The following is a 144,179-nucleotide window of genomic DNA, read 5'->3' as shown; positions in this document are numbered from 1 at the left end:
CAGAAGTTTGCTGTAATATCCACAATGAAAGCAAATTGTAATGCACAATGTCAGACTGTGGCAGTAAAGGCACATGAATGTAGTGCTTTTCAATGACAAGTACCAGTCTGTATCCATTGCCTTGTGAAATTTATGGAACTTTCAGGTAATTGCAATAGGGTGTTTGGTTATATAACATGCCATTGTCTGCTATTCTAACCTTACAGCCTCTCAAGTACAAAACACTTCTATATTTTAGCCTCCTGAAAGCATAGCAGTGTACCCACAACATATTACAATGGGGAAAATACAGAGGAAATTTCTTCTGATCTACTGGCAACTCAATAAAGCAGTTTCCTAGGCCATTTATTTACTTGGAATACTGAGCAGAGCAGAAGTTCACTATAGCATCCACAATGAAAACAGAGTGTAATACGAAATGCAAGACTGGCAGTTAAAGGTGCATGAACTCAAGCTAAAGACTATATCTCTGTGTTGTAATTTCTTGTGTAATAATAAGATGGTGTTCAGCTACAAGACACACTTAGGGCTACAGTTCTAACCACTCAGCTTCTAGTGTAGCATACTTCTGAATTTTACTCTACAACTTTAGCTGCATGGAAGCATAAATTTGTAGCGCCAGTATATTTTCACTGAAGAAGATACCTTTTTTCTTAAAAGGTACACAGTGTTTTTACTTCTGAGATGCTACAAACTTAGTGCATGTATATTTTGGGCATTAGTTTAACTAGTCTTTTGTGTACAGGTCAAAAGTTCTCTGAAATGCTGGCTTTACTAGATGTATGTAAAAGTACATATGGGAGATCCCTGAAGGCAGTTCACAATAAAAAATTCAGGGATTTCTAATGTAGTAGAAAACACACACACATACATATTGTCACAGTGGAATGTGTCCCTTCTGAAAGTGTGCACTATGGTATTGTCTGAGTGGACTGTGTCCCTCTAAGAGGGTGCTGTAATTTTGCCTGTGAAGGAATTATAAAAATGTAATGGCCACATAGCTCATTCACAGATACTGCCCCCCCCAACAAACAATATTAATGATCAATAAGGAGTGGTTCTGAAACTGCTGTTCATTTATCTAAACCACCTGCCCTCAGCCTTCTGTGAAGAGATCAAGTAGCACAAGGTGGAAGCCAAGCATAGCTAGATTGTGAGAACAAAAGTTCCCTGAAATGCTGGATTTACTAGCTGTCTGTGAGGCCATTTGACAGTTCCCTGAAGGCAGTTCAGAATAAAAAATTTATGGATTTCTAATATGGTAGAAAATGCTCACATATATTGTCACAGTAGAATGTGTCCCTTCTGAGGGGGTACACTACCTTTGACTGTGAATATCTCACATTAATTAATGGTCATATAGCTCTTTGATAGTTATTGTCTCCCCAACAAACCATATCAATAATCAATCAAAAGTGGTCTTACAACAGCCATTTGCTTTCATATATCAGCTGCCCACAGTCCCTTTGTCCAGAGGTTAAATAGTACCCAGGTGGATATCAATCATAGTGCCAGACTGTGACAACAAAAACCCTCTGAAAAACTAATTTACCAGCTTTATATAAGATGCCAAATGTCAGTTCTGCAAAGACTGTTCACATTAAGAAAATCAAAGAAAATTAAGTTCTTGTAATAAGGTACTTTGGTACAAAACACACTGTCCCAGTGGAATGTGTTACATCTGAGAGGATATACCACCTCTGAATGTGAAGGAATCACATAAAATGTATCTGTTTATTTACATTTTGTTGACCAGGCTAGTTTCACTAGGCTGGTGACTTATTTTCAGTGGAAACTGTGATTGTATCCCTTCTGAGAGAGTATGGTATCTATCTTTTTACTGTGAAGGAATTACAGAAACATAATGGCCATATTACTCTTTGATAGATACCACCCCCAAGCAAACCATATTAAAAATAATACAGAAGTAATCCTGCAACTGTCAGTTGCTTTCATATGCCACATGCGCTCAGAAAATTATATTCACATTCTGTAATATTCTAATGTCTCAAGAACAGAACAAAAAACATTGGAGATAAGAGAAGGAATGACAGGGAAGTAAGTATTTGACAGGTAGGAGCATTTTTATGGTAATATACTGTATTAGTAATATACTGCAATTTATATGGCTGGTAATGGAATATTAGCTTGAGACAAAAGGATGCCTTTACAGGCTTCAGGCCAGTTATTTTTCATTAAGAAGTTTGTGGCATGCACTCTTGTGCGCGGAGAGGCTAGATGCTTCCCTTCTGAGCTGGGAATTTCCGGTTAAAGGCTTATTGTGCCTGCTTATTTGAACTGTTTCTTTCCGAAATTGGTGTGCCTTGGTTGCTGTAGCATAGACTAGATTCAGGCATCCTGAATCTAGTTTTATTTGTATAACTTGAGCACTAATCCAGGCCATCTCTTTTGGAGAAGGTTCCCCTGCACCCGAGTGGCAGGAGTGTGCAGTTAGAACTTGTCTGATTGAAGACAGCTGGAACAGGACTCAGTTTTGAGCTTTTTTACTGGTTAATTGGATAATTTGTTTAAACCAGTTTGCTCATTTTCCATTGTTATATAAAAAATTGCACTTTATTCATCTGCTTTTACTGTAATTGTGTTTCTTCCTACTTTATTACTTTATTTTGCTTTTGCTGCTTGTTCTTAAAAGTACTTGATTGCTTTTATTCTGCTGCATTTATTACTGCTTGTTAGTAGCCTGATTAAATTGCAACTGTTATTATAAGCCTTTGGTTGAAACACTTGGGCTTCAGACCAGTTTTTTTACATTAAGAAGATTTGCAGTCTGCACTGTTGTGGCAGGACAGGTAGCTTACATCCTTCTAAGTTGGGGTTTGCTGGTTGTAGGCTTAGTGTTTGTTATTCTAAAAGTGTATTAGTTCTGGTTTAAGCACATGGGCTTTGGGCCAGTTATTTTACATTAAGAAGGTGTGGTCTGCACTCTTGTGGGAGGAGAGGGTAGATTCTACCCTTCTGAGCTGGGAGTTTCTGGTTAAAGGCTTATTGTGCCTGCTTATTTGAACTGTGTCTTTCTGAAATTGGTAAGCCTTGTTTGCAGTAGCATAGACTAAATTCAGACCTGCTGAATCTAGCTTTGTTTGTATAATTTGAGCACTAATCCAGATCATCTTTTTTTGGAGAAGGTTCCCCTGCACCCTATTGGCAGGCGTATGCAGTTAGAACATGTCTGATCGAAGACTGCTGGAACGAGGCTCAGTTTTTAGCTTTTTATTGGTTAATTGGTTAATATGTTTAAATCAGTTTACTCATTAGCTACTGTTATATTAAAAAAAAAAAAATATATATATATATATATATATATATATATATATATATATATATATATTATGCATCGCCGCTTAACTAGGGTTAAACTATTCCCAGCGCAATAAAGTCTGCTCTTCAAATTTTCCCTTAGAACTAGCCATTATTTTTTAGTTTTAGCACTAAAATCTGTTTCTTTGAGCTTAGCACTTGTTCAGAACTCATGGTAAGCACTAAATAAGCTACAAATTACTACAGCACTCAACTCTCCTCACTTGTCTAGAGGAAAACAGTTTTTAGTATTAATAAATGAGCACCTATCCAGGCATGTCTAAGGGTCAGCTTCCGGTGTTTTCTCCTGTCTATCTGATGAATATGAGCATCTTGGGGCAATGCAGAAATTGCTTCATGTACACAGACAACCCTCTCCTCCTACCACCCAACACTACAACCTGTGAGAGATGCACTTATATAGTCAAACTGGAAGCAAAGCTCTCTTCACCCAAGACTGGACTAGACAGTCAAGAGGAGAATGTAAACACTTGCACCACACCATACTCACTACATAGTCCCTCAAAACCTACACCACCAAAACATACACACATAGAAACATGAAACACACACCTACATTCATGGAGGCTCTCAATAAAAATCTGCTCAAGCAACAGAGACCTCCAAAGTAGAAATGCAAGCAACCTCCACCCCCCAAACAAAACCCAAATGACACATAGCCCACAAACTCAGTGTGCCACTCAACCACAGCCCATAAGGCATAACAACGTACCCAACACTCTAGTCATAGGTGACTCTATAGTCAGGCACACTGATGTTCCACTCACCAGGCTAAACAAGGAGAAAGTTACTGTCAGCTGCCTGTCGGGTGCCGGGATCCACCACATAATGCACGCACTCAGGTCACTCCACAACAAGTACAAATATGACTCTGTCATTGTCCATGTTGGTGTGAATGACCTGAGATGTACCTCCCTAGACTACATGAAAAGAAACATGGAGGAGCTCTCTGATCTTGTAGCCCAGGCAGGTATGACCCTAGCCCTGAGTAGCATCTTGCCATCACCCAGAATAATACAACAGTACAAGGACAAAATAATTGACTTCAACAATTGTCTAAGCTTCTGGTGTCATTCTGAGGGGATCCAATATCTGTCTGCCTGGGATAACATGATCGACAGACCACGATGCTTTACCAGAGATGGCCTGCACCTGCCACCCTTGGGATTAAGGCTCTTGCCACCTCTATAGTGCCTATTTTAGGCAAGGTTCAAAGGACAAATTCACCACCTTAACAGGTACAAGCAAGCAAAATCTGATGGTAATGGTACTCAATGCTGGAAGTCTAAACCTCAAAATGCATTCACTCGAGGCACTCCTTAAAATGGAAAACATCGACATCTGTGCAGTGACAGAGACCTGGTTCAAGGCTCCAGACAGCACCCCTGCATTACCAGGCTATAATTCATACCACACCTTTTGACCACCTAATCTGGACCGAAACACTAAATGTCAAACCCAGAGCTGTTGGACATGCTGCACTTAAATAAATCCCAATCCCTCCGAGCTACACGCACTAGGGACCTAAACCTTGTCACTACAATAAACAGAACATGCTGGAGGGATAGATTCCTGTCCCAGAGACTTCCCATACTCTGGAACAAACTACCTATCTATATTAAACAAAGCTCCTCATTAGCACTCTTCAAGAAAAATCTTAATGATTGGATGGGAAATAGGAAATTCACCCCAGGGATCACCTCCTCTGTGAGCTCCTGCCTCGACAAGGGGCAGCAGTAAAATAGTATATCTTGGGTGGCAAAGCCAGGGGTACCTTTTTGGCTAGGGCTTATATAGGCCCTAGGGCCAATAGTCGAGTACCTACCTATGAACCTATATAGGGAAGAAGAAAGGCACTTTCGCTTTCATAGTTTGTTTGATTAAAAATTATTTTGCTTTTTAATATTATTGTATTGAGATATCTGAGGTCTAAACAGCTTCACTGTAGCATTACATCACCAGCTGCTATTCTCCTGCAGTCTATTCTTATGAAAATATTTTCAACTGTTATCTTTCTGCAATGTAACAGTTCCTTGCTGCAAAATATTTTCAAAGGACAATAATGGGTCCCTAGTCACTGAAAAATGCTATAAATTGTTTAAAATGTATTTAACATTGGCCAAGCTACCTTCCTAAGTTGTCAAAGTATAGTTGTATTTTATCTTCACAGTTATCTGAATTATTATAGGGGCTACTTATTACCTTGTTTTTATCTTACAGGAAAATGAAGATGAAAAGAAAGGAATACTAACACCACCTCAGTAAAAGTGCTATAAGCTACAGTTATTACATAACATACATTATCATTAACAGTCACATTCTATTTAAAACCTATATCTATTAATATCAGAAGCTTGTGAAGTTCTGGCTCTGTCCAAAAAAGACCATTGGTTGATCTCAATTGCTCTTTAATGCATACTGGATTCTTAAAGCCTATATTCCATTTGCAGTCAGACCTGAGTGCTGTAGAGCTCCGCTTGTGGACCAAACTGTAGGAACTGTTTACTGCAGTTTAAAAGTAAAATAAATAAATAAATAAATAAAATATTTTCTTTTAACTGGAACTTAACCCAAGTACCGGCACTCCTGGCAAAGGTATAAAACCATAGCAACTGCTTGTTACATTGGCAAAGGGTTGCATAAATCCACGTAGCTGCCTAGCTGGCACCTGGTGTGCCACTAGAAGGAGCTGACTTTTTCCCTATGCTTCAAGATCTGAGGGGGTGGTACCAGCACAGGGTGCTTATTGAGCCAGATACACTTTTGAGTGTTAATTTCCTTATCTTATTATTTCATCTGAAATAAGATTTTGGTGGCTAGATCTTAGGGGCCTTGGAGGATTATATATGGTTAAGCTATTGGATAATGCAGGGCAAGCAGTGGGGTTAAAAATTAGCTTGTGTGCAATAGTAAGTTGGAGGAAATCAAGCTGATTAGGGAGTTCAAGCCATTGGAGGCTACGGAGGCAGATGCAATGGTGTGTAGAATGGGGGGAGTTAGTAGCGAATTTGGCAATTTTATAGTAGCAACTTTCAAGTTTAGAGGAGATAGAGGTGGTGAGATTTGATAGAATAGGGGCACCATACAGTAGAGAAGGGAGAAGGTAGGTAGTGGCGAGAGTTTGTCTAGAAGATGGAGTAAGAAAGTTTGCATTTCTATAGAGCATACCGAGTTTCTGGTGGGTTTTTTTTATGTTTAGTTGAATATGATTATTAAATTTCAGGTGTTCATCAATGGTGACTCCGAGTAGTTTAGCACAACTAACAACTTCTATTGAGGACTGTGAGAGGCTGGAAATTATGAAGGAAGACTTGTCCAGAGTCATTGCTTTTGAGGGAGAGAAGAGAATGATGTGGGATTTGTTGGCATTAAGGGAAAGATGATTTTGAAGCATCCAATTTTCTGTGGTTGTGAAGGCCAGTTGGGTTTTTGCTTGGAGTTCGGGAAGGTTAGGGGCAGAGCAGATCACAGTGGAGTCATCTGCATATTGTACTATTTGAGAATGAGGAATTGAAGAGTGGAGACCATTGATAAAAATGTTAAAGAGCAGAGGCCCGAGTATAGAGCCCTGAGGGACACCGGTGGGGGTAGGTAGGAATGTTGAGGTACCAGTATTCCATTTCACAGCTTGGGATCTATCAGAGAGATAGCTTCTGAACCAAGAAAGAGAGTTGTGGGAGAGATTGAGGTTAGAGAGTTGGTTGAGAAGGAGAGAGTGGGATATTGTGTCGAAGGCCTTAGATAGGTCAAGAAGAACAGTAGAGACAATATTTCCAGAGTCACGAGCTTGGTTGACAATTTCTAGGAAGGAATGAAGAGCAGTTATGGTACTGTGACCAGGTCGAAACCCATGTTGAGTAGGAGTGAGGAGATGGTTATTGAGGAGGTGGGGCATGAGTTGCTGGTGGATACATTTTTCAAGTATTTTTGAAATTGGGGAAAGAATAGCTGTTGGTCGGAAGTTAGAGATGGTATTATTTTTACCTCCTTTATGGAGGGGCAGAATGTGGGCTGCCCGCCAAAGTTTGGGAACATACGATTCTTGGATGGATCTATTTATGAGAATGCTGATAGGTATGGCAATGCCATCTGCTGCGAGCTTGAGAAAGAGTGATGGGATGTTGTCAGGGGCATTTGAGCATGGTTTGAGTTTGAAGAGAAGTTGTTTGATACTGGTGGTAGACACGGGTTGTAGAATGAAAGTGGGAGGAGGGTTAAGAGAGTTGGAGTGAGGGATGGATGAAGAAGAAGGCTTTGGGTTAGGGGTATGGGTGGAAGTGGAGAAGGATTTAGCCAATTGAGCTATGGAGCCAGTAAAAAAGGAGTTAAAGAGAGTTGCGATTTCAGTGTCAGTCTTATTATTGTCAGGACAGGGATTGGATTTTGTACCCGGATGTAAGAGTGAATTGATCGAATTCCAGATTTTTTTCGGATTGTTAGTTGGGGTAGATTCAACTTTCTTGTTGTATGTTTTCTTATCTTGTATAATAAGTTTTTAGCAAGATTATGGAGTTGCTTAAATTGCAGTAAAGATGGAGGTTTTATTTTTATTATATAGTTTCCAAGTTTTGTCCCTTTGTCGCATTAGAATTTTAGTGTCTTTGGTTAGCCAAGGGGCAGAGTTGAACTTTATCCTTTTGTAATGGGGCTTGGGAATTTAGGATTGTAAGGAAGGTAGTATTGAAGAGTTCTAGTGCTTCATCTAGGGGAAGAGTGTTGAGTGAATCCCAGTTTGTTAGTTTAAGGGTTTCAGAGAATACTGAAGGGTTGAAATTAGTTAGGTTACGAGAGTGAGTGTAATGTTGTTGGTGTGGAAGGTGTTGGGTTTTACGGTCAATAAAGGCAGGGAGATGATCACTTAATGAGTTTGGTAAGGTACCAGAGTTGGAGATATTGTCAGGGTGGCTGACTAGAATACAGTCCAAGATGGACCCAGGAGGATTAGTTTTGTTAGTTCTGGTAATGCTGTTTGTTAGTTGAGTAAAGTTATAAAGATAGATTGACTGAGAGGGAGTATTATTATTAATCATATTCCAATCAATATTTACATCACCTAGAATGATAGTCTCCTGTTTAATGTTGTTTGAAGCCCAACAGAGAATATTTTCAAGGGTGGAGATGTTGTCTCCAGGGGGGATATAGATGGTCATTATGCAGATACTTTTGAAGTTGTTTATTTTGAGGATTCTTATGACTAGTTCTGCATTCTTAAAGTTAGGAATGGTATTTTGGTAAGGGCAGAGATTTAGCAGGCAGTTGTAGACTAAGGCTACACCACCTCCTTTTTTGTTTTGGCGATCGGACCTGAGTGCTTGGTAGCCAGGTGGTAAGATTTCAGAGTTAGTAGTTTGGGGTTTTAGCCAGGTTTCAGTTACTCCAACTATGTCAGGTTCAGTAACATTTAGCCAGGCATGGAAGCTTGTTATTTTGTTATTAATGCTCTGGGTGTTGATGGTAAAAAATTTAAGGCATTTATGATTGTGTCTATTTGTGGAGGTAGTGGGATAGAGACTGTTAGTTGGTGTAGGCCCAGGGTTAGGATGGACATCTCCTGCACGGGCAAGACAAGATAAAGGATAGAGGTGTTTAAACTTAGAATTGAGGAGTAAAGTAAGAGGGAGAAGTAAGTTCAGTAAGAAGACTGTGGGGCCACTGTCAGACTAGAGCATCCCTGGGTGACTATCCCTCTGCTAGGATTTGGGCAAAGAAGCTTCTGCACTTGGCACTGGTGGGAGAGGCAAACAAGTCACAGCAAGGCTGGCCTCAGTCACTGAAAATCTGTTGAGCCACTAACACATTGATGGATCACTCATGAGGCATTAGTTTAGACCTGCTGCACCTGTACACTAGCCAGTTAACTTTCTCTAGATTGTACATTGCCATTAGAAAGTGACCTGATACCAAAGCCCATTGCCATTCTCTCATGGGCACTGTGCAAGAGGGGGTATGATTTGCTTCCTTCCTGCTTGTTATTGTACCAAAGCACTTAATATGTTGCCTGATTGTGTAGCTATCACTTTGGAAGCAAGAAGTCCTGAAATTATTGCAATGCTAGGAGGACCACTGTCCTCTCCAGAATGTTGAAGTGAAGGAGAGCCTCTATTTCCAAACTCTTTGGATCATCCTTTCCTCTAAATGCACCTCACCCCTCCCCATCCCCAACAGGAGGCATCTGTGATCACAACTGCTGATGGAGAGGGTTCTACAAATTATCTTATTTGAAAGAATGGGAGTGTCAGACACCAGTGAAATGATTGCTGCAAGTTGAAAGGGAGACTGTTAGTAATGACCATTGTTTGAATAATATCCACTGGAGAATCCTCATGCAAAATCGGCCATACTCACCACAGTAATGGAAGAAGACATGAGAACCAGAACTCTTAGAGCAAACAAGGCAAGAGGGTACTGGTAATGATAAAAAACCTGGACTGACTGTCACCTCATGAAGAGTTTCATCCATCATCCATTCAACAGACCCTTGGCATGAGGTTGTATCCAAATGGTATCAGATGAAGGTATTTTGTTATTATGGCTGTAGGTGTGATTTTTGATAATTTGCAGAGATGTTTGATGAGGCACAGATGTAAAAAAAAAAAGTAGTTTCTGGCTGTTAGTAATGACTTTTTGGATGTTGCAGCAAGGAGCCAATCACCTGGATATGGGAAAATGCAGATCTGTCTTAGCTGTAGATGGGCTGCGACTTTTGCCATGCACTTGGTAAATGCCCATGGACCTGTGGAGAGTCCAAAGCACAAGGCTTTGAACTGGTAGTCATTGACTTGTAGCAGAAAGGGCAGAAATCTCCTGGACTTTGAGATCATATGGAGATAGGCATCTTAGAGGTCTATAGAGCAATTCCAGTCATCTGCTTTGAGGCAGTGCCGACACCTTGAACATTCTGAAGGGGATCTTTTTATGTACTGGTTTAGACCACTGAAATCTAAAATTGGCCCGGGGTCTTTATTTTTTTTTTCAAAACTAAAAAGAATCTTGAATAGATTCCTGACCCTCTCTGGTCTGGTGAGACCTCCTGAATGGCCTGTTTTTTAGAAGGATACATGTAACCTGAAGAGCCACTTGCATTTGGTGGGATAGAGCATTTGGTAACTGAGGCTTTTGAGAGGGTGTTTTTATGGAAAACTGTTATGGTATAGCCTCTGGATGTAATCCTTTTCACCTAGTTGTCCTGCATGATGGCCATCTATACAGCAGATTCGAGATAAGCACCTCCTGGCTGCCTCCAGAGATGAACAGTCAGGCAAGCCTTCAGGGGTGCTGATTTTGTTTCCCTGAGATGGGTTCCCTGTACCCATGATTCTGCGGCCCCCTTCGATCATGTGGTTTGCATCCTTTAAGGGGGGCACCTGTGCCATAGCCACAGCTGTTTCATGTGGAGTCAAAGGGTTAATACTGGGATGTCTTGAACCAAAGGATTTTGAACCCTTCTAATTCCTATCCACAGAACACAGTAGTTAAGGATTGCACCATCCCTGAAGTATGGATTTGCCTTGTCATACTTGTCTTTATAGATGATGCTTCCATCATGATATGATGTGACTAGCATACTGTTAGGAGAGTGGTGTGCAAAATGTTTCTTTTGTATTTCCTGTTGTGTTTCCAATGTGCAGATATACTTTAAAAGACAGCTTCTCAAAGTAGATGCAAAAATCTGTCAGGAATACATGTAGCAGAACTTAGACACATGCAGCTGTTTCTCAGTCTGTTGTGTACATTGCACACTCATTGATACCCACTGACACACACACATGTTTTGTGATCAGCATGGATGCAACTGTGTATGTATGTGAGTTCATATTTGTGATGAATTGATGTCCACAATAACACAGGTATAAAACAATCTGAATGTCTAGTGTCAGTATAAAGCTTTAGATGATGTAACAATGCAGTTATGTCATGTATTTCTATAGTGTAGTTGACATTTGGGAATTAGTACTGACATATCCATTTTCAAGTGCATGGGTGCAGGGAACACATGAGTGTAAGTATGTCTTTTGTCAGTAACAAGTGCCTTCCCTTTGCTTGTGTTTTTACATGAATTATAATGAGATGAAGACTAACTGGGCAGTAATCATACTAATTCATACCAATCAGCTATTTCCATAGCTAACGACCAAGAAGCTGGTTTGCGTGGTTGATGGCAAAGTGTTTCACATGCGAGATACACACTTAATGACTGCTGCTTGAACTTGAGAAGTACTTATCCATATAGGCTATGGTAGGAATAGCTGTTCATAATGTAGTTTATAGAACAAATATTGTGTTATAAGTTTTATGACATTAAGGACTATTAGTACTGCTTTCCCTGTTTGCGCAGAGTTAAGTGATGAACAAACATGGGTCTTTGCTTCATTGAGAAATTCATAACAGTTGTATTGATTCAACTTCCTTCATGCAAACATGCTATGTAGAGAGGGGCAGCAGTCAGCACTTTGGACAATATTGAGTGGAAGAAAAACACCTGCTGCCTGGCTGTCTATGTGGCAGCAGGTATAACAGCAGTGAGCTCTTATTTTGAGCACAAATCATACAGGGTTAGAATCCAGCTCAGTCTATTTTACATATGCATTCAGGATGGCATTAAATAATTAAATGTAATACCTTTACAAATATGAGAGGGAATATCTACAGTGAAGTACCGTATAAAAACTAACAGTCAATTGATTTATGTCAACAGTACACATGTAGATTGGCATTTTTATACATTCATCAATCTAAATAAATGTTATAGAAAATATTCAATGTGAGTGCCTTTACTCTGCTTTAACTGTGTATTTCTTCAGTGCAGTGAATTTAAACAGTATTGCATGGAGGTAATCATAGGACATGAAGAGCCATTTACCATCACTCGGCATTGGGGCATGATGTGAAACTGCAAAAATGCAGAAGACAAAAAGTGAAGGGCTTCATTAGGGGGCATTTCTGCCTTGTGTGTGGTGTGAGATTCTATTTTTTGACCAGATTAAAGGTGTGAAAATGGGATAGATAGGAAAGTGGTGAAATGGGGTCAAGCAGAGTGAAGAATGGGAAAGCAATACAAGAATGTGCAGGAAGGAATTAGGAAAGAATCATAGCTATCCACTTCAATAGTGTAAAATGAACATGGATAGAATATTGGATGAGTTTGGACTGTCACCTCAACAAAGATGGGTGACAACAATGCAGTAATATTATATAGCCAACTGGATTGAACCTGTGTCAAGAACACATGTGCAAAGTGGAGAGCTATGTATGGGAAGATATTTTTTGTGGGACAGCTGCCTATATTTTTTTATTTCAGTAAAAGAGGAATGTTGGATAAGGGACATTGGTATGCCAGCATCTGGTAAGTAGGGTAGGTGAGGATGCAGGTGCAGACAAACAAGACAGAGACAGGGATAGTGAGGGACACAAAAGGTTGGGGGACACCATGGGAGGGGGACATTGGATGCCCATCCCTGTCAATCATGGGGACAGTGAGAATCTAGTCCTCACCGTCAGAACTGTTATCACTGTTCCCTTCCTGAGCTTCCTGTTGGACTACTTGACATTTTCTTTTGCCCAGAATTCCTGTGAGCATCTTCTCCATCCGGCTGAGGCATGCACCAATGGTACTTTCCATGACCTCTCACACCATGCCTGGCATCTCCTGCCAGGTGACAAAATCACCACCTCCACCAATATTCCCGAAGAGTACCACTGCACCAGCTGCCAAAATAATGCTACCTGATGTTGAGGGTCCAGGTAGTTCAGGGACTGCAGAAGCAGTACTGCCAGGTTAGGTCCCATATGTGCTGGATGTCGGTATGGCAGTCATTGGAGGGGTGGAAGGCTGAGCTGCACTGGTTGCCCTACCTCCCTGTGCTGGAAAATATTTTATCCAGTTGTTAGAAATTGATGACATTAGAATAAGAATGTTTTGGTCAAACATATAAAAATAAAAATTACAGATAAGGGGTGGTGTAAGAGAGAAAAAAAAAAGAAAAAGGTAATTAGAATCATCAGATGTCACATAGAATAAATTACTATGATATAAATATAAGTTTTATTTTACATTATACTTTTTAGAAGCTACAGACTAGGACTGGTAGCCATTCTAAGTAACACTTGCAATATGCTTTTTCAAATAATACAGTTTAAGTTAACAGCATGGGAAATTATTTTACAATATAATTGTTACCTGCAGGATTTGAAACCACAACATCAGAATACACTATTACAGCTGACTCATACAACCTTAAGCTACACAATGAAGAGTGCATGCTTGATTTTACAGTTAAAATATGCATGCTTAATTTTCTACTACTATATAGAAGAGCAATACTTCTGATAAAAGTAATAATAATTTTGTGCTGCACACATACCCCTACTTCTGTTAGTCTTTCCAAATGTTTAGCATGGGCTTCCCTGTTCACTGCCATCTTCTGGGTGGCTGGAAAAGAAAAAAGAGAGAAAAAGATGAGCATTATGCATACCAGTCTTGGATATATCCAGCTTTCTATATAATAAGAATCGTAACTGTATGCTTACACAACTGTGGGATGTCAGCAGTCCTAAGCTCATTCAGCCACTGGTTGAGTTGTTCCTGCTTGCACCTTTTCAATCATTGTAGTGGTGCTTGCATTACTGTCCACTTTGTGGAATGCCAGTCACACTGGAGAGAGCCTTGGCAAGATTATTCCAAGCCTCTGATTTATATTGAGACCCAGTGTTGTCCCTTTGCAGTATGTCACAGCTGTGTCATTTTACAAGGAGTCCAGTGAATATTCTGGACTACTGTACACCCCATTATTTGAGCCCTAAATTGGGCACCTTCCTTTCTTGCTCCTGCCATATCTGCACAGGTCAAGCAGCAATCGTTAAAGTGTTTTCCCAACAATTTGAGATATTGCATCTTACAGCTGGTGCTTAGACCGGAACAACCATGACAACCATGTTTGCATGATGTTAGGTGGACAGCAACAATGCCAAACAGAGAGGAAGGTAGTTTAAGAAATAGGAAGGGTAATGTGGCAGTTGTCATTAGTGTATGGGTTGGATGCTGCTGTACCTGTTAGTTGATTTAACTTTGCATACATGTATTGAGGTATTAATTTTATGAGCTGACACATTTTTTGTGGCTTTACACACTGATAAAAGTAGTTTGTACAATGTGGGATTCAAACCTATGTAAAATAGACAAAACATATTCTTCCACATAGGCATTTTTTCATCCTTGCCACAGAAGAAGTGCTGGTCAGACATGCTCATTAATAATATAGACACATGAAAACAGTGAGTATTTAACCATGTATGTGTGTGACCTGGTAATGTCCTGGTTTATACATTCATGTGTATATGACTATCGGTGAAGTATGAAGTTCATTCCATGGCAGAAGACATACTTTTAAGTACAGAAACATAATTGTCAGTATACCCTCAGTCACACATATAATTCATAGGTATACATTCATTTGATAGAACATGTTTTGTGCGCATGAACGCTTACTTGACTTTAAATAATGAACCTGCAATGGTCACACTACATAAAATGTTGAAATTATATAGTGGAATATTTTTTTCCAACTTTTTCGATGAACACCACCTAAACATGTTAACCGTGCTTCAGGAAACATTACAACACTGCCACTGTACCCTTAAGTAATATGCTGCCTCTGAGTCAAACATGAAATCTTTCCTGCATGATAACTGTGCAGACATACTGACATAAACTGCATAAACAGTGTTAGCATTTAGATATGCAGAAATCCACACTGAATGACCTTAGACAAGTGCTAAACCTAAAACGAACAATACAGTGCTACTAATTTAACAAATCCCCTGGGTGTAAAATCATTTCTTAATTAGTTTCTCAAAAGCAGCTTCCTTATCCATTAAGTGCTTTTGTTTAGGAGATGAAGGTAGGCATAGGAGATGTCTACGTCTGAGGTCCTCCACATGGTTTTGTTCAAGCTGTATGGCATGGAGAACATTAAGTAAATACAGTATTTTTTCCCCATTAAGCTACATAGTCTCCTATGCCACCCCTCCATGGCATTTTGATTACTAGAGAGATGAAGGGTTTGTTTGACCTGAAAACTTTGTTTTATTAAACACTTATTCAGTATCAGCATTGCTTGATTTGTTTCATACTGCATCCAGTCTTGGTTTTATGAACTAAGCTTTGTTCTGCAACTGTTTGGCTTTTTGAGACTACTAGAGTACCCCATTCCACATGTCTCATGCTGATTCCAAAATGTAGTATCAAACAGAGGTGGCAGTCTCTCTGAAGTTGTACCACGCATGCCATAATGTCACGGTCTTCCATAAATGTATGTTTCCTTAAAATAAGTGCAAAATGGTGTGGCACTTTCTGGCATGTCGTTCTCAATATCACCTATTGTACCTCCACTATCTGTAGGTGTCACAAAAGCCAATGCAGGTACTTCCTTACATACGAAAACAAATTCAGTGTTACTGGCAAACTCCGATGCTAGATGCAATCTCTGAATATTCCGCCAGATAATTTGACATAAATGGAACCAACAACCCTTAGCAGACGTGTTCGGCAAGTGCTTTTTAATAGAATTAACAGCCACATGTTCAAAGTCAGTGAGAACCATATTAGAAAATGGCTGTAAATCATGCAGTGCACACAATTCCAGTATGAGACCGCAAAAGGTATTGTAACATTCCTCTGTTTTACTAGGTAAAATGCCATAAATGACTGGAACAACTTTCCTACTGTTAGTGCAGTCCAAAGTGCAATGAATACTATAAACCTGTCGGTACTCTGTTGTACTGATTGGAAAAGAACCATTAGCAAGTACATACTCAGATGCACACAACATTTGTAAATTATCAACAGTGGTAATAACAACTGTATTTGTGTTTTGCACCATATTGACACTGTGCTTTATGATGAACGAACCGCTCTTTAGAGGCAGCATGTCTGGTGTTAAGTCCTTCAGTGAACATAAATCCTTAAACCTTGCTACCCTTTGTTTGTATCTATACCTACTAACATTTTGCTTTAGGCTGCTGTATTGGGTAATTCATTAATGACAGCTGTGGAGGTTGTGGCTAACACTTCGGAGAAAATTTTGCAGGGGTCCTCTGTGGAGTGTTCAGCACACCATTTGAGATGATCCCTTACATTAAACACCTCACTTTGCAACATATCTGGGGTGTGATAATGCGGTTTACTTTTTAATAATGTATAGCCGACAACATGGCTTTCTGTTACACGACACCCTTTACATTTACTGCTAGTTTTCCGTGTACAACACCAGTACTGTCTCAACTCAACAGACTTTTCCAAATAAAACTGGTAGCCATCCACCACAAGTAAGTTACGTTCTTTTTGCCTTTTTAATGTAGTGTACACATTGTATACTGTGCCAGGCATGTACTTCTGAACACCAACTTCATCAACCTGTAATAGCAGAGGTATATGTACAAATAAAAACCATGTCATAGTACAGTACAGCTTATAAAAGTGTAACCCACATGTATTTACCTGCATTCTTTACAGCTTTCTTAATAACTGCCGCCAATGACCCAAAGTGCAATGTTGTGCCCTTAGTTGTATAATCCACAAGGTCACAAATCGCGACTCTAAATGTTCTAGACACTTAGTTCACCATTTACATATGTGACACTCAAAATATTGGCACATACTCATGTTTAATTACTTCTGCCACCTCCAGTGATGATGCTATTCATACAGCGAAGCCACACTTCCTCGATTTCAGGTGTACGAATTGCACATGCACGAAAGTACGCTGTGATTCGCTGATTATGGATTCAAACTTATTTTTTCAGTCTTATTATATTTTGAAAATATACTTTTGATTAATGCACACTTGAACACTCCTCTAATGCACAAATGAATGTATACCTAATTCATATGATCACCAGTGCTACACAATTATTTATAATTATTTTTAGACTGTTCTTTAGTTTTTAAAAGTGAGTGGACAAGCATTAACAAAATTTGGAGTTTGCTAGATTAAAACCCTGTCTCACATGTATTATGTGCATTAATTTATACCAGTTGCTACAAGGAAGGCTGAGCAACAGGTGTGTTTTTTAATCATTACTGTGGAGCATGCTCATTGCAAATGAGAACTTGTTTATCAGACATGCTCATTAGTTTTACATATGCTTTGAAGATTTGTGTGGTTAACCATGTATGTGTGTGACATGAAAGTTCAGAAAATAAATGTTTAATTGTAGAACCATTATTGTACTGATACCAATAGTCAGACATGGAATATATATATGATAGCCTGCGTATGCTCAGTGCACCTATTATGCATAGTTATTTGCATGTGTAATATTTTTCTAATGCAAATTTTTATATAAATTAAAGTGGAACGGCATTGATAAAACTTTTGAGTTTGCTGGATTAGAAACCTAGCTCACCTTATTGTAGCCCTTAACTTACACTTGCTGCCACAGGGATAGCTAGGCAGCAGTTGTATATTTTCACAGTCATTACTGTGTATGTGTACTAACCACTGAGCAACGCCACTTAGCATGTTTGCACAATGGAAGGTCATATATGTTGCAATGTATCTTTTTAGAAATTGACAATGTCTGCTTGTTGTTTGCAGGTGTTGTGGAAGCTTGCTGACCACCACGCAATGCCACTTAGCATGTTTGCGTGATGGAAGGCAAAACATGTAACAATGTATCTTTTTGGAAATTTACAATGTCTGCCTATTGTTTGCAGGTGTTTTGGAAGTGTACTGACTGCCATGCAATGCCACTTAGTGTGTTTGAGCAATGGAAGGCAAAAGATGCAATAATGTAATATTTTGGAAGCTGGCAATGTTTACTTGTTGTCTAGGGCCATTATGCCATGTTTGTGCAGAGGTGAGAAATGTGCAAATGAGATTAGCAAAGCTGAGCATGTATTATTGTAAAAAGTGTATACTAGTTTTGATCAATAAAAGATAAATGTGGAACTTGAAGCTTGATCTACATCTGCTATGTTCTGTGTGATTCATCATGTTTAATAGGCGTGCTACACACACACTTGATTCACATCCTTAATTTATTCTGCCTTTATCACAGAAGCAATTTCCATTCATTTTAATTTATTTAGCCATTTCACATTATATGTGCTAAGCTGTGCACTGCACAAATATTACTATTTAATAAAAGGGGAAAAAAGAAAACATAAACAACATTACAATTTACATTTTAAGACACCTTACAGATTTTTATACAACTCTGGATTTGAAATGTCAGACTAATGAACCTACAAAACACACTAGGGATGTTTTATCTCTCTTTGCCACTTTGCAGCAGAAATGCAAATCATTGTGCATACAAGCAAGTCCCATTTCCTCCACAGTATTAACAAGACATATACACTTGTACAATCTCAGTTGTTTGTACATGTGGCTTACATATTCAGTGTGATGAGTGATCACACAACCATTTATGAGTATTGTTTGTACAAATGCAGCTCTGTCTCCTTTTTGTTTTGTGTTCATTCTTCTCTTATCTGTGCTGTACTCTGAGACATGCAGTCTATAGTCTATATTTAAAATTACATGACAGTATAAAACTGTTTTCAGCAAAGGAAGGAGAGTTTGGCTATAAGTGAACAAAAATGAGAAATATGTGCTGTTCACTTCCATTTAAAAGCTTGCTACAATTATTTTTGCACTTTATAAGTGTATCCTGCATGACACACCCACTGTAGGTAAGGTAGTCTGAATTGCTGTTACGTCTTCCTTCTCCCTCTCACTAATCATTCACAGTTGCAGTTAATTAGCAACAAACACTGAGGTAGTGCCTACACTATGTTTACACCTGCCACACAAAGTCAAAAGTGTGGGATTAAGCAGTTCTAATGAGTTCACACCTCATTTGCATCTTCACCATGCTCAGAGGCCTGTATCTATATCATAAAAAGGTAACCATGTAGCCAGGGAACTTGAGGTTGAGGAGACTTTTGTATTGGGAGAACACAAAAGATTGCTATTCATTTTGATTTATCTGCACAGAAGGCTTCTGATCTTGCTAATGTATGATTGTATTTTTTAAGTACATGCTAGATTTTTAACATGCTACAAAGAATATATATATATATATATATATATATATATATATATATATATGCATTAGAAAATGCCACTTTTATCTGTATGTACTTCTTATAGTTTATTGTTGGTATAGGCATTTTTGGCAGGCATTTACATTCTCAAATAGACAGCCCTTATTAACTTTCATCACGTGTTATTGTAAAAACTGGTAATCTTGCACTCTTCTATGTTATATGAAGGAAATGTACTATATTGTCAGTGAGAGAGGGGTGTTATGCTTCTGTGATAGCCCATAGACACCTCCAGGGGAGTGATGGACACAGTGAGAAGTGAGTGGCAACTGTATAAAATTGAATTTTCTGTTGTAAATATGCACACTTTTTGTGAGAATTGTGTTGAAAACATTTATAACAACTGAATTATGTGGCATTCCTTGGTTTGTACAAACTGTCATTTGCCTGTTGTTTTGGGAGTGGGAGAGCCAAGTATCATTTGTGTGTTACTACAACAGAAGTTGTGTTTTGAGAGGTTTGCACTTGAAATTGTTTAGTCTTCCTGTTATACGTGTTTGTGATGCTCTTTTGAAAATTGTACTGTTTTCTTACAGGTTTCTGTAATGTGTGTGTCTTTGATGCATGAGGTCTATTACTTGATTGAGGACACATCTATTGATATAAGTCAATGCTGCCAGATACTGATGTAATTGCTGTAATAATCACCCACCTTCTACTTAATTACATTAGCAAGTAACAGTATGCAAGGATCTGCCATTCATTTGTGTTCTTAGCAATTTATTTTCCTATTCCAGGTTAAACACTTACCTTGATAGTCCAGCAGTTACAAGTATTTTGATTCAGGGCTGAGTCTGTGTGATGCTAGCAGTACACAGCCATTACATGGGTAGGTAAAGGATGTGAGCATTGCCTAGCATCAGTGTTACTGTATGCATAGGATGATGATTTACTCCCTTTGGTGGTGAGCATGTGTGCTGTCCATTGCCTCTTGGCCAGGGCAAGAGCATATAGTGCATGCCTTCATCTACCTACACTTACAGTGGCTGGTGGTTCCCCCTCTGACTCCTTACCTGTGTGTGGCTGTGGTGACCTTGCCAGTGGTGTTAGGATGTGTGCTGCGTCCCCTAGGTGTTCCTGATGAAGCTGTTTTCTCTGAATAATATTGTGAAAGATGGCACAGACAGTGAAAATTTCAGCACAAGTACATGGACTGTACTGCAGGGCTTCCCCTGATGTATCTAGGCATCAAAACCGTGACTTCAGCAGCCCAAACACATGCTCTGTGATATTTCTTGTTTAACCATGTACCTCATTAGTGCATTCTTTGGCAGGTGTGTGTGCATTTTTGATGGGCATCATCAGCCACGGCTTGAGTGCATAATCTGCATCCCCCAGTAAATGACCCTGTGGGATATCTCCCCTAGAAAACCTCCAATAGTGTTGAGAGTTGTGCCAGATATGGGAATCATGGTACCTGCCTGGGTTGCTAGCACACACATTCAGGATGATTCCCTAAGCATTATACACAACCTTCAGCAAACGAAAAGATGCCCAATGCTGAGAGTAAGAACACTTTAATTCCAAAAAACAGATAAAAACAAATAAAAACAGGTAAGCGCTTTCACGATTGCTCGCTTCTTCAGACCTTAACAAACAGTATGAGAAAACAGGACTTTAAATACAAAAAGCTTTCCAATTAATTAAAAACAATTAAAATTGTTAGGTGTTAACACTTATCAGTATACTAAGCCTCTCTTCTTTAGGAGAGGCTTTAAAGCAACATAACTATTCAGATCAGGTCGCACATATGCTTTAAAGCTGACAATCCATTTTAACTCAACAAGTTCAGTCAGTTCAAGTTCAGCAAGTTCAAGTTTTCCCATAACAGATTTGTTTGTCTTTCAATTGAATTATACAGGTTATAGGTCACATTAAAGGTAGGAAAAGTTTTGAATGATTTATTGTGGTCTCATTTTTTATATCACAAAAACCTGGATGTGTACACTTTTTATATCCACTGTATTTTATTTCTTTCATGTTTCCTCAACTTTCCACATCATCTCAAACTTATTTTGTCACATCTGTTCTCCTACATCAGGCATAACCAATCTTACGTAATTTTTTTCTATCAAAATCATACTTATTATTTCCTTTGCTGTTATTAAAGTTTCATTTACTTATTTCACTTTCCCACCAAACACACTATTTTCAATTACTTCATCACCTTTTGCTTCCTTTTTTTGAATTATTCCCATAAAAGTTTTATAAGCAGTATTCCTTAAAGCTATAGGTTACTAATTTCTAATGTCTTTCCTTTCATCTTTTTTCCATATAAATTTTATCACTCCACTACTTATTTCTTCCTGCACTGACCCTTCATTTAACCATTCATTTAATACTTTACAGAAAACACATTTTCCCATCTCCGTTTGCTTTTAAAACATATAACTTAGTCCATATAATCCTGGTGTTAACTATTTTCTCAAAACACACATACACCTCCAAATTAATCACGAAACACACAAAACATCAGGATAGAAAAAGTTCTACTGATGTGTTTGGTACCTCGGCTTGCGCTTTCAAAGAATAAATTGTTACATCAAGCAGCCTTCTTATATACATCATACTCAATTGTCACTAAATAGTCTCCCTTTTCAGACAAACTAAAGGAGTTAGTGTGCAGATATTGGCCAATAGTTTTGAATAATGAAAGGTATGGGGACACTTTCCTGGAAAGGATAGTGTTTTCCTATGGGAGATCCAGTAATTTAAAAGAGCTCTTATCATATGGCAAATTGTATAGAGTACAAAACATCAGGGGAAGTTTTCCATGCAGAAACTGTATAGTCTGTGAGAAAATCAAAAATTTGGATGGGGTTAACATTAATGGCAAGGTCTATAAAGCAAGTGAAGTATATACATGGGAATCTAGTGGAATTGTCTATATCATAGGTTGTGGGTGCCCACAGATAAAATGGTACATTGGACAGACTAAAAGAGCTGTCAAGAAAAGAATCATGGAGCATCTGAGTGATATAAGAAGAAATAGGATGGAAAATCCGGTAGCTACACATTTTATTCAGGTTCATAGTGGTTCAGTAGAAACTTTCTTTTTCAGTGTGTTGGCTAAACCCAAATTTTATGACAGGGAAGTGGATATAGCAAGTTGTTAATGTTGGAGTCCAAATGTATAATACACTTTAGGACACTACATCCCAAAGGTTTAAATATGGAATTAGACTCTAATGTTTACAACAAATAAACTGATATTGTCAGCTGTATGGTTGAAAATCTTACATTTTGTTAATGGGAATGGAATGAGGTTGTTGTTGTCTCATTTTAACATCAGAAACAGGTGGGAATCATCTCAGTAATTTTGAAATTATGTATAAATTATGTTATGCATAGTTAATACAACGGCAATATGTAATGTGTGAAGGGCACTTTAAATTATTGATTGGACATTGAAGGATGGTTAATTGAATGTATTAAGTATGATGTATATAAGAAGGCTGCTTGATGTAACAATTTATTCTTTGAAGGTGCAAGCCGAGGTACCAATCACATCAGTAAAACATGTTCTATCCTGATGTTTTGTGTTAACTCTTTTCTCCCCACTTTCATTACTTCCTGCATTTTCCATAGTGATCTCTTTCCATTTCTGCCATAGTGCGCTCAGATGCTCTCAGCGTACAATTCTTGTTTCTCACCCTCTTCCATTTCATACATTTTGTTGAGAAATCTTTCCACTACTTCAGTTATTTCTTTTTGTTTATATCTCACACACTTCCTTTATCATATATTGCATTAATTCTTCCTTCTTTTATTCTACTTTTTTTCCTAAATAATATACCTCCTTTTTCTTACCTTTTAAGAAGAGTATTTACCTAAATAATAGATTTTTTTAACTTGCTGTCTCTTTTTGTCATACAACTTTCATTCTATCTTTCTTTTTCTCTTTTCCTTTTTTTCTCAGTTTCTGCTTGAAACTCTTCCACTATTTCTTTTTTTTCTATCTTCTACAATTAAAACACTTCCTTATACTTTTTTAAACACTATCCACCACACAGACGAAAAAAATCCTCATTGTCATATGTTCTTTCAATAATTTCTTACTCTCCAACTTTTTCTACTTAATAACATCACCGTTTATGCATTAACAACTTAATATTTTACATCAACTCTTTCCTTTCTTTGCTTCTTTTCTTACAACTTTCCTTTTTCTTCTTCTTATCCTTCCTTCTACTGAATTTTCATTATTATGTTCTTTCTGTTCTCCTGTGCCAAACTCCCTCTCCTCTCTTTTATCACTTCCCAAGAGTTCATACCTATTCTTTTCCTGGACAACAATTTCATTCCCAAAATTTAACTCCATTTCTACTGAATGTATTACGGGTTCTTCTATATTTTCTCCTATAACATTTTCTGAGTCATTTTCTTTGCTGTTATTTTCAATATTTTCATCAGTGATTCCTTCATCCTGTAAACTAGCTCAGTCAAACCAAAAATGCCTTTGGGCATTGCATTTTCTATGCTTTGGTTCATAATTTTTAGTGTATCTTCTTTTTTTTCAGTCCAGTATTTAATGCCTTTAGTCTCAAAAAAGGCATTTGGTTCTCCCATGTATTTCACAGTCTGCCTCTTTCCATTAGCATTTACTTCATTTTGAATATACTGCACCCTTCCTTCTGATGTATTTTAAGTTACTAACACTTACCACTCCCCAGTCCATGTTTCTTTCATCAAGAACATTTATATACCATCCGCTTCTTTACAAACAGATAAGAGAAAAAAAATCCAGTCAACAATATCAGTGCCATCAGTTTTGAATTGTATATGCATTTTTACTGGGCTGATACAGTTTTGTATGGAGCTTGATATGTTTGTGCCGTCTGTAAGATTGTAATAATTGAGCTTGAATAGGGGGATCCTGAAGATGGCAGATCTAATACCAAAAGCCTTATTAAGGATAAGGCTATATGAACATTTTGGACCTGGTCTCAAGGTGCAGAGGACCAAAGCCCTGACTGCCCTTCAGATGACTTGTGTTAGATTAGTGGCATAGGTGCTAAAGGGACCTGGTGGGAAGGATGGGAATGAGTGGCCAGTTCCAGCTCTCCCATCTTGGATGTGGATAAGCAGCCTGGCTTATTGCATTGTTGACCCTTACTAGAATGTAGCTGTATCAGTGCAGCATGAACACCCTAGTGTGCGGGATGTAGGGAGGTAACTTGGCTCATTCTATTGGTGATCCTTACAAGAATGCACATGTATCAATTCAGCATAAAGGGTCTAGTGTGCCCATAATATAAGAAATGTGTTTCTTGATCCAGATATTGGACAAGTCCTTTCACTCATACAATATATTGCTTGATTGTACCAGTGAAAGCACTCATATATCTCCCAAGGCAGCTACAGAAGAGTTTGCAGGCTGACAAGTGGGTGGGGATAAGACAGTCCACTGGCCCACTGCCTAACCCCTAACACATTTGTATCCATCAGGGAGCAAATGGGCTTGAGGGCTGTCACCCTGATGGAAGAACAAATGGGTCATTTGGGTGTAGGAAGTGGAGACACTTAGATGATCCCACAACCAAAAATAAGGATATATACATTTTTTTCTGACATGTCTTAAAATCAATTCTATTGCAAATGTGAGGGGTCATATCTTTTCTTATACATACTGATGAATGAATGTGATGTAATCATGGAAGCAGTTCCAATGCTGGAAGTGTTTCTTTTGTAAAATGAGGAAGCCAATTCTCATTTATTTATAAAGGTTTATATCAGAGTGCTTACGATGGTTTCAGATATGCTGCATTTGAGTATGCTTAAGAAACAGCTTATCTCAAGTGACAGCTTTATTCTGAAAAGGAGAAACAAACTAATGAAAGAAGGGAGTCTGTCAATCATGGTACATATGGCCCTAACTAGATTAGAAGATTTCCTTTCATTAATAAACATAACCTAGGTTAGAAATCGGAAGTCTGTCTTATAAGACCATAGGGCTAAATCTACATAATTGAACTCCTCCATTTTATTTCTGGCTCAACTTTGTATTACAAGTTGAAAATCCCTTCTGCTAAAAAATTGTATTCAGCAAGTAACTCATTGGGCAGCCATGTACCTAAAGTTAAAGATGGCCTTTTTGTGCCTCCATCCTTTCTTCAAATAAGAAAGCCGACATCTTTTTGGTGAGGAAATGTTGAGTTTTCTCAAGCTGGTTTAAATGTTTGGAGAAGTGCATGGCTGAAGAGTGCATTATATTCAATTATGGACTTAATAAGAGATGATTAAAGTGGAGCTATAACTTCTCAAGGTCTTGAGGTGATTCATGAAGGATAAGTTGTGCAAAGTAGAAGGATTTTCTAACTACTACAGAGGCATGGTAGTCAAAAGAGAGCCTATTATCAATTAATGTATTCATGTTCCTGCTGAATGTGTCTAAGTGGATTTTCTGTATAGTAGGCAGTAATGATGCTCGATTTACCAAAGGAAAATATGCTGCTTTGGTATTCAGGTTAAGCCCACTATTAATACACCAAGCATTTGTTTAGCCCAGCCCTTTCTGGAGAATTTGATTATCAGAATAGGATTTGATAGCCACCCACTAGTTTGCAGTCATCAGCAGACTTGGTTAGCCATAGTCCCTTGATATCAGCTTTTATGTCTTGGAAATATATACCAAAAATGATTGGAACCAAGGCAGAACCCTACGGAACACCACTGGTGACATTTTTTTCTATCTAGAGCAAATACCTCCAACCTTAACAGTATCACTTCTATCAGACACCCAATTACCAGTCTGGTGAAGTATGTATGGGTTAATGTTGAGTTGGGAGAGATTGTGAATAATACCAGCATGGGGGATACTGTCAAAAGCCTTGTTAAGATCCAGCTAGGTAGTGTGGACTGAATACCCTTTATCTATAGTATCAGTAACCCTTTCAAAGAACTCGTCTGGGTTGAGCAGGCATGATCTGCCTTTTACAAAGCCAAACTGGTATATATCTATGGATATAAGATTATCTATATTACTACTCTTTATATTTCTTAACCTTGCAAATAATACTAGTGTGACTAATAGGCCTGTAATTTCCAGGGTCAGCAAGGAACCACCTTTATGCAGTGGTACCACAATTACCATTCTCCATACCTCATGAACACAACCAATGGAGAGACTGTAGAGTTGATTACAGAAGTGCCTTTGCTAAGTGGGGCTTTATGTTTCTCAGCAGGTATCCATGGATATTGTCAGGATCCATGGAAGTAGAGCTTTTAATTATGGCAAGCATCAAAAGCACTTGATCCAGATGAATCTCAGGAGGGATGTGTGAAGCGGGATGGAGGGGTGGAATGAAGTTGGAAAATAATTTGTCCACAAGAATATTAGCAATGTCCTAGTGGTCAGAGAAGAAGATACCACTGGAGATAAGTGCAATGCAGAATTGTAGGTTACTTCTGCACTTCTTAAAAATTCCCGAAAAAGGCCTTATGGTTGTCTTTTGAATTAGTTGCAATCTTAGGGTTATGGATGTGTCTTTTGCAATGATGAAATGGACAGCTTTTAGTGATGACCAGGATTTTTTTCTCTATATTACAGCACTTGTTTATGTGGGAGTTTCACCATATAGGTTTAGTTCTTAGCTTGTCATTATGATTATGTGCAATCATTCCAGATGCCTCAATGCATTTACCAAAGAGAGAGAGAGTAAACTTTAGAGCTGTAGGCAGCAGCATCAGTTACAAGATTTGCTGGGGAGCTGTACCAGTTATGATTATCAATAAGATCAATGCTGATGAATAAGGCAGTTTAACCATACTTTATTTAATAAATTAGACTTGAGATTTTTGTTTGGATTTACAGAAGCAAGTGCATTAAACCACATATATGTAACAGGGAGTGGTAGGAGTTGAGCTCTACCTCCATTAACAAAAGACAGCAGTACACATTTATATTTTATTTTATCTTGAACAAGAGTATGCAGTTCATAAGTAGCAAATTAGAAATCAAAGACCACACTTTTTTTTACATGAAATTCTCAACCTTTGTCATGTGAACATTTCATGAAACTTAACTCATTACCCTTTAACACATACTCGGCTCTTTGTATAGTATATTGTTTATAGTTTGGAAGCCTGCTGTACCAGTCTATTAGGCATTACTTCAATTTACCTTTGGAATATAAAATAAATAATACTGCAAAGACAAATGGACAGAATATATGTCTATACAAATATAACATTTATTCCAAATCACAACTCATGAGGGGATCAAAAATGTTTAAAATGATCCTAAAGAAGTAAAACAAAGACAAGCTTTTTATACCTTAAAAGACAATAGGTATAACATAAGTCATACATGGTATTATACAATTTTAACAAATCAGGATCTTACAACTGTTTGTTCTGTTCACTTGAAAAGTATGTGAGCATATCATCTTTCTGTTACTACATAAGGAGAGATGCAGCTTGTTCACATCTTGGACTTTGTTTACCATCTTTCAGTGACTTTTGCACTTGAGAAAACTTCATTAGGATAAGTTACAGTATAGGTCCCTCTTACATTTTTATGATACGTTCACATAGCTATCTACTCCCTTAATTTGATTTAGTAACACAGCTATAAAATTTGCCTTTAGGTAGCAGAAAAATGTATGCCAGCAACTTTCTTGTCTTACAAAAACTGGAAAGGAATTTCATCTCAAGGTTGCAGTTGAGTATACTTCAGTACATCTCTAGGACCTCTATATTACAGAATATAAAACAGAATTTGCATTTACTTTAATATGTTTTCTCTATTCCCACTACATTTCCCCCTTTGACACCATTTAGGTGTCACATTTGATAATAATCCAGTAATTTTAGGTTATCAACAGTGTTATTACAATTGTCAAACACATACTGTATGTTCTAGGGTGTCTTTGTTTTGGAAAAATCATTACCGTTGTTTTTGCTTTTGTCATAAAACAGTTCAGTAATACCCTTTTAATCAGAGAATATACTAAAGCTATAAGACAAATTGCAACTACTATAACACTCAAGCTCTGAAAACTACCAGTTCCTATATTTGTAAACACATTTTATTACCAGTCAAATAATGAATGTCCACTTTGTTTCACTTCTTATTAGATCTTTAGCCAGCTCCTCCATGTAATCAGCTATTCTTTTCTTGTTCATTATGGAAATGAGAACTATAAGAGCAACAGTGCTTATCCAAAAGCCTGCAGCCCCCCTCCCCCGCTTTAGAAGTTCATGCTAAGGGCCTCTCTTTTTACAACACCACAGACCTCATTTCAGTCATTTCTCTGTTAGCCATACAAATATGTTGTGCAGTTTTATTAGTCAGTTCAGTTAATAAATGTTGTAAAGCATTCACTTCAGCTGTAGTCCTATAGATATATAATGAGGGAGGAAGAAAGTCGGTATTTGTTCAAATGGATGCCAGTTGCCTGAGACAAAAAAAGTTAGATGTACCCTAATCAGTTAATGGGGAGTCAGGGACAACCATGATCTGATCTAAAAATGATTAGTCAGCATACTCATAGCTTGTCCTCAGCTATATGATTTTTAGTTTGCGTTCATTTAAAACCTGTTCATGTTGAGCCACATTACATTTGCTGTAGCATATATGAATTCCCCCTGTATTGCATAACAGGTATTTCCTGACATGGATAATGCAAGTTAAAAAAATATACATTTTTCGAAAAAGATGAAAACATTATGACAAGCCAATTTTTTCTCAAACAACCTCTGTTTTAAATCTATTTGAAGTGCTGGAACTGGAATATATGACTACATCCTCTGGAGTGTTCAGATACAAATGCACAGATCTAAGAATTGCTGATGTTAAGATTTATGGCATATTGATGTAATACTTGTAGAAAGAGGTTTTGATTTGTCTCAGCTGGAGGAGGAGTCAAGACAATCAGAAGTGGATGCCATCAGGAACAGAGCATATCATCCTTCATATCTGTGGATACCAGGCAGGTCTTCTTGCAGTGAAAAGCATGGATCCAAGTTGACAGTCAGTACACTAAACAGCAGTATAGGTTGTAAGAACTCCAAGGAAGATTTTTCTTTGTAGCACTTTAACAAACCTCCAGTCCCCAAGCTGCAGATTATTGTAGGGTTGAGCTGAAGGTTTGGGGAAGGGCTTTACAAGTTCTTCGGTGCAAAATCACTATGATAGAAACAAGTTTTGAGCAGCAATTTAACAGTGGATCATCAGTTAATGTAAGCTCCACATTTTGGGTGGGAGGAGCAGATGGTATTCTCCTGAGACAGTCCATAAGAATTTCAGGTGGATTGATTTTTTTCCCTTACATTTATTGTTCCTCAAATACTCATGAGAACTAACGGCAGTGCATCAGGCCACTTTAGACCAGTCTCTTCACAAGTTTTCCCAGCTTAATCATAATATTTCTATTAATAAGTTCAACTAAACCAGATGACTTCTGGTGATGAGGATAGTGGAATTGCAAATTTCCCTTAAAAACCTGACACAATTTCTTCATAATCATAGTAGTGAAGTGTGTGCCCCTGTCAGAATTAATACTGTAAGGTATCCCAGACCTTGATATAAAACTCACTTATTCTTTGTTGCAGTATGTGAATGCATGTTTTTAGCCCACATGCTGAAAATGTAGACAATGTAGCTGAAGATGCACAAAAAGTGGCACATTGTAAGACGACACATTTCACAATTCTGTAAATAATGCTAATCAGAGAATGAGAAGATGGAGCAAACCAGTTTTTTTTTTTTGCATGGTTGGGTAAATAATATGATCTTAACAGCCAACGCAATATAGACCCAGGTACCACAATGCATCCATCAGGATATCATCATACCAAATCATTAGATTTTATGCATCCTGATTTGATCCATGTTTCTTTCATATTTTCTGATGCCTCATCCTACTGAGTAATTACAGTATCAAAATTAAATACAAAGTGTTCAGATACAATCATTACAGAAATCAGAAAACTAACCCAGCATGTTGTTTTGCTGCTCTGTCAGCATGTCATGTCCTTTATTATGTGCTTGCACCTTTGCTACAGCTACCTGCTTGGGAGCAAAAGAGACTCTAATAAAAATTTAACATGATTTCCATTTGTAATTTCTATGCCTACTGATGTCAAAAACACACATTGTCTTCATAGTTTCCCAAAATCATGCACCACCCCAAAGGCATATCTGCTGTCCATATAAATGTTCACCGTTTTATCTGCTGCAAATTCACATCTTGTATTATCACAGCAGTTTCGGTACATACGGCAAATCAAGCAACCAGACATCCTTTTTCATTTTCTGATACAGGATCCATACATAAAGAGCTCTAACTCAGCATTCTGTAACATCAGTCAGGTCCTTCCTAGGAAAAATAAAACCGAACAAATGGTTAGTAACAGTAATGCAATAATGTATTTCTACCTCCTCTGCAGCTGGTAGCAGACATGCAGGGTTCAAAACTGGATACCGAACGATTGTGATAGCTGGATCTGACATCAGCAGCAACTCATATTTTGTCAACTTTGAAAGAGAGAAATACTGCATTTTATTTTTAGTAAAAGGGCAGCCACTGCATGGGGACTGCAATCGTAAGTTAATTTCCTAGGACAATTGGAGCAGTGTGTTCTGCCATCAGGGCAGCTTCAGCAACTGCTCTCAGGCAAGGTGGTAATCCTTTTGCCACTGGATCCAATGCCATACTGTAATAAGCCAAAGGTTTGTGATTTTTTCTCAAGCTTTTGTGTAAGCACTCTTACTGCAGATCCATTCTTTGCATGATAGAAAAGCATGGATGACTTACTGTAATCTGGTAAACCTAAAACAGGAGCATTTGCAGAGGATTGCTTTAACAGAATAGATGAATTTTCCTCACTTTCCCCTCATAGCAAGGGTTCTGGTGTATTTTATTTGAATTTTTTTCACTGCATAATTTGAAATCTATTGCCAACAATATCCTACCATGTCTAAGAAAGATCCACACTGTTTCTGGGTGACTGGACTTGGAGCTTCAGTACTGCCTTGACTTGTGAAGGGAATATTTATCTATTTCCTTGTGATATTACTTGACCCAGATATTTTACCTTTGATGACCAAAGCAGTATTTTTTCTCTTGACACCTTACGTCTTTTCTCTGGTAACTTTGTTAACAGGAAAATAGTATCCTGTTGGCAATGCTACAGTGTGTCTGATACTATAGAAAAGAAACCTAAGCACAAATCTATAACAGAGAAATGAGTATCCCATGGTGGTATACAGTGAAGAATAGTTGCTGTATTAGACACAATTGGATAAGAGGAAAGTACTGCCTGATTTACAGTTCTCAAATCTTGCACAAACCTGTAGGTGTTTCAGCCAGGCTTTTTAAATCAGAAGTATGGGAGTGTTACAAAAGCTTCTAGTAGGGATGATTACTCTGTGCTGTAAAACAGAGACTGAATAACAGGTTGGATTCCCTCTTCTGCTTCTGGCTTCAGGGAATATTGTGGTACTCTGGGAAGTGGTTTATTTGAATCTAATTGAATTATTACTTGTTCTGCAGATTTTAACTGTCCTACCTCATTAGAATCCTTCGTCCATTTACTTTTAGGTACCTGCTGCAATAATTCCTCATCTGTCTGAAGCTGTGATATTTGTGTTTCATCTTTTGTGGTCAGTACTGCCAACCTTCCCTCTCTGCCTCACCAGTGACAACAAAATACACTCCCTCAGGGGTGTAATAGATGGTACATCCTAGTTTACATAACTGGGCCTAATGACACAGGTATAGGCTGTGACATAAGATAAACAATAGGAACATTAGTCAAACCATCTGCTTTTACCATCTTTCTAGATAAAGATATTTCTCTAGTTGAACTCACTTTAAGTACAGACCTAGTGGCACCTGTATCAATTAAAAATGGGGCTTCTTTCCTACACTTAGTTCAACATAAGGTTCCTTTTGATTTATTTATACTAAAATATCTTGGCTTACTTCTTTTTTGTCTATGTTCTCAGTACAATGTTTGGCATACTTACAGTGTTTCTCCTTGCCAATTAAGGAGTGTCTGTTTCAGGCCAGCCTGAACCTGAGGTTGCAAACCCTGCACAAAAGCAGAGCCCATTGCTGCTGCTGTTTCTACAGGAACTGCAAGACCAGAATACCTTTCAAATACTACGTTGAGCCTAAGTGATCTCCCAGAGCTTCACCTTTATTTTGTTTACAACCAATTATTTTTTTCTCCAGCCTATCCTTTTAGGGCACACCTTACTGATTGCTTCTAACTGCCTTCCTTTTCTCTTTCAACCCATTATACTCAATCCCTCTTGTCCATGCATTTGGACCTATCCCTGTTTCTTTAACTAGTTATCCAAAAAGTTCAGGAATAACAACTTCTTTTAATAACTGATACAAGTCTGACAGACTTGGGACATAGCATTCAATAATGCTATGCATTTCTTTCCTAAATTTCACAGGGTCTTCTTTTATTTTAGGAAAATCTTGAACTATATGGTGTCAAGTCGGTTAAGGTCCAAGGATGATAGACACAAGCTGTTTCCATCCCTGTCCCCAGGGTCCCTGTGTTATAACTTCTTCTTTTTTCCATCACCATTTTCAGTGCTAGTTCCCTCATCAGTTTCATATTTGAAGTATTATCAGAGGTTTGCTTTATCACATCTTTTCCCTGTCTTCTCTCTACTTTATTTTCCAGTTCTTTTCATTTTATTACCTCCTTCTTGGTGCTGCTTCTATCAGTAGAAAGGGCAGTAGGAGGTGGACAAATGTTGCACCTTCCAAGAAAGTGGGTGGAGGGGACAAAGGTGGATAATCATCTTTAGATGCATCCTCTTTCTGGCCAGATGTATTACTTTCAAATATTGATATTACTGATTATTATTTTTCCTGCTGTGATCTTAAGATATTTCACTTGTTGCAACTGTTTCTGGTTTATATATTTTAACCCACATACTACAGATTCCTTGTCTCTTTTAAAAGCTTCACTATACCAGCATTTAAATGTATTCCCACTGATCTGTGTTTATTTTGGCTCCTTTTTTATTTTTAAAGTTTACCTTAAATTCATTATTTTAGTGTGATCAAAAGTCATAGACTATAGAAATTTTAAAGTGGAGTCTCCTTTTGTAAAGTTATACCACTTATTCAAATACCTGCCACTTGCATGCTGGAGTACCCTTGGGAGTGGTAGGAATCTTACATCCCTTGGTTCCTTTTATTTCCCACTCTCACTCTTACAAACAGACAGGTAAGGAAAAGACCTCTCTGCCTTATAGCTGAAACCACCCTGATATTAATTTAATACACACAACACTAACTATGTACTGGCATGCTTAAATCTCGACTGCATGCAGATTTATATTTCTTACTTTTTCCTTATTTTGTTGCAGGTAAGGTATGGGAAAAAATCTTTAAACCTTGCATTCTAATAGCCATTTACCTAAATCATTTGTAGACCCAGATAGAAACATCAGTCTGAGAGTCAAAGTACAAAAGAAACCTGATGTGTAAGTTAAAACACATTGTTTTAGGCCCACTTTTTTTGTCAGGAAACTTTCTGCACTTAAGACAACCTCTGGTTCAAATTTGAGTCATGGCACCATCTGTTAATTTAAATGATATTGCAAAAACAAATGGATAGACTATCTGGCTATACAATTATATTTATTTCAAAATCACAACTCATAATAGAATGAAGAATTTTCTAACATGATCTCAAAGAAGTAAAATAAAGACAAGCTTTTTATACATTAAAAGACATTCGATATAACATAAGCCACACATGGTGTGATAACATTTTAATAAATCAGGATCTTACAACTATTCATGCTATTCACATGAAAAGTGCATATATGTGAGCATATCACTGTTGTTGTTGTTGTTGTGTCTTTCAGCTTTTCCTGGTTAGGGGTCGCCACAGCGGAACTCCGGTCCGCTAATGATTGGCAGTAGATTTTTATGTGCCGAGTTGCCAGCCCTGACGCACAACCTTCAACGAAGGTACGCCCATTCACGCATGCATGTCTCCACACAGAAGATGCTCTAGCTGAGAATCAAACAGGACAACGTCTTGCTGTGAGGCGACAATGGTACCGCAGCACCACCACCACAGTTTGTGAGCATATCACTGTTCTGTTACTAAATAGGGAGAGACTCACCTAGTTCATATCTTGGGCTCTGCTTCCCATCTTTCAATAAACTTTTATACTTGAGAAGACTTCGTTAGGATAAGTTATGGTGTAGTCCCCTCTGACATCTGTATAATACTTTCACATGGCTACCTATTCACTTAGTTTGATGTAGTATCACAGCTATACAAGTTGCCTTTAGATAACAAAAACATATGCCAGCTACTTTGCTGTCTGTTACTATAAGAGGAAAGGAATTTCATCTCAGGGCTGCCATTAAGAGTATACTTCAATACATCTCTAAGAACTCAAAATTACAAAATATAAAACAGAAGTTAACATTTGCTTTACTATGTTTTCTCTATTTCCATTGAAGAATTAAAAAAAATTGTGCTAACCCCAAAACATATGACATATGACATCAGTGCAGCTGTTTCAGTGGAAAAATAATCAAAACCATTTAATTACATCCAGTACATATACTTAACAGAAGCACTCTCAATTCTTTATGTATTAGGCAGTTTAAAGCAGTTATACAAATAAAATAAAAGATATGCATTAGTTAGTTTACCACTGCACTTCCCTCTGACACTATATTAGCACCACCTGTTTAAAGTTAATACACTGATCATAGGCATGATTACTAATGTATAAAGTTTTGATTGGTACTTTACATAGAATTTCACTTAGTATGATGAAGTATGTCTCTGCATTTTAGTATTCTTTAGTGATTTCTTTTGTAAACATGTTTATTTATTGCTTGCAAAAGTCTGCTTTTAGAATTATTGGTAGAAATTTTTATTATCATACCAAATATTAATAATAAAAACTTTGATAACCCTTAAATGTTTTTTTAAATTGCTGTCTGGTATAAGAACAAAACTCTTGCTCAAAAGACATGTGTCAACTTTACCGGCTAGTATCATCATCATCATCATCAGCCCCCCTTTTCCCATTTTTCTACATGGGGTCGGGGTATTGTGTTAACTGTTGCCAACTCTCTCGATTCAGTGCCACACTCCTGCCTTGTTCAACAGTCATGCCTGACCATCACAGATCTTCTTTCACACAATCCATCCACCTCTTTGCTAGACGTCCTCACTTTCTCTTACCTTCTTCCTGTCTGTCCCAAATCTTCCTCACCAGATTGTCTTCTGCTTTTCTACACACGTGCCCAAACCACTGTAATCTGTTCTCTTTGATCTTTCCTTCAAATGGAGCTACTTTGGCTTCTGCTCTTACGTCCGCATTTCTTCGTTTGTCCAACAGTGTGCATCCTACCACCTTTCTCAGGCACTTCATTTCCATCACCTCTAGCTTCTTCAACTGCTCTGCCTTTACTGCCCAGGTTTCTATACCATACAGTAGTACTGGTCACACCACTGTCTTGTACATCTTACCTTTCAGCTTCTTTGGCATTCTTCTGTCATAGACTACGTCTGATACTCTATGCCAGTTGGCTGCAGCCCCTCTGATTCTAGCTTTGACCTCTTCATTCAGTCTACCCTTCTCCTCAACTACCCCTCCCAGATACTTGAAGCTGTTTACCTGTTCCACTAGCTTGCCTTCTATCTCTATTCTTAGCTTCTTCTGATTTCCCCAATTTACTGCCATTACCATCGTCTTATCTGTGCTTAGTTTCATGTGCCTTCAGATTTGCATTCCATTCTCCTATCCTTTGCTGAAGTTCTAGCTCAGAGTCTGCTTATACTGCCACATCATCTGCATACAGCAGCTTTGTTGATCTGTCCCTTCCAACCTGTTTGCTAATGTAGGCCATCACCAGTATGAACAGCAGTGTGCTCACAGCTGAGCCCTGATGTATACCCACTCCCACTGGGAACTCCTCTGTGAGGCTGAACACTGTTCGTACTTGAGTCACTGGGCCCTTGTGCATAGCCTGCACTAATTCTATCAATGTTTCTGGGACTTCAAACCACCACAGTACTGCCCAGATCAGCTTTCTTGGGACCTTGTTATATGCTTTCTCCAAGTCAAGAATGCCCAGTTGGACTCTCTCCTCATCTCTAGCTTCTTCTCAAGATTCTGTCTCAGTGCAAACAATGGGTTAATTGTGCTGCATCCTGATCTAAATCCAAATTGCTCATCTCCCAACTTACATTGTACTACTCTGCACATCCATTTATCAATCAACCTCTCCATAGGTTCATATGTTCCTAAGTAGGTACTAGGCTATCGGCCCAAGGGCCTAAGTAAGCTTAGCCAACAAGGTTCCCTGGCATATGCCACTCAAGAAAGTTAAAGTCCTGTGCCCCTGTCGAGCAGAGCCACAAAAATGATCCCCAGGGTGTATTTCCTATTTCCCATCCACTTATCAAGATTTTTCTTGAAGAGTGCTAATGAGGAACTTTGCTTGACATAGATGAGTAGCTTGTTCCAGAGTATAGGAATTCTCTGGGACAGGAATCTATCCCTCCAGCATGTCCTGTTTATTATGGTGCCAAGGTTTAGGTCCCTAGAGCATGTAGCTCAGAGGGACTGGGATTTCTTAAGGTGTAGCATGTCCAACAGCTCTGGGTTTAACACAGCTTTATATGTTAGGCAGAGATCTCCTCGAAGTAGGTGGTATGCTACAGAGTAAAACTGGATTTTTTTGAGATGGTCAGTGTAGTTCATCTGTTTGAGGCTAGTAATCCTCTTTGTGAGGTACTTCTATGGCCTTTCCAGCTGCTACAGATGTCTTGTGAGGTACACTCCAAAAGGGGCATTGTATTCTATAATGGGTGTAATGAGTGCCGAGTAGAGGGGAACAATGACCTCTTTTTTCCAGGATGAGAACCCTTTTGTGATGAGGTGTGTCACATAGAAGGATTTCCTGATTACTGTGGTGATGTGTTTATCAAAGGAGAGACTACTGTTCACCTGGGTCCCAAGGTCTCTTATCACACATTTGGCATTAAGTAGACTGCCGTTTATGTGGTAGTTCATGGGTACAGAGTTTTTACCAAAGAGGATGACAGTGCACTTTTTGACATTGTGCTTGAGACCATGCCTCTGACACCAGGTATCTGTCTCAGTGAGGCCCTTTTGTAGGATGTCGACATAATTTGGGGACTCAGCTATGGCTCCTAGTTTGCAGGCATCTGCAAACTTCGTTAGCCAGAGGCCTTCTTTGTTAGCCTGTACTTCAGAGAAGTAGATACCAAACAGGAGAGGTCCCAGGACTGAACCCTGTGGTACTCCACTTGTCACTAGTTTGAAGTCAGATTTGGAGTCTGCAACTTTTACAGTGTGGGTTCTGTCAGTGAGCCAGTTAGCAACCCATCTTGTGATGTAGGGATTTATACCTAGTTTAGTGAGTTTAGCTATAATTCCAAAATGGGGGATGGTGTTGAAAGCCTTGGCGAGGTCAAGATATGCTATGTGAACCACCTTACCCTTGTCTACAGCTTTGGTGACTGCCTCAAAGAAGTCGATCAGATTCAGAAGGCATGATCTGCCTTTCACAAACCCGAACTGGGTGGGGTCCAGAGTTTGGAGGTTACTAATGTCTTTGATTATGAGTTCCATGATGATACGTTCCATGGCCTTGCAGACCAGCCTCATCAGGCTAATAGGGCGATAGTTCCCAGGATCAGTGGTGGCTTCCCCTTTGTGAAGTGGGATAACTGTTGCAGTGCACCATTCAGTTGGTACAAAGCCTGATGTGAGACTATGATTGAACAAGATGCTTATGTGAGGATCCAGTTCGTTCTGAAGTTCATGTAAAACACAGTCTGGAATGTTGTCCGGTCCCAAAGATGCTCTGTTTTTGGTTTTAGAGAGTGCAGCTTTTACCTGCATAGATGTGATTACAGGGACTCTGCATTCTTCCCGTATAGATATGGGCCCTTTAGGGGGTGAGAAGGGGTAAAGTTAGCACTGAACCTATCTGCCAGGATGTTGGCAATATCAGTTGGTTATGTAATTTTCCTGCTTCTGTGCTGTAACTCAGAGCAGATCTGGGTGATGCCATTGAGATTCTTGACATAGCTATACAATGCTTTGTGTTTGCCCTTAGAATCAGTGGTGATTTTGTTTTCATAGCTAGCTTTGGAGGATCTTATAAGGGATCTCAGCTTCTTACTGAGGCTGACCAGGCAAGTCCTCCACTCATGGGATTTTACTCTCTTTTGCAACAGTTTCTTCCTTCTGTTGTAGAGTTTGTTTATGGCAGGGGACCACCAGATCGGCTTCCTTTTTTGGAGGATAGTGTATTTTTGCTGTTTGAGATAGCACGATCCATGCACTCATGTAAGTGCTTACAGAGTGCATTTGTGTAGGATTTAGCAGTCATAAATGTATTGTCCATCTACATGGGTGTCATGAAGTTTGCCACTTCTGTCTTAAGAAGCATGAAGTTGGCTTTGGAGAAATTTTTTACCATGGTTTCCTTAATGGTGGGTGGGATGCAGATATGTAGGGTGATTAGCTTATGGTTGGATCTGACCACCGACGGGTTGATTTCAAGTGTGGAACACCAGTCACTCATGTTGGTAATGACTAGCTCTAGGATATTGTTGCCTGTGGTGGGGTTATGGATAAATTGATCCAGGGCATTGGAATTTATGAATTCCAGAAATTGTTGAGCGAAGGGGTTGGTACATGAGTAGTTTTCCCAGTTAATGGTTGGGAAGTTGAAATCGACCATTATTAGGGTGTTTGGTTGAACCCTAATATTCTCCAGTATATCAATTAAAGAGGAGTGGGAATCCTGGGGCATGGTGGGGGATCTGTAGCAAGCTACAATTTGGATTGCAGTTTTGCCCAGAGTTAGTTGCACTTGGATAACCTTGGATACATTATGCTGTGCAACTAGCCTGGCGGTGTGGCTATCCTTAATGAATATGGACATACCTCTGCCTTTGGTGTTCTTGTCCAGGTCAGATGGCTGAAAAATGTGGTATGAGTTATAGCCTGGTAATGCAGGGGTGCTGTCTAGAGCCTTGAATCAGGTCTCAGTCACTACACAGATATCAATGTTCTCCATTTTAAGGAGTGCCTCGAGTGAGTGCATTTTGAGATTTAGACTTTTAGCATTGAGTAGCATTACCCTCAGTTTTTGCATGCCTGTTCCTGTTATGGTGGTGAATTTGTTATTTGAACCTTGCCTAAAAAAGGCACTATAGGGGCGGCAAGAGCCTTAGCCAGTATCTGGAATTCCAGAGGTGACAGGTGCAGGCCATCTCTGGCAAAGCATCGTGGTCTGTCGTGCATGTTGTCCCAGGCAGAGAGATACTGGATCCCCTTAGAATGACACCAGAAGCTTGGTCAATTGTTGAAGTCAATCATTTTGTCCTTGTACTGCGGTATCATTCTGGGTGATGGCAGGATACTACTCAGGGCTAGGGTCATACCTGCCTGGGCTACAAGATCGGTGAGCTGTTCCTTGTCTCTTTTCATGTAATCCAGCGAGGTAAATCTCAGGTCATTCACACCAACATGGACTATGACAGAGTCATATTTGTACTTGTTGTGGAGTGACCTGTGTGCGTGGGTTATGTGGCGGATCCTGGCACCCGACAGGCAGCTGACACTAACCTTCTCCTTGTTCAGCCTGGTGAGTGGGACATCAGTGTGCCTGACTATAGAGTTACCTATGACTAGTGTGTTGGGTTCGTTGGTTTGCCTTATGGGCTGTGATTTATTGGCACACTGAGTCTGTGGGCTATGTGTCATTTGGGCTGTGTTGATGGGTGGAGGTTGCTCCCATTTCTGCTTTGGCGGTCTCTGTTGCTTGAGCAGATTATTATTGAGAGCCTCTGTGAATGTTTTTGTGTTTCTATGTATGGATTTTGGTGTTGTAGGTGTAGTGGGACTATGTGATGAGTGTGATGTGGTGCAAGTGTTTACCTTCTCCTCTTGACTGTCAAGTGCAGTCTTGGTTGGAGAGAGCTTTACTTCCAGTTTGTCTAGATAAGTGCATCTCACACAGGTTGTGTTGTTGGGTGGTAGGAGGAGAGGGTTGTCTGTGTACATGAGGCAATTTCTACATTGCCTCAAGATGCCCAGATTCATCAGATAGATAGGAGAGAACACTGGGAGTTGACCCTTGGACATGCCTGAATAAAACACTATTTTCTACTAGATAAGTGAGGAAAGTGAGTACAAGAGCTGTTTTTCTCTAAGCAAGTGAGGAAAGTAAGTACAAAAACTGTTTTCCTCTAGGTAAAGAGAAAGGTTGAGTGCTGTAGTAATTTGTAGCTTATTTAGTGGTAACAACAAGTTCTGAACAAGTGCTGAGCACAAATAAGCAAATTTAAGTGCTAAAACTAAGAATATGTACCTGGATCTTGTGGTAGATAGGCTACCTAGTGCTTACCACTCCCACTGATAAACTAGAATGCGTCCCTCCAACACAAAAAGGCTTGTGGGCTCAGAAGCTTACACACAGTCCTGGATATAACAAATCTGAATCTGGACTAGACTAGTTACAGGAAAGGTGGGAAACAAGTGCAAGCATGGGCTTTTAAACCAGAAAGTTGAAAGAGATGGAAACACTCCCCAAACGGCCAATAAACTACAATTTCTGGTCCAGAAGCCACTCTTGTGGTAGATATGCTACCTAGTACTTACCACTCCCACTGATAAGCTAGAAGGCTTTCCTCCAACACAGAAAGGATTTGGTGGCTCAGAAGCTTCCAAACAGTCCTGGATACAACAAATCTGTATCAGGACTAGACTAGTTACAGGAAAAGTGGGAAACAAGTGCAAACACAGGCTTTGAGACTAGAAAGTTGCAAGAGATGGAAAAACTGCCCAAACGGCCAATAAACTACAATCTTTGGGCCAGAAATGACTCTTGTGGTAGATAGGCTACCTAGTGCTTACCACTCCCACTGATAAGCTAGAAGGCTTCCCATCAACACAGAAAGGCTTTGAGGGCTCAGAAGCTTACAAACAGCCCTGGATACAGCAAATCTGTATCTGGACTAAACTAGTTACAGGAAAGGCAGAAAACAAGCTTAGAAATTTTTTGGGGGAAAGTGGAAAGGGAGAAAGGAGAAACAGAAGATAATTCAAAATTACAGACCTAAGAGGCTTGCCCTTCACAAACGTTAACTCTGTATTAGGTAGAATGATCCAGTGACACTAGACTGGAATAGAGCTGAGATAGAGATGAACAGATGGGACTGGTAGGAGTGTCTGAAGTCAAACTATGATCTCACTGTACTCGGTTGAGTGAGCAAATGAGATAGACCCAGGAGGAGTGTACAAACACAAATTTACAGAAGGGGCAGGCAGTTCCAAAGACACCAAGATGAATACCAGAACAAGAACAGGGAGGGAGGGTGGGAAACTAACTGCAGAGACAGAGAGAGACCACAGTATTCTTTGAAACAATTAAATAGAAAAATAAATAACTACAGAGAGACACAGACCAATGAAACAATTAAATACACAGAAAAATAAAATAAAATGCAGTACAATCATTAACACTGCAAGTTTGTACTTAACTCAGCTAGTAATACAGCTGATTGTAGGTATGTAGCAGAAACCAAAACACTCAGAAATTGAGCTGTAATAAATTCAAAGATATGCGACTAACTCTTATAAATGCACAGAAACCCTCTAGGCTAAGAGTTTAACATTGAATATCAATGAAGTGAAACACAATAGCCCCCACTAACTGCAGCAACAGTATTCTATGAAACAATTAAATAGGAAAAAAATAACTACAGAGAGACACAGACCAATGAAACAATTAAATACACAGAAAAATAAAATGCAGTACAATCTTTAACACTGCAAGTTTGTATTTAACTCAACTAGTAATGCAGTTGATTGTAGGGATGTAGCAGAAACCATAAAACTAAGAAACTGAGCAGTAATAAATTCAAAGGTATGTGACTAGCTCCTATAAATACACAGAAACCCTCTAGGCTAAGAGTTTAACACTGAATATCAATGAAGTGAAACACAATAGCCCCCACTAACTGCAGAAACAGTATTTTATGAAACAATTAAATAGAAAAATAAATAACTACAGAGAGACACAGACCAATGAAACAATTAAATACACAGAAAAATAAAATAAAATGCAGTACAATCTTTAACACTGCAAGTTTGTACTTAACTCAGCTAGTAATGCAGTTGATTGCAGGTATGTAGCAGAGGCCAACGAACTCAGAAATTGAGCAGTTATAAATTCAAAGATATGTGACTAACTCTTAAAAATACACAGAAACCCTCTAGGCTAAGAGTTTAACACTGAATATCAATGAAGTGAAACACAATAACCCCACTAACTGCAGAGACAGTATTCTATGAAACAATTAAATACAAAAATAAACAACTACAGAGAGACACAGACCAATGAAACAATTAAATACACAGAAAAATAAAACAAAATGCAGTACAATCTTTAACACTGTAAGTTTGTATTTAACTCAACTAGTAATGCAGTTGATTGTAGGGATGTAGCAGAAACCAAAAAACTAAGAAAATGAGCAGTAATAAATTCAAAGATATGTGACTAACTCTAATAAATACACAGAAACCCTCTAGGCTAAGAGTTTAACACTGAATATCAATGAAGTGAAACACAATAGTCCCCACTAACTGCAGACACAGAGAGAGACCACAGTAGTCTATGAAACAATTAACTAGAAAAATAAATAACTACAGAGTGACACAGACCAATGAAACAATTAAATACACAGAAAAATAAAATAAAATGCAGTACAATCTTTATCACTGCAAGTTTGTACTTAACTCAGCTAGTAATGCAGTTGATTGTAGGTATGTAGCAGAAGCCAAAGAACTCAGAAATTGAGCAGTTATAAATTCAAAGGTATGTGACTAACTCTTAGAAATACACAGAAATTCTCTAGGCTAAGGGTTTAACACTGAATACCAAAGAAGTGAAACACAATAACCCCAACTAACTGCAGAGACAGAGAGAGACCACAGTATTCTATGAAACAATTAAATAGAAAAATAAATAATTACAGTGAGACACAGACCAATGAAACAATTAAATACACAGAAAAATAAAATGCAGTACAATCTTTAACACTGCAAGTCTGTACTTAACTCAGCTAGTAATGCAGTTGATTGTAGGTATGTATCAGAAACTAAAACACTCAGAAATTGAGCAGTAATAAATTCAAAGATATGTGACTAACTCTTATAAATACACATAAACCCTCTAGGCTAAGAGTTTAACACTGAATATCAATGAAGTGAAACACAATAGCCCCCACTAACTGCAGAGACAGTATTCTATAAAACAATTAAATAGAAAAAAAGAATAACTACAGAGAGACACAGACCAATGAAACAGTTAAATACACAGAAAAATAAAACAAAATGCAGTACAATCTTTAACACTGCAAGTATGTATTTAACTCAACTAGCAATGCAGTTGATTGTAGGGATGTAGCAGAAACCAAAATAACTAAGAAACTGAGCAGTAATAAATTCAAAGATATGTGACTAACACCTATAAATACACAGAAACCCTCTAGGCTAAGAGTTTAACACTGAATATTAATGAAGTGAAACACAATAGCCCCCACTAACTGCAGAGACAGTATCCTATGAAAAAATTAAATAGAAAAATAAATAACTACAGAGAGACACAGACCAGTGAAAGGATTAAATACACAGAAAAATAAAATAAAATGCAGTACGATCTTTAACACTGCAAGTTTGTACTTAACTCAGCTAGTAATGCAGTTGATTGTAGGTATGTAGTAGAAACCAAACAACTCAGAAATTGAGCAGTAATAAATTCAAAGATATGTAACTAACTCTTATAAATACACCAAAGCCCTCTAGGCTAAGAGGTTAACACTGAATATCAATGAAGTGAAACACAATAGCCCGCACTAACTCTAGAGACAGAGAGAGACCACAGTACTCTATGAAACAATTAAATAGAAAAATAAATAACTACAGAGAGACACAGACCAGTGAAAGGATTAAATACACAGAAAAATAAAATAAAATGCAATACAATCTTTAGCACTGCAAGTTTGTACTTAACTCAGCTAGTAATGCAGTTGATTGCAGGTATGTAGCAGAAGTCAAACAACTCAGAAACTGAGCAGTAATAAACTCAAAGATATGTGCCTAACTCTTATAAATACACAGAATCCCTCTAGACTAAGAGTTTTACACTGAATATCAATGAAGTGAAACACAACAGCCCCCACTAACTGAAGAGACAGAGAGAAACCACAGTATTCTATGAAACAATTAAACAGAAAAATAAATAACTACAGAGAGACATAGACCAATGAAACAATTAAATACACAGAAAAATAAAATAAAATTCAGCACAATGTTTAACACTGCAAGTTTGTACTTAACTCAGCAAATAATGCAGTTGATTGTAGGTATATAGCAGAAGCCAAACTATCATAAATTGAGCAGTAATAAATTCAAAGATATGGGACTAACTCTTATAAATGCACAGAAACTTTCTAGGCTGAGAGTTTTACACTGAATATCAATGAAGTGAAACACAATAGCCCCCACTAACTGCAGACAGAGAGAGACCACCGGATTCTGTGAAACAATTAAATAGAAATAGAAATAACTACAGAGAGACAGACCAATGAAACAATTAAATACACAGAAAAATAAAATAAAATGCAGTAGACTCTTTAAGACTGCAAGTTTGTACTTAACTCAGCTAGTAATGCAGTTGATTGTAGGTATGTAGCAGAAGCCAAACAACTCAGAAATTGAGCAGTAATAAATTTAAAGATATGTGACTAGCTCTTATAAATACACAGAAACCCTCTAGTCTAAGAGTTTAGCACTGAATCTCAATTAAGTGAAACATGATATCCCCCACTAACTGCAAATACAGTAGTCTATGAAACAGTTAAAGAGAAAAATAAATAACTACAGAGAGACACAGACCAAAGAAACAATTAAATACATAGAAAAATAGAATAAAATGCAGTACATTCTTTAACACTGCAAGTTTGTACTTAACTCAGCTAGTAATGCATTTGATTGTAGGTATGTATCCTCCAGGATGGATCTGGAACCAGTGCCTGTGAAGAAGACGCCAGAGATGGAGCCTGTCCTGGTAGAGTGATCCTTCAATATGATTGGCAGAGTCTTACCATGGAAGGTATAACAGAAGGAGAAGGACTTAAAAATCCATTTGGAGATGCTCTGGAAAATGGGCTTCCCATCTCATCCTCTTGGCAGGAAACAAAAAGTTAACCAAACTTTCTAAATGTTTTAGTTTTTTCCAGGTAAAATTTAAGAAGTGAAGGATTGTCTCATCTCTGTTTTGTGGACTAGGCAAAATGGATGTCAACAGAATAAATTGGTTCACAGACAGCCCATTTACTACTTTGGGCATAAAGGAGAGGTTAGCCCTTTAGGAAACCCTATACATACGGAAGGTAATGAAAAGAGAGGTCACCATATGAATCTGCAGAAGCTCTTCTAGCTGAAATAAGGGTAAACTGTGTAACTGCTTTCCAAATGCAGAATTTTAGTGAAGCTGCAGGTTCAAACTGAGGGCGTGTAATTTTTTCTTGAACAAAGTTCAGATCCCAGGGGGAGGAATAACCTTCTTGGGAAGGTTGAGTTGAAGGACGCCTTTACAAAACTGTTTGACCTCAATTCTGGAGAGCAAAGTGAATTTAAGGGCAGGTAAGCAGAAACTGCAGTCAGTAGGCTTTGATGGATTAGGGGGTGTAGGGGATATTGTATAACAGAATAGTAGGGATACCCACCAAATACATCATTTACATCTTCTTGTAACACAATATGGAAAATATTTTCACTTGGAGATGTAGGATTTTTTAATAGTAGGTTTCCTCACTTCCTGGATTACCTGGAACACAAAATCTAAAAACTGACATCTGAACAGAAGTATGGATAAAGTAAAAATAAAAATAAAGGTTCTATCACCCAGAGATTCAGGTTGAGAGCTGGAACTGGGCACATTGTGAAGAGTTGTTGACATGCCAAAGGTAGATCTGAGAATTGAAAATGTGCTGAAGAGGACTATAAACCTCAGAAAATTTCTGTAAGCAGGATGAATAAGGATGTGCGAGTATAGATCCTTCAGATGTAAGGTAACCTGAAGGAAGGAAGGATAAGGGGAATCTGTGTCTAGAGAGAGACCATCTTGAAAGACGTAACTTTTCAGAAAGGTGTTGAGATAAGACAAACCTAGGATGGGCCTCCATATTCCCTCTTTCCTGAGGATGAGGAATAGTCTTGAGTAGAAACCATTTACCTGGACCTGAGGAAAACTGGTTCTATCATTCCCTGGGACAGCATTTCCTGAACCAGGGGGAGAATGAGGTGAGATTTTCAAGCCATTAGTAGACCCATTTGTGTGAATTAATGCCTTCCCAGGCAGGAAGGGCTAGACTGAGCCTTTGGGAAAGAGGAATTTGTAGACTATCATGGGAGGGGAAGGCAGAATATAATCAGTTAAAAGTGGATTTCTCAGGAAAGGAAGTTTCCCAAGGCTTGGAATCCCACTGAAGTTTATCTTGAAATGTATCCAAGGTGGTAAGACAAAAACAACTGAAACAAATGAAAGGGCAACCAATGACACAAGCCACCGTCCAGCAAATATGAAACGGAAATTTATTGTTAGGCAACAACCTTGTTGCTTAACAATAATTTTTTGTTTCATATTTGCTGGATGGTGGCTTGTGTCATTGGTTGCCCTTTCATTTATCTTGAAATTCACTTTTAATAAGTTTCATATCCCTTTGGGTGGGGTTTGTGTTCCTTACGAACAAAAGTAGTGGGTTTTGAAGGATAGTTCCTTTGGTATATAAGAACTGATGTAATATAAATCTGTTTCAAGTCTTGCATGACTTTGCCTTTTTCAGCAGCAGAAGAGGCAGAAAGGAAGTGCTTATGAAGAGGGGAGTCTAGATGCCTGGTCTTAACATCCTCAGGTAATGACTGAAGGCAAAGTTAAGCAAACCTACACATGGCCAAACTAGTGGCTGCATCATTAGAGGAAGCTTCAAAGTTGCATTCAATAGAATGTCTGGCTAATTGGGTAGCACTATAGACCATAGAGATATGCTGAGATTTATGTTCAGAATCCTCAGATTTAACCAGGGATTTATTCAGGTTTCCTAAAATGGATAATACATATTTAGTCATCTGGGTTTGGTAGTTAATGGTTCTGAATGGCAAGGTGGCATGATGTAGAGTTTTTTGCCATATCTGTCCATATCCCTGCTATCCCTGTCTGATGGCAGCCATACTGGGCATGGGGATGAGTTTGATGGATTTATCCATAAACAGAGAGAACACTGAGGTGTCTGCTAACAGATTTTTGTAGAAATTTCAGTTCCCAGGTATCTTGTAGAACTTGACTGCTTTCTAAGGAGCAGGTGATGGCAAATCTGGATTAGAGGAAGTGGAGACAAAAGCATCCAAAAAGGCTTCAGTACAGGGGTCACAACTGAAGGCTTGGAAGCACCAACTTCCAGTAGCTGATAATATATATCTGACACTTGTTTAGTGTCCCACTCAAAGTGTTGTATAATCCTGGAGATGGCCTCCCCAAAAAAATCTCTTCCGAATGGAGAATCAGGTGATATTGTGTCTTCATTATTAGAGACCATTTGCTCAGGAGAAATAATTTGTGAGGAGTGGACCAGTGAATCATCATCTGAGAGACAGCCTTCTTCTGCAGAGGACTTATGTTGCTTTTCCAAAGGTGGTGGGGTAGAGGAAAACAGAAAGGAAGGGAGTAGGTTTCAAAGATAAGATGGCTATATATAAGCCTTGGGAAGAATCTAGTCATTCCTTCTCATGGGACCTGCTGATGAGAGATGTGTCTATTATTTTACTTCTTCTTTAATGGTATGTCTACTCTAACAAAGCACAGTGGAGTGGAGCCATGCCAGACATCAATAATGGGCTGAATAACTCTTCCCCATCAAGGATCAGAAGTATGTCCTCAGGACCCTCTGAAATAACCACCCTGGATTCCCACCTATCTACAGTGGAGGCAAGAGTTAACAGTCTCATCAGATGTGTGAGTGAGAAATGCCATACCAGCCTGCAGTGGATTTGTGGTAGAGGGCATCTCAGTAGAACTCGGACATACAGTGGATTCTTGCTTTATCTCAGCAGGTATATCTGAGTCAGACTGGCAGTCAACAAATCTGTTTTCATTTTTTTTAATTTTATTTTGGATGTGAGCAAGATGTCCAAGGCCAAAGGTTCCAGTGTTTTTGGAAGAACAAGGCTCTTTGGGTGTTGAGTCCCTAAATAGATATTAAGGGAATCTAGCCCAGTTCTGAGAGTCTTGGGGAGAAATGATTGGCAAATTTCAAAATTAAAATAATTGTGTTCAGCTCCTAAGCAAAACAAGCACTGAGTGGCAGTCTTTAAAAAGAATTTTCCTTCCACAGTTGTACTTCCATCTCTTAGCTGACATGAACAAATCTTAAAGATAACATAAAACAAGGGTTTCCCTCAATGAAGCAGTTATCTGACCAAGTCTTGGCAGTCCTAGTGGCACAATGACATGATATTTAGACCACATGTTCAGACTGGTGGCAAGCTGGTCTGAGGATCCCACCCTCATATGTTCACTTAGGTACCTTTATGACCATGGGCTGAGGTCATATGTCAGATGTAAGGAGCATCAAGAAGATTTTTTGGCTTTGGTACCCTGGACAGATGTCAGCTTACCCTCGACAGCATAACTCACAACTATTGGAATACTGCAACACTTATCTAAGAAAGAAGATCAGAAAGCCATCAATCCTCAAAATGATTGAAGTGCACTGACCTCTTAAAGGTCATTGCATTTAACCAATCACCTTTCCATCAAGGGCTAGATCCCTGGCTAAGAAGGCCCATGGAATCTTTATATTTTATTTTATCTCTTTAAGTAATGAAATGCATTTCTTTACTTATAAAATAAAGGAAGTGGGAAAAAATGTTGGGGGACCAAATACAAACAGTTTGGGGACTGGCAGCAGTCCCAGGACTATACTTTGAGTAGCACAGTTCTACAGAAGATTTTTGGGTGACATTTTTCTTGTATTGAAATATAATGAAAACATTGAATATTTATTACACAGTTTTAAGGAATATTTTGAATTCACCAAGTCATTTTTAAGGCTTGATGTGAATTATTCCAATGCTTTAATTAATTTTTTCAGTCCTGCCATAAGTGAAAAAGAAAATAGTACTTTATCTATGGATGTTTATAGGAAGGCATAAAAAGGAGATGTACTTGCATTGACATAGCATGCACCCTTCTTTTGTGTTCAGAAATGTTATGAGAGGACAGAAGCTGTGGGTTTCTAGGCTTACTTGCAACTTGACAAAGTTAGAAGAAACACTTGAGTGTTTGTGAAATAATTTTAAGCAGAGGGGATATAAAATGTATGAACTATCTAAAATAAAGGATGATGTAATAAAACTAAAGATCAAGAAAGGAGAGCATGGAGAATAAATATATAAATAGAAATGAGGAGGAAAAAAAAACAAGAATAGAAAACTGTGTCCAGATTTAGATTTCATATAACATACTATATAGATGCATATGCTATTTGTAATTTACTTAGAAAAAAAATGGAGTATTTTAACATCTAGTACTGATATGAAGACAGGTGCTGAAGTTTACATTTAAAAATAAGAGAAATTGGAAGAGATAATTATGCTTCAGGAAGCCGTATCATTTTAACACAATGTCAATAGATTAGGCATGCGGCCATGCAGAAATTTTGTAGAGATACATAAGGACTGAAAATATGTTTGTTCATCCCTGGACAAGAGTTGTATTTTTAACATTATGGTGACTGTAAATATTAGAATGTAGTATATTTAGCACAGTGTGACATCTGGAATGCGTTTTATGTTGACAAAATAAATTGCCAACATAAAGAATGGATATATGAGCATGTTAAAGATATAGAGATGGGTGCTATGAATAGTGCTTTAGTTAAGCATGTGATATGTGAAGGAAGAAATCATGTATTTAAATTTTTAGTGATGGATAAGCATGTGAGGTCTGAAGGAAGAAATACATTTAAGGTTTTAGTGCTGGAATTAATTAATCCCTACTGAATTTCAAATTATACAGAAGTTGTAGAAAGGAAATGAATTTTAGAAATGGAATAGAAAGGAAATAGATTTTAGAAATGGATGCTACCTACTTTCCTGGGTCGAATAATGTGGTCCCTTTAAAACCTATTTTGAAGAGAGAGAGAGAGATTTTTAAAACATTGACAGTATGCACATATGTTTATCTAAAATATCTAGTTGATATCGTTTGTTGTTGATAAATTTTAAATTATTGTTTTGGCTTAGATTTATTAATGCTGTTTTAATAGTAGGTCATGTGATTATTTAATCATATTTAAATGAGTAGGAGAGTGGTTGCTATATAAATTCATCTGATAAAGCTTATGAGAAAATGTGTTTGTGTATATTAATTCCAACATGTTATGGAGTGTATGCTAAAAGATTTGTAGCTTTGTGTGGATTACATTCACCATACTGTATCGCAGTTTTCCATTTTTCTTGTGAATAATGAAATTGCAGCTTGGTATGTTATCTGGTCTCACAGAAATATTACTTTTAGCATTCACCATCAATTCTAAGAGCATTTCCAAGGTGATTTCAGTGAGTGAGTGTTTGTGTGTGTGTGTGTGTGTGTGTGTGTGTGTGTGTGTGTGTGTGTGTGTGTGTGTGTGTGTGTGTGCTCGTGTAATGGTGTGTCTGTCTGTGTTTGTATTCTGTATGTGAAAATGAGAAAAGGTTTACCTATGCGGCATTTTTTAAAAGGATAGAAATAAAATTGTGATTGCTGTTTGTTGGTGTTTATCAATATTGTCTACCTTAATGATACCAGTACATCTACCATGATGGCTGATTTGGCAGTAACTGATGTGGTCATACCTAATTGCTTTGTATATTCCTCTGAATAAAATAGCATTTTGAGCTTACACATTTTGATTAAATTCTATATTGCATATCAATTAGCAATGACTGGGATTTGTTGTATTGCACATAAGTCACTATAAATGTGTAGTGATCTCATCCTGAAAATGAGGAAATGTTAGATCCAGGGAAGATACTTTGCTGCATTATCAAGCAGCAGGTTTGTGTATATGTGTGCCATATGGTGCATGATCAAGTACAGACATCTCCATTTAAAATCAGAGCCTTAAAAAGAATGCTAAAACAATCAATTTTTGGGAATAAATAGCTACTCAGTTACAGACTTGTGTGGTTGAATAAAAGTTACAGATGTTAATACTATCATATGTGAAAGAAAAGATCTTAAAAAAATGTTTGTTGTTGTTCAAATTAGCATGCTAAAACTAATTATGATCAAATTAAGTATAAATTGTTAACAATACTTGCATCCAGAAGAAAATACATTATACCAAGAGTCATTTGATGAAAGAAAATTAAGCAAATAAAAAAGGCAGAGTGTGTTATAAATATGCTGTTAACAGATCTCTCTGGTTATGTATGTTTTTATATGGAAAAAGAATAACAGTTGATAAAAATAAGAAACAGTTGTTTGAGTATATGGAAAGAGATACAGAACCAATGAGACAATCTGAATTAGGGAAAAAAGTCTATGTTTAACAGCAGAGATAAAATAATTGTTTACTAAAAAGAAAAACTTGATGATTCTGAAATATTGCTGAGACAATGCTAAAATAGAACTAACCACTCAAAGTCCATGATAGCTTTGGCCTGCTGGAACAGTTGCAGGGTCTTCAAATGTAGTACAAGTGATCTGTGATCAACTAGCAACTCAAGAGCATTATGGCCAACTCAGGAACAGTATGGCCGCTGTATAGAGGGCGTTTATTAAATGTCCATTGTCATTTCACATTACTATTTTTTGCAGCTGGTTCATCCTGCACTAGAAGCAGGAAAGTGAGGTCCCCCTGACTGTGTGTGCTAAAGTAGGAGGGGTGAGCAGATGCTCACTAGTTGCATACATAGGAGCATGATGGGAGGTACTTTGTATCACTGCACACTCTGCTGTCCTAGGACTACAGCAGTTTTTATCTTCAAACCTTGTGTTCCCTTTAATTAAATAACAATAAATAAATAAAATACAAAAAATTCTTCCCTCTGGGTGCTGTATAATATCTCTTTGAGTAGCTTTCACCTTCTTTAAAGGAATAAATGGGCTGGTTTGGGAAATGAAGACAGCAAGGGTCAGCAATACATGCTAGGCTCCTACATCCACACCAGAAAAGTTAACTATTAATTAAAGTTTTCAAGAGACACAAAAAAAAGACAGAAGCTAATATAAATTCTGTAGAGCACTAAGGAGTACATGCTTTTATAACAACAAAGAGCAGTTATTTCCTTAGACATCAAGACACAGCAAACAAAAGAGAAAGAGAGGAGATAATTGTTTTCCAAATTTGCGTAACCATGATGTTGTTGACATGACATCACTTCTAAGATTTTACATCTCAGGGATAAAAATATTAAAGTATTTCATGGTAAATCATATGGCTTCTGAAGCTTTTCAAAGCTTCAAAACCTCATGGCTCCCTCTTAATAGGCAAGCTCCCACCAAAATGTCTGCAGGTTTTGCAGCAGATAGCCTTGTTAGACTGTAAAAATTTTCATAAACAGAACAGCCAAGAGTGCCAACATTATGGAAAACAACTGTTATCCTTCCAGTTTACAAAGGAGGGCCAGCAGATAACATCAAATGAGTACAGGCCTCATAACTCTTGTCAGCCCATTGTCTAATGAGCCAGGCTCCCCAATAAACAAAAAAATCATTACTGGCTAAATGAATCTTCTGAAGAACTACCTCTCATCATAAAGAAAGCTAATATAGTACTCATATTTGCTGTCTTATGTGACTTAATACTGTTCATGGGCATTAACTCCTCAGCTGCAATTCTGATAACCACATCTTGCAATAAACGTAACACAGTTTGTGCTGGCTTCTGCTTATCTAAAATGCTTTTGCTTTTGTTTGCTTAAACTGGACTGACTATGGTTTAAACAAAACATTAGGGTAATCAACCACCTGTTGTTTACAGCAATTTTTGTAAAATAAAATATACAGTTTTAGCTAATGTAGTTACCTGGTATACCTCTGTATATTGCCTTCAGTTCTCTGCAATCTCATCAGCTAACTATTCTAAAAACTTAAAAAAAGCACACACAAAGATGGACATTTGGCTGCTATGTGTCCACTCTTGTTACATCAAGACAAGGTGAGAAACAGAAGGTGAGGGAGCCAGTAAGTGTGGATAACAAACTGCCAGTGGTAAGTTGTTTAGAAACAACTGAGGTGCCAGACTATCACCAAAATTTGTATCCAATCTTAGTAGATGGTAAACAGGTAGCTGCTAAGAGGGACACAGCTTCTGATATAACCATTGTAAGGTCTGAAGTTATTAGAGAAGTGCAGTTCTTGCTTGGGCAGTCCACTCCAGTCAGAGCACTGTGAGGGACCCGGTTCCAAATGCCTTTGGCTAGGGGTCATCTTGACTGGCAGGGTGGAAGAGGAAGCAAGCAAGTAGGTGTGTTTGGGGATATTCCTGCAGATGTCCTGAGAGGGAATGACTTTGATGATGCAGTACCTTGTGTATATGCAGTGACACACAGTCAGGCTTGGAGAAAGGCATGTAGATCCAGTAGTCTGGGAGAGACCCAGAAAGATCTCATAACTGAAGCTGGGACTGGCGTAGTGGCTGTTTCAGAGAAGGTGCTATCTGGTGGCAGTAATTCTGAATGTGAGTTACAGCTGCTTGTGAGTACTGATGTTCCCTTGGACACGGTAACTGCAAAGATGGAGGTGAGTGGTGGTATCCAGAGTGACAGCATGGCACAGATGTCAGAAGTGACTATGCTTCCTGAGGAAGGGGAGCTTGTGTCTGAGAATATTCCTGCAGATATCCTGATAGGGAATGACTGTGATGATGCAATGCCTTGCAGTGACATGTAGTCTGGCTGGGGGACAGGCATGTAGGTCTGGTAGCCTGGGTGAGACCCAGAAAGCTGTCATACTTGACGCTGGAGCTAATGTGGTAGCTGTTTCAGAAAAGGAGCTATCCTGTAGCAGTAAGTATGAAAGTGAGCCACAGCTGCTGGGAGGTACTGATGTTCCCTTTGATATGGTAACTGCAATGATGGAGGGGAGTGATGGTACCCAGATTGACAGTGAGGTATGATGTGGGAAGTTACTAGGCTTCCTGCAGAAGGGGAGCTGGGGAAGGTCACAATTGTAGAGTTGTGACAGGCTCAACTTATGGACCCTACATTACAAAGCTTGAGGGAGATGGAAAAGGAAGCACCTGAGGCTCAACGAAGAGGGGACTCTGTATAGGGTAACAAAGGTTTGTTATAGAGAAAGTGGACTCCTAAGGGAGGGCTGGAAGGTGAGGTAGTATGGCAGTTAGTATAGCCCAGAGCCTACCATGTGCCACTTCTAGCTATAGTCCCTGATGTTTCTTGACAAGGGACTATTAAAGCAGAGAAGAAAGGTTTGTTGTATGGAAAGTGGACTCCTAAGACAGGGCTGGAAGGTGAGGTAGTATGGCAGTTGGTAGCGCCTAGAGCCTACCATCTGCCACTTCTAGCTAAAGTCCCTAATATTCCTTTTGCAGGTGATCTTGATGTAGAAAAGGTGGCAAGTGCTTTGCTAGAAAGATTCAGCAGAGTAGGTTTTCCACTGGAAATACTGACTGACCAAGGTGCCAACTTCATGTTAGATCTGCTGATCTGTCTGTGGAAGTGTTGTGGGGTGAAACATCTAAAGACCACCCCTTACCATCCCCAGACAAATAGTCTTGTGGAGTGGTTAAACTCTACATTGAAGACTATGCTACTGACATTTGGAGACCAACATGTTAGGGAGGCCTTTGATAGATTAAGTAGGGCAGGATTAATCATTAAACCCAGTAAGTGTCAAGTGGGTATGGCAGAGGTCACTTGCTTAGGACACAGTGAAAAGTGGTAAAATTAGGCCAGAACCTGTTAAGGTGGAAGTTTTCAAGCACGGCCAGTTCCTGTTACTAAGAAACAAGTGAGAGCATTTCTGGGGACAACGGGGTACTATAGAAAATTTGTGCCCAATTACAGTACCATAGCTGCACCCCTTATTGAACTAACTAGGAAGAATAAATTGGACAAGGTAGTGTGGACCACAGATTGTGAACAGGTGTTCCAAAAAGTAAATAAGATTTTTGGAGGACCCCCTGTGTTAGCCAGCCCAGATTACAATAAAGAATTTATTGTACAGGTAGATGCTTCAAATTATGGGGTGGGGGTTGTGCTCAGCTAAGTTTCCGCAGAAGGAGAAGAGCATCCATTGGTTTATCTGAGCTGCAAACTCCAACCTAGAAAAGAGTGTTATGTAGCTGTGGAGAAAGAGTGTTAGGCCATAGTGTGGGCATTGCACAAGCTGCAGCCTTATCTTTATGGGAGAAAATTCACTGCACTCACAGATCATAACCCTTTAACATGGCTTAATAGGGTCAGTAAGCAAAATGTCAAGTTACTGAGGTGGAGTCTAGGAATACAAGCATACGATATGACCATATAACATTGCAGTGGGGTTAATAATGCCAAAGCAAATTGATTACCCAGGAGAGGAGTGGGTTGATATTCCCAGACAGACCCATTTTTCTCAATCATCGGTTTTCAAGGGTCACTTGAAAATCGTGCTTGAGTCATAAGTAGGGGAGAAATGTGAAGAAACTGAAAACACTGTCATCTGTGCATGTCTAGCAGGAGATTTCTGCTTATTCTCAGATTAATTTGTATTGTATGCCAGCATGTCTAATTGTGAAAATGTAAATAAGTTTTTAAAATGTTGAGTATCATCCTCTTTAAACATAATGTTTAAAGTATCTGTCAGTGTTTTGATACATTTCTAATTGCACCTTCTCCTTGTTTAGCCTGGTGAGTGGGACATCAGTGTGCCTGACTATAGAGTTACCTATGACTAGTGTGTTGGGTTCATTGGTTTGCCTTATGGGCTGTGGTTTATTGGCACACTGAGTCTGTGGGCTATGTGTCATTTGGGCTGTGTTGGTGGGTGGAGGTTGCTCCCATTTCTGCTTTGGCGGTCTCTGTTGCTTGAGCAGATTATTATTGAGAGCCTCTGTGAATGTTTTTGTGTTTCTACGTATGGATTTTGGTGGTGTAGGTGTAGTGGGACTATGTGATGAGTGTGGTGTTGTGCAAGTGTTTACCTTCTCCTCTTGACTGTCAAGTGCAGTCTTGGTTGGAAAGAGCTTTGCCTCCAGTTTGTCTAGATAAATGCATGTCACACAGGTTGTGTTGTTGGGTGGTAGGAGGAGAGGGTTGTCTGTGTACATGAGGCAATTTCTACATTGCCTCAAGATGCCCAGATTCATCAGATAGATAGGAGAGAACACTGGGAGTTGACCCTTGGACATGCCTGAATAAAAAACTACTTTCCTCTAGACAAGTGAGGAAAGTGAGTATAAGAGCTGTTTTTCTCTAAGCAAGTGAGGAAAGTAAGTACAAAAACTGTTTTCCTCTAGGTAAAGAGGAAGGTTGAGTGCTGTATTAATTTGTAGCTTATTTAGTGGTAACAACAAGTTCTGAACAAGTGCTGAGCACAAATAAGCAAATTTAAGTACTAAAACTAAGAATATGTACCTGGATCTTGTGGTAGATAGGCTATCTAGTGCTTACCACTCCCACTGATAAACTAGAATGCGTCCCTCCAACACAAAAAGGCTTGGGGGCTCAGAAGCTTCCACACAGTCCTGGATATAACAAATCTGAATCTGGACTAGACTAGTTACAGGAAAGGTGGGAAACAAGTGTAAGCATGGGCTTTTAAACCAGAAAGTTGAAAGAGATGGAAAAACTCCCCAAACGGCCAATAAACTACAATTTCTGGTCCAGAAGCCACTCTTGTGGTAGATATGCTACCTAGTACTTACCACTCCCACTGATAAGCTAGAAGGCTTTCCTCCAACACAGAAAGGATTTGGTGGCTCAGAAGCTTGCAAACAGTCCTGGATACAACAAATCTGTATCAGGACTAGACTAGTTACAGGAAAACTGGGAAACAAGCGCAAACACAGGCTTTGAGACCAGAAAGTTGAAAGAGATGGAAAAACTGCCCAAACGGCCAATAAACTACAATCTTTGGGCCAGAAATGACTGTTGTGGTAGATAGGCTACCTAGTGCTTACCACTCCCACTGATAAGCTAGAAGGCTTCCCACCAACACAGAAAGGCTTTGAGGGTTCATAAGCTTACAAACAGTCCTGGATATAGCAAATCTGTATCTGGACTAAACTAGTTACAGGAAAGGCAGAAAACAAGCTTAGAATTTTTTTTGGGGAAAGTGGAAAGGGAGAAAGGAGAAACAGAAGATAATTCAAAATTACGGACCTAAGCAGCTTGCCCTTCACAAACGTTCTCTCTGTATTAGGTAGAATGATCTAGTGACACTAGACTGGAATAGAGCTGGGATAGAGATGAACAGATGGGACTGATAGGAGTGTCTGAAGTCAAAATATGATCTCACTGTACTCGGTTGAGTGAGCAAATGAGATAGACCCAGGAGGAGTGTACAAACACAAATTTACAGAAGGGGCAGGCAGTTCCAAAGACACCAAGATTAATACCAGAACAAGAACAGGGAGGGAGGGTGGGAAACTAACTGCAGAGACAGAGAGAGACCACAGTATTCTTTGAAACAATTAAATAGAAAAATAAATAACTACAGAGAGACACAGACAAATGAAACAATTAAATACACAGAAAAATAAAATGCAGTACAATCATTAACACTGCAAGTTTGTACTTAACTCAGCTAGTAATACAGCTGGTTGTAGGTATGTAGCAGAAACCAAAACACTCAGAAATTGAGCTGTAATAAATTCAAAGATATGCGACTAACTCTTATAAATGCACAGAAACCCTCTAGGCTAAGAGTTTAACACAGAATATCAATGAAGTGAAACACAATAGCCCCCACTAACTGCACCAACAGTATTCTATGAAACAATTAAATAGGAAAAAAATAACTACAGAGAGACACAGACCAATGAAACAATTAAATACACAGAAAAATAAAATGCAGTACAATCTTTAACACTGCAAGTTTGTATTTAACTCATCTAGTAATGCAGTTGATTGTAGGGATGTAGCAGAAACAAAAAAACTAAGAAACTGAGCAGTAATAAATTCAAAGGTATGTGACTAGCTCCTATAAATACACAGAAACCATCTAGGCTAAGAGTTTAACACTGAATATCAATGAAGTGAAACACAATAGCCCCCACTAACTGCAGAAACAGTATTCTATGAAACAATTAAATAGAAAAATAAATAACTACAGAGAGACACAGACCAATGAAACAATTAAATACACAGAAAAATAAAATAAAATGCAGTACAATCTTTAACATTGCAAGTTTGTACTTAACTCAGCTAGTAATGCAGTTGATTGCAGGTATGTAGCAGAGGCCAACAAACTCAGAAATTAAGCAGTTATAAATTCAAAGATATGTGACTAACTCTTAAAAATACACAGAAGCCCTCTACACTAAGAGTTTAACACTGAATACCAAAGAAGTGAAACACAATAGCCCCTACTAACTGCAGAGAAAGAGGGACCACAGTATTCTATGAAACAATTAAACAGAAAAATAAATAACTACAGTGAGACACAGACCAATGAAACAATTAAATACACAGAAAAATAAAATGCAGTGCGATCTTTAACACTGCAAGTTTGTACTTAACTCAGCTAGTAATGCAGTTGATTGTAGGTATGTAGCAGAAACCAAACAACTCAGAAATTGAGCAGTAATAAATTCAAAGGTATGTGACTAACTCTTATAAATAAACAGAAAACCTATAGGCTAAGAGTTTAGCACTGAATATCAATGATGTGAAACACAATAGCCCCCACTAACTGCAGAGAGAGAGAGAGAGAGAGAGAGAGAGGGAGAGAGGGACCACAGTATTCTATGAAACAATTAAACAGAAAAAGAAATAACTACAGAGAGACAGAGACCAATGAAACAATTAAATACATAGAAAAATAAAATAAAATAAAATGCAGTACAATCTTTAACAGTGCAAGTTGATACTTAACTCAGCTAGTAATTCAGTTGATTGTAGGTATGTAACAAAAGTCAAACAACTCAGCAATTGAGCAGTAATAAATTCAAAGATATGTGACTAACTCTTATAAATACACAGAAACCCTCTAGGCTAAGAGTTTAACACTGAATATCAATGAAGTGAAACACAATAGCCCCCACTAACTGCTGACACAGAGAGAGACCACAGTATTCTATGAAACAATTAACTAGAAAAATAAATAACTACAGAGTGACACAGACCAATGAAACAATTACATACACAGAAAAATAAAATAAAATGCAGTACAATCTTTAACACTGCAAGTTTGTACTTAACTCAGCTAGTAATGCAGTTGATTGTAGGTATGTAGCAGAAGCCAAAGAACTCAGAAATTGAGCAGTTATAAATTCAAAGGTATGTGACTAACTCTTAGAAATACACAGAAATTCTCTAGGCTAAGGGTTTAACACCGAATACCAAAGAAGTGAAACACAATAACCCCAACTAACTGCAGAGACAGAGAGAGACCACAGTATTCTATGAAACAATTAAATAGAAAAATAAATAATTACAGTGAGACACAGACCAATGAAACAATTAAATACACAGAAAAATAAAATGCAGTACAATCTTTAACACTGCAAGTTTGTACTTAACTCAGCTAGTAATGCAGTTGATTGTAGGTATGTATCAGAAACTAAAACACTCAGAAATTGAGCAGTAATAAATTCAAAGATATGCGACTAACTCTTATAAATACACAGAAACCCTCTAGGCTAAGAGTTTAACACTGAATATCAATGAAGTGAAACACAATAGCCCCCACTAACTGCAGAGACAGTATTCTATAAAACAATTAAATAGAAAAAAAGAATAACTACAGAGAGACACAGACCAACGAAACAGTTAAATACACAGAAAAATAAAACAAAATGCAGTACAATCTTTAACACTGCAAGTATGTATTTAACTCAACTAGCAATGCAGTTGATTGTAGGGATGTAGCAGAAACCAAAAAAAACTAAGAAACTGAGCAGTGATAAATTCAAAGATATGTGACTAACACCTATAAATACACAGAAACCCTCTAGGCTAAGAGTTTAACACTGAATATTAATGAAGTGAAACACAATAGCCCCCACTAACTCTAGAGACAGAGAGAGACCACAGTACTCTATGAAACAATTAAATAGAAAAATAAATAACTACAGAGAGACACAGACCAGTGAAAGGATTAAATACACAGAAAAATAAAATAAAATGCAATACAATCTTTAGCACTGCAAGTTTGTACTTAACTCAGCTAGTAATGCAGTTGATTGCAGGTATGTAGCAGAAGCCAAACAACTCAGAAACGGAGCAGTAATAAACTCAAAGATATGTGCCTAACTCTTATAAATACACAGAATCCCTCTAGACTAAGAGTTTTACACTGAATATCAATGAAGTGAAACACAAAAGCCCCCACTAACTGAAGAGACAGAGAGAAACCACAGTATTCTATGAAACAATTAAACAGAAAAATAAATAACTACAGAGAGACATAGACCAATGAAACAATTAAATACACAGAAAAATAAAATAAAATTAAGAACAATGTTTAACACTGCAAGTTTGTACTTAACTCAGCAAATAATGCAGTTGATTGTAGGTATATAGCAGAAGCCAAACTATCATAAATTGAGCAGTAATAAATTCAAAGATATGGGACTAACACTTATAAATGCACAGAAACTTTCTAGGCTGAGAGTTTTACACTGAATATCAATGAAGTGAAACACAATAGCCCACACTAACTGCAGCGACAGAGAGAGACCACCGGATTCTGTGAAACAATTAAATAGAAATAGAAATAACTAGAGAGAGACAGACCAATGAAACAATTAAATACACAGAAAGATAAAATAAAATGCAGTAGACTCTTTAAGACTGCAAGTTTGTACTTAACTCAGCTAGTAATGCAGTTGATTGTAGGTATGTAGCAGAAGCCAAACAACTCAGAAATTGAGCAGTAAGAAATTTAAAGATATGTGACTAGCTCTTATAAATACACAGAAACCCTCTAGTCTAAGAGTTTAGCACTGAATCTCAATTAAGTGAAACATGATATCCCCCACTAACTGCAAATACATTAGTCTATGAAACAATTAAATAGAAAAATAAATAACTACAGAGAGACACAGACCACAGAAACAATTAAATACACAGAAAAATAGAATAAAATGCAGTACATTCTTTAACACTGCAAGTTTGTACTTAACTCAGCTAGTAATGCAGTTGATTGTAGGTATGTATCCTCCAGGATGGATCTGGAATCAGTGCCTGTGAAGACGCCAGAGATGGAGCCTGCCCTGGTGGAGTAATCCTTCAATATGATTGGCAGAGTCTTACCATGGAAGGTATAACAGAAGGAGAAGGACTTAAAAATCCATTTGGAGATGCTCTGGAAAATGGGCTTCCCATCTCATCCTCTTGGCAGGAAACAAAAAGTTAACCAAACTTTCTAAATGTTTTAGTTTTTTCCAGGTAAAATTTAAGAAGTGAAGGATTGTCTCATCTCTGTTTTGTGGACTAGGCAAAATGGATGTCAACAAAATAAATTGGTTCACAGACAGCCCATTTACTACTTTGGGCATAAAGGAGAGGTTAGCCCTTTAGGAAACCCTATACATATGGAAGGTAATGAAAAGAGAGGTCACCATATGAATCTGCAGAAGCTCTTCTAGCTGAAATAAGGGCAAACTGTGTAACTGTTTTCCAAATGCAGAATTTTAGTGAAGCTGCAGGTTCAAACTGAGGGAGTGTAATTTTTTCTTGAACAAAGTTCAGATCCCAGGGGGAGGAATAACCTTCTTGGGAAGGTTGATTTGAAGGACACCTTTCCAAAACTGTTTGACCTCAATTCTGGAGAGCAAAGTGAATTTAACGGCAGGTAAGCAGAAACTGCAGTCAGTAGGCTTTGATGGATTAGGGGGTGTAGGGGATATTGTATAACAGAATAGTAGGGATACCCACCAAATACATCATTTACATCTTCTTGTAACACAATATGGAAAATATTTTCACTTGGAGATGTAGGATTTTTTAATAGTAGGTTTCCTTACTTCCTGGATTACCTGGAACACAAAATCTAAAAACTGACATCTGAACAGAAGTATGGATAAAGTAAAAATAAAAATAAAGCTTCTATCACCCAGAGATTAAGGTTGAGAGCTGGAACTGGGCACATTGTGAAGAGTTGTTGACATGCCAAATGTAGACCTGAGAATTGAAAATGTGCTGAAGAGGCCTATAAACCTGAGAAAAATTCTGTAAGCAGGATGAATAAGGATGTGCAGGTATAGATCCTTCAGATGTAAGGTAACCTGAAAAGTCTGAGGAAGGATAAGGGGAATCTGTGTCTAGAGAGAGACCATCTTGAAAGACGTAACTTTTCAGAAAGGTGTTGAGATAAGACAAACCTAGGATGGGCCTCCATATTCCCTCTTTCCTGGGGATGAGGAATAGTCTTGAGTAGAAACCATTTACCTGGACCTGAGGAAAACTGGTTCTATCATTCCCTGGGACAGCATTTCCTGAACCAGAGGGAGAATGAGGTGAGATTTTCAAGCCATTAGTAGACCCATTTGTGTGAATTAATGCCTTCCCAGGCAGGAAGGGCTAGACTGAGCCTTTGGGAAAGAGGAATTTGTAGACTATCATGGGAGGGGAAGGCAGAATATAATCAGTTAAAAGTGGATTTCTCAGGAAAGGAAGTTTCCCAAGGCTTGGAATCCCACTGAAGTTTATCTTGAAATTTATCCAACGTGGTAAGACAAAAACAACTGAAACAAATGAAAGGGCAACCAATGACACAAGCCACCGTCCAGCAAATATGAAACGGAAATTTATTGTTAGGCAACAACCTTGTTGTTTAACAATAATTTTTTGTTTCATATTTGCTGGATGGTGACTTGTGTCATTGGTTGCCCTTTCATTTATCTTGAAATGTACTTTTAATAAGTTTCGTATCCCTTTGGGTGGGGTTTTTGTTCCTTACGAACAAAAGTAGTGGGTTTTGAAGGATAGTTCCTTTGGTATATAAGAACTGATGTAATATAAATTTGTTTCAAGTCTTGCATGACTTTGCCTTTTTCAGCAGCAGAAGAGGCAAAAAGGAAGTGCTTATGAAGAGGGGAGTCTAGATGCCTGGTCTTAACATCCTCAGGTAATGACTGAAGGCAAAGTTAAGCAAACCTACACATGGCCAAACTAGTGGCTGCATCATTAGAGGAAGCTTCAAAGTTGCATTTAATAGAATGTCTGGCTACTTGGGTAGCACTATAGACCACAGAGATATGCTGAGATGTATGTTCAGAATCCTCAGATTTAATCAGGGATTTATTCAGGTTTCCTAAAATGGATAATACATATTTAGTCATCTGAGTTTGGTAGTTAATGGTTCTGAATGGCAAGGTGGCAAGATGTAGAGTTTTTTGCCATATCTGTCCATGTCCCTGCTATCCCTGTCTGATGGCAGCCATACTGGGCATGGGGATGAGCTTGATGGATTTATCCATAAACTGAGAGAAAACTGAGGTGTCTGCTAACAGATTTTTGTACAGGAATTTCAGTTCCCAGGTACCTTGTAGAACTTGACTGCTTTCTAAGGAGCAGGTGATGGCAAATCTGGATTAGAGGAAGTGGAGACAAAAGCATCCAAAAAGGTTTCCAGTACAGGGGTCACAACTGAAGGCTTGGAAGCACCAACTTCCAGTAGCTGATAGTATATATCTGACACTTGTTTAGTGTCCCACTCAAAGTGTTGTATCATCCTGGAGATGGCCTCCCCCAAAAAAATCTCTTCCGAATGGAGAATCAGGTGATATTGTGTCTTCATCATTAGAGACCATTTGCCCAGAAGAAAGAATTTGGGAGGAGTGGACCAGTGAATCATCATCTGAGAGAGAGCCTTCTTCTGCAGAGGACTTACATTGCTTTTCCAAAGGTGGTGGGGTACAGGAAAACAGAAAGGAAGGGAGTAGGTTTCAAAGCTAAGATGGCTATATATAAGCCTTGGGAAGAATCTAGTTATTCCTTCTCATGGGACCTGCTGAGGAGAGATGTGTCTATTGTTTTACTTCTTCTTTAATGGTATGTCTACTCTAACAAAGCACAGTGGAGTGGAGCCGTGCCAGACATCAATAATGGGCTGAATAACTCTTCCCCATCAAGGATCAGAAGTATGTCCTCAGGACCCTCTGAAATAACCACCCTGGATTCCCACCTATTTCCAGTGGAGGCAAGAGTTAACAGTCTCATCAGATGTGTGAGTGAGAAATGCCATACCAGCCTGCAGTGGATTTGTGGTAGAGGGCATCTCAGTAGAACTCAGACATACAGTGGATTCTTGCTTTATCTCAGCAGGTATATCTGAGTCAGACTGGCAGTCAACAAATCTGTTTTCATTTTTTTTTATTTTATTTTGGATGTGAGCAAGATGTCCAAGGCCAAAGGTTCCATTGTTTTTGGAAGAGCAAGGCTCTTTGGGTGTTGAGTCCCTAAATAGATATTAAGGGAATCTAGCCCAGTTCTGAGAGTCTTGGGGAGAAATGATTGGCAAATTTCAAAATTAAAATAATTGTGTTCAGCTCCTAAGCAAAACAAGCACTGAGAGTGGCAGTCTTTAAAAAGAATTTTCCTTCCACACTTGTACTTCCATCTCTTAGCTGACATGAACAAATCTTAAAGATAACATAAAGAAAACAAAGGTTGTCCAATGAAGCAGTTATCTGACCAAGTCTTGGCAGTCCTAGTGGCACAATGACATGATATTTAGACCACATGTTCAGACTGGTGGCAAGCTGGTCTGAGGATACCACCCTCATATGTTCACTTGGGTACCCTTATGACCATGGGCTGAGGTCATATGTCAGATGTAAGGAGCATCAAGAAGATTTTTTTGGCTTTGGTACCCTGGACAGATGTCAGCTTACCCTCGACAGCATAACTCACAACTATTGGAATACTGCAACACTTATCTAAGAAAGAAGATCAGAAAGCCATCAATCCTCAAACTGATTGAAGTGCACTGACCTCTCAAAGGTCATTGCATTTAACCAATCACCTTTCCATCAAGGGCTAGATCCCTGGCTAAGAAGGCCCATAGAATCTTTATATTTTATTTTATTTCTTTAAGTAATGAAATGCATTTCTTTACTTGTAAAATAAAGGAAGTGGGACAAAATGCTGGGGGACCAGTAACAAACAGTTTGGGGACTGGCAGCAGTCCCAGGACTATACTTTGAGTAGCACAGTTCTACAGAAGATTTTTGGGTGACATGTTTCTTGTACTGAAATATAATGAAATCATTGAATATTTATTACACAGTTTTAAGGAATATTTTGAATTCACCAAGTCATTTTTAAGGCTTGATTAAATTATTCCAAATTTTTTAATTAATTTTTCAGTCCTGCTTAAAAAAAAAAAACTTTATCTATGGATATTTATAGGAAGGTATAGGTATAATAAAAGGAGATGTAATTGCACTGACATAGCATGCTTTTTTTGTGTTCAGAAATTTTTTAAAGGAAAAAAGCTGTGGGTTTCTAGGCTCTGCAACTGCTTGACAAAGTTAGAAGAAATACGTGAGTGTTTGTGAAATAATTTTAATCAGAGGGGATATAAAATGTATGAACTATCTAAAATAAAGGATGATGTAATAAAACTAAAAATCAAGAAAGGATAGCATGGAGAATAAATATATAAATCGAAATGAGGATGAGAACAAAAACAAGAATAGAAAACTGTGTCCTGATTTAGATTTCATATAACATACTATATAGATGCATATGCTATTTGTAATTTACATAGAAAAAAAATGGAGTATTTTAAAATCTAGTACTGATATGAAGACAGGTGCTGAAGTTCACATTTAAAAATAAGAGAAATTGGAAGAGATAATTATGCTTCAGGAAGCAGTATCATTTTAACACAATGTCAATAGATTAGGCATGTGGCCATGCAGAAATTTTGTATTGATACATAAGGACTGAAAATATGTTTGTTCATCCCTGGACAAGAGTTGTATTTTTAAACATAATGGTGACTGTAAATATTAGAATGTAGTATATTTAGCACAGTGCGACATCTGGAATGCGTTTTATGTTGACAAAATAAATTGCCAACTTAAAGAATGGATATATGAGCATGTTAAAGATATAGAGATGGGTGCTATGAATAGTGCTTTAGTTAAGCATGTGATATGTGAAGGAAGAAATCATGTATTTATATTTTTAGTGATGGATAAGCATGTGACGTCTGAAGGAAGAAATACATTTAAGGTTTTAGTGCTGGAATTAATTAATCCCTACTGAATTTCAAATTATACAGAAGTTGTAGAAAGGAAATTAATTTTAGAAATGGAATAGAAAGGAAATAGAGTTTAGAAATGGATGCTACCTGCTTTCCTGGGTCGAATAATGTGGTCCCTTTAAAACCTATTTTGAAGAGAGAGAGAGAGAGATTTTTAAAACATTGACAGTATGCACATATGTTTATCTAAAATATCTAGTTGATATCATTTGTCGTTGATACATTTTAAATTATTGTTTTGGCTTAGATTTAATAATGCTGTTTTAATAGTAGGTCATGTGATTATTTAATCATATTTAAATGAGTAGGAGAGTGGTTGCTATATAAATTCATCTGATAAAGCTTATGAGAAAATGTGTTTGTGTATATTAATTCCAACATGTTATGGAGTGTATGCTAAAAGATTTGTAGCTTTGTGTGGATTACATTCACCATACTGTATCGCAGTTTTCCATTTTTCTTGTGAATAATGAAATTGCAGCTTGGTATGTTATCTGGTCTCACAGAAATATTACTTTTAGCATTCACCATCAATTCTAAGAGCATTTTCAAGGTTATTTCAGTGAGTGAGTGTTTGTGTGTGTGTGTGTGTGTGTGTGTGTGTGCTCGTGTAATGGTGTGTCTGTCTGTGTTTGTATTCTGTATGTGAAAATGAGAAAAGGTTTACCTATGCAGCATTTTTTAAAAGGATAGAAATAAAATTGTGATTGCTGTTTGTTGGTGTTTATCAATATTGTCTACCTTAATGATACCAGTACATCTACCATGATGGCTGATTTGGCAGTAACTGATGTGGTCATACCTAATTGCTTTGTATATTCCTCTGAATAAAATAGCATTTTGAGCTTACACATTTTGATTAAATTCTATATTGCATATCAATTAGCAATGACTGGGATTTGTTGTATTGCACATAAGTCACTATAAATGTGTAGTGATCTCATCCTGAAAATGAGGAAATGTTAGATCCAGGGAAGATACTTTGCTGCATTATCAAGCAGCAGGTTTGTGTATATGTGTGCCATATGGTGCATGATCAAGTACAGACATCTCCATTTAAAATCAGAGCCTTAAAAAGAATGCTAAAACAATTAATTTTTGGGAATAAATAGCTACTCAGTTACAGACTTGTGTGGTTGAATAAAAGTTACAGATGTTAATACTATCATATGTGAAAGAAAATATCTTAAAAAAAATGTTTGTTGTTGTTCAAATTAGCATGCTAAAAAAAATTATGATCAAATTAAGTATAAATTGTAAACAATACTTGCATCCAGAAGAAAATACATTATACCAAGAGTCATTTGATGAAAGAAAATTAAGCAAATAAAAAAGGCAGAGTGTGTTATAAATATGCTGTTAACAGATCTCTCTGGTTGTGTATGTTTTTATATGGAAAAAGAATAACAGTTGATAAAAATAAGAAACAGTTGTTTGGGTATATGGAAAGAGATACAGAACCAATGAGACAATCTGAATTAGGGAAAAAAGTCTATGTTTAACAGCAGAGATAAAATAATTGTTTACTAAAAAGAAAAAAATTGATGATTCTGAAATATTGCTGAGACAATGCTAAAATAGAACTGACCACTCAAAGTCCATGATAGCTTTGGTGTGCTGGAACAGTTGCAGGGTCTTCAAATGTAGTACAAGTGATCTGTGATCAACTAGCAACTCAAGAGCATTATGGCCAACTCAGGAACAGTATGGCCGCTGTATAGAGGGCGTATATTAAGTGTCCATTGCCATTTCACATTACTATTTTTTGCAGCTGGTTCATCCTGCACTGGAAGCAGGAAAGTGAGGTCCCCTTGACTGTGTGTGCTAACGTAGGAGGGGTGAGCAGATGCTCACTAGTTGCATACATAGGAGCATGATGGGAGGTACTTTGTATCACTGCACACTCTGCTGTCCTAGGACTACAGCAGTTTTTATCTTCAAACCGTGTGTTCCCTTTAATTAAATAACAATAAATAAATAAAATACAAAAAATTCTTCCCTCTGGGTGCTGTATAATATCTCTTTGAGTAGCTTTCACTTTCTTTAAAGGAATAAATGGGCTGGTTTGGGAAATGAAGACAGCAAGGGTCAACAATGCATGCTAGGCTCCTTCATCCACACCAGAAAAGTTAACTATTAATTAAAGTTTTCAAGAGACACAAAAAAAAGACAGAAGCTAATATAAATTCTGTAGAGCACTAAGGAGTACATGCTTTTATAACAACAAAAAGCAGTTATTTCCTTAGACATCAAGACACAGCAAACAAAAGAGAAAGAGAGAGGAGATAATTGTTTTCCAAATTTGGGTAACCATGATGTTGTTGACATGACATCACTTCTAAGATTGCACATCTCAGGGATAAAAATATTAAAGTATTTCATGGTAAATCATATGGCTTCTGAAGCTTTTCAAAACTGCAAAACCTCATGGCTCCCTCTTAATAGGCAAGCTCCCACCAAAATGTCTGCAGGTTTTGCAGCAGATAGCCTTGTTAGACTGTAAAAATGTTCATAAACAGAACAGCCAAGAGTGCCAACATTATGGAAAAAAACTGTTATCCTTCCAGTTTACAAAAGAGGGCCAGCAGATAACATCAAATGAGAACAGGCCTCATAACTCTTGTCAGCCCATTGTCTAACGAACCAGGCTCCCCAATAAACAAAAAAATAATTTACTGGCTAAATGCATCTTCTGAAGAACTACCTCTCATCATAAAGAAAGCTAATATAGTACTCATATTTGCTGTCTTATGTGACTTAATACTGTTCATGGGCATTAACTCCTCAGCTGCAATTCTGATAACCACATCTTGCAATAAACTTAACACAGTTTGTGCTGGCTTTTGCTTATCTAAAATGCTTTTGCTTTTGTTTGCTTAAACTGGACTGACTATGGTTTAAACAAAACATTAGGGTAATCAACCACCTGTTGTTTACAGCAATTTTTGTAAAATAAAATATACAGTTTTAGCTAATGTAGTTACCTGGTATACCTCTGGATATTGCCTTCAGTTCTCTGCAATCTCATCAGCTAACTATTCAAAAAACTTAAAAAAAGCACACACAAAGATGGACCAAATGCCTTTGGCTAGGGGTCATCTTGACTGGCAGGGTGGAAGAGGAAGCAAGTAAGTAGGTATGTTTGGGGATATTCCTGCAGATGTCCTGAGAGGGAATGACTTTGATGATGCAGTACCTTGTGTACATGCAGTGACACACAGTCAAGCTTGGAGAAAGCCATGTAGGCCCAGTAGTCTGGGAGAGACCCAGAAATATCTCATACCTGAATCTGGGACTGGTGTGGTGGCTGTTTCAGAGAAGGTGCTATGTGGTAGCAGTAATTCTGAATGTGAGTTACAGCTGCTTGTGAGTACTGATGTTCCCTTGGACACGGTAACTGCAAAGATGGAGGTGAGTGGTGGTATCCAGAGTGACAGCATGGCACAGATGTCAGAAGTGACTATGCTTCCTGAGGAAGGGGATCTTGTGTCTGAGAATATTCCTGCAGATGTCCTGATAGGGAATGACTGTGATGATGCAATGCCTTCCAGTGACATGTAGTCTGGCTGGGGGAACAGGCATGTAGGTCTGGTAGCCTGGGAGAGACCCAGAAAGCTGTCATACTTGAAGCTGGAGCTAATGTGGTAGCTGTTTCAGAAAAGGAGCTATCCTGTAGCAGTAAGTATGAAAGTGAGCCACAGCTGCTGGGAGGTATTGATGTTCCCTTTGACATGGTAACTGCAATGATGGAGGGGAGTGATGGTACCCAGATTGACAGTGAGGTACGCTGTGGGAAGTTACTAGGCTTCCTGCAGAAGGGGAGCTGGGGAAGGTCGCAATTGTAGAGTTGTGACAGGCTCAACTTACGGACCCTACATTACAAAGCTTGAGGGAGAAGGAAAAGGAAGCACCTGAGGCTCAACGAAGAGGGGACTCTGTATAGGGTAACAAAGGTTTGTTATATAGAAAGTGGACTCCTAAGGGAGGGCTGGAAGGTGAGGTAGTATGGCAGTTAATATAGCCCAGAGCCTACCATGTGCCACTTCTAGCTATAGTCCCTGATGTTTCTTGGCAAGGGACTATTAAAGCAGAGAAGAAAGGTTTGTTGTATGGAAAGTGGACTCCTAAGACAGGGCTGGAAGATGAGGTAGTACCGCAGTTGGTAGAGCCTAGAGCCTACCATCTGCCACTTCTAGCTAAAGTCCCTAACATTCCTTTTGCAGGTGATCTTGATGTAGAAAAGGTGGCAAGTGCTTTGCTAGAAAGATTCAGCAGAGTAGGTTTTCCACTGGAAATACTGACTGACCAAGGTGCCAACTTCATGTTAGATCTGCTGATCTGTCTGTGGAAGTGTTGTGGGGTGAAACATCTAAAGACCACCCCTTACCATCCCCAGACAAATAGTCTTGTGGAGTGGTTAAACTCTACATTGAAGACTATGCTACTGACATTTGGAGACCAACATGTTAGGGAGGCCTTTGATAGATTAAGTAGGGCAGGATTAATCATTAAACCCAGTAAGTGTCAAGTGGGTATGGCAGAGGTCACTTGCTTAGGACACAGTGAAAAGTGGTACAATTAGGCCAGAACCTGTTAAGGTGGAAGTTATTCAAGCACGGCCAGTTCCTGTTACTAAGAAACAAGTGAGAGCATTTCTGGGGACAATGGGGTACTATAGAAAATTTGTGCCCAAATACAGTACCATAGCTGCACCCCTTACTGACCTAACTAGGAAGGATAAATTGGACAATGTAGTGTGGACCACAGATTGTGAACTGGCGTTCCAAAAACTAAATGAGATTTTTGGAGGACCCCCTGTGTTAGCCAGCCCAGATTACAATAAAGAATTTATTGTACAGGTAGATGCTTCAAATTATGGGGTGGGGGTTGTGCTCAGCTATGTTTCTGCAGAAGGAGAAGAGCATCCATTGGTTTATCTGAGCTGCAAACTCCAACCTAGAAAAGATTGTTATGCAGCTGTGGAGAAAGAGTGTTTGGCCATAGTGTGGGCATTGCATAACCTGCAGCCTTATCTTTATGAGAGAAAATTCACTGAAATCATAGATCATAACCCTTTAACATGACTTAATAGGGTCAGTAAGCAAAATGCCGAGTTACTGAGGTGGAGTCTAGGAATACAAGCATACGATATGACCATATAACATTGCAGTGGGGTTAATAATGCCAAAGCAAATTGATTACCCAGGAGAGGAGTGGGTTGATATTCCCAGACAGACCCATTTTTCTCAATCATCGGTTTTCAAAGGTCACTTGAAAATCGTGCTTGAGTCATAAGTAGGGGAGAAATGTGAAGAAACTGAAAACACTGTCATCTGTGCATGTCTAGCAGGAGATTTCTGCTTATTCTGAGATTCATTTGTATTGTATGCCAGCATGTCTAATTGTGAAAATGTAAATAAGTTTTTAAAATGTTGAGTATCATCCTGTTTAAACAGAATGTTTAAAGTATCTGTCAGTGTTTTGATACATTTCTAATTGCACATGTTTGTGAAGGAGATTACAAAGTACTGTGGAGAATCAGCTGAACAGTAGATGATGCCATTAGAATGTTCTGGGTTGCTAGGTGATTATTTGAACAGCTGACTGACAGGAAAAATAACTTTTTCAAACAGCTGACTGTTTCAAAAAAATAAGACGATTGAGACTTTTAAGCTGAGCAGTTAGTCAAGTACTAAGCAGTTTGTCAAGTGCTGAGTAGTTTGTTAAATGCTGAGCAGTTTGTGAACAGCAGCTGTTAATGAAGAGTTGCAATCAGTGGACACCCATGAAAGAGAACTCACCAAAAACTGTAAGCCTGCCTTTGCCTTGTTGTTATGTTTTAGATTAGATCAGGGACAGTATTCTCTAGTTAGATTAGGAAAGTTTAGTTATTCAGATAGAATTTTTCTAAAATGATGGACTCCTATTTTACAGTTCAATTTTATATTTCTGGTAATTGAATTTTGGTGTTTATTGAAAGTTATTGATTTACTTTCTTGTAATCATTTTACTTATTGTTAAATGTTTTTCATTACTTTACATTGTGGCTGGAAATCAGTGCGTTCTTTAGAGATTAGAGAGTGCTTGTACCTGTTTGATACTCCCAGGTCACCTCGAAGGCCTGGCCACTGGTCATAGCTATCATGTATTTTGATATTTTACTTTCATAATTGGACACCCCTTTAGAAGGGCATAAAGACACTCTGATTGGTGGCAACATTACCCTATTATTTTGGAGAAGGGACAGAGCTGGAAATCTGTGTCAGGCTTTCCCAGAAGTGTTTGGATGTGTGAGAGTTAAATTTACTTTGAGTGTGAGTGTATCAGAGGTCTTAAACTGGGGTGTGTTGTTCTGAAGTGTGTAATAAGAAGTTACATTAGGGGTGGACAGAAGAATACAGTCCAGTCCCAGATTATTGAGCATGTTCCTGTTGTGCTGTTATGGGAAAATTGCAAAATATTACTCCTGTTTAAGTGACAGTCCCACATTGGAGTCAGTAGTGAGGACTGAAGCTCCTTAGTCACTGACCCAGGATAGTAAGGGATGTCACATTTTATTGTTGGCAGTCTGGTGGGATTTTAGCCAGATATCACACTTGGCTAGGGTTGTAAGGGCCCTAGGGCCATTAGCCCAGTAACCTCCTACGATCCTATTAAAGGAAAATAGTGGAATAAATTAACAACTTCAAGTATCTGGGGTGGGAGGTTGAGGAGAAGGGAAGTCTGAATGAGGAGGTCAAAGCTTGTATCAGAGGGGCTACAGCCAACTTACACAAAGTGTCAGGGGTAGTGTATGAGAGAAGAATGCCAAAGAAGCTGAAAAGTAAGGTATACAAAACAGTTGTATAACCACAATTCTGTATGGTACAGAAACCTAGGCATTGAAGGCAGAGCATTTGAAGCACCTAGAGGTGATGGAAATTAAGTGCCTGAGATGAGTATTAGGATGAATGCTCCGGAACAGATGAAGAAATGAGGACATTAGGGCAGAAGCCTAAGAAGCTCCATTTGCAGGAGACAATCTGATGAAGATGATTTGGAACAGAGAGGAAGAAGGCAAGAGGAAACAATGGAGTCCAAAAGAGGTGGTTGGATTGCTTGAGAGAAGATCTGTGATCATCAGGCAGGACTGTTGAAGAAGGTCGGAAAGTGGCACTGAATTGAGAGAAATGGCTACAGTTGAAGTGACACCCAAATCCCAGTGAGGAAAATGGGAAAAATGAGGTTGATGATAATGGTAAGAAGTACTGTAAGAGAGCTGATAATGCTATATTTTATCTTGTATAGAGATGTGCCTGTACCATTCGTGGGTCTTATACAGCTAATGGTCTTGAGTTTATTCAATGCTTCTATTTCATCTGATATAATAAATATATATTACTTCCAAGTTCTAACTCCATTATCCACTCCTTTTTTTTGTTTGCTTTTTGGTCTTTAAAATCACTGCTAGAGCTTTTTGAGTATATCAGAGATATTTTTAGAGTTAGGATCTGTTGTTATCTTTTATCGGTACAGTACAAGACATTGCTGATCTTTTTTCATTTCTCTGACGTAGTTAAAAAACATTATTGCATTTGACTTTGGTAGTTGGGTTTGTTTCATAGATTTGTTTTAATATTTGATAACTTTACAGATCTTTTATTTAATTTATTTTCTTGTTCCTGAACTGTGGTGGTGGTGCTGCGGTAGCGCTGTCACCTGACAGTAAGATGTTGTCCCGTTTGATTCTCAGCTAGAGAGTCTTCTGTCTGGAGACATGCGTGAATGGGCATACCTTCATTGAAGGTTGTGCGTCAGAGCTGGCAACTTGGCACATAAAAAATCTACTGCCAATCATTAGCGGACTGGAGTTATGCTGTGGTGACCCCTAACAGTGAAAAGCCAAAAGACACACATATTTTCTTGTTCCTGTTTTAGTGGGTGTTTACAGACTAAGTAGTGTGTTCTTCTTTCTGCTCTAAAGTTGCTAATGTTACAGCATTTCTAAAGGGGGCTCTTTTTTAAAATTTCCTGTTATATTTCATATTGGAATCACTTTGTGCAGTAAATTCACTGTGTGGTATAATTTCATCATGTCATTGTGAGCTATAATTCCATCCTGTACCTCAGCTATTGCATTTGTTTCTGGGCTGTGTGATAGTCTAGTCATATCTAATTGCTGCCTCGTTAATGTCATTATACTGAACACAGGCATAGGAAAGAAAAAGAGATCAGATATGGTGCAATATTTATGCAAAGGAGAAAGCAAAACTAATCAATACAAAAAGGTAGCTCCAAAGATACTTGGAGAGAAATACATGCAAAGGGAACCAGATTTGGAATATTTCACAGTACAAAAATAAGATCACAAAGGGGGAACATAGAACAGAAGATTAGTAAGGTAGAAGTTAAACAAATGAAAGCTGAAGTTATGGAATATCTGTGATGTGAAGGATTTAGTGTAGAAAGTCTAACAAAGGTTATATTATAGAATGATGGAACAATGTGTTTCCAAAGTAAGGAGAAACAGGTGGAGCTGGGGACATCTGTAGAAGAAATATGGACATGGGAAAGAAAAAGAAATTCAATATGGTGCAATATTTATGAAAAGGAGAAAGCAAAACTAATCAATACAAAAAAGCAACACCAAAGATGTTTGAAGAGAAATAAAAGCAAAGGCATCTGGGTATGGAAAATGTTGCAATACAAAAATAAGTAAACAAAGGGGGAAAGTAGAAAGGAGAATTAGTAGTGGAGAAGTTAAAGAAATAGTTATAGATTAACATCACAGTATGATGGAACATTGAGTCCTCAAATTAAAGAGAAGCAGGTGGAACAAAAAGCATCTGATCACTTGCCACATGAAGATAATCTGGAGCCTTCAGCAGGAAACCAGTACAAAAGTTCAGGTGGAGTTGCACAGCAAGGGAAGGAGCAGGAAGTGCTGGCAACTCTGATGCAGCCAATCTCCTGGAGTGATAGGCCAGTACGTTCCCATATGAAAAAAGAATGAATGATGCAGGATGCAGCTGAAAAGAATATGTCACAGGAAGATGTTCTGGAGCTTTCTGTAGACTGTCCACAGGAAATCAAGAACAAAGAATGTGCCCTCATCTTAGAATAAAATGATCTAAGGGAAGAGATGCTTGATTTAATAGCGATGGATAGACATATTAAGATCAATGAAAGAAATAGTTTACAGAAAGTGAATAAGACCCAAAATGTTAGAAGCCTGATAAAACAAGCACAGTAATCAAGAATATTAACATAAATTCATGTGATATAGCAGAAGTAATAGGATATCTTACCATGCAGATAAATTAATAACCGATAAATACTTTCCACAAAAGCACAGAGCAATAAGGGAAAGGAAGGGATGAAATTAAATACCATAATGGAAGCATCTAATAGAGAAAACTATAAAGCAATTAACACAAGAAGTGTCACTGTTAGAAGAGTATAGAAGAGGGAACACACCAATAAAAATACTTAGAAAGATGTGATAAAAGCAATGCACGATATCAGAAGTACACTATTGTAAATAATAAACTAAAGATATTTTAGCACAGGGAAAAAAACATGGAAGATATGTGGATAAGTATAAAGAAAAAGTACAAACTAAGCAATTCATTGATGACCCAAAAATATTTTTTAGAGACTTGGGAAACAAAGCAAAAGGAATAGAAACACCACCTCCCAAAAAAGAAGAAATAGACACATTTTGGAGAAATATCTATGGACACCTTGTGGAACATAACAATGTTGCTGAGTAATAGAAGAAGTAAAATAAACAGTAAGAAGTTCAAATGTACAGGATATGAAATTGGATAAGAAAATGGATGAATTAATGGCCAGAGAAATTGAAACACAATTAAGAAAAGTTCCTACATGGAAAACCCCAGGCGCTGATGCAGTACCTAACTTTTGGCTAAACGTATTAATATCTTTACACAAAGATTGAGCTCCAAGTAAGAACTGCTTATATGTGCATCCCAAACCTGCAAGTTGTCCTAAAAACTGTACAGCAGTAACTTGCCTTCTGATGCTGTATAAATATATACTGGAATTGATGTCAATGCAATTTATAGTCATTTAGAAGAAAACTCAATCATGGTAATAGCACAAAATGTTAGCAAAAGAAAGTCATTTTTGTTGTTAAATAAAGTCATAATGGAGAATAGTAAAAAAGGAAGAATCTAAGTATGGCATGGATAGATTACAAAAAACATTTGACAGCATCCCACATTCATGGATAAAGGACTGCTTACAGATGTATAAGATACACTTTACATTGATCAGTTACATTACAGTGCCATAAAACAGTGGCAAACCACTTTGAAGCTAAGCCACGATAAAGGACAAATTAGTATCTCATGGATAAAAATTCAAAGGGAGATATTCCAGGCTGACTCTTTGTCTCTGATGCTCTTTTGTCTTGCCCTCAATCCATTAAGTTGTTTATTTAACAGATTAAGTCATGGCTACAATTCGCTCCCAGAAAACAAAATGTGTAAAGACTTCTCATTTTCTTTTTGTGGATGATTTAAAACTGTGTAGTTCATCAGATGAGCTGAAAGCACAATTGCAACTGGTTAAAACTTTCTAAGATGATATAAAAATGTAATTTAGTCTTGATAAATGTACAAAAGCAACATTTAAAGCAGAAAAGCTGCAGCACCGAGAAAATACCAGGCTGGGACAATAATATGATATAAAGGAACTTCAGCAGGAGTGAGTGTATAAATATTTGGGAATTGATGAAGGGTCAACAATAACACATGAATAAATGTGAACAAAACTCAGTAAGGAATATTTTGAAAGACTAATATTAACACTGAAAACAGCCCTGTCATCTAGGAACAAAGTCCAGGCTATAAACAAATTTTCTCTTCCTGTTCTAACTTACAGTTTTGGGGTGATTGGCCCCAAAAGGTATTGGATCAGTTGGTTAGGAAAATAAGAAAATGCTTCATGCTTATTGAATGATATATAAGAATTAGTGTATACTAAGATTATATATATTCCTCGTTCTGAAGGCAGTATGGGTTTTTTGAAACTGATTACATATATAGATCTGCAACTGCAGGACTGCATACACATCTGCTGACCTCACAAAATCCAAACATATTGAAAGTTTTAAAAGATAAGGAGAACAAGTATAAGATGAGTTCCCTGCTTAGTTTAGCAGAAGCATATTGGTGTCAAGTGGGAATGGAAATCAAACCAGAAGTAGACAAAAATCAGACAGCAACTGAATCTGCCAAAAAACAAAAGAAAAAATATAAAGAGAAGGATCAGATAAGAAGGCAAGAAGTTTGGAAAAGGTATAAATATAGTTGCAAGTACAGAAAATTCTGGAACAACCTCATGTCAATCAGGATCTGACTCAGGAATGGGTAAGGAGAGGTACATTTAAACCAAAAGATGAAAAGTTTATATTGGAGGTTCAGTATGGTGGACTACACACGCATTGGTTTGCAAAATCCATAGAACATGTGGGAAAGACAAACAAATGCAGGTTTTATAAAACAGAACTTGAAGCAGTCGCACATCTCATTGCTGGGTGTGATGCACTAATGGCAGAGGACCTGTATGCTGAAAGGCATAATAATGTGGCAAGACTGTTGCATTGTGGATTGTGAAAACATTACAATACTGAAATAGCTAAGAAGCATTGGAAACACGAGCCACAAAGTATTACAGATCATGATGATGTTTATATTACATGGGATCACCCATTACCTACAGTTCAAAAAACAAATGTGAGAAAAACAGATATAGCAGTCCATGAAAAGAGGACAAAAGTAACATTGACCCCCTGAAATTGCTGCACCCAATGATTACAATGTCTTACATACAGAGAGACAAAAACTCATAAAATACCAGGAAATAAATAAAAATAAAATAAATAAATAAATAAAATTTGTAGGCAAAAAGGAGGGCAATGTGTAAAAAGGATAACCAGACAGTTCCAATCATAGTGGGAACAATGGGTCATATAAAAAAGAATTTACAGTTGTATTTAGATATTCTGCAATACATTTAACTCTCTATGAATTACAGAAGGAGTCCATTTTTGACACATTGCAGATGCTGCAAAGAACACTTTTGGCTAAGATCAACGAATGAAACAATACTAATTTCACTAACTTTAATCATACTTTGACCTAGTAATGGGATCTATTTTTGTCATGGTATCAGAAACCCAAAAGACTTGAATAAATTAAAAAAATGAACAAATAACACAGTTTACAATGGTTAGTGAAGTGACTTTTTAAGTGTAAGACTAAATTCATAGTGTTTGTCATTCATATAAAGCTAGGGTGGCCTAATGGTTAAGGTGTTTGCCTTACGAACACAAGGTGCAGGGTTTGAGTCTCACAGGGGATAATTGGCTAGGCTTAAAATGGCTCGCAAGGGCAGTTAGCCTAGTGCTAACCTATAAACCTATAAACCTATACCCTTGCAAAACAAGACCCAAATCAACACATACAGATGCATCTCATGGAGCCTCTACATCTAAGCCCATAAGGCAAGCCACCACACAATCCAACATTCTGGTCATTGGAGACTCCATTGTGAAACACACTGATGTCCTTCTCACCAGGCTGAGTAAGAAGAAAGTTATAGCCAGTTTCTTATCATGGGCCAGGCTCCATCATATTATGCACACACTTAGATCATTGGACCACAAGTACCAGTATGACTCAGTCATAGTGCATGTAGGTGTAAATGACCTGAGACATACCTCCCTAGACTATATGAAGAGAGACATCATGGAGCTCTTGGAATATGTGACCCAGGCTGGTATGAATCTGGCATTGATCCACATTTTACCTTCTCCAAGGATGATGCCACAATACGAACAAAAGATGAGTGACTTTTATAATTGGCTTAGTTACTGCTGTCATTCTAAGGGGGTACAATATTTGTCAGCATAGAAGGAGAAGGTCAAAAGACCAAGCTGCTTTGCCAAGGATGATCTGCACCTCTCCCCTCTAGGCTTTCGAATATTAGCTAAACTTTGCCCTGCCCCATACTGCCTTTTTTAGGCAATGTCAAACTGAAAGTACATAGAAAATCAAAACCAAGAAAATCTAAGGGTGTTAGTCTAACCAAAAAACTCCACTCCATAGAAGGTCTCTTCACCCTAGAAAAGGCTGATGTCTGTGCGGTCACTGAGACATGGTTTAAAGCCAAGCAGAATACACTCACAGTGCCAGGTTATAATGCCTTCCACACATTTAGATCAGCTACTACACAGACAGGGACTATAGGTGGAGGTGTCTTATTTTACATCAAATATAAATATACCTCAAGGCTGGTCAAACAGGACAATGCACTTGAGCTTTTCTAAGTTTCGTTACCATACGCAAAATCCAATACCACTTCCTTGCAAGCTATAAGTCCCCTGCTATAATCCAGGAAACTATAGCATGTATTTAAACTTATTAGAAACACTCACTAGCCAACCCAATACCATATACATGAGCAACTTTAATTACCCCACATTTAACTGGGTATCATATACAGCACCAAAAGTACAGGCACAGATATTCCTGGATTTTGTAAACACTAACTCCCTGGACCAGATTGTCAGTATACCAACCAGAGGTGCATCCATACTGGATCTGGTCCTCACTAATATAAGAGAGTGCTGCACACCCCCGTAGTGTAATGTCTTCTCTAGTAAGGTCAGACTATAAAATGGTCTCCTTTGAATTAAAAATAAAACCTGGAACCCCAGTGAATCCTGAAATATTCAGGAACTACTGTAAGGCTATATTCCTACTATTAAGTGATAACCTGACAAAATTTCAAGTCAACATAAATCCTGGGAGCACTGCTGTCTGTGTGGAACTGTTCACAGATACCCTATAAAAGCGTGTTAATAGCAGCATAGAGGCAGCTGTACCCTCCAGGAAGAAGTACAAAACTAACTAAAAAAAAAAAAAAAAAAAACACGCTGGTGGAATTGCAAAAGCAATAGACTGCATAACAGAAGGAAAATGATGAAAGAAATTAGAAGGTGCAGCACCCAGAAGGATAAAAGCACTTTCAAACTAAACAAACAACTCAGGGGACAAATAAAGTCTACCAAAGCAAAATTTGAGGTAAATTTGTCCTCCCATGCCAAGGATAACCACAAGGCATGCTTTACATATGTCTGCAACATTAAAGGCAATACATAATTGGGTGCAGAGCTCATTGTTAATGAAGTCACCTCTAATGGGCCAGAATATATAGCAAACCTACTGGCTGACAAATTCAGCTCCAATTTTACCCCTCTCCATCTCAACCTTCCCTCAGGAAATACCATCAAATATAACTCCTCCTGATATCACTAAGGAACAGGTCCTTAATACTTTGCCTATGAACAAGAATGCTGCACCGATAGGCCCAGACAATATCCCAGGATGCCTTTTAAATAGCATGAAATATGACCTATCAGGCTCTGTGGAATTGCTGTTTAATTGTAGTCTCCATGCAGTATGAAACAAACCAAGCAATGCTGATACTGAAGAAGTGCTTAATAAAACAAAGCTTTCAGGTCAAACAAACCCTTCATCAGTGTATAAAATACTAACACATACTAACCATTTTTATATGCTATAAAAAATCACACAGCCATTAATTATTCAATTAAGCAAGCAATCCTAGTTAAAAACAATAGTTGCAGAAGCACAGAACTCTATTTCAAACACATTTGTTTATACCTTAGTACAGGTTTTAAAGAAATAGTCTGGTTAAAACCTGGTAATACATCAGCACAAGCCCTATTATGGTCCCAATAACTGCAAAGTTCACTCCACTACTTCCAGTCTCCAAACTTGAGACATCGGTGCTGGCAGATTCCACACCATGGACCCGATACTCTCCATCCATAGACCCATTTCTAGGGCAGATGTACTAGAATGACCTGATTCCCCATTGGGAGTATCCACTAGATCCATTAGGAGCCTTTCCATGAGCCATGAGAACTTGATGTGGTGCATCTTGTGGACCAGCTACTGATAGCTAGGGGGATACCCACTCCTTCCAGGACCCATCCCCCTGCGGGACTTGGGTTGACTTCTCCACAGACTCTATCTTATTCTCCTCCTTTTACCATACCGGTTCCAAAGCCTTCTGCTCTGACATCATTTTCAAAAACCCCTGTCTCGGCACTTGTAGTGGACCTCACTGGGGCTCCAGGACTGTCCCTTTGGTCTTTGGTTCCCACTGAACCGGTCCTTCCTCAAGTCTGTAATCAGGCTGCAGGCTTCTCCATTTGTGGCATGGTTCTGAGTGTTTCTTTGGCTCCGTCCTTGGTGCTGGGAGCCCTATCTGCACCAATCCTGCTTGAGGCTTCATCCTCAGAGGTGGATTTGACTGAGTGGGGTGTGACCCCGGTTCTCTGGTTGTCCTTCTCGGTTCCGGGCTCCCATCCCTCTTTGGGCAGACCTACTTTCCATGCTATTGAGACGGCCCTTGCTTCTGGTAGCATTCCACTGACATCGGAACCCCAGACCTCTCCCCCTGAGCTACAGCTGTCCAGGCCACCTCCCCAGGACATTGAGCAGGAAAGCCACAGGATCCCCCATTGCAGGATACCCTCTCTTCCCAGTACTCCCTCAGAGGTCCCCACTGAGAAGCCCCCAAGGACGGGATTGTGCAAGAGGAAGCATGTAAACTCGCCTGAGGAGTCTCTTACAGAGGACACAGATTTCGATGATGGTGAAAGGTCCCCATGGTCACCGCCTGATAATGTCTCCTTTGGGGACATCCTTGAAATGTTGAAGCAGAGAGGTGATTGGAAGCCCACTAACCCTTCTCCTAGGAGTCTGTGTTTTTGCAGGCTTTCCGTGCTCGGCCATCTATCTCTTGGGTGACCCCACCTGCAGACGAGCTAGTTCAGCTCATGGTGCAGCACGCTTGGAAGAACCCTGATTCTGTTGAGGCGATCCCGCAGAGACCAGACAAGATTCTTCCTCCAGCCAAGGAAAACCCGCATTGGTCCAGAGGTTTACCAGTCGATGCTATGGTGGTGGTGGCAGCCACAAAAAGGATCTCACTGAGGAGAGTCCTACTGTCCACCCACCCAACAGAGAGTCCTGGGCCATGGACAGATTGGGGAAGTGAGTCTTTGCTTCAGCGACCTTTGCCATATGGTTCCTGAACTACTTGGCACATTTTACGAGGCTCCAAAAAGACTTGATCTCTGAACTCTTTAGAACACTCGCATGGCAGGTGTCTGATGAGGCAAGGGATAAAGATGCTTTGCAGCTTGCAACCGTGGAATCAATCTCCAATTCGTCCATGTGGTTGCTCTCCCATGCAACCAAGGAGGCAGCTAAAGCTGCTGGTACAGGCATAGTTATGAGACGCCATGCCTGGATGCACCTTTGTGACCTCAATGACCCTTTCAAGTCTTCCTTCCTGAATGCTCCCATTGAAACATCTTCCCTTTTTGGCCCCAAGGTGAAGGACACTCTAGTCAGGTGTGAGCAGGATGGTAAGACCCTGTCTGCCATAGGTCTACATTTTTCCAAATCTCAACATTCCTTTTCCAGGAATTAGAGGAGTGGCAAAATGTGGCACAAAAAATCTCAGAGTCCTTTCCATGCCACATGTGGTGATGATACCCCCAGGGGCAGAGGGGGTAGCAATTCTGGAAGACGCCCCTACCAAGACAGAGGGGGTCCACGTAATCAGGGATTCAGGGATTCTTTCTCTGGGAAGCCTTATCAGTGCTCCTGAAGAGCAGTCTGATTGCTTTCCCCTGGAAGCAGTCAGGGGTCATTTCTCTCTGCACCAAGCTGGCTGGCATTCAATAACCACCGATCGTTGGGTGTGGAAGATCATAACAAGAGGCTACACTATCCCCCTCATTGCTTATCCAAAGCTTCCATCAAATCTTCCCAATGTTCCACCCAGTCAAAGGGAAGAAGCAGCTGCAGAAATAAACAAGCTGTATCAAAAAAGAGTCATCTAATTAGTCCCACCAGACCAATGCAGATCCGGATTTTACTCAAGATTCTTTTTGGTTCCAAAAAAGACAGGGGACTGGAGGCCCATTCTGGATCTCAGCAATCTAAACAAATCTGTTGCCCAAACCAAATTCTGGATGGTCATGGTTCAGTCCATTCTCCCTTTTCTAAGGGAAGGTGATTGGATGTGCCTGATAGATCTCCAGGACATGTATTACCACATCAAAATGGAAAAATGCTCCAGGAGTCTCCTTCACTTTTGGCTGGGAGCCAATCATTACCAGTTTCATGCCCTGCCATTTGGATTCTCTACAGCCCCCAGAGTGTTCACAAAGTGCATAGCAGTTGTTACAGCTCATTTGAGACTACAAGGATTCTGGGTGTTTCCATATTTGGATGATTGGCTCCTTCCGCCCCCACCAAGCATCTTCTGGTAACAGCCCTGCATTACACCCTTACACTGGCAACATTTTTGGGGATAACTGTAAACTGGGAGAAATCCAGTCTGGCTCTGGCCCAGAAGATAGAATTTATCAGAGCAGTCTTGGACACCCGCTTTTGTCTGATGTCGCTCCCAACTCACAGACGTCTGAGATTGAGGTTTCAACTCCGGGTGATACTCTGTCAAAACAAAGCCTCAGTGAGAGGTTCTTTAGGTTCTAGGATCCATGGCAGCTTCCATAACAATGTGCCTCTTGCGAAACTGCACATGTGAATACTTCAATGGCTTCTTCTCTCTCAATGGTTTGCAAATTACCATCCTCTATGCTTTCAGATTCAGATAACCAATTCTTGCAAACAGGACCTTTTTGGTGTATGAGGCCAGACACAGAACTTTGGAGCCATCCATTCCAAATCCCTCAGCCAAAAGCCATTGCGACCTGATAGGGTGGGGGGCCATTTCCAGGGAAAGACAGTCCAAAGCACATGGTCCACATTGGAGGCCAACTTGCATATCAACATTCTAGAAGTGAGAGCGGTGATGTTAGCATTGCAAGCATTCTACTCTGTTCTTACTTCTGGAATGATTGCAATTCAGTCAGACAACATGTCAGTAGTCTGGTATATCAACAAGCAAGGAGGAACCAAGTCCTATCCCCTGTATCAAGAGGCCATGAGAATTTGGCAGTGAGAGAAAGCTTCCAACCACTTTCTGATAGCAATGCATATCCCAGGGATTTCCAACGTAATCGCAGATAAGTTGAGCAGATGTATCCTATTGCCTCACGAGTGGTCTCTCAATCCCAAAGTAGAGGCAGAAATCTTCATACATTTGGGTCAGCCTTGCTGCAGCCTATTCGCCTCCCTGTCAAACAACAAATGCAGCAGCTATTTTGCCCTATTTCCCCCAGAGGAGGAGTCCCCGAGGGGTGGTCTGATCCATGATTGGCCCATGGGACTACTAAATGCCTATCTCCCCATTCCTCTGATACCCCAATTCATAAAGAAAGCTATTTGTTTGAAATGCAAGGTAATCCTCATAGCCCCCTTTTGGCCTCGACAGGATTGGTCCCCCTTCCTTTGGCCTCATCTGTTATGTTGACTGTGGATTCTGGACCCTCTTCCAGACCTAATTTCTCTCCCCAAGGGTTGAGTCATCTGAACCTGTCCAGTCTCAAGCTGACAGCTTGGTTTCTCCACTTCCGTTAATTGCCAGGCAGGATGACCTCTCCTCATCTGTTCATGACATTATTCTGGCCTCTCATAAACCATCCACCAGAAGACTATATCTGGACAAATGGAAAAGGTTCTCCATTTGGTCTAAGGAAAAGATGCCAGACCTGTATTCAGCTCCAGTCACAACGGTTTTACAATACCTGTCTACGATTTTCGAAGATGGAGCTGCAGCCTCTACCATATGAGTACACCTAGCGGCTATTTCAAACTATCATAATGGATTGGATGGTACTCCCCTAATTTCACTGTGTTTATGTAAGACTTTTCTCAAAGGAGTTTTGCATATTAGGCCTGCAGTCAAATAGCATGTAGAGCCATGGAACCTCATGTTAGTTCTCCAGTCTCTGACTCAACCCCCTTTTGAGCCCGCTGTGAAATCTGATCTCAAATTCTTGTTGTGGAAATCCCTCTTCCTGGTAGCCATCACATCAGCCAGATGAATTTCTGAGCTTCAGGCATTATGCACCAAAAGACCCTATCTAATCTTCCATAAGGACAGAGTATCACTCCGGACAAACCCATCTTTCCTCCCCAAAGTTGTTTCTGACTTTTCCATCATTCAAACTGTTGACTTACCAGTATTTTTCAGAGTTTTTCTAATAAAGGGGAATACTGCCTGCATTCCTTGGATGTGCACAGACAACTGAGATTTAATTTAGACAGGACCAAAGCAATTCATAAAACTGACCAACTTTTCATTTACTTTTCTGGGCCTAGAATGGGAAATTCTATCTCCACGGTCACTTTATCTAAATGGTTAAGGGACTGCATACATTTCATTTATTCACTTGCAAAAGAACCTATGCTAAAGAATATTAAAGCCCATTCTACTAGATCTATGGCAATGTCTGTAGCCTTCACTTCCAGAGCTTCTATGGATGATATCTTTGCAACAGCCACTTGGGCCAAATGCCACTCTTTTATCAATCATTATAAATTGGATGTGGTCTCCAGAGGGAGAGCTGCCTTCGGCTCAGAGGTACTCAGAAACGTTCTTCCATAAGGGCCGCCCCAAGGATCACAAGGTAGCTGGGGATTCTGCCCCATCAGTGATGAATGGAAAGAAGATTAACAACATCAGATAAAGAAGTTCTCTCTTACCATAACCATCCATCTGTGTTGTTCATCTTCTTTCATTCATCACTTCCCACCCTCCTTCCCCTGCCAAAGGCTCCTGGAGGATACTTTAGGTGCAAGTGGTGTCTTAGGGCATTTGCACAGAAATGGCCTCTGCTTTACTTATACAACATGGGCAAACTCCATTTGAGGTAACAGGGAGATGGGCATTGTAGGCAGAAGCTTAGCTTGAGAGTTTTTGGCTGGCACAAGCTTGGCATTTGGCTGAATTGGTTTTGAGAGCTCGGAACCAAACCCATCAGTGATGAATGAAAGAAGATAAACAACACAGATGGAACGTTATGGTAAGACATAAGTTATTTTTTACGAGATCACTTCTTATTTCCTTTAAGACTTGAAAAATATCTATATTTCTTCATTTTCTCTTTGTATGGCAAATCTGCCATGCCAGCAACTCTTTTGTTCTAATACATCTGAATCATTTTTTGCAAATATATCACATATTTTGTAAGGATTCCAGACTGTTGCGCAGTATTCCAGTTTGGGATTAATATGATCGCTACATGATGTGGGAAGATCTAAATTCTGAATGACATAATAAAGCTCACATTTTCTTATTTGCAGGAATAACCATGATCCTATAGGGTTAATCAAAGTTCAATTTAGAATCCACAGTAAGTTCTCCCTCCAAGTCCCTATACATGTCTGGAATGGTAGCTTTGTGTGTTTCATATATGGATCTGCATTGTGTCTTACCTTACCAATAGTCATCAACATAGCTTTTGCTAATATTAAAAAGTAACACTTTGGATTCACCCAGCCCCTCTGATGTCGTTATCAACTCCTGAGACTTCATTATATCCTGTAGTCCTCTAATTACAGTGGTTACCTTTATATTATCTGGATATTTTGTCATTCAGCCTTTCCTTGGTATTCCACACAAAATGCTTATGTTTCAGCTCTTGTACTAACACACGTGCAACCACAAACAATACATTAATTCAAAAACACTGAAAATTCAACTTTTTTAAGTTATATGAAATATATTTACAAACATTTTTCATAGCAATCATAATTTCAGCACCAAACACATAGACTTTCCGAGTCTTTTCATAATTTAAACCTAATCTACTTTATTTTATTTTTCATTTTACAATCTGATAACTGGGTGAGTGAGCTGGTCTGCTGCCCCTTCTCAGTCATGACTCTGATATGAAATACAGTAGTAATTATAACAGAAGGCTAGACAGAATACATTGTCATACATATTATGATGGAGTACATTACATAATAATAGGCAGAGACTTAGATTAACAAATCTGTAATAGGAATCAGAGATATACAATTGGCAAAAACAAGTATTAAGTCATAAGTTTTAAACCTTAGTTGTAGTATTTACAATACATAGATATAGTTATGATATTTATGGGATTGCTAAAGATCCGTTCTTAACCAGTACTAAGAACACAGGTGCATTTACACTTATGCTGCAGATGTAGTATAAGATTTTTTTTAAATGCCTCCAATATTTTACAGTTTTTATTTACAGTAAGAAGTTGGTTCCATGAGACAGGTCCTATTTTAGAGAAGGCTTTTTTGTCCAATGGCAACTTTAAATCTAAGTCACACAAGCATATAATTATCTTCCTGGCTGCTCCTAAGAGAGTAGTTGTATTCTTTTATGCAAAGTATTCAGTTAATCTGAAAGGTTCATATTGCCTCTTTCTATCTGACAAGTCACTACAAATGATCTGAAAAGCATTCAGCAATGTCTGTATTCAGCAGTTTCTGAAAAATTGCTCAGTTTTCTGGCTACATACACTAATAAAGACTGTTTATGGTCTGAACTTTTTTTCAGCTTGAAACACTGCCTGCAGCCTCAGATTTAAATTAAGAGTGCCATAATCCATGAAAATTGCTTCTTTTTTTATACATCATTGTTTAGATTACCAGACATCACTCACTTCAACATTCAAACATTACCTCTCTCCTATATGCTTACTTACTTACTCTTCATTGAAGCACATTCATTCAAGCAGCTGTTGATCACATTTTTTATATTATGGTATTCTTTAAAGCAGTTAATTGGATTGTACGAGTCAGTGATGCACTTTTGGTGCTTTTCCCCTTTTTCTTCACTGTAATGCAACCATGGAATTGGTATATATATATAAATGGTGTGGGGACTTAATGTGTGCAAAAAAAAAAAAAGAAATGTCTGTGTTCTTCCAGTGCTAAAAAACTGGAAAAGTGTATCTACTAGTTTTGCAACTGGACCTATCATAAGTAAACCCAGTATTTGCTGTATGTTAGCTGTCTTGCTTCTCTGTACTGTTACGCAAAAGTCATTCAGTATTATTTTCTTTAAAAATACATGCTATCTGAAGAGTGAATATGTTGGCCAAATGAAGAAATAAGAATATAGGAGAAGAAGCCTAAGTAGCTCCAATTGCAGAAAAGGTCAAAGAGAACAGATTATGGCAGCTTGGGCACATGTGCAGAAAAGCAGAAGACAGTCTGGTGAAGAAGATTTGGGACAGACAGGAAGAAGGCATGAGGAAACAAGGGCATCCAGCAAAGAGGTGGATGGATTTTGTCAGAGAAGACCTATGACAGTTAGGCATGAGTATCAAAGAAGTTAGAATAGTCACATTGAATAGAGAGAGATGGCGGCAGTTGACACAACACCCCAACTTCATATAGAAAATGGGAAAAAAGGAGGTTGATGATGATGATGATGACCTTAGAGTCTTCTCTGACAACTGCAGCTGATTGTGGCAAACAGTGGTTTATGCTGTGGGACAACTGTTTCACTGGGGATGACTTTGCAATTGTTGATTTTATCCCACTGCCCTTTCCTTACTAGAAGAAAGCCTACCTGAGTTACATATTGGTTACTCTTGTATGCGATCTTGTGACTTTCACAAGATCTCTGCGCTGGTCACCATCAACCCATTTGCCAAACAGAGGGCTAAAATGGCCTCTCCTTCTTTATTGCTGTTACCCCACCCATGTGCACCCAGGAAGTCCTCATATTCTGTTATGTCTGTCACAATACATCTTTACTGGGAACCCCTATGTGTGTCCAAACATTGTCAATATTTGTGTCACAGGGTATGTGCACATACTCTGCACTAATTCTACCAGTGTTTCTGGGACTTCAAACTACCACAGGACTGCCAAAATAATCATTATTAGGGCCTTGTCATATGCTTTATCCAGGTCTGAGAAAGAATAGTTGGGCTGTTTTTCTCATCTTCAGTTTCCTCTTTACTATCAGTCTCATTGCAAACACTGGGTCATTTGTATTGCATCCTGATATAAATCCAAACTACTTATCTGCCATCTTACTTTCAGCTAAGTGTTTATCAGTCACCCTGTTCAGCATTTTAATGCAGTGTGACAGTAGTCTGACTCCCTTGTACTACTTACAGTTTTGAATGTGCTTTGTTCTGGTACACTGACACTAGAATGTTTACTCTCCAGTCATCTTGGGTATGCTTTTCTCTCCATAGTGTGGTAAGTATCTTCAGAAACCATTCCTCCTTTAATGCACCCAACACCAGCAATTTGAAGTTGTTGTTTTCGTTTGCTGTTCAACCTGTGGGACATGGCTCCAGGACAGATCCCTCTCTGCCGCATTTTCCAGCATTGGATCCATGGTCCAAGCTCTTCCCCTACCCATAATGCCCATCACCCCCTACCCTCAGATCTTGTTTGATGCATGCAAAGCTAGCATCATGATCCATTGCTCCAGGCTTTTAGTGAGTGAAATTGGTAATTTAATTCTATCTTTTTGACCTGTTCTATCTTTTTGTCCTTTTTTATCTTCTTTTCCACCCTTGTACTTTTCTCTACCCTTGAGCTCAGTTTTGGTGAGTGAAATTGGTAATTTAATTCTATCTTTTTGACCTTTTCTATCTTCTTTTCCACCCTTGCACTTTCCCCTCAGGTGTCGATCCTTAGTTTTCAAAAAATAAAAAAAAAACTTTACCGTTTCATTCTTTCTCTCTCCTCTACTTTAGGCATGTGTGTGAGAATGATTATGGGTGCTCTTCTTCCTCTACCATGGCTGACACTCCAAAGCCGGGATTCTGGAAGTGCACAGAGTGTGGCCATAAGCTTCCTCTCTCTCTGATGGCCACACTCTGTGTGTTGTCTGTTTAGGGGTCCCGCACCTGGATTCCTACTGTTTGGTCTGTGCAGTGTTCAACTGCTACACATTGATCGACAGGAGGAATAAGCTGATCCTTCCCCCTCCTACTGCAGAGGCCCAAGCTTCATCCTCAGCTTCAGCTACTTCCTCCGCCTTAGCCTCTGGGACTCCATTCCTGCCAAGAGGACCGGGGATGGGGAGAAGCACAAACACCGTGACCGGGATTGGCTGAGGAAGTGGTCCCCTGACCACTCTTCCTTGGCCGAGCCCCCGGTGAAATCTCACCCAGCTCCCAGCTCAGGCTACCCCCAGCTCCATTCACCTTGCTTCTCCCCAGAGCTGGACATGTCTTGAGGCCATTCCCCTGTGTTGGCTTCCCCCCACCACCTGTCTAGGCTGGTGTCAGTGGCCTCATCTGCCAGGTCCACTCGCAGCTTCTCCAAAGCTGAGGTGGACAGGATGATGTGGAGATTTATCTGCACTCAGATCCAGCTGGGAGTCTTGCCTGCCCACTCCCCCTTCATGGATGGGGAGATGCAGTCTATCTTTTTGCTGATCACTCCTGAGCAGGTCACCTCCAACCAGCTCAGCTGTCCAGCTCTCAGAGCCGTTGCCTTGGAGCTGGATCTGGAGGGGTGTTGTCGTTTCCAAGTTTTTTGGAGCCGGACCGTCCATTCGGAGTCTTGGTGCCTGGAGGTTTGGCTCCGGCTCCCCCATTGACTCAGAGGATTATGAACCCAATCATGGTTCCCAGGTCCAAGGGTTCATTCTCCTTCTCCCTTCGACATGGTGGAGAGGGTCCTTTCGGTTCCTTTGAGACCCTTGACACTTTCATTCTCGGAGTCTGTCCTGGCTCCCTCTGTGTCTGGTCTGGATTCCACCATCCTGCTCCCTCAGAGACAGCCTATCACCTCTCCACCCTAGGGAATTGCCTCATGGGAACAGCTGGAAGTTTTTGAGTCCTCCCCAGAGCCCCCCGAGGAGGTTCCTTGAAAACACATGTGTAAAAGGAGACACTTAGACTCCCCACTGGAGTCTTTCACTGAAGACACTGACTTGGAGGAAGGGGAGTGTTCCCCCTGGTCAGCCTAGATGATGTCTCCTTTGGAGACATCATGGAGATCCTTCACCAGCCAGGGTTCAACTCTGAGGCAACTCCCTGCTGAGTTGGTGTTCCTGGAGGCATTTGGCACAGGACCCTCTACATCCTGGGTGTCCCCTCCCGTGGATCCCCTGCTGGTTCTCATTACATCTTGGGCTTGAAAGGAGCCTGACATGGTGGATCCTATCCCTAAACACCCTGATAAGATCCTGAGTGCCCCATCAGATAAACTGCACTGATTGAAGGGATCCCCTGTCGATACCATGGTGGTGGTGGTGGCCACCAAGAAGGACCTTGCACAGGAGAGCTCAATGGTCCATCCATGGGACTAAAGGCTAGGACCACGGACCATTTTCGGAAGTGGGTTTACACTTCAGGAACATTCTCTGTATGTGCGCTGAACTACATGGCACGTGATCAGACTTCAGCGAGACCTGGTTAAGAAGGTCACTGAGTCTGCCCCAAGGTCCATGTCAGCAGAAGAAAATAATTTTTTTCCTCCCGGATGGCCACCCTCACCTCCATCTCCAACACCTCTATGTGGCTGCTATATCACACTACCGAAAGCATCGCTAGAGCAGCTGGAGCAGGCATTGCCTTCAGGTGTCATGGCTGCCTCCTACTTTGTGCCTTTTTGGAGCCGTTTAAGCCGTCTTTTATGAATGCCCTGTATGCTGGCTCCACTCTCTTTGGAAAGACTGTATGTGACACATTGCTGCAGAGTGAGAAGAAAGGGAAGACCTTGTCTGCCATTGGAATCTGCTTCTCAACCCCTCAGTGAACCTTTTCCAGGAATCAATGAGGGGCGAAGAAGATGTAGTTCCAGAAGTCTCAGGGTTATTCCCAAGACACTCAGGACTCACCTTCCCCCAGAGGCAGAGGAAAATTTGACAGACATTGTCCTTGCAGCAGAGGGGGGGTCTGAAGAACCAAGGGTCTCAGGATTCCTTACTGGACAGGCCTGTGCATCAGCCCTGAAGGGTTGTCTGGCTACTTGTCTCTGGATGCAGTCGGGGGTCGACTCTCGTTACACCCAACAGCCTGGGAGTCCATCACAGACAATCATTGAGGATTACAAATCATATGCAGAGGATATTCAATTCCCTTCACTCAAATGCCTCTCCCTCCCAGACACCTCCAGGACATTCCACCCATGCAAAGGGAGGATGCAGCAGTGGAAATTTCCAAGCTGCTTGAAAAGTGATTCATCCAGCCCATCCTCTCAGACCAGTCCAGATTAGACTTCAATTCCAGGTTATTTTTAGTGCGAAAGAAAATGGGGGACTTAGCACCAATCCTGGATCTTTCAACACTAAATCTGTCAGTTGCCAAGGCGAAATTACAGATGGTCACATTCCAATCTATCCTGACCTTTCTGCAGGAGAATGACTGGATGTGCTCAGTGGACCTCTAGGATGTGTACTTTTACATCAAAATGGACAGATGCTCTCTCAGGTTCTTCCACTTTTAACTGGGGAGCAATCATTACCAGTTTAGAGTGCTACCCTTTGGTCTTACAACAGCCCCCAGTGTGTTCATCAAAGTGGTGGTGGTGGTAGCAGCTCACCTGTGGCTGTAAGGCTTCCAGGTCTTTCCCTAACTGGACGATTGGCCCCTTTCTGCTCACTACAGGCATTGACACTGCCAATCCAGGGATTTCCTTCTCCATACCACCCACCAGTTGGCTATCACCATAAATCTCAACAAGTGCCTGCTGCACCTGGGTTAAGTTCTGGATTTCACTGGAGCTCGATTAGACACCATTCAGACAAAGGTATTTTTGATTCCAGACAGACTTCAATCCCTCAAACACCATGTCTTGTGCATTCTTCAAACTCAATCTTCCCCAGTGGAATCTGTTTTATGGGTGTTGGGGTCCATGGCAGCCAGGATCAACCTCTTGCCCATAGCTCATTTGCACATGAGGGTGCGCCAATGGACTCTTGCAGTCCAGTGGTCATTTCTATATCTACCATTGTCCCATCCTGTTCATTTATTTCAAGCCTGCAGGGATTCTCTTCTCTCATGGATCCAATCCCCAAACCTTCATCAGGGTCATCCATTTATTCTTCCTACCTCGCTGACCACAGTGACCATGGATGCCTCCCTACTCAGGTGGGGAGGTATTGCTTGGGAAGGACAGTCCAAGGCATGTGGCCTTCACTGGAGACCCAGTTGCATATCAACATCCTAGAGATGAGGGTGGTGCTGTTGGCATTGCAAGCTCTTCATGCCCATCTTCCCCTAGGGATTATTGCCATATAGACAGACAGCATGTCTGTAGTCTGGTACATCAACAAACAGGGGGGAACCAGGCCTTACCTCCTTTGTCACAAAGTCATGAGATTGTGGGAGTGGGAGATCTCCACCGGCTGTTTTCTGGTGGCAATGTACATTCTGGGGAGGTCCAACATTTTAGCAGACAGACTCAGCAGGTCTATCCTGATGCCTTATGAGTGGTCTCTGAATCCTTCAGTAGCAAAACAGATCTTTCTAAAGTGGGGCCAGCCTTACTGCAATCTCTTCACTTCTCCTTCCATCGCAAAGTGCAACAAAGTTTTTGCTCTGAAGCCCCCACTGGGGGAATCCCCCAGAGACGCTCTGGTTCATGCTTGGCCTTCTGGTCTTCTGTATTTATCCTCCATTTCCCCTGATTCCAAAGTTCATTCAGATAGCTCAATGGCTGGGGAGCTCAGTCATCCTCATTGCCCCATTCTGGCCTTGCCAAGTATGGTTTCCTTCTCTGTGGTCTTATGGAGTGTGTCCTCCCTGGACATTGGATCCAGTTCTGGGTCTGACTTCTCTCTAGTGATTCCACAGGCACATCTGGCCAGTCTAAAGCTTACTGCTTGGCTGCTCCAGTTCCCATGATAGTTAAGACCTCTGGGCTATCTTCTCAGGTTAAGAAGATAAGCAGCTCATAAATCTTCCACTAGGAAGGTTTATTCTTGTAAGTGGAAACGTTTTTCGATTTGGGCATCTCAAAATGACTTGGATCCCTTTACTGCCCCGGTTCCTGCTATTTTTGAGTTTCTGGCAGGTATTTTTCAACAGGAGACCAGCTTTTCTATGGTTAATGTTCATTTGGTGGCTATATATAACTTCCACATAGGAGATAATTCGGCTTCCCTGGCTTCTTCTAAGCTTTTTAAAGCCTTTTTGAAAGGCACTTTCCTTCTTAGGCCCCAATCAAGGGCCCAATGCCACCTTGGGACCTTACCTTGGTCCTCCAAGCCTTAAGTTTCTTCCTCCTTTGAACCTACAGCTTTGGTGGATCTGCAGTTCTTGTCTTGGAAGACAGCCTTCCTGATTGCCATTATTTCAGCCAAAAGAGTGTCGGAGCTTCAAGGCTTATCGGTTAGGCCTGTTATATGATTTTCCATAAAAAAATGGTGTCCTTATGCAATAATCCTTCTTTCCTTCCAAAAGTGGATTCAGAATCAAACATTAATCAGGTTATCCATCTCCCTGTTTTCTTTCCAAATTTTCAGAATAAGGGAGAGTATAAATTGCACCTGCTGGATGTTCATAGGCAATTACATTTTTACTTGCGCAGAACAAAGTCCTTTCGTATATCTGATCAACTTTTTATTTCCTACTCTAAGCCCTTTTGAGGGAAATCTGTATTGAAGGTCAACATTGCTCATTGACTCTCACACTGCATAGTTCTGGCATAATCAGCCAAAGGATTATCTCCACCAGGTCAAGTCAAGGTGCATTCTGCTAGGTCTATGGCTACTTCAGCTGCATTTTGGTCCCGAGTTTCTTTGGATGACATTTGCTCTGTGGCTACCTGGACATCATTACATACTTAAATCCCCCATTACAAGTTGGAGCTTCTGTCCAGAAGTAGGGCATCATTTGGCTCCACCTTACTCCGGAATTTCCTTCCATGAGGGCCTCCCAGGTTCGTGGTAGCTGGGGACTCTGTCCCACAGGTCGAAGAGCAATTGAAAACAACAACTTCAGATAAAAAAGTTATGTACTCACCATAACATTCCATCTGAATTGTTGCTTTTCATTTGTATTCAACCATCCATCCCTCCTTCCCCCTGCTGCACATGGGCTGTGTGGTTGACTGGCCAGAACAGACATAACCCTTACTTTGGCATAACATGTTCTTTCCTGTGGTGCTCTCCGGGTATTTTTGCCAAGGGGTAAGGCATTAAGTCAGGGTGGGATGCTATGGTTGTCAGCAAACTCGATCTGAGGGGAGGAGGAAGGAAAGGGCATTATGGGTAGGGGAGGAGCTTCCGATGTTGGAAAATGCAGCCGAATTGGATCCATCCCAGATGCGTGTCCCACACGTTGAAGACAAATGAAAATCAACAACTCAGATTGAACATTATGGTGAGAACATAACTTCTTTTTTGATCATATCTGCTATAACTTTCTCTGGTTGTGCTCAGTGGTGGTTTTTAAGTGTACCTTGGGCCCTAGAGTAGTTTTCAAACCATGCCCCCACACACTTTTTTGACCATACATAAATAGATATGTTCTTTTGGATTCACTTTCCTAATTGTTTTGAATGTATATATACCTACCAGATAGTTTTAAATTACATCAGTTGTTTAATAAAGCAAAAGAAAGAATATAAGGTGAAGGATCAAATGAGAAGGTAAGAAATGTGGAAAATGCATAAATATAGTTGCAAGTACAGGAAACTCTTGAAACATCCTCATGTTGATCAAGATCGAATGCAGGAATGGTTAAGGAGAGATGAATTTAAACCAAAAGACAAAAGGTTAATATTTGTGACCTAAGATAGTGGGCTACATACACATTGGTTTGCAGAGTTCATTGAACATGTGGGGAAAACTGACAGATGTAGGTTTTGTAAAACAGAATTGAGAACGTGCACATTTTGTTGCTGGTTGTGATATACTAATGGAAGAAAGACTGTATACTGAAAGGCATAATAATGTGGCAAGACTGCTTCATTGAGGATTATGCAAACATTATAACACTGAAGTAGCTGAAAAACATTAGACACATTAGCCACAAAGCATTATAGAAAATGATGAAGTTTATATCACATGGGATCACCCATTGCCAACAGTTCAAAAAATAGATGTGAGAAAATCAGATGTAATAGTCCATGAAAAGAAAACAAAAGTAGCATTGATCATTGAAATTGCTACACCCAGTGACTACAGTGTCTTATGTACAGAGAGAGACACAAAGTCATAAAATACCAGGATTTGCAAGCAGAAATGAGGGCAATGTGGAAAAAGGATACCCAGACAGTTCCAATAGTAGCAGGATCAAGGGGTCTTATAAAAAAGAATATACAATCGTACATAGATGTGTTATCTATACATATAACTCTATAAATCACAGAAGGAGTCATTACTGGGCACATTGTGGGTGCTGTGAAGAGCACTTCTGGCTAACATCAAAAACTGAAACAATACTAATTTCATGAACTTTCATCATACTTTGACTTAGGGATGGGGGTCCATTCCCATCATGGTATTAGAAACCCAAAAGACTTGGAGAAATTAAAACAGACAAATGTGTTTAGTCTTGAACATTTTCTAGCAATAAGTGAAGGAAAACTTACTAACCAATACTAACATAATTACTCATTTTAGAACACTTCAGCCATAAAAGACCACTCATACTGATGGCATTACAATCCATCAAAGTCCATACCTGTCAGTTATAGATACTTCAGTGAATATATCTGAAGTCTCCCACTGTGGGCAAAGTAAAGTAATCCAACCTACTTTACATCATAACAGCTAATCCCACAGATATTCATTAAACCAGTGCTGACATTCAGTGCCAAACATCTGTGACACATCACTGCGGCCATTTCCAAAGTTCCAACCACTCCAGTACCAGTGTTCAGTACCCAGCCTGTATGCTACATCATGGCAGTTAGTCTCACAAAGCCATAAACACATAAACACAAACAGTGATATATAGCCCTAACACGTGTCTGTGCCACAACACGGAAGGTGGTCCACAAAGTAATACTGATACTCTGCAGACAGACAAGCTAAGTTAGCACGTACAGTTTAGATTCTACCTGTGTACATCTAAACACACCATAATGTGCACCTCTGAATTCAAGGACTTTAAAAACAAATCCATTATAAGTATATGAGCTCTCAAAATACAAATGCAAGTTTTACAGCCTCCATAGGTGCCGGAAGCTGTTGAAGACTGGGGGAACAGAGAGTGAGAGGAGCAATTAGTGATCTAAAAAGGGCAATTTTTTTTATAACTATTTGCAACCATGACATAGGTTCACTTGGAGGACATTTTAAGCTTAGCCAATTCCCTTTTGGTGCTTGAATTAACATTTTCTGATTGGTCTTACCTATCTAACCCACAAATACAAACATACCCCTGCACTCAATGCTGACATTTGTGGTATATCTGAATATTTTGATTTAACAAAAAGAAAAAAAAATGCCTTCACACAAGCACAGCTCACACACCACAAACAGTTGATGATCAAATGTTCAAATATTTTGCAATTGACAAGCAGGAATTTTGAAAACAAGTGAAGGCAATAAACTTTGTCAATAGCATGTTCATTTAATAGAGTAGTTCCCCATTAAAAAAAAATCAAACAGTTTATGGAATAATTACTTTCAGGCAGACCAGCACATTGTGCAACCACAACTTTTAAGCAGGTTCCATCCTCTTAGCACCTGCACATCCTGATTAATTTGACTCAAGCTGTCTGTATGCATTGCAGACCCCAATTTAAATTCTGAAAGCATCCTGAGCATGGGGTTCTTCTAGTTCTTCCCCATAAATTTGCCTTACAATAACACAACATAGGGCTTTAAAAACCACACGTGGACAAACCAAGATAGTTATCCCACTGCAGTATATTCAGAAATACACAGGACTGCATTTAAAGAATGAAAGCAACCATGTGAGGCCTCTCTGCAGCAAGAATATACAAACTAGATTTATGTTACTTAGGTTTAACAGCCACTTCACAACTGTTGGAATTATTTTGCTAATAAGTCTGTCTGTACACAGTGATGCTGCTTGAATATGCATATATGCCGAAAATAAGTATTTCAAAATACTGATAATGTCATGCCCAGATCTTTCTGTTCTCACAGCTTTACACAGCTTATCTGTAACAATTACATAAAATAATAATACATTGGCATTACATTTCATACCACTGCCAATGTTCATATTGTCCATGAAATCCAATAAATCTTGCAGTAACTTATGTTCCACTTAAGATGTAATTTGCCCATTTTTCAAGTAATTCACATATACAGTACATATCAGGTCCCTCTACATAGTGATAAATAACATCTGCTTAAAATAAAAATAGATTACGTAGCAGGCCATGTGGTATTCTTCCTTGTAATGTTAACCATAAACTTACCTATAAACATATAGTCAGATGTGTTTATAACACCTACGGACTTCTGTCAGTATTATAACCATGACTTCATTCATCTTACCCATGATTTCACATAGGCCAAGACTGACGGTTTTAATGACTATGGCATCCACTGGATTAACTGTACCTATAGCTAGTGATGCATTATTAAAAATAACGAACAGGCAAAGCAAAAACTGAGGGTGATGCTACTCAATGCTAGAAGTCTAAATCTCAAAATGCACTCGCTCGAGGCATTCCTTAAAATGGAGAACATCGATATCTGTGCAGTGACTGAGAGCTGGTTCAAGGCTCCAGAGAGCACCCCTGCACTACCAGGCTATAACTCATACCACACTTTTCGGCCATGTAACCTGGACCGGAACACCAAAGGTGGAGGTGTGTCCATATTCATTAAGGATATCCACACCTCCAGGCTAGTTGCTCAGCATAATGCAGCCAAGGTTATCCAAGTGCAACTAACTCTGGGCAAAACTGCAATCCAAATTGTAGCTTGCTACAGATCACCTACCATGCTCCAGGATTCCCACTCCTCTTTTCTTGATGTACTGGAAAATATTAGGGTTCAACCAAACACCCTAGTAATGGGCGATTTCAACTACCCCACCATTAACTGGGAAAACTATTCATGTACCAACTCCTTCGCTCAACGCTTTCTGGAATTCATAAACTCCAATGCCCTGGATCAACTTAGCCACACCCCCACCAGGGGCAACAATATCCTAGATCTAGTTATTGCCAACATGAGTGACCGGTGTTCCACACCTCAAGTCAACGCCTCATTGGTCCGTTCTGACCATAAGCTAATTACCCTAGATATCCACATCCAGCCCTCACCCCCCATTAAGGAAACCATGGTAAAAAATTTCTCCAAAGCCAACTTCATGTATCTTAAGACAGAAGTGGTGAACTTCATGACACCCATGCAGATGGACAGTACAGTTATGACTACTGAATCATACACAATTGCACTTTATAAGCACTTACATGAGTGCATAGATCGTGCTATCCCAAACAGAATCAAGACGCTATCCTCCAAAAAAAGTAAGCCAATCTGGTGGTCCCCTGCCATAAACAAACTGTACAACAGAAGGAAGAAACTGTTGCAAAAGAGAGTAAAATCCCATGAGTGGAGGAGCTCCCTGGTCAGGCTCAGTAAGAAGCTGCGATCCCTGATAAAATCTTCCAAAGCTAGTTACAAAAACAAAATTGCCACTGATTCTAAAGACAACCACAAAGCATTCTATAGCTATGTGAAGAATCTTAATGGCAACACTCAGACCTGCTCTGAGTTACAGCACAATGGCACTAAATATACAGACCCAACTGATATTGCCAACATCCTGGGAGATAGGTTCAGTGCTATCTTTACCCTGCTCTCACCCCCTAAAGAGCCCATCTCTATACCAGAAGAATGCAAAGTTCCTGTAATCATGACTGCACAGGTAAAAACCACACTCTTCAAAGCCAAGAACACAGCATCCATGGGACCAGACAACATCCCAGGCTGCGTTCTACGTGAACTACAGAATGAACTGGCACCCCACCTAAGTACCATGTTCAATCATAGCCTCATCTCAGGCTTTGTGCCTGCTGAACAGCGCACAGTGACGGTTATCCCACTCCACAAGGCAGGAGCCACCACGGACCCCAGGAACTACTGCCCCATTAGCCTGATGAGCCTGGTCTGCAAGGCCATGGAATGTATCATCATGGAACTTATAAACAAAGACATTGGTAATCTCCAACCACTGGACCCCACCCATTTCGGGTTTGTAAAAGGCAGATCATGTCTCCTAAACCTGATAGACTTCTTTGAAGCAGTCACCAAAGCCGTAGACAAGGGTAAGGTAGTTCACACAGCCTATCTATATCTTGCCAAGGCTTCTGACACCATCCCCCACTCTGGAATTATAGATAAACTCACTAAACTTGGTATAAATCCCTATGTCACAAGATGGGTCGCCAACTGGCTCACTGACAGAACTCACACTGTGAAAGTAGCAGATTACAAATCCAACTTCAATCCAGTGACAAGTGGAGTACCACAGGGTCCAGTCCTGGGTCCTCTCCTGTTTGGTATCTACTTCTCTGAAGTACAGGCTAACACAGAAAGTCTTTGGCTAACAAAGTTCACAGATGACTGCAAACTAGGAGCCATAATTGAAACTCCTAACGATGTAGACATCCTACAAAAGGGCCTCATTGAGACAGATGCCTGCTGTCAAAGCCAGGGCCTCAAGCTCAGTGCCAAAAAGTGCATTGTCATCCCCTTTGGTAAAAACTCTGCACCCATGAACTACAACATAGGCGGTAGTATACTTAACACCAAAAGTGTGATAAGAGACTTTGGGACACAGGTGGACAGTAGTCTCTCCTTTGATAATCACATCACCACAGTAGTCAGGAAATCCTTCTACATAGCACACGTCATCACAAAAGGTTTCTCATCCAGAAAAAAAGAGGTCATTGTCCCCCTCTACTCATCACTCATTAGACCCATTATAGAGTACAACACCCCTTTTTGGTATGTACCTCACATCTACAACAACTGGAAAGGCTGCAGAAATACCTCACAAAGAGGATTACCGGCCTCAAACAGATGCCCTATGCAGACCATCTCAAAAAACTCCAGCTTTACTCCGTCGCATATCACCTACTCATAGTGATCTCTGCCTAACATACAAAGCTATGTCAAACCCAGAGGTGTTGGACATGCTCCACTTAAAGAAATCCCAATCCCTCCAAGCTACACGCTCTAGGGACCTAAACCACAATAAACAGAACATGCCGTTGGGATAGATTCCTGTCCCAGAGACTTCCCATACTCTGGAATAAACTACCTATCTATATCAAACAAAGCTCCTCATTAGCACTCTTCAAGAAAAATCTTGATGATTGGATGGGAAATAGGAAATTCACCCTGGGGATCACCTCTGTGACTCTGCTCAACAGTGGTACAGGAAAATAATTTTCTTGGGTGGCAAAAGCCAGTGTACCTTTTTGGCTGGGCTTGTATAAGCCCCAGGGCCGATAACCTAGTACCTACCTATGAACCTATAAACTGACAGTGCATTTTTAATTATGTTGGTGTATTATGGCATGCCTATCTAAGACCAAGCTCTTTTAATCATTTCCAGTAATGTTCCATTGGATTTACTTTATGGTAGTTCAATATATCTATATACATATATATATATATATATATATATATATATATATATATATATATATATATATATATATATATATATCCTGCGGCAGCATAACAATGGACTGGAGCACAGTCCTTCCTGCAGCAGTATAACAATGGACCGGAGAACAGTCCTAATAACAATGGAACGGCAACCAGGCAGCACAGATCATAAAATCTCTCCTTACAGAGGAGAGCGGACTGAACAGGAGTCCTACTACCCTTTCTAAGCCCTACTACAAAGCAGCAGTATAACAACAGAGTGAAAACCAAAACACATAAAATCTCTTCTCCTTACCGAGCAAGCTTGATGTGATGGAACAGAACATAGTTACTGAGCACAGCCTTAGGGGAAACCAAAACTCTCTCTCTCTCCTTACTGCATAAACAGCTATTCTGTGCACTTTCTGTGTTTTGACTTTACATTAGTGTGCAATGCACGCATGAGTCCTCGTCCTCCATTGGGTCTGGGTCTTGCAGCTGTCAAAGTGGGGTTCTATGGTTTCGGTGCCTATGCCAGCCTCCATGTCGCCTTAGCTGTCACTTATGCCAATTCATTTTACTGTAGTCTAAGAAACAGCATAAACCAAGTTATTGCATCAGCATCAGATATACTGAAGTGCATAAAAATGTACCATCTTGGTGGAATGCAACATTAATAAGCTAAATAATAAAAGAATAAAGGCTAATTAAAGCATGTAGTAAAGCGAACTCTTCCCACATTAAACACTCTTGTCAAAAAACTCATCAAGAATCTGAAAATTACCATAAGGAAATTCAGAGTGGAACACAAAATTAGGATCTCCAATCAAAGATAATCATAAATCCTTTTTATTGCATCAGATGAATAAGAAATAATAATCCTAAATGCCCTGAATTAATGCATACGGGTATTACCCACTCTGACCCTAAAGATACTGCTAACTTACAGATACATATTTGTCACATGAAAAACCAAAGCTGTAGCTAGGGTTAGGCAAAGATGGAGGCTGCTCAAAATGCAAGCTGTTAGGTCGCACAATCAGCACTACAAAAGACATGTCAGTTGCTCCCTGCAAGTTAGTGAAACATTTATTTACAAGAATCAGGCCCCCTCTAACCAATCTATAATGTAAGAATACAGACACATCCCTTCAAGTCTATTTTTATAAATATAATTCTTAACACCATCAATCTGTCTTATAAAATACTTCTGAGTTCTTTCCAGTCTGGATATTTGGGCACAGTTGTAAACATAGGCAACACCACAGTATTCTATATGTGGTCTTACTTTAACCTTATATAGGGGTATTAAAATGTTTTCCTCATAACTAGAGATGCTACATATAATGTCACTAATAACAGAGTAGCACACTTTATTACAAATAGTAAATTGTCATCTTATTTTAGTATATAATCCACCACCAGACCTAAATCCCTGATGTTGCCTTCACTACTTATAAACATACTATGCAAGGCATACAGAAAACAAGGATAGTAAAAGGATAACCAAAGTGCAACACCTTAGTTTTAGCGTCATTAAAAACCATGATCTTATTTTAAGACTGTAAGTGAATGTTATCCAGGAAGCCCTATAAATTAGATGGATCATTAGTAGAGTTAGCAATCACCCCAAATTTATTTTGCAAACTTGCTGACTAAAACTATGTTTTGAGATGGGGAAGCCACACATAAACAAAGTGAACAACAAGGGTCCAAAAACACAACCCTGAGGGATCTGTGCTGCAGCCTTCCTTTCTTTAGGTATAATTGGTATATTTAAAGAGCGGGGGTGTGGGGGGGTGCAGAGGGGCTTGCCCCCCAGCTTACATCAGTTAATTAGGTTTTTTTTACACATTTAAATTGTTGAAACTTCAAACATATGGGTTCAACCTTATTACGTTCGAAGTTTCAACAATTTGATTACGTAATAGGAACCCGTGGATTCATGCATAGGTTCATAGGTTGTTACTAGGCTATTGACCACTAGGGCACTTGCAAGCCTAGCTGCACACACCAAACAATTTTGGTCCCATGTATCATACTGGCGGGCACCGTGTTAGCAGGCAGGTATCTAAGGATTTGTAGAGAGTTGTTAGGATAATATTTTTCTTATTGATGGCCCCCTGTCCCTGAAGGGAAATAGGGGCCAGACCAGCATAAATTTACAATTTTCCATCCAACTGTGAAGGTTTTATTTGAATAGGGTCATGGATGAACTCTATTTTACATGATTGGGGAGCCTATTCCATAGTGCCATGATCCTTTGGGACACATATCTGTCTCCAGCATGTTCTGTTTATGTTACAAGTGAGGTTCAGATCCCTGGATCTAGTATTTCTGATGATGTTTGTTTTGCGTATTTGCAACAGATCCATCAGGGCTTTGTCAGAGAAAGCCCTGTAACCTAGGCAAAGATACCCTGTTAGCAGCCTGTAGGAAACTGAATGCAGAGACAGAGCCTTTAGGCAGTCAAGGTAGGACAAGATGTTTATACCCTGAATAGATTTGTGGGTGTTCCAACTGTTGCAAGTGACTGGTTAGATACATGCCAAAGAGGGGACTGTATTCAATGATAGGTCTGATAAGGGCCAAGTAGAGTGGTACTATAACTTCCTTTGTTATGGATGCCATACACTTACTTATAAGTTGGGTGACATAGAATGATTTTCTTATTATCTTAGCTACATGTTGGCCGATGGCCAGATCACTGTCTACATATGTTCCCAGATCCTGTCCATCTGGATTGACTCTTAGGGGCATTTAATCAATGGAGTAATTGGAGTTTCTCAAAGCACATTATAATGCATTTTTTGGCACTGAGTTTAAGCCATGGCTTTGGCACTAGCCATTTGTCTATGTTAAACCTACTGGCAAGATGTTTGTGTCTTGGGGGAATCTATAATAGCTCCCAATTTACAGTCATCTGCAAAGATGGTGAACCAAAGGCCTTTAATGTTAGCTTTGGATTTTGATAAGTAGATGCCAAACAACAGCGGGCCCAGCATGGAACCCTGGGGTGCTCCACTGGTGACCTGTCTGTTGATGGAGGTGGTCTCTCCGATACTGACTTCTTGGGTCCTGTCTGTGAGACAGCTGGCAATCAAGCAAGTTATATAAGGGTTTATGTCTAGCTCAGAGAACTTGTCAACAATGACAGAGTGGGGTATTGTATCATATGCCTTAGCCAATTAAAGATATGCAGTATGTACTGTTTTACCCTCTTCCATTGCCTTGATGACTCTCTCAGAGACGTCTGCTAGGTTAACAAGGCATGATCTTCTCTTTAAAAAGCCAAATTGGGATAGGTCTACCATCTGTAGGTTGCCAATGTCCTTGTTTATCATTTCCATGATAATGCTTCCATGGCTTGTCAGGCTTGTGTGCTCGTCTGGTTTATGCAATCCAACATAGTTTCTTCAAAAATAAACATTTGTTGTCCTGTTTTGCACATGCTGCCGATAACTGCTGTCAAGTATCTCAAACTGGGCTCTCTGTGGTAGCTTCTCCATGCAACTGTCCAGCTTACCCCCACCAGAGCAGTGGCATAACTCAACTTTTTAGAGAAATCTGGACCGAGCCATAAATAATGGGCGTGCATATGTCCAAAATTAGGGACACTTTTTTTAAATACTGGTTTTACAAACTTAGAAAGCTGATAGAAAAACAGATGTTGTATTAGCATAACTTTTCTGAAGGGTATGAAGTCTGAAACTCAAATGTCTGTCATTATTTTCTGACTTCAGCCCTCATTGATCTCCAGTAAACCAAAATTTTATGAGAAACAGACCAAAAGTATGAGGTAAAAATCTGGACGTTCTGCAAAAACTCTACAATTGAGAGGCATGGTAGGTGGGAAGGAGACTAGCCCAGTATGGCATTTTTTAATCACTAACCCACTGTTCTGCTCATGACCAGCCTTAGGAATAAGTCAGCCAATGATGCCACTCCTTCTTCTCCTTTGTTAGGAGTGCTTTTGAGTTGATTTTTATAGTAAAGAATTTTTTTAACTTAAAAGTAAACTGATTCAGAAGTATCCCTACCAAAGTAAACTGATTCGGAAGTATCCCTACCAGAGCATCGAGAGTGGCACCCTAGGGAGGATGTTCTGCATTTGATTTGTTGGCTTCATGCCCTCACCCCTGCCTATGATATAGCAGATAAGTCAGCAAATTCAAAACTGAGGGAGTCTGGTACAAAGATAGTTTGGCAATGGCATGAAATAAGCATATTTATTACTGGCATCCGGCAAGAGATTTTGGCTAGATGGAGGTTTACTAATCATTAGCTGTGTCTGATTTGTCCAATATGCTTACCCTCCCTTGTCATACTTCAACTGTCCAGAGTTTCACAGAATGACCAGATTTTTGTCTCATATTTTTGGTCTATTCCACATAAAATGTGATATTCTGCCAGGTCATTGAGGACTGAAGTCGCTACAAAATTACATTTTAGTTTGACTTCATATTCTTTTGGAAAATATGTGCTGATGCCAAATATATTATTCTAGCAATTTTCTGAGTTTGAAAAAGCAATATTTAAAAAAAAAAAAAAAAAAAAAACTTGATTTTGTGCCTTTGCTCCCTCCCATTATATTTGACTTTGAGATTTCTTGTGTTAAGAGGTTAAGAAACATGTTCTGATTTCCTGGTAATCCAATAAGGATTGCAGTCAAATGCCTGTCTTTGGAGTTTGTGCTTCTTTTTCTTCAGAAAATGTTTGATGCAAAAACGGTTATTCTTCTAAATGAGCAACATAAAATGCTGGCCTTGTATGTTGGTGAAGTATGACTAATGGATCCTTTTTACTTCTTCTTCTTATCTTGCAGGAGTACTGTGCTTTATTTCAGACATGGAAAACTTTAATGTGTAGCCACTGTTTCTATGGAACATAGCTGAAACACAGTACGCAGCAATCATTTTTAGCTATAACTGCTGGGTGGGGGTTGGAACTGACTGTAGAAATTAACTGATTCTCCCCTTTTTCTCAGTTAAAGGGGCATTATCTGACTTTGCAGAAGTACTGTGAATTCATAGGATTAATTAACAAGATTTGTATGAAGCAGCTTTAATGTGTGGATATTTGTGGAAGCTCGCATAGACAAAATTGATACTAGTCATTTTTTATCACAATCCTCTGAAGTGCATATACAAGCTAAAACTGCTGAGTGTGGGTTGAGGCTGTCTGAAAGTAAAAACCTCTCTGCTCAGTTTACACAGTCACTACCTGGCTAGGATGTGTTTGAATGAAGTAAGGTGGATTACTTAAATTGGACATCTCGAGGTATACATAAAAGTAGTTAGAGCTATTTTGTGATGGCTGTAGAGAAAAATTATTTGCTTGCTGTTTGCTCATTATTCTGACTTCTGTAGAGAAAAATTATTTGCTTGCTGTTTGCTCATTATTCTGACTTTGTAGGACTAATGTGAAATGTGTGGGTTGGGAGGCTGACATAATGGTTAAGGTGTTTAACTTACAGACACAAGGTGCAGGGTTTGATTCTCATGTGGGGTAATTGCCTAGGCTTAAAATGGCCCATAAGGGCAGTTAGCCTGGTGCTAATTATGAACTTATATTAAGCTTATTATACTGGGTCAGTTGATAGTCCACTCTTGTGCAGGGGAATGACTTTTTATTAAGTTAAACTAGGTCACTCATAATACATTTGACAAAATTGCAGTATGATAATGTCATGTCACATAGTGGCAGAAGAAATGGAACAAATACATAAAATGTGTTTGTAGGAAGAAATTACTAGTGATATTCAATGAGAGGTGCATGCATGCTAAGCTGATAGACTGTGATGATGATACTAAAAAGGTAATCCAATTGAACTTTAAAAACTTAGTATTGTGTCAGAAGGAACAATAACATTATGTGGAAGTCATTATTTTAGTATCAGTGGTGCAACAGGTAGCACGCTTGCCTTTGAAGTGGAAGGCTGGGGGTTATATTCCTACACTAGATAGATTGATTGCTGACTCTGTAGTGCAGTATGGGGGGGGGGGTGCTGCACTCCATTGTGTGTTGTTCTCCAGCTGAGACATTAAAATGAGGCCCCATCTACCTGAGTTGATGGTAAAGTTAAATATAAATGATCCCACAGCATTTATTGAAAAGAGTAGAGAAAGTTAAACAATGCCCTGGCTAAATGTCCCCTAGTAGTATAAATACTACCGTGGGTTTCCCAAGAAAAAAGCTACATGCCTAGTGAGATTAACCCGGTTAACAAAGAATAAGTAAAAATAAAATCTTGTTTTTTATCATCTTAAAAATATTGCTTGGATCAAGGCTTTGACTCCCACAAAGGATGTGTCCATATTTATGCATACACTGGTGGCCTTTCAATCAGACTACTGTAATACCACCTACCTTGGGCCAGATACTGGTGATATGGACCATCTGCAGCTGGTACGGAATGTTGCAGCACATGTTTTAATAGGAGCTCTTTGGTATTCCCATGTGACACCTTTGCTGTGCACTATAGAGTGCCCAGCAAGCTCAATGTGTGAGTATAAGCCTCTTGTCTTAATCTATCTTGCTGTATGTGACTAGGGTGCCTGTTATAGGAAAGAACTTTGGGTGCTTTCTTACCAGGCATCTTGATTCCTCTGTGCCACATGCAATGGTCTGATATCAGTTGCAGAATTTCAATTGGAACTTTCTGGATGGAAATTCTTTTCCTATTACATGATTTATCTATGGAATTCTCTACTTTGTCTGGTATGGTTTGAGCCAGTGGTGAAACAATCTAAGCATGATGTAAGTACTTATTAATTTCAGAAGGCATACTTTTCATTTGATACATTCCACATGCATGCTTATTTTGTGTTTTTTGCATCTTGTGGGTTCAATAGTTTTAATGCTGATTTGCTGTCATTTTAATGAATTTACTAATGTTGTGGGCGTGTGTTACACTTGCTACTTATATTGTTTTCTTTAAATGTTTTTATATTCATGGTTAGTTTTTAGTATAAGCCTAGGTTTTAGGCTTCACACTAAGTTAGGAGATGACAGAGCTGAAGCAGGGGTGTTTCCCTTTAGCATGTCTTCATGATTCTTGAGCTGACATGGCATTGATGTATCCTAAGAATACATCATCACTCCAGTCAAAGAAAAATGCTGAGCACATTTAAAGAAAATAATCACAAGAAAGTGACAGCAACATCTTCAGAAAAAACAGCATCTTGCCTTGGATGACTGAATAACTAAGAAGATAAAACTATTGCTAAGAGGTGACACAGAGCTATGTTGTAAGTCAGTGGCCATGTAAATGAGGGACATGGAGTAAATCCTCAGCACAGAGTAGGAGGCTTGATAGTAACGATTTTTAATTAGACTCATTAGTATGAATCCAAAATAGTGACAGTGACTGAAAATGCAGACTTACATATACCAAGTCTTGAGATTCCTATTTCTTTGAGGTATGGTAATCTCAGAGTTAGCATATATAATTAATGGGTAATGCAAGGGGCAGTTAGCACACATGATTAAGGCTATGCACTGTTAATGAACTCCTTCCACTGATAGAAAATGTGATTCCTTCAACCTTCATTTGTGACCTTGAGCAAATCAGTGAAAGAAACAGTGCTTTGTCGTAAGTGGGAAATCGGGTTAGGATCCTCAGTGGTCTTTTGCTGGTGTGCATGCCTAGTAACTACCCATGAGCTTTAGAGAACAGTGAATTTCAAAATTTTTTCATATATTTCTAAAAGGTGGTTCCAAAATTCTGGAACTTGAAATTATGAGTTTCGGGATTACAAAAGGGATCCAGACTTGATGTCACTATCTGTGTTTGAACTAATAATTTGGCTAGGAAAGGGATCGGACCAGTCCGACATTCTGAAAATGGGAGGGCTGTTTGGGAAGTAGCTCATGTTGTTACATTCTCAGAAGTTCTGCTTGGTAATTACATGATTATAACAGCAAAATGTACACATGGAGTTCAGAAATGTATAATTCAAGGCTTTGGCTTCTGTGTGCACTGGGAATTTATTTGGAGAGATGCAGGCCTATACTAGCATGATGATTTACATTTGTCTGAAAGATGAGGCATAATTCTTAATGAACAATATTTATAGGAGTTTCAGTCACATGCACTTAAACCAGATGGAGGCATAGTAAAGCATCAAACAGTCCCTATCTTTCTCTTTCAAAACATCAGATTATTTGACAGAACAAACTACAGAAGTGGAAACTAGTACAAAAGACATGATTAATGAAAGAAAAAGGTAACTCTAGGACATTAACACTGCATATATAAATAAGGCAAAACAGGAAAGTCAGTAAAAGTATGGAACAGTAATTCTCTTATTTTGAGGAAAAAAGGTTACTTGAACTAGAGTGTTGATGCAATACAATTTCTTTAGATTGCTGTGACAGAATGGTAGACAGAACCAAGTTGAGGAATTTAACATAGCAGGGTAGACTGCTTATTATAAGAACAGGGAATAAGAAATGGGAGGAACGTTGTTGCTTGTTAAAGATGACGGTTCAGCACAGAAACATATTGTAATGCGTACAGAGCAGAAGAAATAGTTATAGAAGTGTTGTGATAATATACTTAAGCAACTCAGTTTTCATTCAGTCTTTTATAAATAAGTCAAGAGACCTCCCATATGGGCCTTTATGAGATCAAAAAACATAATGATGGGAACCACTCTAAGCAGACAGTTTATTAATCATAACATGGGGTCCAGAAAAACAACATTAGTAGAGCTACTGGCAGACACCACTGACATCAAAGGATATTTTTTCCAGCTGAATGTTGTGAGAGTGTGGATTAAATTACCATTGCATGCAAGAACAGTAGGTTCAGCACAGGAATTCATAAAACAATTTGTTATCCTGTGAGTACAGTTAACAAGATGAGTTAGGCTGGAGTTGGGCTCCTGCATGACATTCAAGTTAGGTTCTGACCCCTTAATAAACATTGAAACATTGCTAATGGAGGCTGGAAATGGTAGAAGAATCTGCATATGAAGAGGAAAAAGATTAGCATCTGGTAACGTGTATCCCCAGAATGTTAGTGAAAGTGGAAGTAATGTTGATGGAAAGCTTTACTATGGCTCCTGTAAACAGGAACATTTGGACTGCAGATAAATTTAAGCCTGGGATCATTTTTGACATGCCTCATGCAGTGAACATCACATAACAAGCATTAGGACTTATTGGTGAAAGGACAGTTTTTGACCAGTTATTCTGAAGGTTTCACTTTGAAACCTCAATACTCATATTATCGAGCATCAAAATCTCGACATGAAAATACCGAAACAACAACAGAATCTGGAACTGCAGATGTCAAACAAGGTACGTAAACGCTTGGCCAACTGGAACCCACGCAGAGGCCAACACGCTGTGTTCTCCACTATAGCGTGATCCCAGAGTTGGTATATTTAGTTGGGGGGTGGGTTTTACTTACCTCGGCGTGAAGTTTGGTGTAAGTTGGCCAAGAGTTTACTTACCATGTTTGATATCTGCTATATGGGATTCCGTTGTTTCGGTATTTTCATCTCAAGATTTTGACGCTCGATAATATGAGTGTCGAGGTTTCAAAGTGAAACCATTCTGAGATGAGGAAAAGATGTTTAATGTGGAAGGAGATGTGTTTAGGAATGATTAGTCATCACTGTGTTTGCCATCAGCTGAATACAGATTTGTGACAATTAGAAGTGAGGGTTCTAGGGAGTTCAAAATGGCCACTGTTCTGTGAACACTGCTATCACCTAGGTCTCTGATATACCCTGGATTAAAACAAACCCAGAAGGCAATGCAGCATTAATAATACAGAAATAACTGTAGATATTTACTGCTAATATCATCCAGCAAGCAAAAGAGGAAGAAAAAGTGACAGATTCAGCTCAGAAACAGCAGGATTAACTAAGATTTCTGAATAACAGCTTAAGCCATGTGCTACTAAGGTCCTGCATCTGACTGCAAGATTGATAAAACACTATACAGCAAGATGTCAAAAGAGGAAAATAATATGGAAACAACAATAACTAAGACCAAATTCTCAGTACTAGCCTCACCTGAGAAAGACTTAACTTCAAAAAGACAAAAGACAACTAAACAAACTGACAACTCTAAAAATACAAATAAATCCAAGACGGACCAGCCAACTAATCTGGAAGACATAAAATCTGCCTTATTACATATCCAGCAAGCAATAAAGGACTTGTCATTACAATTTCAAACCTTTGGTGACTCATTCAGCCAAATAATATCCAGAATGGAAAAATCTGAGTCCAAAATAATAGAAAATTAAATAAAAACAGACTCTATTTCTCAAAGAACTGATGCCCATGACAAAGAAATACAAAACTTACAAGCAAAAATAACAGACCTGGAAGCAAGATCTCAAAGGAACAATATCATCATCAGAGGAATACCTGAAACTGTACTTCATAATAATCTAATACCAACAATCAAGCAAATAATAAATTCCCTGCTAGAGGAACCTGAAGAAATGCAGCAAATAACAATAGAGAGAGCCCACAGAGCCCTGAGGGAAATGCAAACACCACTGAAACCAAGACCTGTCTATATTAAAATATTAAACTACCAAGATGTAAATAAAATCATATTGATAGCAAAGAAAAAAGGCACACTCACCTGAAATAATAATAAAATCTCCTTTGCTCAAGACCTCCCAATACAAATAAGACAAGCAAGACAACTACTATCTCCATACTGCAGGTTCCTAATAGAAAAAAAAATCAAATTCCAGATGAAATATCCAAATCAGTTAATCTTCTACAGCAAAGAGTTTAAATACATGGTTGCTAACCCCAAAGAGGCAAAAGAGACATTCCTGGCCGTTTTCAAGCAAATTCCACCTTCAGAAGTGAAGTAAATCCACAAAAAATGATAAAGGACCCTTGGGTGAAAAAATGACCCCATTCACTAGCACTCTAGCTGGGATCCAACTCTGAAAACTTCCCCTTGCTGTTTAGACCCTTAAATCCATGATGTGAGCCATGAGGAACACAGGAAAAGGAAGTACAGCCTGGGTAGGAACCAAAAATCAACTACCGTTTCCGATGCGCGACTATAGGAAGAAACCTCCTCCTGGGACATTGGTCTGCAAAATCAGCCCCCCCTACGACGTTGAGGGCTCCATTAAGAACAGTCAGACAAAATGGATTTCAGCAAGCTCCAAAAGATTTTACTGCCTGAAAAATGAAAATTGATCTGCACCAGCTAAAAGAAGAAAGCTGCACCACAGATGTCAACCAACCTGCAAGCAAAACCTTGAAGAAATAAGGTACTGTTGAACTGAACCATTCACTAAAACAGTACACCCAGTACTGTGTAGGTGAATGAAAATCCAGCCTTAAATAATAGGCAAGAAATAAACTGTCAGAAACAGGCTAGCTCGTAGATTAATATTGGGAAAAAAGGAAAACAAATTGTTAAATGTTTTATGTAAATACTAGAAATGTGTTAAAAGATCCTGGAGAGAAGTAATCTCAGGAAAATAGTAAAATAACCTAACAATCTTGGGGTAATGTAAATATAGCCTTAATATGTTAACTGTAGCAGAAGGACTGTTTGGCTAAGCTGTTTTTTTTTTCTGTCTCTCTATACTTCCTACCTCTGATAAATAGGTGCCAAGTATATATCTTATAACCCACACAAAACATCACAGGCACCAAAGAAGGCCGAAATCTGAATAAATAAAGGGGAGGAAAAAGAAGTCAAATGAAAGAAAAATGTAAAAATGACAAGACTGATTGTTTAGCAATATTACTATGGTACATATATTGCTATAATTTACTGAGGAATGTATATTAATATGCTGTTTTAAAAATACTATTAAAAAGAATTAGTCACAAGACAAAAACAATACATGCTGTACCTTAAATGCAATACCATAATTGTATAAATAATATGTTGGAAGAGGCTAGGGATATTAAGTAGCAGTGTTTGTTGAGGGAACTAGTTTGTTCAGCTTTGTCCACATTGTTTATAGTAACACAGGGGGGATACTATGGGTTAAATCTATATCTAAAAAGAAAACACATTCCAAGATTAGACGTAAAGTTAAACCATATAACAAACCTTCATCCTCTCCCCCCCTGATTATTCCTGGTCCAGGGATATAGTTGTTAGGCACAGAGTAGGGACGGGGATAAATAGATGCTTTCCTAAACCATCACACAGTGATTTGCTTATTACACCAGCCCAAAGAATGGGCTTTCACAGCAACCAGGAAGCTGACTTACTTCGTGGTAACACCAATGGTTTTAGCTGTAACACACAGGCTCAGAACGTTTCTGTCGATAGGCAGGAAGTGACTTTTAATGTATCGGTTGAGCAATGGCTTAAAACCGAAACTGGTTTTAATCGATTTTCTAACTCTAGTAATAATCATGTTAACCCAGGTACATTGGATCAACAAATTTCCAGTTTTAGAGGGCTACTTCTGAAATATAAAAAATTGCAACTGGAAAATGAATATTTAACTGAGTGTACTAAAAGAGAGCAGGTGCCTAAGGGGCTCTGTTCATGGAAATTTCCCACTGGACTGGAAAAGGACTCACACCTTCATAAAGAACTCCTACAATTTTTTAACAGGCAAGGGTGTGAATTGCTTCAAATTTTGATATCTGATAACAACCGTAAAATGTCATTGTTATTAAAGGAGATTAATACTTTAGATTTAAGCATTAAAAATGACTTGTTGTTTGAAATGAAACGTAATAACTTTAATGCTGTGATTAATCATGTTGACACTGAACTAACTGAATTAAAGACTAGGAAGGAAAGGAAATTATTAAGGGATAAGGTGGATTATGAGAATGGTAGAGCATATCCAGATCCACCGAGGGGACAACAAAGTTTTTCTGTTAATAACATCTCTTGTACTGAGGATAATGAAATTGAAGAGCATGCACAAAGCAATAGTGGAAATGTTTCCCCTTTAGAGCAACCTCCTTTACGGAGGTCGGAGGGGTTACAGAACCAGAGACAGGGGAGGCAGGATTACTACAGGAATGGCAACAACCCTGGGATGGGTTCCTGGAGGGGGAGATGGGGTTCATACAGGAGATAAACCCTGACAACAATTTTGACAACGATAATAATAGTGGCCTGGTACTTAATGTTATTAGCAACAATAACTGTGATTTTAACATTTATAACTACAGCCAGATCAGAGTTGACACCAGGTGGGCCGAGTTATTATCAAAGGGCTTTAATTTTGTTCCTGTTAAGGAAGGGACGCTTACTGACTCTATTTTACAACTTAAATTATTTACAAGAAAACTTAATTTGGCCTTACATTTTCACGATAACAACACTAATACTGACCATTTGGATACACATAGGCCTAGTATTTTTTTACCCCCATCACACCCCCTAGTACAGCTGTTTGAGAATCTATGTGAAGCTGATATCAGGAACTTATTAGTGAACAAGTATAAAAAACCTGGTCAAGCTAACTTGAACTGTGATGAGAGAAAACTTCTAAGTGAAATTTTAGAGCATCATGACATAAGAATAATGAAACCTGATAAAGGTGGGGGCATGGTAATTATGAATGTGGTTGATTATAATAGCAAGATGATGGAACTTTTGTATAGTGATGTCTATCTTGAGGTGTCAAGAAATGAGATTAATATAGCATATTGTAATATTGATCTGGAATTGGAACAGCTATTATTAAATGGGCAAATTACCTTAGAAACCTATAATTATATGCTTATAAGCCATCCATAAATACCCACAATTTTTGGCATACCAAAAATTCACAAATCCTTAGAAAACCCACCATTAAGACCAATTGTGGACGCAAAAGCCTCAAAAACTTATAGTATTGCTAATTTCATTGACAATATGACGAAAAACATTCTAGATTCACGTAGTCTTGTGATTAGGGACTCATGGGACTTTCTTACTAAAGTTAAACAGGACATGTTTTTTGATAGTAACATATTAGTCACTATTGATGTTTGTGATCTCTTTTCAGTTATTCCACATCAAATTGGCCTTGAATGGTATTATGACTATTTATGTGCCAATTCAACACTTAATCATAACACCATTCTGACTTTACGAACATGTATGGAAATAATATTAGAGAATAATTTTGTGACCTTTGAAGGGCATTTTTTTAAGCAAAAACAGGGTGTTGCAATGGGTGCGTGCTGTGCTCCAGTGTTTGCCAACATTGTCTTGGCACAATGGGAGGACCTGTTTGTTACCAACTCTGAATTTAGGACTTCATGGGTATTGTATGGGCGATACCTAGATGATATAGTCCTGTTCTGGAAAGATTATGAGGATGACCTGAAGAGGTTCTTCACCTATATTAATGGAACTACAAGTTTTTTTAAGTTTACTATGAATAGCAATGTAGAACTGATTAATTACTTAGATGTTACCATCAAGAAAGACTTTGAACACAATTGTTTTGTTTCACAACTATATAGGAAACCTACCTATTCAAATTCACTATTGCATTATACAAGTGCACACCCATTGAACCAGAAAAAAGCCCTATTCAAGGGCCAATATGTAAGACTGGCCAGAATGGTGTCTGATTTTGCGGATTTTCTTAGTGAATGTGAAATATTAAAAAACATGTTTTGTAAGAGGGGGTACCCTGAAACCTTTGTCGTAGATATTTTTAATGAAGTTAAGACTAAAAGAATGAATGGTCATTTTCTTGCACTACTAGGGCAGGTGTCCACCAAAAGTCATAATGACTGTAAACCTTTAAATTTTGGACGGGTGCTTACTTTTACTTACACATCCAATTTTTATGACATTAAAAACATTATTTCCAAATATTGGAAAATATTTGATGTTGACCCTAAATTATCAGGGAAATTTGGTATTGAACCGCAAGTGGTTTACAGAAGAGACACTTCCCTTAAAGGATTGTTTGAAAAGCAAATATTTGACACCCACAATGGTGGTACCTTTAAGTGTGGGAGGTGTGCCCAATGCCCTTATGTTATGGACAGAGAAAAAAATCAAGCTCAAAACTTTTGGATATATTTCCAGTTCAAAAAGGATGTACTGTTACACTAAAGGGTTGTGTATTTGGCCTTGTGTAGATTCTGTGCAAGTTTCTATGTAGGTAAAACTAAGAATGCCCTAAGGTTAAGGATTTATCAACATTTATATGATATCAGGAATAAAAATGAAAAGAATGCACTATATAAACATTTGGTTAGTGAACCTACCCATTCCTTCCTGTTCTTTATATTGGAACAGGTAGATCTGGGACCTCGTGGGGGACCCTTGAATGAGTATTTGGAATTTGTAGAACTCAAATGGCAAATTAGGCTTGATGCCTATCATGCTCCTGGGTTAAATGATAGAATTTCTTTATCTTCTCTATTGAAATTAAAATCTATGTTTTTTATTTAGTTATATACACTGTTTAGGGATGTTTTAAACTTTTTACATGTATTATTGTTTTAAATTTGGCTTGTATTAAGTATATGCAGCCTTGTTAATGGGGGAAATGATGTCAGTTATTTGTGATTGGGTAAGCAATGTATTTAAACAGGTGCTAATTGCAGTATTTTTGTATTCTGAGGAAGTCATCTACCAGACAAAAGTGCTTAATACTGCTGTGTTTGCTTGCACTGCTTTGGATGAACATTGTCTGTATTTTTTCTGGATTTGGAGTTTTCTGCTTATAAAGGATTTACCATCTACCAAGCGTCACTTTTGTCTTGCAACAACACCTTTTATTTTTCATTGTTTGTAAGACTCTACCTGTTTTCCATCACACAGTAACACATACAAAGATAACAAAACAAAACTAATATACATGGCATATCTAAGGAATACACCTAATAAATAAATGTGGAAAATAGAATCATGGAATGTTAAAGGGCTCCAAAACAAGAAGAAAATAAAATTATTCTTACACCTTACATTAAAAACCACAGCCAACCTCATACTAATGAAAGAAACACACTTGACTGCAGAGCAATGGGCAGAAATTAGCAGAAAGAAATGGATAAGTCAAATCATAGCTTCAGAGGGGAAAACAAACAGTGCTGTGGCTGCCATAATAATTAAAAACCAATTTAAGGAAAACATACTTAAAACCAAAGCTGACAATGAGGGAAGATGGTGTTACGTAACATTTAGTAGTCCTACAATACCAAAAGCTATAATGGTATTTAATGTTTACGTACCCTATAATAACCAACAACACTTTTTTATGTCATTATACCCAACCTTAAACCAATTTAAAGATCACTTCCTAGTGATTGGAGGTGACTGGAACACATATCAAAACCCAGAAAAGGATAAATCTAATCTGACCAAATCACATAATAAACAAGCCACATTAGCCCTTAATGAACTCAAACAAGATTTCAAACTATATGACCCTTTTAAATATGGTAACAGTGCAGATAAAACAGGGAAATTCACATTCTGTTCGCAATGCCACAAAATGTGGTCAAGGATAGACTTCTTCTTAATCTCTGACATATTCATTAACATGGACCCAACAATAACTATACATACCAGGTTCTTTTCAAATCACTCCAAAATCACACTGAACATTAACTGGGACAAAAAGATATATTTAGAGAATAGGGGTCATAACTGGTCATTAAACCCTAATTTACTTTCCAAAATGGATGTAATACAAGAACAGAAGCAATACTAAAAATAGCTCTTACAAATATAACTAACTCCCAAGTACCAACTGACATAGAATGGGCTGCAACCAAAGCACAAATTAGAGGATTGTTTATCAAAAAAGCAGGATACTATAAAAAAATACAACTGAAAGAGGAGCATATACTGAAAGGGAAAATAGAGCATCTTGAAAAAGAACTAATAAATAACCATAAGAACCAAACAGAAGCAGAACTTTTAAAACTGCAAAGGGATCTATATGTTAGAAACCAGGAACCTATCTTTTTATGAAGCCAGAATGTTAGCCACTTATGCAGAAGAAGCTCAAATACCATCTAGAGCTCTGGCCAGAATTATCTCCCAACACAAAAATGCCTCCAATATATCAGAAATAAACTACAGAGACAAAAACTACACAAAAAATGAAGACATTATTAAAACATTTGAACAAATATACTCTCAAATATATGGAGCACAAATACTACAAACCTCAAAGGAAGATAGAACTCTTTTCCTTCAAAAACTGAAATTCCCTAAACTCAATTTAGACCAACAAAAAAAACTAACTGAACCGATATCCATCAGTGAAATTATTACAACAATCAAACACTTAAAAGCGCATAAGGCTCCGGGTCTGGATGGACTCACATCAGAATTTTACAAAGCATTTTCCCCCTTGATAGCCAAACTACTATACTATACACTGAATTACATAATAAACTATAAAATAAATGATATCCACTTTAATACCTCTAAAACCATCTTTATATTAAAAGAACACACAGACCCCCAAAACCCCGACAGCTACAGACCCATCTCCCTCTTAAATATAGATACGAAAATATTTACCTCTATACTTGCAAACAGAATGAACAATCTGATAGAGAAAATCATCTCCCCAGGACAATCCGGTTTTACACCACATAGACAGGCTAGTGACAATACATTAACATTAGATGCACTAATATCCTACGCTAACCGATACAATATCAACATCTACACAATGGTAGTGGATGCCCACAAGGCATTTGATAGGGTTAATCTAGAATTCTTACTCCAAATACTACCCTACTTTAATATACCCAGTAACTTCATTCAGATCATCCAAACTCTCTATAGCAACCCATACACATCTCTATATATAAATAAAACTTAGTCAAATAGTATCCTAATAAAAAATGGAACAAGATAAGGATGCCCATTATCACCCTTCCTGTTTAACCTATACCTAGAACCACTCTTTCTATACATTAAACAAAATACATACCACAATCATCCATCAATACACAACTTCAAAATATATCTCACTGCATTTGCGGATGATCTGAACATATACTGCACTACACCAAATTCAGATATAAACAAAATAATAGCTGCAATTGAACATTTCTCGACTATGTCTAACTACAAACTAAACCGCAATAAAAATAATATTTTCTCCCTAAAAACACTCATCTCACTAATACCATTGTTAAACACAATAAAAATAAAAGAAGAAACTAAATACCTGGGAATCACCTTTTTCCAGAATAACAAAGACTTCTACCAACACAATGTAAACCTTAAATGACAAAATATAATGCAAGACTGTAAAAGATGGAACAACCTAAAACTACCATTCTTGGCCAAAGTATCAATAATCAAAATGAACATTTTACCTAGCCTAATGTATATATTCATGACATCACAGACAACAATACATAATAAATTCTTCAAACAAATTCATAACTTCCTAACAAAATGTATATGGGAACCCCAAAAAAAACAGAATCTCCTATCCAAAATTAACACTCCCCAAAAGCAAAGGAGGACTAAATCTACCAGATTTTAAAATGTACTACTCAATCATTAACACTAACAGAATATTAAGAATAGCTGAACATAACCCGTCAATGGAAAATTGGTCTCTTCTTTGGGTGACAATCTAGCTCGTTTCAATCCCAAAGCGCTTCCATTCCTGAAGCAGAAAGAAATACAAACTTATAACATTATAGAGCCCTTAAAGCATTCTATCAACTTAGCGCAAAAACTCTTTCAGTTCTTGAAACTTAGACAAGCCATGACAATACTGCAACCCCTTCATAAAAACCCAAATTTAAAAATAAACAATAAGATTAGTCCCTTTTCCCAGACTAAACACCAACGACAAAAACACAACCTCGATCACAAAAACATCAAAAAAATCTGCTTGTGTTTTCATTAACCAAAGGTTATATTAATTTGCTTTGCTAATTTGCAATATTGTATTTTATATATTTAATGATGAATATTTAATATACAAAAAAATAAATATAATAGCACTTTAAATTAGGATAGTATTTTAATGTAATAGAATAGTATATTATATATATGGGGTGAAATAGAGTTCTTTCAGCTTGCAGTTTATTAGTTTTGATTGAATTATTCATTTGATAATAATTTTGTTTCATAAATATTCAATGTGTTTGTGCTTTAAAAAGATGTAATTACAAGTTAATTGATTGTTGATTAATTAATTGATGTCACTATATATATAGGATGTATTACATTCATAAATTTTATTCATCCTAATTTTGTTTCCTTCCTTTGCTTGGACTTTTGATGACCTTTTCCCAGACTGAAAGATAAAACAATCCAAGATATTTATCCCTACCTTAACTGTTCAGTACAAGAAATGAGGACCAACTTAAACCTCCCTAAATCACACATAATAATTCTAAAACAAATCAAATAACTGTGTTCCAGTTACCTCCAAAATGTTACTATGACCAATAGTGACATAGAAACTTGTAGCAGGTTTTGGAAAACTATTATCACAACAAAGAAAACTATTACTAATTCATATAAAATGATAAATGAAATCAAATACCAGAAAGACATCCTCTTCTCTAACTACTGGAGAAAAATTAAACCATCCATAGATGATCAGCAAATAAGCCAGGCAATCAATTTAACACTGAAGATTATACCCCTCAAAAAGTTAGCATACACTCAGCTTATGATCAATTAAGAATGCTTATTTTACATCTGCAATCCTACACAAATTTAACACATCAAAATCACCTTTCTGCCCACATTGTAAGGACCAGATAGCTGACTTAATCCATGTATTTTGGAGCTGTAAATGTGTCTATAAACTCTGGAACTCTCTCAAGGTACAATTACAAAAAACGGGTTATCAAACATCAACATTAACTTGGGAATTCACTCTATTACACATTCTCCCACCCAACATACCAATTAAACAAGCAAATATACTTTTAACAATTTTCCTACTAATTAAACTGTATATAGCTTTTAAATGGCTACATATGATAAATATCTCTTGGGAGGGTTTTAAACAAGTAGCTATACAACACCTTTTAGCTCATAAAATAGTAATAGATAAAAGAAACAAAAACATGAAATCCAGAGAAATTTGGGAACAAACCTTTAATATTATATTAGCATAATTCATCACACAACTTAGAAATACACTATAATGGAACCAAAGAACATATACAAGTTCAGATATTAAATAATAACTTGGATATTACGAATGTATATACTGTCTATATAACTGTGGAACTAACAGTGAAAGCATCTATGTACATAGTGTAGATATGTTGTACGACCTATATCCTGTGGTATTTGACATCAGTGTATAACATATATATATGGTCATGTTGTAAGATGGTTTTTATTTGTGACATTTATTAATGTAAAAATAAAAATAAAAATTATTGAAAAAAAAAAAAGAAGTGAGGGTTCTAGACATCAGAAAGGCACACTTTGGCAAAATGGGACAGTACATCAGAAGAGCTATAACCTGCAGGCATGAAGGAGGGGGTAGAAGAATAAGAGAGTATACACCTTTGTCATCAAAGACACAGTGAACCTGTGTTAGAAACTAATTAGTAAATCCAACCAAACTAAAAAACACTGATTCTCAAATAAGCTGAACTCAAAGGTGAGAAGAAGCATTTGCTGTTTAAAAAGTGTAACAAACTGCAGAAGGAGGAAGAGAAGAAAGTGGAGCAACTGCAAATAGAAGAGAGGAGGGAAGTCAGTAAAGAAAAGGCCCAAACAGAGAAGAAATCAAAAGATTCCATAAAAAAAGAAAAATCCAAGGAACCAAGGAAAGACAAGGGGAATGATACTGAAAATAAAAAAAAATAATGAGGTTATAGCAGAAGAAGGTGAAAAGCAGGCCTTCTGGAAGTATATTTTGCTCAGGATTAAGAAGGGAAATGAAGGAATGAAATTAGCCAGCATCACATCCATAATGGAAAACTAGCAATAACAGTAACTTTTTGATAAATCGTTGAAAAAGGTAATGTTCCTTTCTTTTTACAACTGGAACAGAGCAGATATAATTCTTCGTTACTAGAGAAGAAGCAAACTAAGACTAGAAACTGTCAATTTTTTAGTTCAGCATTTGCTACAAAGAAGATTTTGGAACCAGACCTGGAGGAGAGAAAACATTTTAAAATATCTGGGAGCCTGTGTGTCATAGAATCAAAGGTAGTATGGATGATGAACTACAAGAATGTCATGCTGTGTGTGTCTAATGTAATTTTATGTCAGCATAACTAGGCCATTAATTCGGAAAGGGGCAGTGAATGTGGCCTGATTAGGCTTTACTAAAGTGTTTGACATGGTACTGCATAAGAGTCAATTAAAAATTAGACAGGTTTGATGTGGGTATAACTAGTAAAATAGTAGCTATGGAATAGGATGTAAAGGGGTAAAGTAATGGAGTTCAAATTCCTTTATACGAAGGTATGGTAATCAGTCCAAACTATCACAGGATTTAGGCCCAGTTCTGCTCCATTAAGATATCTTTAAAATGATGTTACAGGTGGTCTAAAAGGAAAACTTCACTTATTTTTTGCTGATGGCACAAAGTTATGCAACAGAATGGTTAGAAAAGAAGATATAAAAAGATAAGGATAATTAGAAAATAATATACAAAAGTAATATATTTTGACAAAAAAATTGGGGATTGTTCTTAATTGTGACAGCTGAAATTTGGAACTAATATACAAAGTACTGAATCAGGAAAGAATTATGCAAGTGTGCTGATGAGTTGGTAGAGACACAGCATGAAGAGATAAGGAAAGGAACCTGAGTATAGTCCTATCAGATGACCAAAATATGAGTAAATTGTGAAAAGGCTTCTAGAGTCTGAGAGAATGCTATGATGACTAGGAAAATGCAGCATTCATGGAAAAAAAGAATGTGATGTAATCATTAATAGAACCGTAACACCATCAGGAATACCATGCTCTATTCTGGAAACTTCGTTTACATAATGGAATGAGGAAATTCAGTGGAGGGCAAAAATGGTGCATTGTCTGCATCAGAAATCTGACATATGGAATAAAAATAAATAAATAAATAAATAAAAACTTTGTATCTATTGTTTTAAGGAAAGAATGCAAAGTACACAGTTTAAACCTACAATGCAGGTAGTCCAAAAGATACTCTGGGAAATTATTTCAAAGAAAAGATGACAAATGAACAATTAGTATGGCAGAAAACAGTGACCGAACTCAACAATGCTTGGACGAGTAAACTGTTATTCTTAAGAGTATGGGATGAAGGGATAGGATGGTAGTTTTATTTACTACTATAGGTTTATAGATTCATAGGTAAGTACTAGGCTATCTGCCCAAGGGCATCTATAAGCCTAGCCAGAATGTGTTGGCTTTTGCCGCTCCCTTAGATTATTTCCCTGTGCCTCTGTCCAGCAGAGTCATTAGTTCCCTGTGCCTCTGTCCAGCAGAGCCACAGCAGTGATCCCTGGGGTAAATTTTCTGTTTCCCATCCACTCGTCAAGGGGTCTCTTGAACAGTGTTAGTGAGGGGCCCTGCCTTATGTAGACTAGAATCCTGTTCCAAAGCATGGGGAGTCTCTGGGACAGGAATCTATCCCTCCAGCATGTCCTATTTATTGCTGTAGTGAGGTTTAGATCCCTAGAGCATGTCGCTCTCGGGGATTTGTTTTTTTTCAGGTGGAACATGTCCATCAGTTCTGGGTTGGACATGGCCTTGTATGCAACCGAGTACAGCTGGAGTTTCTTTAGTCGGGCTGCATAGGGCATCTGTTTGAGGCCAGTAATTCTCTTGGTGAGGTATTTCTGTGGTCTTTCCAGCTGTTGCAGGTGTCTTGTAAGGTACATCCCAAATGGGGAATTGTACTCTATGATGGGTCTGATGAGTGATGAGTAGAGGGGCACAATAACCTCTTTTGTTCTAGATGCGAACCCTTTTGTGATTAGGTGGGCCACATAGAAGGATTTTCAAACCACCTTGGCAATATGATTGTCAAAAGAGAGATTACTATCTACTTGGGTTCCCAGATCCCTTATTATTTAGGGGACTATCATGTATGTGGTAGTTCATGGGTACTTTGTTTTTTCCAAAGGGGATGACTATGCACTTTTTGGCATTTAGCTTGAGGCCATGATTTTGACACCAGGTATCTGTCTCAGTGAGACCCTTCTGGAGGATGTCTGTATCAGCCGGATAGTCAGTTATGGCCCCCAGTTTGCAGTCATCTGTGAACTTGGTCAGCCATAGTCCTGTGCTTGCCTGTACCTCTGAGAAGTATATACCGAACAGCAGGGGTCCCAGGACTGAGCCCTGGGGATGCCACTTGTAACCGGTTTCCAGTGGGACCTAAAGCCTGCAACTCTTACCGTGTAAGTTCTATCCATGAGCCAATTGGCAACCCATCTCATGATGTAGGGGTTTATGTTCAGGCTGGTGTGCTTGTCTATAATACCAGAATGGGGAATGATGTTGAAAGCCTTTGCAAGGTCTAGATAGGCTGTGTGGACCTCCTTTTTCTCATCTAAAGCCTTGGTAACTGTCTCAAAGAAGTCCACCAGGTTTAGGAGGCATACTCTGCCCTTAACAAAGCCAAACTGGGTAGGGTCCAATGTTTGTAGGTTCCCAATGTCTTTGTTAATGAGTTCCATGATGATGCACTCCATAGCCTTGCAGACCAGGCTAGTCAGGCTTATAGGGCGATAGTTCCTGGAGTCTGTTGTGGCTCCACCTTTGTGGAGCAGGATAACTGTTGCTGTGCGCCGCTCTATGGGTACATGGTGTGTAGAGAGGCTGAGTTTGAACAGTGTGGTTAGGTGAGGGGTTAGTTCATTTTGGAGCTTGTGTAAGACACAGCCTGGGACACCATCCGGTCCCATTGAAGCTGTGTTTTTGGCTTTGGATAGGGCTATTTTAAACTGTGTGTCAGTGATTGCTGGGGTTCTACATTCTTCTGGTATGGTTATGGGTGCTTTAGGGGGTGAGAAGGGGGTGACGTTTGCACTAAACCTGTCTGCCAGAATGTTGGCAATATCAGTCAGTTCAGTGTATTTTGTGCCATTCTGAACTCAGAGCAGATCTGAGAGTTTCCACTTAGGTTCTTGACATAGCTGAAGAATGCTTTGTGGTTATCTTTGAAGTCCTTGGCAATTTTTCTTTTGAAGCTAGCCTTGGATGATTTTATGAGGGAAAATAGTTTCTTGCTGATACTGATCAGGGATGTCTTTCCTTCTTGGGATTTTACTCTTTTCTGTATTAGTTTCCTCCTTCTATTGTATAGCTTGTTTATGGCAGGGATCCACCAGACTGGTTTCCTTTACTTGGAGGACTGAGTCTTGGTTTTTGGGATAGCACGATCCATGCATTCTTGCACATGCTCATAGAGTGCCTTTGTAAGGGATTCAGCAGCTTGGACAGCGTTGTCCTTTAGCATGGGGGCTGTGAACCTTTCTACCTTGGTCTTGAGTAACATGAAGCTTGCTTTTGAAAAGTTTTTCACGTTGGTTTCCTTGAATGGGGGTGGGGGAGGAATGTGGATGTCCAGAGTGATTAGTCTATGGTCTGATCTAACCAGTGAGGGGTTGACCTCCGGTGTGGAACACCGGTCACCCATGTTGGTGATGACCAGGTCCAATATGTTGTCACCTCTGGTGGGGGTGTTGACCAGTTGATCAAGGGCGTTTGAGTTTATACATTTTAGGAAGTGTTGAGCAAGGGAGTTAGTACTTGAGTAGTTCTCCCAGTTAATGTTTGGGTAATTGAAATCACCAAATATTAGGGTTTTGGTAGGACTTTCATATTTTTCAGTGTCTCCAGAAACATGGAATGGGGTCCTGGGTCATGGTGGGTGATCTGTAGCAAGTTACAATTTGAATTACAGTTTTGCCCATTGTTAGTTGCACATGTATGATCTCTGAGGCATTGTGCTGCACCACTAACCTGGAGGTGTGGATATCCTTGATGAATATGCATACACCCCCACCTTTTGTGTTTTGGTGCAGGTTCTGTGGCCGAAAAGTATGGTATGAGTTATAGCGTGATAGTGCTGGGCTGCTCTCTGGAGCCTTAAATCAGGTTTCTGTTACTGCACAGATATCGATGTTCCCCATACTGAGGAGTGCCTCGAGTGCATGCATTTTGAGGTTTAGACTTCTGGCATTGAGTAGCATTAGCCTCAGTTTTTGCTTACTTGTGCTATTTACGGTGGTGGGTTTGTCTTTTGAGCCTTGCCTAAAAAGGCACTATGGGGGTGGCAAAAGCCTTGGCCAGTATTTAAAAGCCTAAGGGTGACAGGTGCAAGCCATCTCTAGTGAAGCAGCATGGCTTGTCGAGCATGTCATTCCAGGCTGACAGACACTGGAGCCCCTTTGAATGACACCAGAAACCCATCATTTTATCTTTATAATGTGACATACCTCTAGATGAGGGCAGGATGCTACTCAGGGTCAGGGTCATACTGGCCTGGGCTATGTGATCAGAGAGCTCTCCCATGTCTCTTTTCATGTAGTCCAGGGAAGCACATCTCAGGTCATTCACACCAACATGGAGAATGACAGAGTCGTCTTTGTACCTGTTCTGGAGTGACCTGAGTGCTTGTGTTATGTGGCGGATCCTGGCACCCAACAGGCAGCTAACTGTAACCTTCTCCTTGTCCAGCCTAGTTAGTAGGACATAAGTGTGCTTGACTATAGAGTCACCTATTACTAGTGTGTTGGGTATGTTATTTTGCCTTAAGGGCTATGATTGTGTGGCACACTGGTTTTGTGAAGTATGTGTTTCATGGTTTGTGTTGGGGGGTGGCGGTTGCTTGGATGTTTGCTTTAGAGGGCTCTGTTGGTTTTGCAGATTTTTATTTAGAGCCTCCGTGTATGTTTTCGTGTATTTATGTGTGTTTTTTGCCGGTGCTGGTTTAATGGGTCTATGTGAGACTGATGGTGTGATGCCAGTATTTCCCTTCTCCTCTTGACAGTCAGTTCCAGTCTTGGGTTGAGAGAGCTTAACCTCCAGTTTGACTGTATAATTGCATCTCTCACATATATTAGTGTTTGGTGGTAGGAGGAGAGGGTTGTCTGTGTACATGAGGCAGTTGTAACATTGCCTCATGGCCACTATGGTAGTTACCAGATTCACTTTCATGAATACCCTTTGTTTCATCCTGGAAAATAACACAGCCTAATGTAATCTAATGTGAAGAATCCAGCTATTGTGTTAGGATATTTTCTTCAAGTAATCAGCTGTATGTATCTCTTGCTGGTGATGGTGACTGCAATGGGTGTGTGGATGGTTTGATATCTACAACTTGTATACAGTTTATTTGCCAAACACATTTTCTCATCTGTTTGATTCATCTAACACACATGACCAAATTCTAAAGAAATGTCTGCTTTGTCTGAAATGAACTCCATCTCTGAGATCATCATAAAGTGTGAGATATTATATTTCTCCGAGATACAACAGTCTCACAGTTAATTATATTAAATAGCAGTGATTCCTTAACAATAGTGGCCTGTATTCTTGTCTCTTGGAGGAAAGTATATTTTTCTATTCCTTACCCCTTTTTTATTTTGTATAGTTTTGTGCATCAGTATTTAAGTGGGATTTCATTCATTGATGTATGATCTGATGAACTGTATTTTGATGAACTGTTATAAGCCTACACTAGCCTGTGCTTACATATTTACTGTACATAACCTCTATTAGTATTTTTGTAGTATGTAAGCTGTGCTCTTATGTTACTGCTATATTTTATGTGTATCTCTTAATTCCAGATCCTGTTGTTAACCTAAATTTACACTGTATTCATCTCATAGAATCATAGGATCATAGCAGATTACTAGGCTATCGATCCGGAGATCATTTTAAGCCTAGCCATTTTATCCCAATGCAATACCATAGAAATGCTAGTCAATACCTAAGAATGCAGTTAGTGATGAATGCCCATGTCCAGGAGAGTTGTGGCGCTATCCCCAGTAAGAATTTAAGATGCCCCATCCATATGTCCAGGTTCCTCTTGAGCAGTGTCATAGAGGTGCTCTGTTTCACATCAACTGGTAGCCTGTTCCAAAGATGCAGTTGCTGGGAGATAAATCATCCCTCCAGCATGTCCTATTTAAGTTGCAGGCTATATTTAGGTCCCTGGAACAAGTAGCCCTAGTCCATTTGATTTACAGATATGCAGCAAGTTCATTAGGTTTTGGTCTTGAGTTACTCTGTAGGCCAAGCATAAGTCTCCCCTAAGAAATCTATATTATATGGGGTATAGTGACAGGCACTTTAGTCGGTCTGTGTAAGGCACATGCTGGAGCCCCTTGATCTTCTTTGTTAGAAACCTCTGAGGTCTCTCTAATTGCTGCAGGTGCTTAATACGGTAGATGCCGAACAGGGCATTATACTCAATTATGGGATGGATAAATGTTGAGTATAGGGAGGCTATAACTGCTTTTGCTTTCAAGGCGATGCCTTTACTAATCAAGTGTGCTACGTAGAAAGCTTTCCTTGCTACAGTAGACACATGGTGGTTGAAGTTAAGGTCACATTGAATTTGTGATCCCAGGTCACCTATCACATCATGGGTACTTAGGGTACTGTTTTTGATTTGATAGTGTGAAGGGACATTGTTTGTGCCAAAGGGAATGATCATGCATTTCTCTGCATTCAATTTGAGACCGTGACTAATACAATAGTCGTTGGTCTGTGTGAGACTCTCCTGGAGTATACTGACATCATTTGGCAATTCATTGGTTGCATCTAGTTTGCAATCATCTGCAAACTTGGTCAGCCACAACCCCTTAGATTTGACCTGAACGTCTGAGAAGTATATACCACACGATAGGGGGCCCAGCACTGACCCCTGTGGTACCCTGCTGGTAACAGGTCTGCTGGTTGATGTGGAGTCATCCACTTTGATAGCGTTTGTTCAGTTCATGAGCCAGTTGGTAACCCATCTTACAATGAAGTGGTATTCATTCAATTTGCTAAGTTTATCGATAATGCCTGAATGTGGGATTGTGTTTTAAGCTTTTGCCAAATCATGGTATGCTGTGTGCACAGATTTGACCTCATCAGTGGCCTTGGTCACATTTTCAAAGACATCCACCAGAGGCATAACCAAAATAAATTCAATAAATAAACACACACATAAATAAATAAACAAATAAATAGGGCTTGTGATTAATCCAAAGAATAAAGGGCTACCTATGTTGTACATTTAATCATATGTTAACAAAGTCTTTAATTCTAATTAGAGCATTCTCAGAGGGTCTATAACCTCTTATTTGTTATGTTAAATCTGGAGTGCAGTGGAATTCGGGTCCTATGAGGCTTGCCCTTGGTTGGCATACTTTTTATTATTTACTTTGAAATCAAGCTTTTGCCATATGCTTTGTATAGGATGAATCACTGTTTTGTGTTTAAGGCTTTCATGAAATGTGTTTTGTGTTATCCGCATTCAAGTTTGCATAGTAGAGGCCACACTCACATGCAATGGATTATTCAGCTTGAACTTCACATCTGTGTGTCTACTGCGTTACAAAAATTTCTGTATCCAGATTAAGTCATATGAAATAAAACAGGAGAAGGAAACCTGTGTAACTGCATCTGCTATTCAAACAAGGAACTTCCTAAAGCTGGTTTACTTATGAAAAGTATGCATGCAATTGAAACCTGCAAATAATAGTGCCATTCATACAATTTTGTTAGCAGTCCCTGTGGAAAATCAAACTACTCTTCTGCATGCAAATATTTTAAAACCATTGGGTGTTGTCCAAAGACTTAAAAAAATGAAATGATGCACACCTTAAGAGAAGAAAGATATTTTTCTCCAGTTCTTTGACATGCATACTTTTTACTTAATGGTTGCATTATCCTAATTAACATGTCAGTGATGCTAATGTGTCATCCATTGTAGTAAAGCCATGGTAGTTTGTTTATTGTTTGGTGTCAGTCTTCAGCAAACTAAACTAGTTGTATGAAGATATGAGGAAACTAAAGAATGGCTCTCATTCTACTGTCTTACTGGGTACAGGGATATGACCCCGCCATGGTAAAATATATTGCTGTTATTTTGTTTGTGTGCTTTTTGAATTCTTGGATAGAAATCATATCCTACATGCTGAAAACTTAATGTAGGTAGGTGTTGCATAAATATTTATGTCATACTGTTAAATATTTTGATTTTTCCTGTTGTCGCTTCCAGCAGGATGTTATGGTAAACAAAACAGTGGCAAATCAGTAATATGTTTTATTGCCATAAAATATCATATCATTTAGTATTTTATATATATATATATATATATATATATATATATATATATATATATGTGTGTATGTGTGTGTGTGTGTGTTTGTGTGTGTGTAGATATATATATATATATATATATATATATATATATATGTGTGTCTACTTCATACGGCTGAAATTTCATTTGACCGAGACCATAATACCGAATTTTCAAAATACTAAAACTCACTTGACTGAAACTCATAATGCTGAGTGGATTCCTGTGGTACCTCTCTGTATGCAAACAGCAGCTAGGGCAAACATTTGCCCCACTCTCACTTAAACTGGTCTGCAAATACCCAGAGCATGATCTTTAGTGTGGAGTTTAACCTCTCCAAAAAAACATTAGTTTGGGGGTGGCAGGGCAGGCTTTAGGTGCTTCACCCCACAGCGCTCCCACAGGCAAGCCAGCAAGTCTGACATGAAATTGGCACCTCTGTCAATCAGTATTTTTCTTGGGGAAACCTACTCTGCTGAAAATCTCTAACAAAGCATTTACCACCTTCTCTGCCTTGATGGAGGACAGTGCCACCACCTCTGGGTATTTAATAGCATAATCTATTACCATCAGGATATACTTCTTCCCTGTGGAACTTGGGGTACTCAGATATCCCACAATATTCATAGCTACCCTCTGAAATGGTTCCTCAATCACAGGCAAAGGCATCAAAGGAGCTTTGACTTTGTCTCCTGCCTTGTCTACTTTTTGGTACTACTCACAGGTCATGCAGTACCCTGTTAGATCCCTTGCAATCACAGGCCAATAAAAGTTCTGCATAATATGTCTCTGGGTATGCTTTATGCCTACATGACCTGCAAAAGGAATGTCATGGGCTATGGCTAGAAGTCCCAAAGGGTAGGCTCTGGACACTACCAGGATCCGGTCTCTATACAGTAACCCTTTGTTCCAGCATAAAGATTCCTCTTTTCCTTGAGAATCAGGTGCCTCACTAGCTATCTCCCTCAAGCCTCATAACATAGGGTCTAAGAGCTCAGCCTGTCTTAATTCTATCTTTGTGACCCTTCCCAGCTCCCTTTCCACAGCAAGCCTGGTATCCTCTGACAGCGGTGCCTCACTGTCAGCCTGGGGACAACCACTCACCTCTGCCTTGCAGTCACTCTGTCCAAGGGAGCATCAGTACCTACCAGCAGCTGTGGCTCACCTTCAGGCTCCCTGCTACAGGGTAGCCCCCTCTCTGAAACAGCCACCTCACCAGCCCTGGCTTCAGGTGTGGGGTCTGTCTGGGTCTCCCCCAGGCTATCAGACCTACATGCCTGTCTCCAAGCCTGACTGCATGTAATTGTATGCACACAAGGTACTGCATTATTAAAATCATTCCCTATCAAGACATCTGCAGGGATATCCTCAAATACACCCACTTGTTTGCTTCTTTTTCCACCCACCCTGTCAAGGTGAACCCTGACCAAAGGCATTTGGAATGGGTCCCTCCTAAAGCTCTGACTGGAGTGGACTGCCCAATCAAGTATTGCTCCTCTTTAACCACTGCAGGCTTTACAATGGTTATGTCAGAGGCTGTGTCTCTCTTAGCAGTGGCCTGTTTACCATTCACCAAGACAGGATATAAACTCCAGTGATAGTTTGGTGTTCCTGTTGTCTCCAAACAATTTACTACTGGCATACTGTTATTTCCACTTCCTGGCTGCTCTCCCACCTTTTGTTCCCCACCTTGCTTCTGTGGATATCTATATGATATTATGATACATGGCCCCACTGGTTACATTTAAAACATCTAACCCTTGATCCTATCTGAGTACCTGAACTAGTGGCTTCCCCTGTTACTGGTGCACTCTGTTTAGGTGGTATTGGCTGCCCACCATGGGTTCCCTTATATCCATGTGCATGCAGTACTGGGTTTCCACTTCTTCTGCAGTAATAAAACCTGCTTGCTAAGTAGAGATCCCCTTTTTCCCCAGCTTATCTGCAGAATTACACTCCCAGTTTGCCAACCAGATTCTCATGTCCTCAGGCAAAGTGCTAAGGTTGTGTTCCCCCACCAAAAGGTCTGCCAGCCTTTCAAAAGTAGTGACCTGACACCCACTCACCCACCTATGAAAATAAGTGCTTAGCTCAGCAATATAATCACATATGCTTTCATCTGCCTTGTGGCTATGCTCATAAAACTTTTTTTGTAAGCTTTAAGTGTTAACTTAAAGCATTCTAATAAACAATATTTTACTTTATCATAGTTTAAACAATCAATATTAGACAATTTAGAAACAGCAGTTACAGCTTTAGCATGGAGTAAGGTGGTCAGGAACCATACCCAGAGCCCTTGGTCAGCATTATGCTGTTTACATACTCTTTCAAATATATGAAAAACTATCAAACTTATAACCCTCGGTAAACTGTGGAAGAAATGTACTGACTTTTATTGCTTCTGTGGTTTGGTTATTCCCTTCCCCATTATCTCCACACTCTGGTTGAAGAGTCAGCATCTCCCTCTCATGTTGATGGTGCTTTTCTGTTCTTTGGTCTCCAAACAACACAGTCTCTCTTTTTCTTCAGTCTCCAAACAGAGCAATCTCTCCACTGATTCTAGTTTCAGATGTTTGGCGTCTAGTTCAAGTCTCTTTAACTCAAGATGGACTTTTAAGTCCTCAGATGAAAATGTGAACTGTCCTCTTTCTGAGGGCTGCAAATTCCTATCACCAGACTGGTTATCCTCCTAGTTGTTGATCTGAGCTGTGACTAAGGCTGAAATCATTTCATCTTTAGTCAGGCTGGAATGCACCAGTCCTTTGGCTTCGCACACCTTGGCCAACTAGTTCTTTGTCAGCTTGCCATAATCCTCTGTTGACGTCTTTCCCTGCTTTCCCTGACAAAGCTAAACTAACAAAAATACATAAATAAATACATAAATAAATAAATAAAACTGGTGTGAAAATAAAACTCTGTATGTTTACCTTGTGGCTTCTGGGAGCACACCCACCTTCAGTAAAAACTGCCTACAGGCTACAGAAGTTCAATTAATATCCACACCATTGCTCACCAATATGTGACATTCACTCATCTGGGCCACTAATCAATGAGCCTGAATCCTCACCCCTGACACCGGAACAAAAATAGATACACACAGTATTTCCAGATGCAGATCTCTGCATCAAACACAATTTCACTTGAGACCACACAGGGAACACACTAAGTCTTGGGGGCTGGGTCCACTCTTTCTCTCTCTCTTTCTCTCTCTGTCAGTCCAGGCACAGCTGTAGAGTTGAGTTCTCAGCCGAGTGTCCAAGCCAAGTCCTTCAGCACCCTCTCTGTGAAACCATTGGTTTGTCTCTCTGCTCCAAGCAGCTGACACACACACACACACACACACACACACACACACACACACACACACACACACACACACACACACACACACACACACACACACACACACACACACACACACACACACACACACACACACACACACACACACTCTTGGAGATTTCATTTGCACACACACAAGCACACAAACACACACCGTAGAAAGTCTGGCACAGATTTCCTAGCTATGTTCCCTTCTGCCCTGACTATAAGGTAGTTATACTGCCATCAGACACTCCAAAGCCAGATGCTCTAAGGCTCTTACAAGGGTATCCAATTATACTGAGTGAAATTAGTATTAATACAAATGATAGTGTTTGACCAATGCAGTAAGGCTTTCAGGAGTGGCCACAGAGTCACCAAATAAGTATAAGTACTCTTACAGGTTAAAATATTCTCTAAAGAACCAGCCACAATGAAGAGCTTAAATATATTTAATAATAAATAAAAAAGAACATGAAAATGTGGAATATTTTTTATAATAAACACCAGAGTTTCAGTCATGGGAAATATTAAAATAATGCAGATGAATAGATTCACACAAATAAAGAAAAACAGTACTTAATAATTCTCACTATATTTTCCAGACTGAGCTAAAAAATTACTATTACCTGGTAGCTTACTAGAACAAGGCAAGGTGAAATAGGTGAGTGCTTCTTCTTTGTCAGGTTTCAAAAACAGACTGCCATGAGACTTCTGCCTCATCTAGTATTAAAACATCATTTCAATGATGGATTACAGAATGACATCATATACATCTGGTCATTTGACTTCTGGTTCCCATACTACCCCCCTTTACTAGAGGATGTCAGGATTTAGCACAGATGTGTTACCATACACAAAGATAGAACTTTGCTAAGATGTGTCATAGCATCTGGAAGCCATAAAACCATTTCAAAACTTTCACCCCTCCAGGGTAGCAATTAGTTCACTGCTTTAGACAATGCAACAAGGATTTGTAATCCTTGTATTCACAGACATTTTGTCTCTGGCTGCAATCAGAACTGTAAGATACAATCTTTTGGCCTACTAGGTAATTTAATTTCAAACTATTTTTCAAAGTTAGCTGGACAGAAATTAACCTCATTTCTTCTAATATCCTTGTTGCAATATTAATTTCATCAGTTATCATATAGTCTGACATACGGGTGCATTTTTCTTTCTGTCCATCAGGACCCACTGTCAGTACATTTTTAACACAAGCAGCTTTACAAATACACTTTTGAACACAAACATCTGCACAAATCAGTTTGATATACAAATAACATATAATTCTTTACAAATCTCCAGCTATCTGTGCTGGCATATGTTACACATCTACTGCCCTATTTCTCCTGGCATAGCTGGCAATACCTCACATCATCACAGAAGGATTTGGAAATAGATATCTAACTGGATGATTTGTTGATTACTGGGGTGACAGAAAGTATGTATCTCAATGAAACTATGAACTCAGAATAAAAATTTCAAAATGTGAGTACACAAATTTCAGACAGAATATCTGAGATGCACTGACAAGGAATATGGCATCCTGCACAGAAGGTGAAAGTCAATCATGATGCATTTCTCTCCCCATTCGTGAAAGAGTTACAGGAGTTTCTTGGCTTGGTTAATTATTGTAGAATGTTTGTGCATAAGCACAGCCTGGCGTTAGCTCCTCAGTATAGGTTGCTGAAGGACAATGTGTTTTGATAGTGGAAATGACATGGAAAAAATTTATTCAGAAAATGCTGCCTTACAATGAGGTGTTGGAACATTATGATCAAGAATTGCCAGTAGATATTGCTTTCATGCCACAGCTTGTGACATGGTTGCAGAAATTCAACATGACATGCCTTCAGAAAATGAGAAACCAAATGGATACATATCAAGAACCCTTTTTTCTGCTGAGAGAATGTATTCTCATATAGGGAAATAAGTACATGCTTTCATTGTTGGAATGAAAAAATTCCATCAGTACCTCTGTGTAGGAAACTCATTTTAGTGGCTCTCCATATTTTGTGTTTAGCACAAGGGTTTACTTATAGTTACAGCAGCAAACATTAAGTGGTACAACTCGGAAATGTCCTTTAAGCATAACCTAAAGTACTGGATGAGTATCCATAAACTTACTCCTGAATTTATATGGTATGGTCCTTCTGGAAAAGGAGATGCAGCCTGGAGGAGTGTATTGGCAAGGCAAAATGTTCACGACTCAATAGGTTTGGAGCATTTATGAACCTATAGTAACTATAATATTGTCAGCTTATTACTATCACAATGAGTACAGAGTTTCCATAGTCATAGTAATGCCGATTCTGTTAGCAGAAACCTCTAGCGATTCTTTGACTGAGAAACATTTGAAGGACATTCCTTTTAAAATAGATTTGACTGAGCAGTTAACTGTTGTGAGTGTTTAGTTTTGTGATAAAACGTTGGACAACAACAGCCCATATCAATGAGTCTGAAATTGCTTTGTCAAAGAAAACTTAAACTTTCATTATAAAAAGATTGTGTCTTATGGGGTAGTTATGTAATTGTTCCAAAGAGAGAGAATGAGAAAAGCTGTATTGTGGGAGACCCATATAGATCACCTGGGCATTATTAAATGAAAGCACTAGGTAGAAGAGTAGCCTAGTGGGCATTCCTTTTCAGGTGTCCAGATTTTTACCTCATATGTTTGGTCTGTTCCAAATAAAATGTGTTGTTTTCTGGCAAATCACTGAGGATTGAAGTCACTAAATAATGACATACATTTGAGTCTCAGACTTCATATCCTTCAGAAAATAAGTGCTAACCCATATCCTGTTATTCTAGCAACTTCTAAGTTTATATGAAAAATATTTAAAATGTGTCCCTATTTTTGGGCCTTTGCCCCCCCCCCCCCCCATTATTTTAGGCTTTGTCCACATTTCTTGCACTAAGAGGTTGAAAAGTATGCTGGTGGGTAAAGCTAGAGAGACATATTGAGAATGTGTGTAAAGCATGCATACACACACACACAGATATATATATATATATATATATATATATATATATATATATATATATATATTAGATGGAAAAGAAGGAGCCTAGATAAGCACCATTACATGCAGTGAAATTTCCAGGTGGATATTGATGCATATTGATTTTGCTGGACCATTTATGAATAATTTATGTGATGGTGGTAGATCTTTGCTGGCAATTACCTAAAGACATTGTCACTGAAATAGAACCCAGTTTATGTCAGGTGAATTCTTAATTAACATAATTAACATAATTAATGACTATGTCAAAATGTATAAACTCTCCCAGCAGAGTAAATACCTCTTGGCTTGCGAATAGTAAAATGTAAGAAAGTCCAAGTAAAATAGCTAAGAGGCAAACACAGCATGACTGCAATTCCAATATAGACAATGATAATCAAAGTGTGATATACTCCGTTTATAAAGAATACTCCGTCTGTAAAAAATAATTTCTGATTTTATTTGGCATGCAAGTAAGCGCTTTCACATAAGCTTCGTCAGACCGTTAAAATTCAAAAATTTTTCAAACATATCCTTTTTATATAAAATAGTCACGTTAGTCAATTAAACATTTTTCAATTAGACATTTAAAGGTGCATACTCAAACTAATGATGTTACTACAATTTGCATCTTTCACTTAAAGTTAAGCAATCAGGAGTGTAAACTGCTCCCACTTTGTACAATGGCACTAGAACTAATTATAAGATCCTGCACCACGGGATCCTACAAATAGAAGAGCTGGAAAGGCACATAGCACATAGCAACCATGAATAGTATGACCACATATTTGAAATTTTATCAGAAGGAGTGTAAACTGCTCCCACCTTGTACAACGGCACTAGAACTAATTATAAGATCCTGCACCACGGGATCCTACAAATAGAAGAGCTGGAAAGGCACATAGCACATAGCAACTATGAATAGTATGACCACATATTTGAAATTTACTTCTAACTTTTCAGATACTAGAATAGAATATTTAGATGTGTATGTAGAGAGGACAATGAATACCCATGTTAATACAGGAGTTTTTCGGAAAAAATTTATAGAAATACTTATCCTCATCGATACAGTATGCACCCTGCATAAAAATTTAATAAATTATTAACGGACAAAGTATGAGAATATCACGTTTAAATGCGACATAAGAAGGATATCAACAAGAAATTAATATTTTTAAACATAGGCTCCTTAAACGTGGCTATAAAGAATTTGAGATTGACACAGGGTTACAGAATATTAACCAGCTGAGGGAAGATAGAGCATCCCCGTACTATTCAGCACAGGTGCACTGGCGCCACCAGCATATAGACACTGCACCTCAACTAAAAATACCAATGTACTATACTAGTGACATTAAAGATCTAATGGAATTAATTAGTAGCCATTGGCGCATCCTTACGATGGATTAGGATATAATGAACATAGTAGAGGAAAAAACCACAGTTCCAATATAAGAATAAACCTAACCTTAGAAGATTGCTGTGCCATTCAGCAGTGAGTGCCAGTAAATACCCTCATATGGATACTCATTGCTGTGGTAAGTGCAATTTTTGTACATGCATTGAAATAGGAGATAGCTTTGTACATCTAGATATGGGACAACAATACAGGTTTCATGTGTCAGCGGATTGTGGCACTGACCACGTGGTATATTTAGCAGTCTGTCAGAGATGCCAATCTTTTTATGTTGGCAAAACCGACAGAGCACTCCGGACTAGAATTAGAGAACATCTTTATGCCATCAGGATAGGTTATACAATGAATGCTTTGGCCAAACACATCATTGCACAAGGTCAGGAGCATGTTTTTCGATTTATGGTTATAGATTATATCATTCCCATAATGAGAGAAGGCAGCATACGAAACAACACAGAAAAGAAGGAAATCATCTGGATTATGAGAATGAAAGCAGATAAAGGCAAAGGGCTAAATGAGAGAGCATCAATCAAACCTGTACTAAAAGCCAGACGCTTAATCGTAAGGTAGTTATATTATATAGGAAGGGTAGGTTATGTATTCCTTTATGCTTTTGTTGATATACACACTAGCTATATGATCCAAAATTTTATTACTTTCTTTGAATGTGGTATTAGACATGAATATGTATAACATACTCCCTGGTCACTAGTTTTACCTCGTATATCCCATTGCCATAATAGCAATAGAAGAGTTCAGATCCGCCATAGATCTAATTGTCACTATATATCTTACACATTTTTTAGATGTAATTTCTTGAAATTGGCTATTGAAACAGTTCGTGTCCTGTTTGTAGGTTTAAAAATATACTAGATGGATCCCGTGGTGTAGGATCTTATAATTAGTTCAAGTGCCGTTGCACCAGTTAGTGCCTTTGCTTTGTTTCTAGATTTGGCTATTGAAACATTTTTTATATTTGGCTATTGAAACAGTTTGTGTCCTGCTTATGGTTTTAAAAACATATTAGATGGCACCCCCAACTATTTGTAGGATCCCATGGTGCAGGATCTTATAATTAGTTCTAGTGCCTTTGTACAAGGTAGTGCCTCTGCACTGTTTTTACATTTGGGCTGCCTTATAAATTAGATAGGAATGCATGTATTATTTATACGTCCATTTCTACCTTAGATGCATATACTATTGCATAGCTAGTAGATTGCCATACTGTTTCTTGTACATTTTTTATTCGCATATGCCCGTTATATGGAGTACGGTAATCAAGACGCCCTCCACATGCACTAGTCAGATCTCTCTAACACGGGGACCTTACGTGAAGTAGTGAAGAATGGGTGATGTGCATACTGAATGCATCAACAGTCTAAGTATTATTGCACACTGTCTGATTCAAACTGTTTTTATTTTTATTTTTATTGATTTAGGATGTAATATAGATTGGACAAGAATATGCATATATGTATATAATTTTTGCATTTTTTAACTCTGGTTTGAAAGCACGCACTGCTGCGCAGTCATACTTTGATTCAACTGTTTTAGACTTTTGCCTACATTTAGACTCTTGTTTGTTTCACATAGCATTTCAATTGAAATGTTATCTAGTGAGCAATCAGCAAGTTATATGCATAATATACGTAGATATGATGCACGTATATTTTCTTGTAACTATTCTCAGTAACAGTACAATATATGGACATGCTTGAATTGGATTAGTTTAAAAATTAGCTGTCAATTGGCCAAGTATGCATCAAATTACTGCTATCATAGAAAAGGTATTATTTGTGAGAGCAGTTTACACTCCTTCTGATTGCTTAACTTTAAGTGAAAGAAGGGAATTTTAGTAACATCGTTAGTTTGAGTATGCACCTTTAAATGTCTAATTGAAAAATGTTTAATTGACTAACATGTGACTATTTTATATAAAAAGGATATGTTTGAAATTTTTTTGAATTTTAACGGTCTGACGAAGCTTATGTGAAAGTGCTTACTTGTTGCATTCCAAATAAAATCAGAACTTATTATTTTTTACAAACGGAGTATTCTTTATAAACGGAGTATATCGCACTTTGATTATAGTTGTCTATACTGGATTTTCAGTCATGCTGTGTTTGCCTCTTAGCTATTTTACTTGGACTTTCTTATAATTAATGACTACATCAGAGTACGCACACACTAATGAGTTGCCTGAAAGATTCATAGTTACCTTCAAGATAGATTATTTTCCCTGGCACAGGAGAAATACACAGAAAACAATACTGTATTCCTTGTAATGAAACTTCACCCAATAGCCAGTGTGCTTGTAAGTGAACTATCACCGGATGGATTCAGAAAGGCTTCCACAGAGAGGAATCCTTTCTACAGCATGGTAAACCATTCAGATTCTTAGACTGCCCTACTGTTGAGGTTTCCCCTGAAAAGAGTTTTAGCACAGAGGGCATCTCTGAGGCAGAGCTGCATGATAATGTGGTAGTCTGGGGTAAGCCATGTGCTTTGTCATTTACTCCAAGTTTGCACAGCAGAATCACTCAGCCACATAAAATTTCACAGATGTAGGAAAATGTTTCCACTGTAAAAGCACAGAAGTAACCCATTCATGTTATGGGAGTAACTGAAGTGCAGGTAACTTCAGAAAAGGCATGGGGGTTGGTGAGTGTTATTGTGTGCATGTGCATGGACGTGTGTTTGCATGTCCGTGAAGCTGTGTGAATGTGTGTGTGTGTGTGTGTGTGTGTGTGTGTGTGTGTGTGTGTGTGTGTGTGTGTGTGTGTGTGTGTGTGTGATTTTCTTCCTGGAAGGTGTCATAGGAGGTAGGGAATCAATAGAATTCAACTTATCAAGGCAGCATTGGAGTGTGCATGTGAATGAATGGGTGAGTGTTTTGGTTGAGTGTGACTGACAGCTGTGGGGGACTTGTTTGCTAATGGTGGATATGTGTGTGTGTGTGTGTGTGTGTGTGTGTGTGTGTGTGTGTGTGTGTGTGTGTGTGTGTGTGTGTGTGTGCGCATGCTGTGTAGGGGTTGCCTTTGCCACCACAATGTGTAGGCCACTAGAGAGAGAATAATATCACCATCAGGTCTGACAGCATTAGTGTGTGATTCAAAGACTAGGCCAGATTCCAAAAAATGTGATCTCACTGCAAGTGAAAAAGTTGTTCTTTATGTAAGTGACTTACTTAGTTGTAAGACCTATCTATAAAGCAGGCTTATACAGGGTTCGATATTCCAAAAAACTTGCTCTTCATTAAGTGACTTACCTATCTTTTCTTAACAGTGATTCGTAAGAACTTGTTTAGAGATCCTAGCAGTAAAGCATGACTCCTCTACTATTGAAGTAAAAATTGATTATTTTCACTCAGGGTCATGAGACAACCACTTTGACCTAATTGTAAATCTTCAAGAAGGAATGCAGGACTGTATCATTGCTTTGTTTTTTATTGTTTTTTATGTTTTCCATTTGGCAAAGTATTGAATAGCATCTCCTTATTCATAGAATAAATCTAGATTGAAGATGTTCCTTACTTCCTGACTGCTGCAACAAAGCTTGAAGTGATCCTAATGAATGGATATCATGTGTCAGCACTAATTCTGAGAACACTGCACAATTCTTCATCCTTTGTATGATATGGTCCATAAGCAAAGTATTCAACGAGAAAGTAGTCGAATGTAGATTGACAAGACAGGTGTTCTTTTCATGAAGCAGATTGAATATATTATATTTTTGAAGCTTTTTTTAATGTATGTACTATCAAACAATTATTTCATGAAATGATGCTTTTCAGCATGTATTTCCCCTTTTTGCATAGAGGAATTTGAAGATTCAAAGATGTATTTATTTTCCAAAATTAACTGTTAGAGGAAAATGAAACTTTTAAGTATAAAAGTGTTTGAAGACAACTAAGCACCTGCAAACTGATTGTATTAATAGTCCATTCCTTAGTTTGTCAGAAGTACTTCGATGAAACTTTGGGGTTTAAAATGGTTTTGCATGTTGCCAAAATGTCTGCACAGCATTTGCTTTCCTGTCTGATAACATATGAAGAAGTGCCCTGGGGGCATGGCTTGGATGGCAGGCTGAAAGCAGCAGAATTCTTAAACTGTGCAGTGCTCATCCTTTTTTGGCAATAATTATTATCCAATTTCACCAATAACTACCTGAAATCAACAACTCTAGATTCTGGAAGTTGTAAGCTACATGTTGGTGTATTTTTTAAATAAAAATCTTCATATTTTCCTGTCAAGCTATCCAGAAGAAGGGACACAGAAACTACACTCATAGAGGAAGATAAGCAACTCCAAGTTCTCCTACCAAGAAAATCCAATGAAGAAAGAAATACAGGCAATCTTTACCACTGTCCAAGATTTGGCGATAAAAATTGACAAACTAAACCTAAAAACTGACAATATAAAGGAAGATATTACCAAATAGATTTATTGAATGATGTCTTCAAACAACAAACTGTCCAGATTGCTGCACTTGAAGACTCTGTAACAGATAAAGACAGCAGGTTAACAGAAAGAGAGAAGAACATAGACTTTCTTCCTTGAAAAAATACCAGACTCACTGAGAATATAGGTGATATTGAAAACAGAATATAATAATCTATGGCATCCCAGAGCAGATGGAGGGGGACAATATGATTAAGTTCCTGACTTCTTGGACTCCTAAAACCTTAAACCTACCAGAAGCATTATCCTTTGGAACAGAGAGGGCACACATCTTTAACCACAATTCCTTCATCTAGTAATAATATCCATCCTAGATCTATCATTGTAAAATTTATTTC

The sequence above is a fragment of the Protopterus annectens genome, chromosome 1.part2, assembly GCF_019279795.1.
Source record: "Protopterus annectens isolate FY-2018-M chromosome 1.part2, PAN1.0, whole genome shotgun sequence".
Classification (NCBI taxonomy): domain Eukaryota; kingdom Metazoa; phylum Chordata; order Ceratodontiformes; family Protopteridae; genus Protopterus; species Protopterus annectens.
This window is presented reverse-complemented; position numbering follows the sequence as displayed.